General features: G+C 38.5%; 5 protein-coding genes and 1 long non-coding RNA gene across 7 annotated transcripts; 2 read left to right on the top strand and 4 right to left on the bottom strand.

The window, feature by feature from the left end:
* Window positions 1-23596: 23596 nt before the first annotated feature.
* Window positions 23597-25978, top strand: LOC136257105 (uncharacterized). Its single transcript, XR_010701811.1, has 4 exons — window positions 23597-23763; window positions 24750-24823; window positions 25219-25833; window positions 25884-25978. It is a non-coding gene; the product is annotated as an uncharacterized lncRNA (long non-coding RNA).
* A 959-nt stretch (window positions 25979-26937) lies between these two features.
* Window positions 26938-33706, bottom strand: LOC136256506 (ammonium transporter Rh type B-like). The gene is made up of 7 exons (XM_066049483.1): window positions 33346-33706; window positions 32163-32391; window positions 31819-32114; window positions 31354-31517; window positions 30156-30293; window positions 27781-27935; window positions 26938-26953 (listed from the first exon to the last, which is right to left on the bottom strand). The coding sequence occupies exons 1-7, from the start codon at window positions 33524-33526 to the stop codon at window positions 26938-26940; spliced, it is 1179 nt and encodes a 392-aa protein (XP_065905555.1). The 5' UTR covers window positions 33527-33706.
* A 31-nt stretch (window positions 33707-33737) lies between these two features.
* On the bottom strand, window positions 33738-52001 carry LOC136257094 (ammonium transporter Rh type A-like). 2 transcript variants are annotated; one of them, XM_066050219.1, is made up of 9 exons: window positions 51760-52001; window positions 50772-51000; window positions 50428-50723; window positions 45508-45671; window positions 45110-45247; window positions 42711-42865; window positions 35940-36124; window positions 34314-34387; window positions 33738-33943 (listed from the first exon to the last, which is right to left on the bottom strand). In XM_066050219.1, the coding sequence occupies exons 1-9, from the start codon at window positions 51935-51937 to the stop codon at window positions 33830-33832; spliced, it is 1533 nt and encodes a 510-aa protein (XP_065906291.1). In that variant the 5' UTR covers window positions 51938-52001; the 3' UTR covers window positions 33738-33829. The 2 variants fall into 2 exon arrangements, with proteins under 2 accessions (XP_065906291.1, XP_065906290.1); XM_066050218.1 differs by lacking the exons at window positions 33738-33943; window positions 34314-34387; window positions 35940-36124 and adding exons at window positions 40341-40655; window positions 41070-41143; window positions 42080-42267 and having other exon boundaries at window positions 51760-51997.
* A 12578-nt stretch (window positions 52002-64579) lies between these two features.
* LOC136256473 (uncharacterized) lies at window positions 64580-103140 on the top strand. Its single transcript, XM_066049442.1, has 4 exons — window positions 64580-64853; window positions 81364-81590; window positions 84503-84640; window positions 102813-103140. Exons 1-4 carry the CDS (start codon window positions 64826-64828, stop codon window positions 102966-102968), a joined length of 549 nt encoding a protein of 182 aa, XP_065905514.1. The 5' UTR covers window positions 64580-64825; the 3' UTR covers window positions 102969-103140.
* A 7700-nt stretch (window positions 103141-110840) lies between these two features.
* LOC136256507 (uncharacterized) lies at window positions 110841-113617 on the bottom strand. The gene is made up of 4 exons (XM_066049485.1): window positions 111655-113617; window positions 111427-111575; window positions 111091-111354; window positions 110841-110990 (listed from the first exon to the last, which is right to left on the bottom strand). The coding sequence occupies exons 1-4, from the start codon at window positions 113615-113617 to the stop codon at window positions 110841-110843; spliced, it is 2526 nt and encodes an 841-aa protein (XP_065905557.1).
* Window positions 113618-117745: 4128 nt separating this feature from the next.
* Window positions 117746-118612, bottom strand: LOC136256508 (uncharacterized). Its single transcript, XM_066049486.1, has 2 exons — window positions 118460-118612; window positions 117746-118414 (listed from the first exon to the last, which is right to left on the bottom strand). Exons 1-2 carry the CDS (start codon window positions 118610-118612, stop codon window positions 117746-117748), a joined length of 822 nt encoding a protein of 273 aa, XP_065905558.1.
* Between the last annotated feature and the right edge of the window lie 3284 nt (window positions 118613-121896).

Raw genomic sequence — 121896 nt, forward strand, 5'->3', positions numbered from 1 at the left:
AGTGAAGCTAAGGCTTTATTTGTTTTTCTAGGTGTGTGTGTTTTCCTCACATTGATGAAGGTGTTCCCCTGCACCTCTTTCAGTAAAACTTACCGACTCTGATGATGATCATGAATGGAATAAATTCATGTACTTGATAAAAAGAGATTTAGATGCATTTAGAACTCATTTCAAAAATTTAGAATCATCTTTTAATTGTGATGACTTTTGTTTGTTTAACAAAGATGATGATGCTAGAGAGGCTACATACATGATTTCTTTTCATCAGTACCAGAGATGTAGCAGCTCCATGTGGCAACATTGGCAGAAAGTTCTTGTTAGAGAGCACACAAAAATTCAGCATGCCACATACCCAATATCATGCGAAAGACACAGTGACCATATCTGGCTTGACCCATACTTTTTAGATAACAGATCTTTGGTACGAATAGGTTTGTTGAATTCGAATAAAGCAAAAGAAGATAAGGACAGACAATTTGCTTATTCATCAGATTTTTACGAGCATGGGATAAGATGGCATGAAGATGTGTGGTCCAAGAGATTATGCCACTGTATTCGTGACAATATAGTTGATGAAAACAAATTACACATTGAATTTACTGGAAAAAATGGTAATGAAATCTGCAAGGACAAAAATGCAATGGTGTACAGATTCCACGGAGCACCAGATCTTAAGCAAAAAATTTACGATCAATGCGTTGTAATGAATATAACTGCACCATCAACATCTGATACAACAGCAGCATCAGAATGCACAACACCACATGTCAATCATCCAGATGCAGAAATTTATGGAATGATTGAGAACCCTGTAAGAAACGAAGGGTATATGTCATGGAAGATGATGTGCCTGTAATACACAAGACTGGGGAGCTCCTAGCAAATATGTGACTGGATTTGCGAAAAGGTACCTTTCCACACATTTGACATATCAGCAAACAAAGTCATGTAACAATTGACTCCTTATACTGATTAACTTGCTCTTAGTATCAAAATGTAGCCAGATACTGTAGCTACATTCAGTGAAAATTTCAAGCAATTATATGCCATGATCAAAAAGTTATGAAGCCTTAAAGTTCAAAAAATGGGTCAAATTTTGTGTGTGAAAAAGGTACCTTTTCGCAAATCCGGTCACATATGCACATTGTGCTTGTTAAAAAAGTGTTGAGAATAATGAGGAAGGAGAAATTGACCAGTTCAGTCTCACTGTCAGTGCATGGGATATTACTTGTTAGGCAGCAGGGCACAATGCTATGCAGCATGAAAATGCCAGTGGTTGATGTGTCTCGTGATTGTCAGTCTGTTACTGATTATTCAACTCTATCAATCACAATGGAGTCTGCCATGGGAGGCCTAAACAATGATATTGTGTACAGCAGCATAACATGATTGATACATAACTTTGAGGAGGCCTAGCAGCCTAACATACCATATACCAACAACAATTGCTTTATTGTTGTAAATAAGATAAATACTTGTTTGTTTTCAGTGTTGCAATTATTTATTGTATTAGGATTTAAAACACCACCTGTCTTTGTGATGTCCTCATGCTCACCTCACATACACATCACCGCAGCATCACCTAGACCCCACGATTACTTCACAAAGACATCAACCTTTTTGTTCTGTCCACCCCTAATATAATACTCGCTCTAATAGTGCACTATTTGAATTATTGGTGTGATTGTTTAATTAGGATGGGGACCCTCATGTGTGTTGCAAAGCTACATGTCAACTGTATCTTTGTGGAGGATCAAGGATTTCTTGATCTGTTGAAGGAACTCCTCTTGGATATGTACAGTACAATATACAGTATGTACGTGTGCAGCGGTAATATTATTCGACATGATTCATAACTCATGATCTCATGAATTCATTCTCATGATCATGATTCACATGATTCACAACTGTAAGCACTGTTGGTACCATAACATGCACATTAGAACATGTATTTACACTCACTAGACTCTAACTGCCGCTTGAGTAATTTCCATGCGTGCATACAGTACATCTGGTTCTCATGGATGTATATATGCATGTTAGTAGGTTTGGCCACCCCAACTAGGATAGTGTCACCTTGAGACACTTTCTTAGCGGAGATAGTCAATCCAGCAGTTGCAGATAAACCTAGGAAGTGAAAAATACCCATCAAGTATCATATACCACACACAATCATGCTACACATGTGCGCACGCCACACATCTCCTTTTAACCTCTCCTGTATCCATCTTGGGCATGTTATAGCTCGTAGCATACTCCATAATAGTTTTTGCTGCTGCTAAACCATAAATGATTTAAGTAACACAATAATTGTGCAATGTGACAGCACTATATGCTAACCTCTCCTGTGTTTGAGACAAGTTGTAGCTCATAGCACACTCCATGTAGTTGTTACCATGGTGATGTGACAGATCATAACCTAATACAGTAACACAATAATTGTGGTAAAATAAGTTCAACAGTACTGAGTGATAAATCTGGGACATAGTACACTTCATGTAGTTTGTGTGTGTGTGTACGTGTGAGTGTGTGGAGGTGTCCGATTATTGAGGTGTCCTTATTAGTGAAGTGTCAGGGTGGGGTGATCTGCTTTACCACATTGTGTCAACAGCAGGGTTAGAGGCTAGCAAGATCAGATCAGCGGATCAGAGGGCATGTGCATATGATCAAAAGCCCATAACATTAGATGGGCAGATAGACCTGAACATCAGTTTTGGTGAGAATACATTGTGTACTACTGTATATATTAAGTTAGTAGCTCCTGATGCACTATTATTGTCTGAAGCTGTATGCCGTACCTTAGGTGTAGTCAGCTATCATCCTAATGTGCAGGCTGTACAGAAAGGTCCTGTTACAATAACACCCATCACTATCCCTATTAAGGAGGATATTCTGCCACTTGGGGAAGACCAGGACATGGAGTTCCAAGTCAGTATGGAGGCAGTGACTACTGTGGAAGTAAGGTCAAGGACACCAGGAGAGCTGGCTAACAACACTGGTACCACCCCTGCTACTGAACCAGCACAAATCTTGGGAAGTGACATGAATGATGAGCCTAGTTTACAGGAGCCAAGTGAACTAGAATGTGTTCTCAAGCAAGAATTGGGTAGTATCTCACAAGTGAGTCTGATTAAAACTGTACGTTTGCCTGCCAATTCCACTGCAGTAGTACCAGTACAAGTTCTGAATGAGAAAGACACATTTATGTTAGAGCCTTCAGATTCACTGGACACCTCATTGAAGATTGTGGAGTCTCTGATAGAAGTAAAAGAGGATGGCTCTTCTGCAGTAGTGGTAGCCAATACTGGAAAGTCCACATACCAGTTACAGAAAGGTATGGACTTAGACCAAGTTGTTGAAGTGGAGTTAGTTGTTGCCAAAGATGAAGACTTACCTGTTGTCTGTGAAGGGTCAGTTGAGGAGGCAGTAAAGCCCCTACTAGATCAAGTAAACCTGTTTGGTATCAGCCTACAATCTGAGAAAACAGTTGAATGAATTAAGTGGAGACAACAATAGATGAGCAAGATGCTGAGGGAGTCAAACAAACTACTGTCAGAAGAGCACTTACCTTTAGAAGATCTGTTAGTGGAGTATCATGACATATTTAGTCTAAAAGAGGATGAGAGAGGGGAGACTGACCTGATTGAACTAGAGATTGACACCAGTGATGAAGCCCCAAAGAAACAGTTGGTGAGAAGAACACCTTTTGCTGCTCGCCAAGAGATAGCAAATCAACTAGAGGGGATGCAGAGAAGTGGAGTAATCACACCATCTAAGAGCCCATGGTCCAGTCTTGTTGTCTTGGTCAGGAAATGGGATGGGACACTACAATTTTGTGTAGATTACCGTGTTCTTAATTCTGTTACCAAGCCAGACCTATTCCCTTTACCAAGAATCAATGACCTTTTGGGGAAATCTAAGTGTTTTACGACATTAGATCTTGCATCGGGGTATTGGCAAATTAAAGTTCATGAGAACAGCCAAGAGAAGACAGCATTCATTACCCACCAGGGATTGCATGAATTCAGAGTGATGCCATTCAGTGTAATGAATGCACCTGCTGTGTTCCAGCGTTTAATGCAGAGAGTATTGCATGGAATACAGTCTGACAGTGGCAAAGAATTTGTGTATCAGTCTATTTGGACGATGTAATAGTCTTTTCAGAATCCTTACATGATCATGTCGTTCACCTGAGAGCTGTGTTTAATCGTTTAAAGAGAGCAGGCTTGAAACTCAACCCAAAGAAATGCAAATTTGTTTGTGATGAAGTGGATTACTTGGGTGACACCATCTGGATCGAAGCCAAATAACTGGAATTTGGATACTGTAAGGCATTTCACCACTCCCACTAACTTGAGGTAGTTGAGACAGTTCCTTGGGCTAACGTCTCATTATCGTCGTTTTGTGATGGGTTATGCCAAGATTGCTCACCCATTGTATTTACTCACTAAGAAGGGAGCAGTTTTCCAATGGACAGCTGATTGTGAACTAGCCTTTGAAAGTTTAAGGAACAACACCCGTGCTTGCCTATCCAGATTTTGATAAGGAATTCATGCTGGAAACTGATGCTAGCAAACAAGGCTTGGGAGCCATACTGTCATAGTACCAAGGTGATAAAAAGTTACATCCGGTAGCATATGGTAGCTGTTCTGTGTCCACAGCTGAGTCCAACTATGCCATCACAAACCTAGAAATGTTAGCAGTAGTTTGGGCTGTTACTCATTTTAGATATTACCTTTATGGTCACAATGTGACTGTCACAACAGATCACGCAGCTCTAAAGGCCATTCTAGGAGTACCTATAATCTCACTGGGCAACATGCTTGATGGTGGAGCAAGTTATACGGAAGTGGAATTAAGAAAATGGAAATAATTCACAGGGCAGGAATAAATAATCAACATGCTGATGCATTTTCACGGCAACCTGTCTTACCTGCACCACCTGACATGGAGGCCAATTCAGAAGTTCAAGTTGCTCACATTTCTAGCAGTGATGATAGTAAACCTGATACCATCAGCTCTTTACTATGTAAAGATCCTGGTACTGGTGACAACCATGAGAGCAAATCTTTTGCTGAAGAGCAGTTAAAGGATCCTAGTCTACAGCCAATCATTCAGTATCTGTCAAAGAGTATTCTGCCAGCAGAACCTCAAATTGCAGCAAAGGTAGTTGCTCAAGCCTCCATGTACACAATAGTTGATGACATCCTTTATTTCAATGGACAGAAGGGTGATTCTCCTAGAACAGTGGTACCTTGTGGATTGCAGCAAAGCATGATGGAAAAGTACCACAGTGGAATCATGGCAGGACACTTTTCTGGTCCAAAGATCTACAAAACCATGTCTTATCAATGGTGGTGGCAGAACATGTATCGAGATATCACCAACTACACCCATGGTTGTGCCCAATGTGCTATTGTCACTGGCTCAGGGAGAAGACAACTACCCCCAATGCAACCTAATCCTGTAGACCATCCTTTCCAGATCATTGCATGGCATTGATATAATGGAGCTACCTTTGACAGCTAATGGCAATAAATACGCAATTGTATTTCAAGACCTCTTTACAAAGTGGCCAATGGTTTATACTACACCTGACCAGAAGGCTGAAAGAATTGCTAAGCTCTTGGCTCAAGAAATAGTGCCTATGTTTGGAGTACCGGAGGCATTGCTATCAGATCGAGGTACAAACCTGTTGTCATGTCTTATGCAGGATGTGTGCAAGTTGCTTGGAATGAAAAAGTTGAATACCACTGCACACCACCCCCAGTGCAATGGGATAATAGAACGGTTTAACCGAACCTTGAAGACTATGTTGCGGAAACACGTTTCCAAATTTGGAGTGCAGTGGGACATGTACTTATCAGGAGTCCTGTGGGCTTACCGCAACACGCCACATTCTTCAACCGGTGAAAAACTGTCATTCTTGCTCTTTGGATTTGATTGTCGTCATCCAACAGAGGCTGCCACTTTTACCAACCTGGGATAGTACTGTGTGTGTCAGAGTGTCCCAGGATTCTGAGGATACTATTCCATAGACCCCCATCCTGGCTGTGTGTGTCACAGTATCCCAGGATTCCGAGGATGCTATCAGGGCCGCCCACAGGGGGGGGGGGGGCAACTGGGGAATTTTGCCCCGGGCCCCAGCCTGAAAGGGGCCCCAGGAGGCCCCATGAAGGGCCCCCTGAATACCTGTTTAAAAGATCGATATACTCTAATAGAGCAGTCAGATCTAAATACTCTAATAAAGCAGTCACAGTATTCTTCAGAGGAGCAGTATAGCAAGCTTATAGATAAGGAGATATGGTTGGTGATGGGTAGTTATTGTCATTGCCAGCAGGTTGTGACCTTTTTTTTTTTTTTTTTTTTTTTTTTTTGGTCTTCACCTTACAACTTGGGTCAAGGGCCCCACTTTAACTCTTTGCCCTGGGCCCCTTAATTCCTCTGGGCGGCCCTGGATACTATAGGGTCCCCTGTGACTCACTGTCCTTGGATAGCACTGAGATTCCAAGGACACCATACGAGCAACTATGACTGAGCATCCTGGGATAATCCTCTGTGCATCAAAGTATTCTACACCGGCTAGGTAATATTACATACAAAGTTCCTGGACGATCGTGGGATTCTTTTAGACATTCCACTAATATACAATCATGATATCCCAGGATAGTTTTAGAAGCACTCTGAATTTCTGTGGCAACACTGGACTACCCTGGCCACTTCACCATCTAAGTCATTGAAGCTAACTGATGTGGCAGATTGTCGAGAAGAACTAGTACTATCCCTATCAACAGCGAGAACCTTAGCAGCCAAATCAATTTTAAAAGCACAGGAACATCAAAAGACTGGACATGATAAGCGTGCTAAACCAAGTAGACTCAGACTAGGAGAATGGGTTCTGATTCACTTCTCACAAGACGAGACAGGGAAACAACGTAAGCTGTCAAGACTTTAGCACAGACCTTATCGAATCACTTCATGTGATAATCCAGATATCACAGCAGTCAAGGTTTTCTTCCCTACAGACCCATCTATCCAAGTGCATCAATCTAGGGTCATCAAATGTCCACCTACATTTCCTACTGACTTTTACTGGTATGGTGGAAGGAGATCAAAGCCTGACAGGCTTCCTAAACAAGTGCAAAGGCAGTTGGAAGAAATTGATGTAGAAGTTGAACGTTCAAGCACATATAATAATTCTACTGATCTAACATGTGGACATGAAGACCAGACAAATTCTCAGGTTGATAATGATGTGTTGCCTGTCCCCAACAGTACAGAGTCAAGCAATAGTCCTGAGTCAGAGGAGAAGGATCAGACATTTGTAGCTACTAAGAACCAGAAACAGATAAGTGAACAGTCTAGGCCAAACAAATGTCCATACTCATTGAGGAGTCATCAGGAAGAACAAGTCCTTGGATGTTCTAAAACATGACACTTGGGATGAACTTAACCAGGGAGGGACGGGATGTGATGATGTCAGTAGCTTGTAACAAGAGCTTTGATTAATGTGACAAACAATAAACATTACGCTTAGGCCAATGTTGTAACTAGAATATAAAAATTGTGTATTCTAATATTTGATTGAGTCTCTGTTATGTCACAGTTGTGGTTGTATATAGTGATTTTGCTCTCTCTTATGATTAAAGAAAGATAGACATTGACTGCCATAATTTATTTGCTTGCTTGGGGCCTCCTGGAGTTATAAGGAGGGTCTTCCATGCTACAATTGGTACAATTTTGGCCAGAAAAGCCCAAATGTTCACGATCCCTATATATTATATAGTACTATCATAACTGAAACTAAAACTCTTGGAATGCTGATAACATCTATTATAACTAACTAAAATTTTAACTAAAACTATAAAAATCTAGCATCTAAAACTAAAACTATATAACTAAAACGTATTGAAGATAGTAACTAAAACTAAAACTTTGACTAAAACTATAAAAATATAGCATCTAAAACTAAAACTATAACTAAAACGTTTTTCTATTTACATGCAGCTATAACTAAAACTAAAACTAAAAGTCAAATGCATTCTAAAACAGCACTACTCTGGGGCTACTTAGTAGTTATGTGGGTATGTAGCACATATTTGAAAAGTATGATGTAAGCACATGGGTCACACCCTCTGAATTTACAGTGTTGTATCCTTACTTTTAGGGTTTAATAGAAAGAACATGTGGACTCTCGAAAGTGAAAACACCTGCATAATCCAGACACTTATGGTTTATATATCTCCCATTCTGGATTTGGAAATCAAGATACTTGCAATTGGTTGTACACAAGGTGCTGTGTTTTCTTTTGGTTTCATGCAATGAAGCATAACAAGCTCCCAATGGAATGCATCTAGATCTGTTACTCAAATACCTCAGATGAACATGAAGGTATAAAAGTTGGATGATGTGAACATGTCATTGTGTTTCATTCTGAAGAGAGAGTTGTATTATCACTATTACTCTTGGGCAAGTTTGATGTGACTTAAACTTATAAGTGAATCAGCATGTAATTTATGTAGTTTGGCTGATTACCAAGCAACTTGTCATATATACAGACTGATAAACACAAAACCACTTGTCTATGCTGCCTATATATTGGCTCTTTCTCTTTACATTAATTGGTATTTGAATTAGTTTCACAAAATGGTGTCTGTGTCTATATAGCTAATGATATAAAAGCTGTGGCAAAAATGATCCATGCATGGATCCAATAATATATCCTACTACTGCATTGTATTGGGATCATTTCTAGTAGCCTGCTATTGTCTCACTGCAGGCAGCTGTATTTTCATCATAAATGGTTGGCATTAACATCGTTGCAGCTGGCTGCCACCGTTGATTTCACAATTTTTCACTCTGGTTTTATTGGGAGCCGCACCTTTTTCACAGTTTGGCTGTTTGGTAAAGATAAATTAAGTACAGATACATTAAAAATAATTGTAACTGCTTTTTTGTACTGCTTGATCACTCTATTAGAGTATCGTGATCTTCTGTTAAATACACTCCCTCTCCAATTCCCCCTCCTAGCTCATTCCCTGTGTCCAAGAGCTATACATACTACTGTGTATTTGCTACTGTGTGCAGTTATACAGCAAAAAAAGTATACGATAAATTATGTATGTATTTAATATGGCAACTGCAATTCTGTAATTAGACAACTAAATCGCCCGCCTATGGTTACAAACTTGAAACAAAGAGCACAGCAAACAATTATCATTGTTACCAATACCGACAAAGGGAAGAATGAGACCACAATGAAGTGAGATCTGTGTTGTCACACTCCAAAAACTTTGTTTTCTGGCCAAGCGGTAACTTCCACAAGAAAATAGTTTTCTACTAGAAAATTTTTTCTTTAAAGTCATCTTGAAATCAAGTAAGTTCAAAGGAATTCCCAAGGAGTTATAGATATGCTGTGCATAAATCTGGCATGTTAAAAGTTTCAAAGAGTTTTCTATAAAATAAGTGATACCATCAGCAGTTACCGAATAGAAGCAGAGAAATACATGTACCAGTCCACCATGAGCTGATATTGACTCCATGAAAGTGCTGGGGATACTTGTAAAGGGTAATTCTATACACAACTGCTCTAAGTTACAATTTACTACCAATGAACGTGATGTGTCAAAAGAGTTGCTTGTAAATTTTAAATACTTGAGCATTTTACAACTACTAACAATGTCTTGAATGGCAGTTGGTTGATCCTTGATGTCGTTGGCCAATATATGGACCAGTGAAGTAAAGCTAGACAATAAAAATAGCTCTCCACATCCACCCTTTGTTGTACAACTGCCATAAATATATTCAAACTCTAAGGCTTTTAAACTCAAGCACTGCTTATGCAGGTTAAAAACTGTTTTTACAGTTTGTTTGCCTTTCTCGTGAGGCACTAGAACACATAATTCAATGGCTAGATAAGTAAACTTCAAATCAATCAAGATTTTCCACAAATGAACATGATACTCTACCACTGAAATTTCTTTCAAACTTAGCCCTTGTAACTCTTTACAACAAGCAGAAATAGCACATAAACCTTGTAAGCTTTTCAAACAATCAACATTCCTTCTTAAGTTTAAATCCAACAAATTAGGACAAGCCATGGCCAGTTGTTCTAGATGACCAGAAAGTAACTGACAAAATGAAGCATCGAAATGTGTAATGTGGTTGAGATTGGTAATATTGTTGTTTAAGTGAACCGATTTACTCATTTCTTGGCTAGCTGATAAAAGTATCATTGCTTTGTGTAGTGCCTTACCACCACTACTGGAGTAAGTCAGTGATAAAAGATCTTTTTCCAATCCTATATAGCAACCCATACTTGCTGGCTTTTACTAACGGCAGAGCAGATGATAGACCAAACTGTAACTGAAGGTCTGGTAGTGCAGGAAAAAGATCCATAGGAACTTTCAAACTATGGTAAACTTTGAAACAGCCAATGTGATCTGTAGGTGACATATGGTTAAAATGTATCCATTGTGATATTACTATCTGAGTTAATTGATAAAATCTAAATGTTGAGACAACGTTCAGTGCCTGTGGTATACATGCTCTTTTCACCCACTTAGTGAGTATCACTTCACATCCATCGGTATCAGCCACTCTGATGGTGAGTTCTTTTAGTTTACTGCAAATAGCAAGTAGCTGATCAGTGTCTGTTGATAATGGTACATCCAGACTTTGTAATTTCTCCATGGGCCCAATAATCTTCGTCAGTTGTTCAGGGTTTAATTTGCTTGTTGGTATACTGAGTGTTACGAGGTTACTACAATGTGGTAACATTACTGTCAACTTTGAAGGTGTCACGTGGTCAGGGAAAGACAGTCGTTTGATGTGCTGTCCACACGACTCGAGCAAATTTTTCACACAACGTTCCTCTCGAATATTGAAGTGTGGCCAGACAAACTCCCTCCACAATGATGGGGTCTCGCATACACTTTGCAACCTTCTTGAAACGTATCGCAATTTCACAATGTCACGAATGTTTTTCAGAAATGAAAGAATATAAACGAGCAATTCGGTGGGAAGATCTACAAGGCTGCTCAGAGGCTCTTTACTCTGCTCTTTATTCCAGAAATCATCTTGATCCTCCATGCTCACCTAAACAAGTTGAATTATAACACAACTCTCTCGATCAGATGTCGACCACACCATAGATAATAGACACTGTCTATTATCTATGACCACACCAAGAGATTGTAAAATTAATAATAAAGCCGCGCTCATTAAATTAAGGTAAGCGCTAGCGCTATCTTGCTCAAAAAGAATTATTAGTCATTTGCTCGCATATTGGAAGATTTTCGCTCCAGTGAGTACTAGAGTGAGTACTGTATTTATCATTGTCTTAGTATCTTAATAAATAAACTTTTATAGGTAAAAAAAAAAAAAAAAAAAATCACTGATTAATATTACTTATCACGTGAGGTATAGCATCTGTATGACAATTTGGTAATTAAATGATATGATTTCAGCATGCAGTGAGTGCTCACAGTAGCTAGCTACCATATAGCCTAAATATTTCATTTTCGCGGTTTTTGGGTGTTACCAATCCTTGAAATATTGTAGACCTCTAATACATTTTGGAAGTGTTTGCAAATCCGCAAAAAATTTATTTTCAGCAACATTGTTCAACCTTGAAAAATTGGCCCCTCAAAATATTTAGGCTATACCTCGGGCTATACGGTACTCACTGACATGACATTGGTGTTATCAATGGTCAATTGAGGCTGTGACTAAAAGGAGTGTAGTCAATATGGTATGGTCTGATTATAGTAGCAATACCGAACAGACTGGATGTATGAATGGTGGGTTTGCATGAGCAGAGTGTTTATAGTAACTAGCTATACAATGGATTTGTTGTCACAGAATTAGCCTTATGAAGACCATTAGAGAAAATGTTAAGCAAAAATCAAACGGTTTCTCACATAGCCTATATATCTTGCTGAGGATGCAACCCAAATATACACTGGAAGAACACTAAAATTTCCTGGATCACGGAATATGCATTATACAGAGCAGAATTTCCATTTCCTATAGACTTAAATTTCTTCTATATATAGGTTTTCTTGGGTTTTCAGGAAAGTCTATGGGAAATTCTACCCTGTACTGTATATTTCCTGATTCCAGGAAATTTTAGTATTCTTCCAATGGATATCAAATCATATGTATGTTTCTTTAAAGCAATTTGGTGGTGAATACCATTAAGCACCTTTCTACTCAGCAAATTATTATAGTCTGTTAGATGCTTTTTGCTACTGTAATTTATTATTGATTTAGTGAGTTTGTATTGGCAACTAGTCTCCATCACACAAATATAAATTTTACCATTTCTGTTAATAAGAGGAAGAGGATATTTGTTTACACTCAACTAGGTTGTAGCTGTCATGACAAGCTATTTGCATGATGCATGAATGCTTTGTCATGTCCAATCACAATTAAATGTCATAAGTTAGACTGCTGTGTACATAGCTAGTAAAAAAAATTACTTTACTCAATGAGCAAAAATGAACAGTATCATAAGGTAAGTAAACTGAGAGGTAGTGCTGGAGCAGTGCTAATGTTGGGCTGGGTACAATGAGGTCACTATTATAATACTGACACTATTACATACATGACAACAACAGGTTTACTGAGAAGTCTTAATGAAATAATCAACATTCTTATAAGCAGACTGCTTCATTAATGCATTGCAATCATCAAATACCATAGATCACTTATTAGGTCCTTTGTGTCACAACAATTTGGTCCACACCTTCCATTAGCCAAGAAATGTAATTACTGCAGCTTAACTAGGGTACTTTCAAGCTCACTTTATCCTTAGAGTTTAGCCGTCTACATACATAATGTTACTCCATGCATCATCACACCAGTTATTATTATTATTTATTTATTTATTTTTATTTTATTTTATTAATACAAGGTCTGTAGGACACCTGGTCCTACAGCCTGCTCAAAGACTTTAGCTACATAAGGTGTGTTTGAAAAGCTGGAGAAAGGAGAGAAAATCCATGGTAGTCTCGAACCTGCAGCCATCCGACTTACGCTCGAATGCTTACAGGAGTCTACAGGGTGGTCAGGATGTTTTCTCCTTGTTATTTTCATGTAATCATATCCATAGGAATTCTAGAGAGTAACTCATTATCTCAATTATGATTAAAGCACTTGGTAAAGGCAGAGCCTGTATACCAGAAGGTCTTGTAAAGGCCTGTGGGACACATGGTCCCACTAAAGATGTGTATATTCACTTCACTAAGTATGTTTGAAAAGTATATACGAGAAAGAAGAAAAAATCCATGACTGGACCTGGGCAGCCTCAAACCTGCAGCCATCCGATTAAAGCTCGAACGCTTACAGGAGTCTGCCAGGCGGTCAGGATATTTTCTTCTTACTATTTTCATGTATTTGTATCCATAGGAACCCTAGAGAGTGACTTATTGTCTCTAAGTACCCCAAGTAGAACCAAATGGACATTGTTTATTATGATTAAAGTACCTGGTAAAAGCTTCAGCATGCATCATGTTAACATGTAAATGCTGTGCACTAAATACTGTGTTCTCTTTTCATAACATGAACTTTATTGTGTGACCCCTAAAGGTTTCGTATTTCAAATAATTCTGATGTCTACACAGTATAGACATGATATACTACAAGTTAAGTATGACACATGTGAGCAGCATGCAGCATTATACAGGTAGCCAGCCCTGCATACTATAAGTCAAGCATAGAATTCACCAAAAAACTAGACATCCACTCACTCACTCCCACAACTTTACAGTTGGATGTTATTATTTGTATGGCTTACTTGTATAATTATCACTATAGTCACTATTCTAAGTTGGATCATTCCAAGTCTTCTTAAAGGAAAAGCTGTGGTACACCTTTAGGTCATATCTGTTCTTAGAAATAGACTTAAACTGAACAAATAAAATTGACTATGCAAACATGTACTCCCGTAGCTAGCTAGCTACTATATAATGATGTAATGATATAATGGATGGATTGTATTCATAATCAAGAACAACAAACTATGTCAACAGTTGCTATGGCTAATTAAGTGATTTCAGGGGTTACTAGCAAAATTTTATCCTTGAAATATTTATACCTCCATGTAGTCTAATACATTTTGGGAGTGTGTTTGCAAATCGAAAATGTTAAACTGATTAGGTAACATTGCTCAACCTTGAAAAATTTGCCCTTACGCTATACCAAGGGGTTGCACTCCAATATTTACTGTATTCAAATCTTCATCCTCGGCCAAACTCGAAAAATAAGCTTTGACTTTTGACTTTCACTAAAAATCACACTTGACTCTTGACCAAATTGTAGTATATTTTATTTTACATTTACATATTTTCACAACTAAAAACATAAATTAGCTACAAAATAACAATTAACTACTAAACTAAGCTACCGTACGCAAGGAAATTTTGACGTAAGAAAAATTTGACGAATTCCAAGTGTGAGCTGTTTTGGCCTTCTGGGGACTCCTTTCCTGAATTCCCCTCTGACATTAAGCGAGTTTCTGGCTTGGAACTATTGGGTTCTCCACTTTGGGGTGATGACAGTTTCTTTAAGGACTTCCTTTCTTCTCGCATGGATAAAGTGGCTTTCACTCAGGACAAACTTTCAATTTTGGGTGATCCTCAGGTTGAACTTCACCTGTTACGTAGCTGTTTGAGTAGTTGTAAAATTATTCATTTACTTCGCACTGTACTTTTCCTCATACTGAAGCCTTTTCTTCATCAATTTGACCTCAATCTTCATAGTTCTCTTGGTCGTATTTTGCAAGGTAGCCTCTCTGACTCAGCATGGTGCCAAGCTTCCTTACCCTTTAGTTTTGGTGGTTTAGGTTTACGTGAATCTGTTCAATCTGCACCAGCTGCCTTTTTAGGTTCATGTAACAGTGTACGAGGCTTGGCTTCCTCCCTTCATTCTGTTGATGTCAACTAGCTCATTTTTCCCAATGAGGAGGCTGCTGTCACACTTTTTTCTAGAATTTCTGGTAATCCTTCAATCCTCCCATCTTCTCAGCAAGACCTACAGGCTATAATCGACCAAAGCATCTTTGATAACCTGTATGCTACTCTCAGTATTAGGGATCAGGCACGTTTAACTGCTCTAGCACATCCTTCTGGTACAAGCAGTGGCTGGCTTAAAGCTATCCCTAAAGCCTGTCTTGGTTTGGCCATCCCTGGTCCAGAATTTGTTATAGGTTTACGTTTGTGGCTTGGTGTAACCTTGTTTCCTCTTTCTCCATTGTGCACTTGCCTCTCTTCTATAGACAGCTTTGGCGACCATCTGTTAGGTTGCTCTCATGGTCCTATGAGAATCCGTCGTCATGATACCCTTGTTAACATCATTTATAATGCCCTTTCTCAAGACAATCCTGGTGTCCTTAAGGAACAGAGGGTTTCATATGATGATGGCCTGCGGCCTGGTGATATCTTTCACCCTGATTTTCAACACGGACGTTCTGCTTACTTCGACGTCTCTGTACGCAGCACTATTCAGCCTGCTTTCATTTCCTCTTCTGCTGCATGTGCTGGGGTAGCTGCTGCAGCTGGAGAGTTGGCCAAGGATGAGAAGCATTTGGCAGCTGTGGAGAAGGCTGGTTCTGAGTTTGTTCCTTTGGTAGTGGAGTGCTTTGGAGTGTGGACCCCTTTTGCCCTGAGAATGTTAAGAATTATTGCTGACCGTACCACCCCTAGAAGCGGTGTTCCTACCAAGCTTGCAAGAAAGAATTTATTACAACAACTTTCTGTTGCACTGTAGCAAAGCAATGCTAAAATGATTTTAAGATATTGGGCTCTTCAGGACAATGATGGTGATAACAATCCCCTTTTTCCTTGATTGATTGTATTCCTAGTAGTAGTATATAGTAGCAGTAGTTGTAGTAGTTTGGCTGTGTAGTTGTAACCATTTTAAATATTCTACTATTAATTGACTTCAGCAGATTTGACGAATAAAATGTTGACGAAAATCAAGAAATTGTAGGCAAAACCTGTACTTTTAAGGGTGCTTATAAACATTTGACGAATTTAAATTTGACGAATTAAACCGATTCGTCAAATTCGTCAAAATGTTTTTGACGTCAAAATTTCCTTACGTAGCTACGGTACTAATCAACTTACAACTATACACTATAAAAAATAATAACTACAAAACACCCTGCTTTCTCTACAACATCTTGATGTTTTTCATCCTTTGCTAACTCCCCAGCTGCACTGAGCAGCTACTCTGGTACAAGAACAGGAGGATGAAATACGTGAAGCCTGAGTAGTACTATGAACTGAAATGTCAAAATACGTAGGACGGTAGCTGGAAATCTGGATGGTAAACATCACAGGGTGGAAGTGATCATCACCAGAACTGACTCTCTACACCTTAAGAACCCCAGGGTGACTCTGACAAATAGTATGGTAAACAATGTCAATTAGTGCATCATGTCAACAGATGCACATAGGCCCATGCATAGATTCCAGAAGATAGTGGTCAATGGTAGAAAGGCACACACATGAGAGTGGAAATAAGGAACTTCCCAGCCATAAGCAAAGACTGACTACAAACTCAGGACCAGGAATAGAAAGACCAAGTGATACTTGAGGACAGGGGCGGATCCAGGAACTGGCAAGGGGAGGAGCACAAGCAAGTTCAGATCCACAGGCGGATCTAGGATTTTTTGAAAGCGGGGGGGGGGGGGGCTAAGCTGGACAGGGGCATAGGTAACTAGCCAGACATTAGAAGATACCAAGCCTTCTCACAAGGCCCTAGACGTGGTAAGATTCATGTAGTATCCATGGTCACTTTAGCTATTTGGAATAATGACTACATTAGTGTGCAAACAATCTAGGGGGGTCTGGGGACATGTCCCCAAAAGAAATTTTTGAAAGTTAGGCCCTCTAAAGGTGAATCTGAGAGTGTTTTAGCAGTTTTCTGTTGAAAATAATGGAAATTTTACTTTTACATAAATCAAGACTGATTGCAATATGCATTGGGTATAGCTATCATGCATGCATGATAATCTTTTCATTTGTAGCTACCAAGCATTTAGATATAGCTAGCTATATGCCATAATGCATCAGCTCCTCTTAATCAGCTAAATCTGTGAGGCAGAAACATGTATAGCTAAGTAGTGGTGGTGTTGAATGTCACAATTATTAGTATGCATGCTCCTTATAGCCTAGTGACACTTTGTTAGCCAATTAGCACCAATGAAGTGTACTGAAATCAGAATGCAGCGAAGGGTACTAGTATCTATTAACTAGTCCATTGGCAATCCTTAGCAAAGTGCAACTATATTTGCATTTACTGAATTTCTGTTGTGATAGTCAACTTATTTCCAGATCTGCCCGGGTTATGAAGACTGATCTAGCTAGCTACAAATGCCAGCACCATAAGTACTGACCATAACCCACAGCATGGAGCCATATCAGAAGGTAACTAATACAGATTTTACATTCATAGACAAAAGTGGGTGAATATGCTATAGCGGCCTTATGAGACTGTAAATTACCAAAAAACTACAGTTTGCTAATAAATGGCTGAGTTGGTAGCTACATATTAGATCCATAGTATACTGAAGCTGATAACTCTAACCAATTAAACCAAGTAACATTTTTTGAATTCATTTTAAAAACCACATAATCACCTGTTATAGCCATAGTGGAAAACACTGCTAGCCTATATTATCTGAATAAAAACAAAACCCACAATTAAAACTTTTGTAACTGGAGTGGAGATGCAACCCACAATTTTTTTTGAAGAACTCTTGAGGAAAAGGAAACTGTACTCTCCTGGAACAGAGCTGAACAATAGGTATAGTTATATAGACATTATTTGTGTTGGTAGTGATGCATAGTTCCTAAAATAAGTCTGCTTTTGACACACAGAGAAGATTTAGGGTTTTCCCCACTCTGAGCTAGTCTGTGTATATACATAGCAGCAAATATATAATCACCAAGTGTTTCACTGTTGAACTATGGCCATTGCAGAAAGTTGTAAAGTCTTAAAAACTGTTACAATAGCTATTAAAACTGCCACACAATTTAGAGGCGCTTAGTATGCACGAAGGTGTTGAATGACAGTTTGACTCGACTTTAATTTCAGGTGAATCTGCAGTAAAAGAAGATATTTTTAAGTAAGTGGTGGGAGGGGGTTTGCCCCAAATTACCCATGCTGGATCCACCATTGCTTGAGGAATAGCCGCCACCTACTACTGGTGTCAGATGAGTGAGACAAAGCTGTGAGATGGACTTGTTCTTGAATGTTTAATGAAGCAAAAAGCTGGTAAAAACTAATAATATTATTGATGTTGATCTAAAACAGCCTACAAGTCGTGCTGAGAAGCAACAGAGATAGAAAGATTGTAAGAAATGTTCTCAAAGACAGTTTTAGCACCATCTTCATCAGGGAAAGTTAATTCATGAGTATTGATGGTGGTATGCTGTGCTCGTCCTTTGACTGACTGCAAGTTTCTAGCTCATTTTGACTTTCGCTTTGACTGAGAACGAAGATCATGTAATGGAGTGCCACCCCTTTGCTATACAGTGCTGTATAACATAGATTATATATTCCCTGGATAGGGATATATAGTCTATGCCTAGCCTAAATATCTCGAGAGGCAAAATTTTTGAGGTTGGGCAATACTACCTAATTAAAATTTTTAGCAGATTTGAAAATACTCCCAAACTGTATTATACACTATTATGGAGAGGTTTAAATATTTCAAGGATATTATTTTTGCTGTTAATCCCAAAACCTCGCAAAAATTATTTAGGCTATATATACAATATCCTTAATAATTAACTAGCACTGGTACCTGCCCTACATGCAGGATTTTATTGCCTTGATTACACTATATTTCAGTATAGGTTATACATGTAATTTACTGCTCAGTGGACTAAAGAACTAAACAGGATCTAATTTGAAGTAATGTTTGTTGTGCTGGCTATTTGGACATTAATTTATGATATCCAATGCAAGCACATCCAACCTGAAGTGGTGCAATTTACTGTAAACACACCTACGCTCCTGCAGTACCGCAACAGTTATTTAATCCTGCCCTGTATGTGTAGGATTTCATTTACCTATGTGCAGGACTTCATTACCCCATAGTTACACTACTTCAATTAGTAGGAAAAAGTATAATGCTGAAACAAAGTCTATAGCCCTGACCAGGACTTTATTGTCTTGCATGGAAACACTACACTTCAATACACTTATACACTTACAGTGCATGAAAAAAACTAAACGATAGCTATTACTTATTCCAATATTTGTTGTGCTGGCTATTTAGACACAGCATAATAACCCATGCAAACACATACAACTGTATGTTACTAAAGTTGTGTAATGTACTGCAAGTACACCTACACTCCAGCAGTACTACATCCTGTACTTATCAGTTAATTAGGACTGCCCTATACATGCAGGATTTCATTGCCCTATACTTACCCTACCTCAGTTAGCGACAATGGTAAGGATACTCATTCAACATTGAAACAAAGTCTACTCTATAGACATATAGTCTCACATATTTCCAGCAAAAGCTCATTGCAATTATTACAAAAGCATTATAAGTTGATGTCAAATTATACTCTAAAAATGAAGTGTGCTTTGTGCGCAAAATGTCAGTGTGCCCTATAACACTAAAGTGTGCCCCATGACACTACTTTTTCTGTGCAAAGCACACTTCCACCTTTTACAGTGTGAGAGTTAAAGTAAAATGGCACACGTTCAGAAAAGAATGTTGCACTATTAAGGTTTAGAATCAGAGGAAAAAAATACATTAAAAGTGTCTTGTAGCAGGAAAAAAAAAGGCTACACTAAAAAAGGTTGCCAGAGCTAAAAAGAAAAAGGAAGTGGCCTCTAGCTGGATTCGAACTCGGAACCTTGCATTTATGAAGCACGTGCCCTTCCACTAAGCCAATTGTCCAACAGTAAAAACGCACATTTACAAACCATCTTATAAAGGCATGCATAAGTTGACTGGCATATACTAGGTGTTTACTTGTGGATTGCATACAGTCGGAAAGAATTCAAGCGAGTGTTTGCTCTACACCCTTGTACTAAATGTGCTGTACACGACATGATGGCAGTTATAGACGCTCTAGGTTATTGCCAAAACCGCTTCGATACGTGCAGCAACTGGCAAGAAGAATGCGTGAACTCAAATGGAATGCAGACAGCCCGGCAGACAGACGGCTTTTCAGCTATATATATATATATATATATATAGATTTTGAGGGCCGTCAATACCATAGAACAGCTAAGGTATTTTCGACCATCATGTATTTTCAGATCCAATATTCCTTAGAAGAGCAACAAGACTTTTAACACTATTATGGATGCCTTGAGTATTTAACTTTAGGGCATGCACCTAGTATTATGCCTCAAGCATTTGACTTTAGGGCACGCATCTTGTAGTTAGAGTTAGGGTCAGGGTTCAGGTTTGGTTTCTTCTTTACTGGTATTATTTATAATAGCTAGGCTTCTTCATGAATGATATATAAGGTTCTGGCAGTGCAGTGCCTCGGATACAGTGGTTAGAACGAGCCTCAAACTTTTTTTTTTGCGTTTCATTTGGTTTTTTGCAAAAGTTTTTTATTCACGTGACGATCCACACATGGCTAGCTACAATAAAATGAACTCGAAAATGAACATACAACAGTATAAATCTTCCCTGTAGTGTAGATTCGAAGATACATAAGAACCCTTAGTATAAAAGATACCACCCAAGCTTAATGAGATCCATAGCAAATGCAGTGCAGCAGTGGCAGCAAACTATTACTCATAATATATCTTATAAGGCGCCTATATAGACAGTGTGACTTCTACATAAGATCGAGATACTCTAATAGAACAGTCATCTATTACAGCAGTCAGGCAAATATTCAGTTATATATATAGTAACTGTTAATGATCAGTCTGGAATAGGGTACAAAAATTTCCTAGGTGGTATGTATTTGGTAGAAAACTTACTACTAATACAACAATCACCCTAATACAATAACCCAATAAATTATAATTATACTGTGATAAATTATTAAAATCACTCTCATATTTAATCTCAGAGTCTAATTTTCAAAAATTTCCTGGGGGCGTTCCCCCAGATTCCCTGGCTTGGCATGTTTCATATGCTAAAACTGTCATAAGCTTATCAGTTTAGTAGCTAGCAGTTTGCTGTTAGTTGTAGTTAGCTTGTTCGTGTAAAATCATTCTCATTTTCAATCTCAGATAGTCTAATTTTCAAAACTTTCCTGGGAGGCATGCCCTCAGACCCCCCCTAGGTTGCATGCTTTGCATGCTAAAACTGTCAATAAGCTTATCAGTTAGTAGCTTGTAGTCTAGTACAGTAGCTAGTTAGCTAAGCGTGTTCTTGTAAAATTGCTCTCATATATTCAATCTCAGAGAGTCTAATTTTTAAAATTTTCCTGGCGGGCATGCCCCCTAACTTGGTTTGCATGCTATAGCTGCTAGTAAGCTTATCAGTTAGTAGCTAGTTGGCTTTTAGTTGTAGTCAGCTAGTTAGCTAGGCTTGTTCTTGTAATGTCCTTTTGTCTGTTTTCCTTTATTGAAAATTATGGGTTATAGGGCCCCACATACTAAATTTGCTCTGGGCCCCCTAAATCCTCTCGGCAGCCCTGACTTAGAAATGCAACTTTGAAACAACCTGAAAATTGGCTCAAATTGTGTACAGTGGAACCTCTCGTAACAAACTCACCGAATCAAGTACACAATAGAAAAAACCTCCATAATAAGAACAAAAATTTTGGTCCCAACAGCTCTGGTTAATACATTTTTTACCTCTGAAAGAGAAAAACCTCTATAAAAGTGGCCAAAAAATCTTGGTCCAAAAATGTCCATAATAGAGAGGTTCCACTGTATAACTGTTCCAAATTTCATGGTAATAACATTACAGAGTTACAGAATTGTGATTAAATTTTGGAAGTTTATGCCTTGGTGCACTATAGCAGCCAGTTTTATGCGCCTATCAATGTAATGTCCAATATGGGCTGAGGGTGGGGGAAGGTTGGGGATGGTGGGCTGGGCCGCCCAGAGAAATTAAGGGGCCCAGGGCAAAGAGTTAAAGTGGGGCCCCAGGGGCAAGGAGGTTTCCATTCTGAATCACAACTTCACCCAAGGTTGAAGACCAAAAAAAAGGTCATTACATGCTGACAATGACAATAGCTACCCCTCACCAACCATATCTCCTTATTTATAAGCTTGTTAAACTACTCCTCTGAAGAATACTGTGAATGCTCTATTAGAGTATCTAGTTCTGACTGCTCTATTAGAGTATATCGATCTTTTTAAACAGGTATTCAAGGGGCCTGGGGCAAAATGCCCCCCCCCCCCCCCCCCCTGTGGGCGGCCCTGATGGTGGGGGAGTTGATCGCTAAATTTCCCGACATAGTGGGGATTTGTCTTCACTAAAGGAATTCACTCAGGCTGAGACTCAGGCAGCAAAAGTGTGTGTTCTCAGTTTAGGAAGGAGTGTCTCGGGTGCTAGCTACTACATTCATACTAGAATCCACTCGACTGAACTAACTCATCGCTAGACCAACGCCACACGACCATACAAATCCCCAGTATTCCCGGGGTTTGCAAGTCGAGACTTGGTCGTGGCATAGTCGGGGCGGGGTTTGCATAGCCAGTACTTGGGGAATTGTAATTTTCAGTGATGCAAATCCCCACCTTCCCCCACCTCAGCCGTAGTCAGGGATTACATTGATAGGTGCATTATTGTCTGTACTTGAAAAAGTAGCAGCAATCTTCCGTGTGAGTGGGAGATCACGTGATCTCGCCAAAATCAGATCAGGTAATGGCAAACGTGTTGCTCTGAGGTTTGCAGTTGCTTTCACTCAGTGTGTCAACTGCATCAGCTGTCACTGGCATCAGTATGTTTGTGTTTATTTATTAGTAACTATCTGGATCCCTCTTGGGACCTTTCAAGGAGGGAACAGGGTAGACATAAACTTGAAACCGAAGTTATGCCAAACACAGGAAAGATATCAGACCAGGTGGTGGCGACTTGATCCACAGCAATCTAGGCAAGTGCCTAAGGAGCCACACTGCCTGGGATAAGGGATTTCTTCTGCTTTCAGCCAGTACTTAAATATCATGATCATTCATGACTTCTTGCATTTTATCAAAAGCTGAGTTATTAGCAAGTTAGCAACTGTCCATCTAGGGATCTGCAAAGAGGCTACAGAAAGCCTGAAGTTAGAAACTTGATACTAAAACTATGGCAGCTGCAGCCAGATTAGCTAGATGTGTCAAGCAAGTGACAGAAAACATGCATGTATATAAAATAAATGTTTTATGGAATAATTTTCTAGCCAATTTTGACGATACCCCATGTAAGTTTTCATTACCTGTGTCCTTGTACTTTGCTTCAAGACTCCTGCACCAAACAATTGTGCTTATAGATAAACGTACAGTACTGCAGTTTGTAATTAGTGCTCTTATTGATAAATAGAGACGTCCCTGGTAGACCCTCAGAATTGTATGTCTCCTGTAAGCACCGTAAGTATAGGCTGTACTTCAGTTCTGTAAAGAATTAAATTTACTCACAGGCGGTAGAACAGGGCCCCCCAGCCAGAGCTCCAGAAGGTCGCAACTCTACCATCTGTGGCCTCAATGATGTGGAGGTGTCATTAGGAGTGGAGTGTGGTGATGGACGATCTGGTCCACAACAAGCTGGCTACCAACTAGCTCTACTAGCTTGTACTCTCACTATTGCTATTCTTGGAGGTATTGTAACAGGTAAGCAAGTGAACAGGAAGTTAGTTATACCGTTGCTCTTTATGTCTTGCAAATCACAGTTTATTCCAATCATATACATTCAGTCATTCACTACTGTTCATGGATGTATTTACTATTGATACTACTGTGTGCATAGTCATGCATGTGTTCATGTACTGTCCACTTGTACTCACAGCATAATGACAAGGCTTTTTAACACCATATATCATTGTCAACATTTTCACCAAAGAGTTAGATGCATGTTTTCAGTAAACACAAAACAATAAACTTGATGTTACAGAATTTATCATGCTGCAGATTTAGCAATAGTTGTAAGCTGCATTACTGTACAAAAAATAATGTCTAAAATATATACCGTACAGAGGGAAACTTTGGAGGGGGAAAAATTTGGTGAATCAAGCAAAATATCACTGTTGGCGAAATAAAATTTGGCAAATTGTTAGCAAAGCTCACACCCTTTTAAATTAATTAGATTACTAATCGCTGTGCCTGGCCCTGAAGCAAAAACTGGCGGAGTGGCACGCCTCTCAGCGGTTCAGCGCCTGGAGTCAGCTACCAACTAAAAGGTAATACTATATAGACAGTAGATGTACACCCTTTGGAATAGTGAACATCGTACTTAATATGGTAGGACTCGCTACTTGTCACTCCTGTTTCGAGGTGAAGTTTGAGGATACCACGTGTACAGTAACTAGCTACCTAGTGAGGTAGTCGAGGAAGGCTTGGCTTCATGCTTGGCCCACTATCCCTTGGTCTAGTAGAAAATTGATTAGTTTGATGCTTGATTTGCTATTTTCTTCGCCACCAAAATATTTGGATGGGGAAAATTTGGCGAATTCATGGTCATTCGCCAATTTTTTACGGCGCCAAAGTTTCCCTCCATACAGTACAGTATGTCTATTGTGCACCCTTAAACTGACTGTTCTATTAGAATTGTGTACTCACATACAAAGTTTACAAACACAAGATGTGATCTGTTTTTGTAGGGTTTGTTGCATCACTTCCATTGTTCCAACAAACTGCTGACAGTGAATTCTTTGATGATGATCCTTACTGGAATGTGAGTAGTTGTACTAGCACAAACCATCCACTTGTACAATTACTCCATCATAAAAATATGCATTTACTTATATTACTGATATATGGCAGTAGGATAGTGAGTCTTCTATGTTCTTTTCATTTCTGTTCCTATACGGAAAGTGTGCATTCATTACAGAGCATAATAATACATGGTGTTAATTGGTATGATATTAAGTAATCAATTGATACAAGAGTCACAGAGTATGTGATAGGGTGTGCAAACAACATCGTACATAGGTGGGCATGCAATGTAATATGTTCAGAGACAAAATATTCTATGCACTAAACCTGTACAATGGGACATAATTATGCTGCTGCTAGTAATAAGGGATAGCTAATATAGTTGTTAAAATACCCTTGATGTACTTTATACAGCTTGCTGATGATGCAGACAACTATCTACCTCAGTCTCACAAGGACCCAGAACTAGCTGCTACCAGCATTACTGCTGGCAGAGATGATACTGACAAAGCTGCATCATCACTGTTCCCAGCTAAGGGTAAAGGTTCAAAAAAAGATGATGATCTTAGCTCTGTAACTTCTCTGGAGCTGCAGACCACACTGTGAACATAACTGGACACTATTATAGCATTTTAAATTGTTCAATTACTACTAAGCTTGCTCATGTACCAACTACATCGCCAATGCATATTTTGTGGGTAAAGCAGCCAAAATTCCTAAAAGCAAGCTACATGCAACTAGCTATCATTAATCAATTTCAACATTAAAATTTTATAAAATGCATTTAATTCATGAAATCCATTATTTCTGCTTTTACCTTATCATTTTAATTCATTTTTAATTTATTAAGGCTTTACAGCACATGTGCATGCAGAAGGTCTGTAGGACACCTGCCTGTTTAAAGATGTTAAGTATGATTGAAAAGGTGTAAAAAGGAGAAAGAATCCATATTCCATAACAGGACCTGGGCAGCCTCAAACCTGCAGCCGTCCAATTTACGCTCGAATGCTTACAGGAATCTGCCAGGAGGTTAGGATGTTTTCTCCTTGTTAATTTTGCATAATTATTTGTATTCATAGGAACTCTAGAGAGTGACTTATTATCTCAAAGTGGAACCAAAGGGACGTACTGTACAATAAGCCACAAAGCTATTGGCAAAATTTGCAAGGATTACACATGTACATCTAGCTAGTAAAATAATATTAGCAGGTAATATGAGCTACCTATATGATAATTGTTGCTGTTTGCACTCACACACACACACACACACACACACACACACACACACACACACACACACACACACACACACACACACACACACACACACACACACACACACAAAAATGTATCCGCACAAAAATGGCCAAGCTATATCAAAAAAAGGTGCAACCTTAAAAAGCCTGGGTGAAAAAAGTTGTGAAATTAAAGGTGGCAGCCAACAAATGGCTATAGCTATATACAGTGTTTGTTGTCTTGGTTTACTTGTCTCTATGCTGCTATATACTTAAATCTCCATATTTCTTGCACCGATGATTTGAAGCTGCTAAACTGTTCTGCATTAAGTAGAAAAGGAGTGCGAATAAGTCTAAATCTTTACGTTTTGTGCTTATAGTAACCAGGGGCGGAGGAAGTAGTTGATATGAGTGGGGCTGGGCTGACCCAGACTTATGGAAATGATCTACATTGTCTCTGGTTTAGTAAGGTGAGACCAAAAAAAAAAAAAAAAAGGTCACAACCAGCTGACAATAGCTCCCCACCTCACCAGCTATGCATTTATAGCTGATAAACTACATAAAATCCTTACATAGCTCGCTGCACACTGCTCTAAGACTGTGACTGGTTTATTAGAGTGACTGCTCTATTAAAGTATCTCGATCTTTACCGCGGTTTTCAGCCCCACTCCAAGGACAATTTCGGCGTGACATCATTCTGAGGGGGGCTAAGCCCCCTAGCCCCCCCCCCTTTCCGCTCCCTATGATAGTAACCAAGGTGATAGTTAGATGGAGACTACATCATAACATGCAAAGTTTCCCAGCAACATTAATCCAAGGGACTGATTTTAGCATTTCTGTGACACTATATGTTGGGCCAAAGTTACCAGTCACAAACTTTGCATCTCTATGTAGCCAATTAAAGTGATGCTGATCTTTATGTGGGGATCACAACATAGTCTACTACTGCAACTGTCCTTACCACACACCTATATCACCTTTACTAGGCAAGAACTGATGTTTCACAGTATGCAATATACAATAATGACACCTGTCATAGCTAGTGTACAATCACAAAGAACACAATGGCCCTATTAGACTATTTTCACAAGGGCATGACCAGCTAGTAAAGGCTGGAGTCTATTATCCTGGTAAAATGTCCTGGTATATTAAGAAAGCAAACGCATTATGTCAACAAAATGCTCACATAATGTGAGTATTAAATAAACAGAATTTCAAGCATAAGCAGAATCTCTTCCATAAAAAAGTGAGTTAAAGCGCAACTGTGGTCAGCTTGTGATGTGTAATGAGTCCAGTGGACTGTTAATTCTATGGTTGAATTAGTATTGATGGTATCAATAATTCTTTGAACAGTAAATGCAGAAGTGAAGGAGCAGGCCAAAGAGCGGGGGGAGGAGGCAACTTTTGATAATGAAAGTTACACAGTGGAATTTGAAGCATTCTACATGGTGTGAATGCTATTCATTAATTGGGTGCCCCCAGAAAATGTTTCATAATTTAGAAGCGTTGAGAATATTATAGACAATTCTACTATATTTTTGCTAAGTAGCTACAGTTTTTAAAATAATATAAGTGCCTGTTCTATTAGAGCGATTGACTATTCTATTAGATGTGGCTGACTGCTCTATTAGAGCATATTAATCTTTTCTTACAAGCATTTCCCAATAAAAGTGACATACAAACTAGAAGAGAGATAAGTAACTACTCTAATAAAGCAGTCATTATGATGAATGACACTCACCTGTTCCCATATTCTACATGGTTATCATCAGTTTCCATTTTCCTGGCTATACTAGCTGCAACACTAGAAGCAATAGCAGAGAATACTCCAGGGATACCATGAAGATTGTGTACTCCACAAGTGTCTTGTAGGTAGAACCATCGATCCATTTGTGGCTATATAAGATGCAAACAACTGAGATAGTCTTTGTTGGACATGCAGTACATGTACAGTGGCGGGTGTTTGATTTTTTTTGAAAAAGAGTTTCTGAAAATGTAATGTTATATTAAATAATATAGATAATGGGCTGTAGTAGCTATACAAAAGGTACTATTGTTAAGAGATAACAACTCAGGGTGTCTGCATGCATGCTTGATGATTTTGTGGTTTTAAAAACTTGATATTGCACTTTATTATCTATGCTCACAGTAAATGGAATGCTTTAAACTGTGAAACACTATTAAACTACTTACTGGTAAAAGGTTGTGTAGCCTTGCTTATTCTATTAAAGTGGTTACTTGACTGCTCTATTAGAGTATCTTGATCATTACTTTTCATAAAAAGGTGTATTATTTGTACACAGTAAAAATAGCCACCACTAATTTCTGTGTGAATGCTCACTATTTCTGTGTACAACATGGCACTACTGTATTATATTCACTGTAACTACTCAGCTATGCATGTAGCTTGACTACTACTAAGCTAAGTTATAAGTAAGGGTGGAGGGGGGGAGGTTGACAGTAGACTACGGTAACTATTCTGTCACCAATACAGTATAGCATATAGATGACTAAGTCTCATTATGTACCAATTAGATAAACGTCTTTACTAACAACAAGTTACAGTCACTACGATATGCCAATAGTAAGGCTTGGATTGACAGGATATCCACTAAGTACCAAAACAAGCAACTAATAAAGTAATCTTTGTATCAAACACATCACCAAACACTTCTAGCAAGCTATGTACGATGAAAGGCTAACAATCTGTCAGCATTTCCTTATAGTTATATTTACAGAAGTGGCGGAGAAAGGGTAGAAAGAGGGCTATAAATAGTCCCTATCAAAGAGACGCTTAGCTCCAGTAACAGTATCTCTAGCTGTCATTGAGCATTAGTGCTATTGTATTACACCTAATAGCTAGCCATACAAATGCTTAGCTACCTGCAATTCCAATGAATCAACTATGTATAATACAACTAGACTCAATAGAGCAGTCACACTAATACAAACAAAATTAATGTTATATGGTGACTGTTGAAATCGTTATTGGATTCAATTTAATGTTCAAACTTTCCTGGGACATAGGGGCATACCCCTAGACCCCTGCATATATGCATTGAGATGTCCTAATACAACAGTCTGAGATTAAATTTGGTGGCAGTTTTGACTGAAATTTGCTGAGTTTACCACTGGAAGTATGAATGCTAATAGCAACTATATACTGAGCTGAAAATAATTAGCTAGTATAGTGTTAGGTTTCCACAAGGAAATTTTGAAAATCAACTTTCTGATATTGAATTTGGTGGCAATTTTTACTAAAATTTTGACTAAAATATGTAAATGTTTATAAAACTTCAATGCTGGAAGCATGAATGCTACTGAACTGGTAGCAGTATGAGGAAATTGACCTTTTGAGAATGATTTTGGTACTAATTTTGGCTGAAATAAAGTTGAAATATTTTATTGAATGATCAAATATTACCAAGCTACAAAACAGAATTAGCATAAAGTCCCCCGCAAAACTCACAAAATATTATATAGATAATTCTGGCATATGGTGTACAGCTACATGATTTTTCATCTCCAGAGAATAGGGTGTGGATAGAGTCAGTAACTCAATTTAGAACAAGTGTTTTAGTTGTTTAAAATGGCAAACAGTGTTTTATTAATACTTTTATAATTATGCTACTCTTGATTGCTTTATTAGAGTAAATGACTGTTCTATTAGAGTATTTCAATTTCTAAATGTAGAGGGTGCTCTAACCCACCTAATTAAACTTGTGCTATGCCTAAATAGGTAACAATTTGCTAGAGACAGATTAATTATATTATATATATAATTATATAGTTATAAACTGCATTGAAATGTTTCAATTATGTCTATTGACAATTAACTATTTGCTTTACCAGGAGCGGACCCTTCACCCCCTTCAGAATTTTTTATAGTGTTGCTCATTGAACATAGCTAGGCACATAATCTCAGTGGGTCTAATTTTCAAAATTTCCTGGGGGGCATAGGCATGCAACCTCTCTAGGTAGACATGTAAGTGTGCTTTGCACACACATTAAAGTACATCATTCCCATGGAAACACTACATTATGATAGCTGTACCCAGCCCCCATCCCCATCCCAAAGGTTGTTGCATAATAAAAGAAGGGATACAGTTCACTTACAGACAAGTAAGTATATCCTAGGACACTGATCACGCCAGAACAACAACCAATTAAAACAGCTCCCCATGGCTCTATCACCATGTCTGCAACTGCTCCCACAGCCACACCTCCAGCTAGAGTAGCATTTTGAATGTGAACCTGTAAAGAAATAGAAACGTGCAAGGAAGTATGTTGACATGCAGGATTTGCATAAGTGTGATGTTAAGGACAGATTATAAGTTTCATGTTTATCTTATATACACATTAGTGTTGACACTAAGTGAGTACAAAGAAGTTCTTAGATTTACTATAGGCTATAGCCATAATTACATTGATCAAAAATCACAATAATTATGTTGACATGCTGCACACACACACACACACACACACACACACACACACACACACACACACACACACACACACACACACACACACACACACACACACACACACACACACACACACAAACACACACACTCACACATGCAAACAGACACACACACAGAGGGGCGGAGAGATGGGGGGAGGAGCAGGGGGGTAAACTGCCTCCCCCACTTTCAACAGTAGAGGGGCAGTGCCCCCTCACTTTTCCAATTCCCAGTTGCCAAAGTAAAGCAACTACTGTAGTCATTAGCCAACTTAATTTGCCTTGATTTACTAGGATTTATACTAGCTAAAGATTATGCATGTATGGAATACTGCATGAATCAGTGCTGGGAATGCAGAAGATTGATATACTCTAATAGAGCAGTCACCTAACTACTCTAGTAGAACATTATATGAGTTGGTCCTGCTATGCAATTAATTCAATATGTCTTCATTAACACATATATCTATAGGTAATCAAGAGCATGAGTCTATCTGAAATTCCTTCAATTACTGGTGTATCTATTGTACAGTATCTTAATGATAGTCATTGCCATATTCAAGTATACATGTACTACTGAAAATGCTCTCAGATTCAATCTCGAAGCATTCAAATTTCAAAATTTTCCTGTGGGAGCATGCCCCAGACCCCCCTAGTATTGACATGCTTCACATGCTAGAGTGCAAAGCACACTAAGATACAGTTAATGATTTTAAAACACTTTGTAACTTACAGCCAACCCACATGACTTGCCCCCCCACTTTTGAGTACTGTTCTCCGTCCCTGCACACACACACACACACATGCATACAAACAAACTGTGCACACAGATACAATTACTACACATACCATATCAAGTTTCCTCTTGGGGTCAACAAACATGGATGTCACAAAGGAAGCAAGGACACTACCACTGAGAGAGAAATAGGTGTTGATAATAGCTCTGTAACGTGCATCTCCAGTCACTAGAGCTCCATTAAAACTGGGCCAGAATATCCACAAGAATAGTGTACCTGATGATAGATAATATTACCAACATTTAACACAAACCTGTTACAGTTTATTACTCTCGTAGTCATAAGTGGTGAACACACAATTACACATGCTAGTATATGGGTGCTTAGCTTACAGGGATTCTCTTTATGTTATGGCATTATTATGTGGTTCAAAACTACACAATCATATTTGGTATGTATGTTTTCTCCTTGTGTTACCATTTAGTGTATAATTGAATTAGAAGCACATACAAATTTGGTCACTACACACTGATAGTACATGATAACTAATACAAGTATTTTCACAACAATGATTTACCAATAATGGAGAACAGATCTGAACGATAAGTGCTGGAATTACGAGGATGACTGGAAGCTTTCTTACGGTACAACATCACAGACACAGCCAGACCAAAGTAAGCACCAAATGTGTGTATTAACATAGAGCCCCCAGCATCAGCTGCCTTCAATACATTAATGTTCAGTGCCTCATTAGCTGAGTAGCAGATACATTCCATAAATGCTATTATCACCATCTGAAATGGACTGGCTCGACCCAACACTGCACCAAATGTTATCAGAACAGCTGCTGCTGCAAAGTCTGCTCCAATCATACTATCATGATTATGTCATTATTGGTCAAATATTCTAAGTGATGCTTACCTTAGTAGATTGACTTTAATCTTATACGAAGGCTCTTCATCATCAGGAAGATCCTCTCGTAGATCACTGATCTCAATGAAGCTAAACAATCCATTTGTCAGGGTACCCCATTGTAACACCAGTGCTGCCAATAACAGGTTGAACCCGATACTGCCATAACCATAGCGACGTAGGAATGTCATGAGAAATCCAAAGCCAACAAATATCATCACATGGACATCTTGAAACACTGTAAAAGAAATGAAAGTGATGTTATAGGATTATTTGCACTGCAATAACTACATGTACACAGTGCAACAGTAATGCACGTCTACAAGAACTAAAGCTGTCAGCAACAGCTTTACATAGCTGTGATGATTACTGGAATATTGTTACTGTTTTGAATTCACACAAGTGTGACACATTCATGGCTTGTCATGATGTGAATACGATGGTAGCACTTAATGCTACATATTACCAACAGTAAATCTATTAATACTATTGGTATTATCATGCTAGATCAGTCATTTCTTCCAATTCACTTCATCATTGTGTGGTTGTATCTTCACTGAAAAGTGTCTGATGGGAATCAGTCAAGGTATACACAGGAGCCTTAGGATACCACAGGATCCATGATACTATATACAGTTATAGCTCACTGCAGTAAGCAGTTAGGAACTGGTGGGCCTGTGCTTGTCATAGTGTAGGGTTCAAGGACACAAAATACGACCTTAAATAACATGAGAATCAACCAAACTTTACCTGTAGACAGTGTAGAGCTCCAGGCCTGAATCTAGAATACCAGCATGGCCATATATGGACAACCAGGAAGACCTCTAACTAGGGAGAAATGTTATTCATCAATATATGATTTTCCTGGTCGACAGATGACTCACACCACGCAAGCCCTTTGCATGCAAGGTGATTGACCATTTATAGATCCTATGGTACATTCATATGGCTGCTTGTGGTCACGTGGATCGTTAGCCTGAAGTGTGCCTATATCAGCACGTACACGATACTACACAGTTATACCATAGATATTATATACTACGTACCTATATACTATCTATGGTTATACGACGTACGGCTATGAACTACAGTTACTCTTGTCTACAAACAATACGTATATTCATAGTTAATCACTGTAATCGGGCACAAATTTACAGTGCCATGTGAGTGCATGGCGTGTACCGGTACGTACAAGGATAGAATTGCTGGATATTTCCATCACTGTCTGGAATGGCAGAGGGATTATTTGTTTCCACCGGAGATCCGAACTCATCATACTCGACCAGAACGCCAAAGAGTATTAGCATAACCACCTGCAGCGCCACAACTAAACTTGGGAACCATAACTTCTCCGTAGAGGTTAAGAACGGCATTCTCTATCACTCAGTAACGATTAGCCTGAGGTTATATATCACTCCTTTTTGATCACACAGCCCGGATCACTAGTAGCTACCTTAGCTAGTGAAATATGCAGAACACCTGCAACTGTCACTAGTATCCTCCTTGGTATGGCTTGGGAACACCAACACATGCCATGTAATAGAAAGTGATAAACAACAGTTTATAGAAACTAAAGGAATGGACTATGTCAACAGTGCACAATACTACAATGAAATGGAAAGACATATATGGTGTCCTATGACTATACAAGTAGTTTAACAGTTCACACAAAAGGTCTATACTGCTGTTGAGCTCTCTTCTGTGCCGGTGTCCTTGGGTGGCTTTGCGTCTTGTTTGGTGAGATCTCTCCGGTCTGTTACAGGCAAGTAGTTGTCTGCGTAATCAGCAAGCTGTGGGAAGGGATCACAGCTTTATTGTGCGTGTGTTGCTGAAAGTGATGACTTATTGTAACCTGAATTAATCTTTAGCTTTTATAACATATGTAGCTACTGAAAATGGTACTTGAAAGATTAGGTATAGCTACATACTATGGATATAATTTTTGTGGACTCTATGTAACAAAATACATGAATGCAATACTTGTTCACCAAAAATATCTTGTGATAAGTTATACTTCAGTGCATGCACAATATAAGCTATATGTATAGATAGCTACCACATAGATGTGTAAATTTTGAAACATAATTCAGATATATGGTTACGTATTTTGAGGATCTTAATTTCAGCCATATATGGTAGCATCTATAATGATGTACATACATTCCAATAAGGATCATCATCAAAGAATTCATTTTCAGAAGTTCTCTGGAAGAGTGGCAGTGAAGCAACCAGTCCTGTGAAACCATAAGAATAATATTGCATAATTGATGCTAATACATTACACACTTATAATTAATTAATTCAAATGCTAATCACTTTATACATATATGGCTAACAGGACGTATGAATCAAATCATTCATGACAATTCATACTAATATAATGTGCCCCACAGGTAAATGTTAATATATTTTTAGCTTTTCTGAGGTTGTTTTTGCCTGAGCTTTGTTGAATAAACATTGTAAGTGATTGCATGTTACTCATTTTTCAACACCAGTACTAGTCTCTAGAAGTGGCAACTATGCACCTGCATGATGGGAGTACCACATAATAGCAGTATGATTTTAGGGTGTCTAGCTGAGATGTCAGAAGCTGTATATACTTGCAATAACCACAGTGTTAGTATATTGTACATTTTTCTGGCCTCTATCACAGCCGTACCCTAAGCCTAATTATATAAGGTGTGTCTGACTGTTTTTATTAATTGACTGCATATTAGAGAGTCGACTGTTCTTAGAGTAGGTGACTACTGTATTAGAATAAGTGAATCCCCAGTCTTGTGCCATTGTGTCTGCCTTCCAACTCTCTGATAGAGGTGGTACCATTGTGGTAAAAGGTTGTTATACAGATTTAAGCTACCATAATTTTGTTTTATTTTTGTGCAAAAATTTTTGTGTAAAAATATTTTTGTATGATTTATGTGAATGACTGCTCTATTAGAGTAGTTCGATCTTGTATAAAATTTTTCGTGCAAGAAATTTTCGTAAAAATTTGCATACGAAAATTATTTTACAACGAAAAAAGCAAATTACGGTATTAGTTAACTTGCCTAATTCTAGTCAGTCAGTTGAATAGCTACAATTGCAAGAGTAACGACTGCTGTAGTAGAGTAACGACTGCTGTAGTAGAGTAACGACTGCTGTAGTTGAGTAACGACTGCTGTAGTAGAGTAATTGATTTGCTCTATTAGAGTATATCTTGATGAGTCTGAAAGCTAACAATGAAATGCTTCCGATGAGTTTTAAAAGTCTCTGCTAACAAAGTAAATAGTGTTGCACTAATATTTGGGCCAGTTGTCAGAAAAAAACATTTTTGTGTATCACTATTGGATTGGCACCATGATGGACAAAGCAGTAGATACAGATGTATGTATTTATTTAACATACCAATATGAAATTTTGTTGATATTCCAACAACCTGATATTTCGACAACCAGATATTGGATAAGATTTTAAGTTGAAAAACATAGCCAATCTGATGTAGTACTCAATGCCTATCTTCCCACAAATCTTACTAGAAATTAACTTGTGAAGGACTGAATTAGTTTTATAGTGGCAGTAGTGCTACAACAATAGCTGACAATACATTTAAACAGTAATAAAAAATATTGTATTGCTGGAGAAGGCAACTCAATGCATTTATAAACATTATTTGACACACATGCAACACTAAAATTGAGCACAAAACTAATCTTAAGGGACATTAAAGTGGAATAATTATCACTTACATAACTAATGCATTCCTAGACTATACACAATAGAGTAGAAATGGAAAACTGTTATACTAACCTGTAACAACACCTAGAATAGCAATAGTGAGAGCACAAGCTAGTAGAGCTAGTTGGTGGCCAGCTTGCTGTGGACCAGATCGACCATCACCACACTCCACTCCTAATGACACCTCCACATCATTGAGGCCACAGATGGTAGAGTTGTGACCTTCTGGAGCTCTGGCTGGGAACACTACATACAAACTGTAGAGGATACATAATCATAAGTAACTACTCTAATAAAGCAGTCATTATGAAGAACGACACTCACCTGTTCCTATATTTCACATGATTATCATCAGTTTCCATCTTCCTGGCTATACTAGCTGCAACACTAGAAGCAATACCAGAGAATACTCCAGGGAGACCATGAAGATTGTGTACTCCACAAGTGTCTTGTAGGTAGGACCATCGATCCATTTGTGGCTAGCAGCAAACAAATTTCAGTACAATAAAGGGAAAACTTTTACAGATATTGTCACTGCTTTCACTTATATTACACAGTGAATCATTTCTACAATCAGTCTCCTTTTTGTGAACTTTCATACTGCTTTCAAATATGTGACTAGCTGAGCAAAAACCTGCAATGTCTGCAAAATAAACTGGGTATATTATGCATGCAACATAAATACTTTCTGCAGGCTTTAATCACTCAATATGCAATAATCAGGACTCAGTTATACATTGTCAGATTCAACTGTTCATGGTGAGTGTTTCATGTTCAAACAGGCGCTTGTTTAGAAACTCAGCAATCACCATTTTTTGTTGGAATGCCCTGTTTTGACATTACACCATGTTGAACATGAACTTATACATAAAAGCTATCAGTATACAGGGACAGTTGTACCAATACTTTTTATTAGACTATCATCTTAACCCTTAAACCCACATAATCCAGAAATCTGGATTTGATAAAAACTAATTAGATACTTTTGTCAATTTACAATGAAGTGTGGTTTCAAACAGGCACAAACGTTTGTCCAATCTCTTATTTAAAAAAAACAGATTTTATTAGTTGGCAAAGAGTAAGCTACCTAACCATGTATAACAACAAGGAATTCACCCGCTACAATGCACTGAATCATTTTGTGTACTTTGTCCTTTCACCTTCATATCGTCATTGTGTTCGTCTGACATTTTAAAGTAATCACATGATATCTATATAGTCTATCAACTGAATTGCCATCACGTAAGGAGCAACATGTAAGAGAACGCTAATAGGACGAAGTACAGTTAAGTTATGGCCTTTTGGACACTGTCTAGACTCAGTAAATTGTTCAGTTAGAGTATCCATTCATAACAAGTTGTTCTATTAGAGTAATTGTATACTCACTATTTAAGTACGTATGTTTGTGACTGAGCTGGCATACAACTATTTCAATAATGGAAGTCACAGTAATAAGTATGGGTTAACAATTGGTTTGAGTACTTCACTAAGAATTCATGTAAAATGTCATCAATATGGCCACCTTTGGGACCAAAACATCTGGTAAGGTGGCCTTAACAATGAGCTGGCCTTATGAATGAGGTGACGTTAACGGTGGTCTTAACAATGAGGTGGTCTTAACAATGAGGTGGTCTTAACAATGAGGTGGTCTTAACAATGAGGTGGTCTTAATAATAAGGTTAAGAATTACTTTTGGGAGTCACTAAAAGTGGCCACAATAACAAGGTGGTCTTATTGAATAGATGGCTGCTAAGTGTGATTTCACCATAATACATTGTACACAACAAATACTCTAATTGAGCAGTCACAAGTATTGCTCAGTTTGAAAATAGAAATGTGGTTAATCAACTCCAGTTAGCTATAACTAGGAGTACATTAAGTAGCCGATAAACCATTGATTTACCAGATGGTTCAACAAATTATAGTGTAATTACTATGACCAGCATTACATCATTGACATAGTCATTCTACAGACAGTATCACATATGTAAAGTTTATTTATCAATCTACAAGTTGATATGGTCCACTGTGGCACTAGCATTGCTGTCAGCAAGTCTCTCAACATACACATCATTATCATCTGGACCCAGATATTAGCTGCAAATGAAATTGCACTACTTTGAAGCACTTACATTACATGTTACATTAGAATTGTAGGAGGATTAGGGACCCGCCGATTATGTTGGCATAATTATGAGCATAATAGGTGCCTGAAAGCATTGAGCATAATGCTAGCATAATAGGTAGAATATTCGTGTAATAGTATGAATTCCAGCTTATTAAAATAGTTATCACAGAAAGATCGATGTACTCTAATAGAACAATCAGTAACTCTAATAGAACAATCACATAGCTAACTGTTCTATTAGAGTATATCGATCTCTTCTGTGATATGCATTTTGACAAGTATTATAAAGTTAGTGCTTCAGCCACTTATCTTTTATCCATAAATTGGAAATTATTAGCAGAGCATGAGAAGTGAGGCATAAATAATTGAGCATAATTTGAGCATAATAGGTAAGTATTGAGCATAAATTTGAGCATAGTAGGTAAATTTTTGAGCAGTGCAGCATAGCATAATAGGTAAAATTGTGAGCATAATCGGCGGGTCCCTAAGGAGGATAGTGCAGCTATTGTGGATTTGAGAGCCATGCACACATTTGAGGTCTTCCAAATCAATGGAGCAGTGATGAATATACCGAGAAATTAGTTAGACATCACAAAAGAAGCATTATCCTTTTAGCTAACTGCAAGTAAATCCATGCTCATCATGCTACGTAGTCAGCCCTGCATTTGACAAACAGTTAAAAACTCTTCCCTCCTCTTTTTTCACAGTCGCCAAGGTGCCAATTAGCTAACCTTCAATATATTAAACTATACCTAGGCTGCCAATGCACACATTCCACTGTATTGCTTTATTACAAGCATTTGCTCAATTGTGCCATTTTTGAGACTTTTTTCAATGGAAAGAAATTTTTACCTTTTTGAAGGATAAAACTGTTTATAACTCCATACGCCACAAAATTAATTTTTAAGACTGACGTTGTTACATTTTAGGCTGCTAAATTTGTATGATAAGGCCATAGATTGTGATCTGATGTTATCCTATCCTACTGTACATGCATGCGAGTCAGAATCTCAATATTTCAAAGTAAACTCTGTTGAGTATGTGTAGACAGTCCAGGTGGCGATTGACAGCTTAATGTGCATCAGTGCAAGGATATGGTGACCCCATGACAATATGGACCCACAACCAGTCATACATTTGCTGAGAAACTTTACTAGTTATTATATAATTATACACACTCTTAAATATATAATTATACACATGCACTCTAAAGCAGGGCCACAGAACTCAATTATCAATAGCATGATCAATTAACATTTATTGTAGACTGGTTACAAAAGCACCCTAGCCAACAAAGAATCACAACACTGAGATAACAGCTGATCATGACTGCTGAAATATCATGTTCACTCTAATAAAATGTCAATTAAATTATAAACAAGCCCATATTCCACATGGTTATCATCAGTTTCCATCTTCCTGGCTATACTAGCTGCAATCCTAGAAGCAATACCAGAGAATACTCCAGGAGACATGAAGATTGTGTTATTTGTGTACTCCTACAACTATTTGAACCATCGATCCATTTGTGGCTAGTAGCAAACAGTATGTGTCTGTAAGTAAATTAGTTTAGCACTTTATACCACAAAGTACAAACTTAAAAGGAATATTTTTTACAGATACTGCTTTCATTAGTTTCTCTGCATAGGCCAGGTATTTTATGGTCGCATGTTCAAGGATTCACATAGCTACCATTTTGTACCTACACTACTCAGGGAACTTTGATTCAAATGGTAAGTTGTTCCACAGCACTATAATTATGTCAGAAATATTGCTGTGTTATACCAGTTGATAGTGAAGACTAATTCTTAAACAGGAGTGTTGTATATGAGTGGCCAAATACCGGTATGTAGCAGCAGCAGGCACTGCCCATGATGACCAGAATGATGAAGTGCTACTATCTTGACTTCATCAGATAAGTTAGACCAACCAAGTTGTTCACGTGGCAGATACATGATCAAACTGTTTGAAAAGACAAAACCACCTTCACTTTCTTATTCTATTATATGGGGAGGAGGTCTCCACAATGGTAGAGCATATAATACACAATAATATCAGAGACTCCATTAACAACTTACAACTTAAGAAGGGAAATGGAAGGCTTTTTGTGATTACACCCAATGAAATATAAATAGTAAGAGTATTTACAACACATATCAGACACCTGAGCATTCCACTGAAGACAACAGTATCCTAAATAATAGTATTGCTCTGTGTGACTAGTCATCTATCATAGCAGGGGGACAAATAGCTACTGCACCAAGAAAGAGCTGAAAAACAACTGTAACATAACAACTGTCACTATAGTATCATCCTCCATAGTATGGCTTGGGGCACAACACATGTTGTGTAATAGCACATCATGATAATCAACAGATTATACACAGAAAGGAATAGGCTATGTCAACAGTGTCTAACTTGTCAAACACTACAGTGAATTAGAAAGACATAAGGTGTCCCATGACTATAATATTATACTGTCTAACAGAAAGGTATATGGCTAGTTATGCTGGTGTAAACTGTGTGGAGCTCTCTTCTGTGTTGATGGCACCGAGTGGCTTTGGCCCTCGGATGGTGCCCAACTCCAGATCTCTCCTTGCCGTTACACCCTTATCAACCAGTTGTGGCTGAGGCAAGTAATTGTCTGCATCATCAGCAAGCTGTAAAAGATCACGTATATATTAAGCAGTCATAGGTTTAGAAGCAAAGGAAAGGGAATGGAGCTTAATAATTATTATTTCATAGGAATTTAACACATATAAAGATTATGATACTCTAATAGACCAGTCATATACTCTGATAAAACAGTTTGGTACAACTGAAATAATTTCATTTTATTTTTCAACCGTCCAAGCCACTAGTAGAGGGCAAATAATCCACGAAACACATCATATATACTGTAGCTACCACATAAATGTAAGTTTTGAAATGCAAGCTCTGATCTCACTGAAGTAGTCCAACAATGGCAGCATTGTCTTTTCACATAATTATAACTATTTGGGTTGTATAATTTTGAGGATCTTAATTTCAAAATTTTCAGCCATACATGGTAGCATCTATAATGATGTACGTACATTCCAATAAGGATCATCATCAAAGAATTCATTTTCAGAAGTTCTCTGGAACAGTGGCAGTGAAGCAACCAGTCCTGTGAAACCATAAGAATAACATCATGATTGACATTTACATAAATACACAATTACGTATACTTAAGAGCTAATGACTTTATAATTATATTAACAGGACATTATGGTAGTGACATGTTATCTGCAGCTAGCTTATAATGTGTGAGCTTTGCAGACCTCATCCTGTTATACTATTGAATTGCCTACAGCAATGCTCCAAAATTTTCCCTTCTATGGCAGTTGTGTCCCATTATGCCCTCTTAGAAAATTGCAATTTAACTTTAATGCATTGGTGAATGTCAAAATGCGTGACTATTCTATTAGAGTATATCAATTTTTAGCTTACCTTCAATTTACATGTGCTGAGTTTCAGCCTCTCTGATACCCAATACACAAAAATTGTGCCTATTGTGCTGGCAATATGTTCATTGCTTTTTAGAGTTAGCTAAGCTAATACAGTGCAGCAATTCTTTTACTTCTAGGAATGTTGATGATGTAATAAACACGATAGACATTATTTTTGCATGTTATACTGCTCATGTACACCAAATGATGCTTGTTGAGATGCATTCTCCAGCATTATAATGTTGTTATTACCACTTCAATGTACTGTCAGTTGTTGTTGTACTGCTGCTGCTGTAAACAAACTAAATTGATCCTTCATAAACAAATTTGTAGCAAATATTGCTAAGCAGTACTATATCAGATCAGCTACATTATCGGCTTGATTATTGGCTAAATCTCATATTGGTGCCACACTTTAACTGAACATCAAACTGATCTTGAGGGACAATAATGTAGAATCATCACAGAATTCAAGATTACTTCTCTGGTCTTGCATAAACTACTAGTGAAAGGTGTCATGTTTGACTTTACAATCATATGTACATCTTAAGACTTCTGTAAGTAATGCAGTCGCTACACAACAGAGTAAACTCTGCATGCTGAATGTCACTAACCTGTTACAACACCTCCTACAATAGCTATAGTGAGAGTACAGACTAGTAGAGCTAGTTGGTAGCCAGCTTGTTGTGGACCAGATCGTCCATCACCACACTCCACTCCTAGTGACACCTCCACATCATTGAGGCCACAAATGGTAGAGTTGTGACCTTCTGGAGCTCTGGCTGGGAACACTACATACAAACTAAGAGAAAAACAATACTACATATTCACAGCTGAAATACTGTCAGCCTGCACAAGTGCATTAATTAGAAAAAAGATTTTGTGAGAAGGCTAAAACCAGAGGGTAGTCAGAATCTCAACATTATATCTCTGTAGATCAGTGTACACAGCCCAGGTGGTGATTTGATCCCCATAATAACTTAATGTACAGAGATACTGTGACCCTATGACAACAGACCCCCAATGATCCCCATAGCAACTTAATCAATCAAGGAAACCTTCCAAATGGCAATATACACACTATTAACGGCAAATGCAGGACTGCAGAACTCAAATTGTCAAATCAATATCAACAGTTACAACACTTAGCCAACCAGAGAGCTAAGAACTACTCTTGAAATGTTATGTCCATAATCTAACTAACTGCTCTAATAAAGCAGTCATTAAATGATGAAAAACACTCACCTGTTCCCATATTCCACATGGTTATCATCAGTTTCCATCTTCCTGGCTATACTAGCTGCAACACTAGAAGCAATACCAGAGAATACTCCAGGGAGACCATGAAGATTGTGTACTCCACAAGTGTCTTGTAGGTAGAACCATCGATCCATTTGTGGCTAGTAACAACAAATTTCAATACATGTGTCTGTCAGTTTGACACTAAAAAACTTAAAACTTCACAAATATACACAGTGGATCCTAAATCTTAGTTATCCAAATAACTCAATTATCCAAACAACAAAAGTGACTGTTCTATTAGAGTATTAGTCATAGTTCATTATATTAGAGTAAACGAATGTTGTATTAGAGTAATTGCAGAGTTAATCCCTGAGTGGTGGCCTAAACATGAACTGTGTGTTGTATTAGAATGTTTGTGCATTATATTAAAGTATATAGCATATACTTCTGTTGTAATATTCGGATTTAAGAAGGTACTGGTCAGATTTTAGAGGTCTGGTCTCTGAATCACTGCCAACCAGTGTGGGTAGAACCCTAAATTGATCAGAGCTCTGTGTATAAATCAATGGAGTTTTATCCAAACATTTATCTAATTATGTTTGGTTAACTATAACAACAAGAGTGTTCAGAGGATCCACTGTGCAGCTAACAACATAGTCATGACTGAAGTAGGGCTGCACAGGTGTAGATGATCTCCTTTGTTTCATTGCTTTTTAATTGTATGATCCCTACTCAAATTGCTAATATTTCCATATACTTATTTGTTTACCTTTTTTGTAAGACTGGTGGTGACATACCACATCAAAGGAAGGAAATGATGACATACAAGATCTTAGATAGTACTCACAGTGGTTTGATTAAGCATACAGTACTTTCAACTTGCACTCTAGTCACTGAGCCACCCATTACCAGTGGCAGATCTAGGATTTTGAAAGGGAGTTTCTGGGAGGGGTAGCTATATAGCTATTTCTCCATAAAGCCATTACATTAATATAACATTAATATAGCTATGTAGCTACATTAGTCTACCATTTAGACATCCTTACTTGCTCTTTTACCAAAGAAAGATAACGGTTTTTCTTTGCTTTAAGTTCTCATCAGGGTCTCTTCTCTTTCATTTTCTAATTTTTAACTCATGCAGAAACAAGCGCCTGAAAAAATAATTATCGAGTGAACAGATGAGCTGCTGTGCTAGTTGGCCTCAGAGATGAAATGAAGACATTCTGTAAATTATTATTATAAATGTTGCTGTTATGATAAAGAGCTATTTACAACAGAAGAATGGCTTACTCAGCCAGCATCACTTTTAAAAGTGAAACTCTGAAAGGGGATTTCTGTCGAAACTACCGAAACCCTTCTAGATCCGCCACTGATTACACAGCATTAACAGTATGAGAACTGCCTCTGCAATCAATCCAGCTGCTCCAGAATATTATGACTACACGTTTTACCCTGACTACCAGGTACTGCCATTCCACTTCATTTTTGGGTATGTTCTAAAATCACCAGTCACTATGAAAATTATGGGTGATTCTCAAATGTAATAGCCAGCCAGCTACACCAAAGCTCATGTTACCAAGAATCAATAACACCCATGCAGTAGTAAAGAAATGAGGACGAAGGAGTAAGTCCATGATCCATGCTGTGGTTGGTGAAATGGTATGTCTCTCGCCAAAGTGACATCAAACAATCAAGAAATCAAACCTGTAGCCTTAACCATAGTTGAGTTATGCTTGGCTGGAGGCATCAATTAGTTAGCAGGAACTTTAGTTAAATTTTAAAATTTCATAGAAACTTGTGGACCAGTTTTTGGGTTGCTCTGAAGATGTTTTGGGCTTAACTAATACTGCTGCAAGCTGTCATGAGGAAAGGTTATAATTTTTTTGGCCAGAAAAGCCCATGATCTCAACTATACAATACTACTGTACAATATGATTACATTACCACCTATAGGAACAAAACAATCTGGTCCTAATAATGAGGTGGCCTTATTTGACAAGTACATTTTAGCTATGTTTGGGAATAAATGGAAGTGGCCACTATAACGAGGTGGTCTCATTAAAGAGGTGGCTGGCTGCTAAGTGAGGTATCACTGTAATACATTGTGCATTGTACAGTAGTAGTAAATACTCTAATTGAGTGAGAAGTTGTAAAATTGTACAAAGTAGACATTTCTTCAAAACCAACATACAGTAGAGACAGACAAGGAAAGAATGTAAAAATGAAATTGAAAACTGAACACATCAGTACAGTAGTCCATTCCAGTGGTCCAATACAATGTTTGTACTTTCCCAGTACTTTGATAGCACCATTTCAAGCATCCCCCTTTTCAAATGTCCCAATTAATAGGTTCCACATATTCTAATTGGCACATTATTAACTACATGGTACAGTTCACTTACAGACAAGAGGGTAAATCCTAGGACACTGATCACACCAGAACAACAGCCAATCAGAAGAGCTCCCCATGGCTCTATCACCATGTCTGCAACTGCTCCCACAGCCACACCTCCAGCCAGAGTAGCATTTTGAATGTGAACCTGTAAACAAGTGAGCAACAGTGTTTCCAACTACCACATCCAGAAAATAGCAACACTTGTGAACATAACACCAAACATGCAAACAATAGTGTTAACATGTTGATGGGTTGACCATAAACATAATACTTATGTGGATCCCACACACTGAACAATTGTTAATGTGTTAACATTGTGTGGTGTGTGTGTGTGTGTGTGTACCTGTACGTGTATGTACATGTTTATAGAAATGTGAGCACATGTGAACGTGTTTCCAAACGTACTATATCAATCTTCTTCTTAGAGTCAACAAACATAGACGTCACAAAGGAGGCGAGGACACTAGCACTGAGAGAGAAGTAGGTGTTGATAATAGCTCTGTAACGTGCATCTCCTGTCACTAGAGCTCCATTAAAACTGGGCCAGAATATCCACAAGAACAGTGTACCTGATGGTGGATAACACAACAGCAGTAAAACATTTAATAAACTAATAACTAAACTACACCACCACTAGCATGCCGACAACTGAATGAATACGTTAAAGAATCCAAAAGAATAGCACTGAACGTGGCACTTGGCTGGAATCTGGGTGGCCTGCATATTAAGTCATGATGTCTTCTAGACATTTGTCCTGTTTCATTTTAGGATACTTTACTTAATAATTCTCCTAGGCTAGTGGTAAACACCTTGTACAAGCTCAGCCTTCTGTGTTCACCCTCCAGTGTCTAACTGGTAGAGATCAGGGCTCAATCCAGAGTATTAAGTTAGGAGGGTGAAGTAAGTTGCTTTGGGATGTATGGATGGTGGTATGAGTGATGGCTCTACAGTAAAACCCGTTCTATATTCCAGTCAGCTTTGGACCAAGACCTCATAAAGCACGTGGCTACATCAGGCAGGTCACTGTTTAAAAATGACAAGCTGGTAGTTGACCTTATAATTCAGCAACCAAAAGAAACACATTTTGTTATTATTGTTAGTATTATCACCCCACTGGGTTAACTATCACCCCACTGGGTTAACTATCACCCCACTGACCCCACTGGGTTAACTATCACCCCACTGGGTTAACTATCACCCCACTCTTCCTACGTTTATACCTAAGCCTTGATACATAGCTAGAAGTGAAAAGGTTTAATTGATGATCTTTCCCAAAGTTGTATAATCAAATACTCAATATGCAGTGACATCACAGTAAAGTTTCACCAAAATTGTGTATCTTCACACCAAACTTTCCACAGACACTTTCCTAGAAACCTAATGCTTTGAATTTTTAGAGTGTGCAAATTTCTAGTGATCTTCTATCATCAAATTTCTAGTGATCTTCTAAATCCTATGTGTAATGTTACCACAACTATTTTAGCTGTGAGTATTTACAACAGAACTTCCATTACACGACCACTTTAGAGCTATGTAGTACAATACTACCTACAATTTTCAGGTGTCACACACCCAGGCCTTTAACTAAAACACTACACACTTGCAGGATATCAATGCCTCTGTCTCAACTTTACCTTCTCCTCTGGTTGGTCAGAAATGGGGTAATAGTAATCAGTGATTGTAGAAACCGGAGTAATTACACTATCCTTGTGTAGTTACCCCATGCCTGGTTGACAATAGGGTTAACTATAAAGTGATGGTGTAATAACGTATGGCTTGCATTACTGAGTCATTATCAATAATAAGCTGTGAACAAGTTAATCAATAATACAATGAAATAATGCCGCCTGTTTCATCATTTCAGTGAAACAACAATATTATGATATCAATGTTTTCACCAATGATGTTTGTGACAGTTTGTTTTGAGGCAAGAAATTTATTATACTGTAAGACAAAACACGTGATGCTACTGGAGACAATGACCTGGTCCAAAATTATTGCAAAAGATTGAGATACCCTACTAGAACATTCACAACTCTAATATAACAGTCACCTACATATATCACGATAAATAGTATATTTTCTCCATGATGTACCAGGCACTAATCAGTAGGTGGCTAGGAATAAGACCAGATCCACTAGAGGCTTAAGGCTACATAGTAAAGAGTCAGAATTTGAAAATGAAAAAAATTCCAGGTGGTGACTTGATCCCAGTGTGACGAATTTAATGGATTATGGGGACTTAACCTTCTCACTCCACAGTAATATATTCATCAGGCACGCGTACACAGTTGTGATTATTCACGATTTCTATATGAAAAAATCTTTTAATGGTATTTTGTAATGGCCCAATTGTTAGTGAAGTTGTTACACTTTATGTAGATATTGTCAACAGGTACAGTAAGTACACATACATGTATATTATTAAGTGGTCTTAGAACAGTGGTCTTTTATGAATGAATATGTCACTAAATAGTTTGATCTAATTGCTACATATTCAGTACACAAACATACACACACTTTCACTATCTGTCCAACAATTCCCCTACACAAAGCCAAGGAATACTGTGTAACCCATTTTACAAGTTAGAGGTGAGTGAACATCAAGGAGGGCAGATTAATCTCTATACATATGGTCATCAACCTGGTATGAATCATCATACAAGGAATACTGAGTTGTATGTACAAGGTAATGCCTGGCAGTACTGTTGTTGGCTTTGAATAGAACAACACTATATTATAACACTACACCATGTACCAGTCTAGCCTACTTACTGTAATAGTAACAGTTTACTCAGACCATAATAATCAATGATTTTCATAACAGTACACCATATCAAATTACTAAATTTTAGGATCCATCTGGTACTACTGACATACAGACACACACACATATGCATAGATAATTTGTCTAGCCATCTCAAGTCATCTCTTAAGTACTCAACTGTCTTCTTATCACCAGATTAATCTTTAATCAATTCAATAAACCTTTATGAAACTATCTGCTTGCACACCTGACTCCTTAGCAATACTTTAGAACAATGGTCGTGATAAGTGTGCATCTAAAATTAATTTTTGTATCATTTGGAATGTGACATAGAAGAGGAGTAATATGTAATAGTTGTATCATGGGCCCAAGTGATATGCCTGATATGTGCACCCAAGCTTGAGGGCTGTTAGGCCTAAGGGCGTGGGTGTACATATCAGGCAAATCATGAGGGTATGTGATACAACTGATATGTACCATGCTAATTGCAGGCTAAGAGCCCGCGGACAATTAATCACCCAAACCAATACGAGACCGACCACTGAATTTATTATATAGAACAACTTGTGAAATTCAATTATGGGACAGCAGCAAAATGAATGGGCAAGTCCTAAGGGTATCATGGAAATTGAAGTTCAATTAAGCGATTTTACAAGTATTTTAAAGCTGCTAATCGTTTTACAGACTGTTTACAACATTTACTAAATACCTATAGGGGTAGGCTTTGCTGTAGAGTGTTTATCTTGTGTTACTTGGAAAGTGGGTGTAGTCTGTATTCGAAAATGCTGTGAACCACTTGTGAATATGCTATAGCACTAGTTCCCACCTTCAACTAATATTTCTCAACTCATAGGATGGCAAGGGTGACAAGTCGCTTTCATCTGAGTGCTGTAGGATGCACAATCAGATGCATGGTTTTCAACACATGACCAATAATAAATTCTCACAATCGATTTCGGCTTGAGTTTTTATAATTGGTGGTCAGGTGGATCCTAAAATCATTTAAAGATAAGTAATTTTAGTAGTGCACACCATTATAAAAAGATGTTTTTTAGACTTACTACACCCACACCCATACAATACATGATATTCAGTGTTTCGTGTACCAGTCTAGCCCATTTAACAGTTAACAGTTAATTGTATGTATGGTATAGGTGCATATGTACATGTATTGTCATAGGTATAGATAGCATGGTGTTGGTGGTGGGGGGGAGGAGGAGGAGAGGCAGACAAATCATTGAGGATAAGATGACTAAACGGGCATCCGTCTCCCCTCCCTCCTCTACCAGGCAGGAATGTCCCCAGGAAAATTTTTAAGAACTAATGCTCTGAGATTGAATTTCAGAGTATTTTAGGCTATAAATCATGCTTGAATCATGCCATCAAATACAACAGTGTATATAACCTGAAGCCATCTAACTTCAAAGGCAAATTTCAGGGTACATATCTTATAAACCCTGGCTGGCCATGGTACATTTAAGTTAAACCATGGCAGGCTTAAATGTACCATGGCCTTGATGTGGGAACACTCATGGCCATCTTCCAGTTTGTCAGCTAGCTGACCTTACAAATGAAGAACCTATTGCTACTCCGTATGCCACTGAGTCACTTGATCGTCTTAGCATGAACAATACAATACCAAAGTCTTAGTGCCAACTTCTATCAGGACACTTGTACTAACAACTAGTCGCACTGATACACAAGTATTTCTACCCAACAGGAAGGATGTGCCAAAGGTAGGTCCCAGCCAAGAAGTGACAAAAGGGCCAAACTATATATAATAAACAATGACAAATTTGGTACACACTTTTCACAAGTAATGTATAGCTCAATACATAACTGTGGTCTGAGAAAGCCCAGAAATGCCAACCAAGATACATTGTATATGGCTACATAGAAGGAAGTGTGAATGCAATTTGCTGTATTGTAGCTAACAAATGAATTTATATCTGGGGCCCCTATTTTTGATGCCCTAAGTCCTGGGGCCCTAAGCAGGCTACATGTTCCACCTAACCTTAAGGCCGGCTTTGACACACACACACACACACACACACACACACACACACACACACACACACACACACACACACACACACACACACACACACACACACACACACACACACACACACACACACACACACACACACACACACACACACACACATGTCAATAACAATAATATTATAGTCCCATGTATCATTAGTCTTGTCTTAACAATTTATTCAGACAATGTTACAGTGGTACAGTGACCCTCGGTTATCCGATCCTTGTTTATCTGTGTTCTTGTTTATTCAAAATTGGAAATGACTGTTCTATTAGAGTATTTTAGGTACAGTGTATGTTCTATTAGAGTATTTGAACAGAGCTCTGTATATAAATGTATGGGCTTCAGTTATCTGAACAATTCACTTATCTAGACTCTTTTATTATTGCCTGACACACTGGGGTTCGGATAACCAAGGGTTCACTGTACACTATGTTTAATTACTAATCCCAAATGATTTACCAGTTTCATTATTTAAAGATTGATAACTGCGACATACACAAACATTAACCTATCATAGAGAAGAGATCCGAACGATACGAGCCAGAGTTTCGTGGATGGTCAGAAGCTTTCTTGTGGTACAACATCACAGACACAGCCAGACCAAAGTAAGCACCAAATGTGTGTATTAACATAGAGCCCCCAGCATCAGCTGCCTTCAATACATTAATGTTCAGTGCCTCATTAGCTGAGAAGCAGATACACTCCATAAATGCTATTATCATCATCTGAAATGGACTGGCTCGACCCAACACTGCACCAAATGTTATCAGAACAGCTGCTGCTGCAAAGTCTGCTCCAATCATACTATCATAATTTGGTCATTATTGGTCAAATATTCTAAGTGATGCTTACCTTAGTAGATTGACTTTAATCTTATATGAAGGCTCTTCATCATCAGGAAGGTCCTCTCGTAGATCACTGATTTCAATGAAGCCAAACAATCCATTTGTCAGGGTACCCCATTGTAACACTAGTGCTGCCAATAACAGGTTGAACCCGATACTGCCATAACCATAGCGACGTAGAAATGTCATGAGAAACCCAAAGCCAACAAATATCATCACATGGACATCTTGAAACACTGTAAGGACATAAATGTTCACCACCATGTAGTAATCAAAACAATACATTATACGACCAGTACAATCTGTAGCTACACAGTTGTACATACTACAGTCTCCATGCTTATTCCACTCTAAACTACGCAAGGCACAAATCATGAGTGGAAACTACTAAAGCATTCTTTCTGACTTTTAATTGAAAAGTGTAGTGTGTGTGTGCGTGCATTCGTGCACATCACTTAGTAGCTCCTTAATGTTTTGGATTAACACAACATGAGCTTATTTTTTTTACTTAGCTTGTTGTGACTGCCCCTGCTCTTTACATATCCTATACACTGTGTATAGCCTCAGAGTAATAAACCACATAAGCCATGTTGCACAAACCTATAACCAAATACTCTTGAAAGAACTTAACAAAAGGTAAGCACAGTAGATTGTGGTTACCTGCTAATTGAGAAGCCATTAGAGCAAAGGTGAAAATTTCCTACCTTTTATCACAAGGCTTCCATTATGTATGATCTATCCATCTGTACATCTAGCTAGAATTGAACTATTAAGTAAAACCACAAATCTTGGTAATACCTCTGTACTTGGTTAGGCAAAACCACCAACTGATGTGAAATCAAAGAATTTATTCACGCGGGATATGAGCAGTACAGCTGCAATGGATACAATTGCGCAGCTGAAATTTTGTGGACACAACGTCGCTTTACGACGTACCTCTGTGAGCAATCATGCCCCCGAGGCCACGAATAGATAATCGCACTACACACACTTACGCGGGTAAAAGGTCTGTGTGTCTCCGTCGCTGTCCGGGATTGCTGCCGGGTCGTTGGTTGTCACTGGAGATGCAAATTCATCGTATTCAACTAGTGTAACGAAGAGAACCAACATGACAATCTGTAGCGAAACAATGAAGCATGGGAACCATAATTTCTCCAATGTTGTTAGGATCATTCTTCACATCAGCTCAGTAGTCTACAGATCGAATTTCGATTTGCTTTTTAGTCTGTCCACGTGATCGCACATGATCATGATGTCAATTAGCGGATCTCGGTCTGAGGAGCCTATGGACTCGGGGGCTACCTAATGTAGAATGAAGCAGTTTCGCGTCATTACCCACACTAATATATAGCAGAGATAATAAACTCCGCGCCCCTCTATAATCTCTGCTAATAGAGTAGATCTAGCTAGTCAGTTTTTTAATACAACAAAATCAGCTGTACTTAGCTATAGCTATATGTGTACATTTTTTCCCGGGCTAGATGTAATGCCCTTTCCTACCACCCCCAGCACAAGAGGCAAACGTGCTGGACAAGAACTGAAAAGCGGGACATCTAAAAGTCAGCCTAGGGCCCTTTGTTAGGCCCATTTCCGGGGAAGCATCTGGTGATCTAAACGAGAGGGAGCGGCTTCCACGGATGCACATCGTCGCTGACCTCAACAGGGAGAAAGACAGGGTACAGCGAATCCACGCCAAAGTACTACTGTACGATAAAGCACCACTAGTGACATGATCGCACATAAGTGTACATTAATAGACTGATAGAATCATCAAAGACTGAAACTTTACTTCGTTAAATATAATCTATAGGGGCAACACTGCATTTTATTATAGCTAACGGTGTGTAGATATAATAGTGTGAAGTCATCCAGGCATAGGCGGCGGAAAGGGGGGGGGGGGGCTAGGGGGCTAAAGCCCCCCTAGGTCTGCTGAGGGGGGGCCTAGCCCCCCCTCAGAATGATATCACACCGAAATTATCTTTCTTGGAGTGGGGCTGAAAACCGTGATAAAGATCGAGATACTACCAAATAAGTCTGGGTCAGCTCAGCGGAGCCCCCCCCTCATATCAACTACTTCCTCCGCCGCTGCATCCCCCCTGATCCAGGCCATCTGATTTTTTAAAAATTCAAGCCGGTTCAGTTCTTCTAGGGTTCCCGGCGGTACATACAAATTCCTCATTATTACTTACCAAAAACACGACCAATAAGACAATACCACCATCTTCACTATATTTTACCTACCTCATCCACCACGGCATACCAAAACAGCTATTTCTCAAGAACAATAAACGAGTGGAACATACTACCAACTGACACAATTGAAATTGCAGATACTGATCTATTTACAGCTAGACTCCAATCATATTATTGTACCTAATGTATTTGTTTATGTGATTCCTGAGCACACCAGCAGGGCTGACTGCTCAGTAAACAATAATAATAATAATAACATACATGCATGCCTATAAGTTACGCCTTATAAAATGCCTTATGATTCTATTATATAGATAATATATAGCTATAGCTGTTCACACAACTAATACATGTGTTAATTTCGAGGTTAATTTTAAAGTATATATGCTGCAGCCTGCATGCATGCATGGGCCGGCTGATAATCCTGTTAGATGTGTTTGAAAATGACCTATAGAGCTAGGTTGTACTACAGTTGAGTCACACTACGGGTTTGTATCAATCTCTTTTTTGGTTATTTACAGAGAATTAGCTATATATACATGGCACTGTCCAGTGAGAATAGAGTTTCATCTTAAGGCCACTCCAAATAAATTTTTTGTTTCCCGTCCACCGCCATCATCTGCATGGTTACTGTCAGTTCTAAATATTCCATTATTCCGTATTCTTCCATTATTTTCCGGTTATTCTTGCATGCTGATTGGCTCAGTAAAGCTCACGTGTCAGCTATCTAGCACAAACTTCACGTTTGTGTTACTTTTGCAATTTAAAAAGGAAGGAACAAGCTTAAGTATGCTTTTATGCAGCTTTTTATGGTTGTGCCAGGCAAATTACTGGCTTGAAAAGTTGCCAATCTTATAATGATATAATGGAAATGGACCACCCGCCCGCATGCAAATATGTTTGAGTCCAGGACGGGAAACAGAGAATTTATTTGGACTGGCCTAATGTGCTTGCAGACAAGCACATTGGTACTCCTACACAACAGTGTCCTTTTGCTGGCTATTCTATAGTGGTTCCATTCATGGAGTCAAGAATCTTCTGTCAACTATGCCATGCATGAGCTATATATACTTATATAAGCTCTGCTTTATAGCTACTGATCTAAGAGATTTTACTATTGAACATACTAATGAGAATGTATGTGTTCTGTTCTGCATGTGTTAAGCCCTCAATACAGTTTCTTCAGGTGTACTGTAAATAAATGAGCTAACCAAAATAATAATATATATGTATACTTTTAATCATGAAAATAGTGAATAGCTACAATGAATAATAGTGATGCATTCATTCACCCATATCAATTTTAGAGTGAGAAACAAGCATTACCCAGTCAAGCAAGTGATTCTGACATAAACTAGAATAGTAGGTGCCTCATTAGTCTTATTTTTGAGATCATATACATGCAGCCAATATATATATCATGTTTTTGTGTATTATAGTCAGTTCAAACAAACAGATAGAATCACAGGAGGTCAGGGGCAATAAGTCCAGAGTTTGGAAAGGGGTGGTTCAGGATAATAATGGCTAGACCAGTCTATATACAATAGGTTGGGGAGGGGGTGGAAAAGGTACATGCATGTGTTTCAGGACTGAAAATTTTGTAGTTTTATGCTAATTCATATATTGTTTAAGAGTTGCATGTAGGGACCATGCAGTGACAGTCATAAGTTCAGTTATGAGCCTAAAGAAAATTGTCATAATATAGAAAGGACCAAGTGTATATTATTTAATTTTCCTAGCAGGCTATATAGCAAAGTGTGTTCAATGTCATACATGAGTTTGCACTGCAGATGCGGTTTTCACACTCAGCAATAGCTGTGGAACATTCTTAATAGTGATAATTTGCAAGTGGTGACTGTTCTATTAGAGTATTTGACTGACTGCTTTATTAGAGTATTTGACTGACTGCTCTATTAGAGTATTTGACTGACTGCTCTATTAGAGTATTTGACTGACTGCTTTATTAGAGTATTTGACTGACTGCTCTATTGCTTTATTATGCTTGCATGTTCATGCTACCTTCTAACCTGGGCAGAACACTCGAAACTTGATTAGCAGTTTAGGAATTGTTCCCCATTGACCAGAGTATCTCTAACTTTATTATTATTAATATGGTTTTTTTCATTGTTTGGGTGAGGGATGGTTGGGTCATGAACCACAGCAATGTTTAACTGAAATGTATATAAATTTTATGATGACCTATAGCTTCCGGGCTATCTTGCCAGTGTCAGCCCTCCTAGTACTATCCCTATACCAGTTTTATTATCACCCTTAGTTTCTGATCACTGTTTGCAGTAGCAGATCTAGAGAGGGACATGAAAGGCACGTGCAGGCTTTTTAGACATGTACATTAGTATTGTTTTAGTACAGTTTTTAATTTTAGAAACTAAATTAGTAATTTATTTTAGTTTAGTAAACAAAAAGTACACTATATGTGAATGTAGTTTTAGTAATTTATGTAAATAATGAAATAAAATTTTTGATATAAACTTTTAGTTTAGTGAAAGTAATTTATCCTTGCTAATATTAGTTTTATGCTATGTAAAACAATACTAATGTGCATTGCTATGATAAGCATACACTGTACCAATTAAGAGTAGGATACCATAGAAATCTACAGATATTTTTATCTGTTACCATAGAAACCAAAGAAGAAATACTAGATTATTAAGCTATGGCACTTTTTTGATTAGTATTTCTATATGTTGCAAAACATGCATATGCTTATGATATGATACTGGGAGAAACACATATAAAAACATCATCTCACATGCAAGGTTTTCAAAACACCAAGCTCTAGAGATTTTACTGATACATGGTATAATTATAATAGCCATGCCCAGTTAACTCTGAGCTCTAGTTCTGCATGTACAATTTTGTATTAGGGTTGATTTGTTTTAGCATTGAAAAAGTTAAAACTCAAAATCCATATCAGCACAACTGACACATGGCCAGATACACCTTTATTGTGCAGACATACAACAGTTTCTTTTCTAAATTATAGCACGTCCAGAAGTCTTCATGTTCCTTGTCTTTGATGCTGAAAGTTTTAATATGCTCACTGTAAAAACTGAAGTGTCCTCTAGACACAGGGGCGTAGTCAGGATGTTTTGAAGGGGGGAGGAGGTTCCAACAGCAGTATTGAGTTTCCAGAAGTAGGGATCTAGGGGCTCAGCCCCCAGCTGCTGAGAGACTTTCAATATTTTAATGAATTCAGCAAATTGCTATATTTTACGCAAAAAGTACATTAATTATAGTGCATATAAGTGCCCCTGGGATGAAGCTAGTATACGTACTAGATAGCTAAAGCTAACTAGTGGAAATAGACAGCATAATAGAGACACATATATAGTAATCTGTAAGTAATAGTTATCTCATTGGTATATAACCATAAATCCACTGATACAAATGTCATGACTTACAATCAAAACATTATAACTATACAAATATGCATACCATGCATTCCTTTTGGGTAACACATTCAAGTGATAAATTACTGGAATTCTATATCTTTAAACACTGCACACCAAAGCTACACAGCAGTATAAGATTATGCCCAGTTTTGCATTTAATGTTAGAATGTCTGAAAAACTTCATATGGATATGGATATTTACATGACTGCTCTATTAGAGTATATAGCTGACTGCTCTATTAGAGTACATCGATCTTCTTAACAAGGGCTCATGTTACCTCTGTAAATATTTCCCTGAAAGCCTGAGAGATGAATGCAAGCTTTATTATTATTATTATTATTTAATTTTGCTGTGAAAACTTCACAAACAGAAGAATATACACAGATATAATATAATAAATAATGTTAGCTATTGATTGCAAAATAATAGTTATGTAGCAGAGATTTGAATATGTCAGTGTTTTCCGCTTCAAAGATGTAGCGAGGTAGTACGTTCCATTGCCTTGATGTTGATGGTATAAAGGAGTATTTGTAGGTGTCAGTGTTACAAAATGGTTCGATAAGTCTGAACATATGGCATGATCTGGTCTGTAGCTGGTACTGTGATGTCTGTAGATGAAACTCAGGTATGTATTCAGGTGGTAAATAGACATTTTGTTTAAGAATGTTGTATAGCATAGTTAAGGAGAGCTGTTCTCTTTGAGACTCTAGTGATTCCCACTTAGGCCACTACAATGAGATAACTTGTTTCTCATCAACTTCTCATAGAGTAACACATGCGGGCGGGCGGGTTATCTCATTATTTCATTATTGCACAAACCATAGCTATAAATTGCAGATGTGTACAAAACCAATATAATAATCCTTTATTTTAGGTAATTGGCAGGTACACACCAAGCAATGGTGCACACTGAGGGTAAAACTCCAAGTTCACATAAGCTTCAACTTCAGTAACAAAGCTTTCATTTCCTTTACGAGAGCTCCACCAGTTTTGGGGTCATGTACCATACCACAGTACAGCAACAACAGCAGCAGCAGCAACAGCAGCACTGAGCAGTAGCAAACATCAGCAAACATGCAGCAGCGGGGTTAGCATGTGTAGGATGGTCAGTCTTATTAGGGGGGAGGGGCTGTCTTATGCACTAAAGCTACTATGACTCTTAGATATGCACATAGGGCATGCAGGTCACTGTACCAATGCTAGTGTATAGTCTACTGTACACTGTAGTCACAATGTTGATGCCTTGATGGTTTTTGATGCTCCAGAAAGCACTCTAATCAACACAGAAGTAAAAAAACACTAATAAACGGTGTCTGTATCTCAATGGGGTTGTAGTTTTCCATGGAAATAGTGCTTTTCTACGTGATAAGCCCACTACCACAATACTTAAAAGAGTTATGCTGCAATCTCGTGCACTAATGAGTGCGCATGGGCAAAAGAAAACTTTGGTGCGGGCGGTTGATGAGAAACAAGTTATCTCATTGTAGTGGCCTTAAGTTCGTTAACCATCTGTGTTACACTAGCATGATAGGAGTATATACCTTTGACATATCGTGCAGCACGCCTCTGAACTTTTTCTAAAGCGATCTTGTCAGTTGTTAAATGAGGGTTCCAGACTGCAGTTGCATATTCAAGTTTAGGGCGTACTAGGCTAAGGTAGGCTCTCTCTCTCAGGTGAATAGATCAGTGATGTCCTCAAGTTACGCTTTAGCAGACCAAGCATCTGATTTGCTTTGGAGGTGATAGATTGGATATGTAGGTGCCACTTCAAATCACTCTGAATAATGATGCCTAAATTTATCAATTGTTGTGCTGTGCCATTACACTACATAACCCACTCATTTCATCCTGCCACACTAAATGGTGTGCTAGGGTCCTGCTTGCAGAAGTCTAAATTTTACAGGGGGTAGTCCTGAACCCCCCTCCCTACGCCCCTGGGACACCATTATCACCAGTGGTGTCCGTATATTGGGACATTTTAATGTCCTGTGGACACCTCAGATTTTACGGTGCTGCTTAATACAATTTAGCTACAGAAATAAAATTATAATGTCATATAACTTGTGTGATGCAATAGGGAGAAGCACTGGCAAGAGATTGACTGTTTGGTTTTATGCTACAACAATCAGTAAATAGTTTAGCCTGTTTTGTTATGCAGTAGCTAGACATTTCACAATAGCTACACTTTAAAACATAAAGTTGATTTCAGGGTTTAAACCAGCTGGACAACTCTAACTACTTCAAGAACAATACTGATGCTGCAGCATTGCTGACATTGTAATTGTAAATTCTGGATAGAGGTGTAGCCTGTACATCCAAATCATACACACAAAAAAGTAGCTATACCCATTAAAAATCATACATTATATTACTATAGTGTCTGTCCAGCAGATTCTTAAATTGATCAGGGGAGTTGGAGTCAATCACTGATTGGGGTAAAGAATTCCAATTGTTAATCATTCTAACTGTAAAGAAGGATGATCTTGATAAGCAATTTGTATGTGGCTTGAATAATGTCATGTTGTGTCCTTTTGTTGTTGTGATTGTGGAAAATCACAAAAGTTCTCTGTATTTATGCTATAGAAATTGTTGATCATTTGGTACAAAAATAGTAGATCTGCTCTGAGCTTTCGGTACTGCAAAGATGGTAAATTTAGATAGTGCAATCAATCATAATAAGACAGATCACGACAGGTGGTAATCATTCTAGTGGCTCTTCGTTGTATAGCTTCTATCTTATGTTTATCCATGATGTAATATGGCCCCCAAATTGCATTATTATACTCAAGCAGTGGGCGCACTAGGGATTTGTATAGTTTAAGCATAATATCTGAGTTCTTACATTCAAATACTTTAAAACGAGACCTAAAATATGGTTAGTCTTATTTGTACTAAAATCTGTGTGAATGTGGAACTTAAGTTTAGAGTCCATGCAAATTCCCAGATCACATATGTCCTCCAAAAGTTCAAGCATAACACCATGTAGGATATACTTGTGGTTGCAGTTAGCAGCAGGATTACCAATATGTAAGATTTTACATTTTGTGACATTAAAAGACAAAAGCCATGTATCAGACCATTGTTCATAGGTAAAGATATGCATTTTCAAGTGAAAAATAAAATTATTTTCACTGCGTATTAAGCATTTCTGTTTGATTAGTGAAAACTTCTGTCAAGCTTCCATGGTGTTTAATGTTCTTGAAGGGGTGTATTATTGAAGACAAATCTAATAAATAGCTACATTTCAGTCAAGTAATGGATTGGTATAAATTTTTTAAAGATTTTATGAATTTAAAAAACAATTGTAGCTTTACAATGAAACATGCTATTAACTTGAAACAAAAACTAAACTGTTTCTTAACACGAGATATTTTCTTTGAAGTTGTTATGCTTTTCAATAATGCAAATTATATAATTAATTGACAGTCATCCATCTACTGGAGCATCAAGCATATTAATTGTGTGAAGGTAAATTAAACTAGGGGAAGTGGGTAGCTAGCAGTGGTAACATAGCTGGTAACACACTGTCCTCACACACTGGTGGTCCAGGGTTTAAATACCAGATATTTTACAGTTTTGTCATAGTAACCTTTTTGTCTATGTCAGTTCAGTATAGCCATGCAGTACCAGGGGCGTATCCAGACTATTAAAAAGGGGGGTTCCATTTTTGGAATTGCAACTTCAGCTTAGCTGTAAGTTGAAGACCAAAAAAAACGGTCATCACCTGCTGACAACAGCTGCCCCTCACCATAGATACCCTTACCAACTATATTTCCTTATTTATATCTAGATACATAACTTGCTACACTGCTCCTCAAAAGACTACTGTGACTGCTCTATTAGACTATATCGATTTGACTGCTCTATTAGAATATCTCGGGTAAGAGAGGCTCTTTCAAAAAGGGGGTTCCATGGAACCCTTGGAACCCCCCCTGGATCCGCCCCTGCAGTACATTACTAAACTGACATCTGATACTGCCTTTATATATCTAATATTAAACAGTTTATTATTATTAAAGGAAATATATTATAGCTAAAGACAAAAACACTGGCCACAAAGGTCAAATCTGAGATAGCCATATAGCCCCCAAAATCTTCCTAAGGACAGAAAGGACCTGTTCTGATACTGTGCCAATTATCATTAAAAAGCACAATTTGGCCAAAAATAGCCAAAAATCTTCTATCCAGAAAGGGGTCCTCATGCATAATTGTATAGGTCCGTAATTTGCTTTTTATTTGTAAAATAATTTTGTATGCAAAACTTGTACGAAAATTTCTTGCACAAAAATCTTTATGTAAGATCAAACTACTCTATAATAGAGCAGTCATTCACGTAAATCATATGAAAATATTTTTACACGAAAATTCTTATCACGAAATTTTTTTGCACAAAAAAAGCAAATTATGGTAGATACTTGCTGTATCTTCTTGTGTACAATACTGATTAAAGTGATTATTATTTAAGGCCTCAGCTTTACTTTTGACATTAGAGCAACAATATAGAGTCATTAATTGGTTCATTAGTTGGCCATACGGCAATAGCAGCTGCTCTTTCATGTTCATGTTCACATGAATCACATCACCTCGACACCATGTGTAGTTACATATATGTAGCTACTGTATGTAGTTATATGGTCTTAACTATGTGAACTTGAAAACTCTAACATTGAGATTATTTCTTGGATCCACTGGCTACTCAGTACTCCTGTTCCTATAGCATCAGTTTGATTATATCTACTTTACATGACCATTACTGGCACTGCAAGAGCGTTCAAAGTTCAGTAAGAGTTAAAAAGAAGGCCAATGTGAATTAACTGTTTTGTCCAAAATTATAGATTCTATAAACTTAGCTACCAGCCTGATAGCTACTGTAAGTTTACCACTTACCAGACTACCTGAGGTTTTGTAGTTATTTAGCTACAAGCTATAATAGCTAGTACAATAGTGATTATGGTATACAGTGTATATTGTGGGTAGGCCATATACAGAAGGCACATGTACAGTAGGTAATTAGGTTTATTGAGTATACAGTTGAGAGGGTCATGTTGGACTAGATGAGCTAAATTGAACAGTGTGGTAAAGAGGCTGATAATTGTAGCCATAACAATGTTAACTGCTTCAACTGCCAAGAATCTTCATACATGTAGCTTTCGAGATGTATTATTTGAATTTAATTTTGTTATTTGTTTACAGTATTTATTGCAGTGCAGAATAATTACTGCATAAATGCATTGGTGTTAAGTGTATATAAATTGACAAGTGAAACTTAATAAATATAATAATTAATTAAATCGAAAAATTAAAGATTTCTTCTTTGCTTAATTTAAAGTGATCATGTTTTGGGATGAAGAATTCCAAATCTTAATTGCTTTTGAGAAAAAGAATTGGTTATAAATGTCATTATGAGGTTGTATAGCTGGATAAATTTAGATGAATTTCTTCTGCATGGTGGTTAATGAATTTTTGTACAATTTCTGGGGGATAAGAGTATATCTGTCTTCGTGGTGTAGAGAATCTTATACACTGTTAAAATGAAGAGTAACCACAACTCTTAAAGAGTTCCCATAATTGGAAGGATTTAACACCCCTGGAGAGGTTATAACCATTACTCTAAATGAGTAACATATGCTCTGAAGGTGGTGTCACTTACTCTTCAGAGTAATGGTTATTCTCCGGTGCACATGCACCTAAATTCTATCTAATGCCAACTGATGACACTGTAATAGGTTTTGAGAAGCGCCCATAGTTTGCTTCCACCATTAACCTTGTTTAAATCCTTTAAACTCCATTTAATGTTGTTTGCTCACCTTACTGTATCGAACTAATCCATGCTGAGGACCTCCGATGAATGATGTTCACCCCAATCCCAGATTGTGGTGATATTGGTAAGTGTACAGGGTCCTGCCACCCATCTTATCATGATATTAGGCCTTGTACTTCACAAATTGCCAATCTTTTAGCCTTTACAGGGGGAATTAGGGAATAAACTTGGGTGAATGGCCATAGAAAGGTTCCATTGAGGAACCTTTCCACCCAAGAAAGAGATTTATATAAACAGAGAACATAACTAGAACATAGGCTACAAAATAAATATTAAACAATGTCACATTATTACCCTCGTACCTCTGGGCATGCATGCATGTAAAGACCCACAAGACCTATGCCACTGATAACAGTAACATGAACATGTGAATGTTTAAATTCTCCACATGCATATTGAACTTAATCAATGTATAGGTCTGAACACATCCCCAAACACAGAGTGAATACCTCCTTAAACACAAAGCCCTGTAGATATACGTAGTATAGAGCTATATTATAGGAAGTACAGGTAATAATTGAATGTGTAAGAGGAAAGTACATATGAAGACTTGCAAGTGAAAATAGATATTTGACAAGTAATAAACCTGTGTACAAGGACAAGTCTAAAAGAAAAAAACCAATTCTGGTGCATGCATACATTGTAAGAACATGAATTGTGATGAAATAATGTCATAATTCTACATGAAATCATAATTATGTTATTATTAAATAAGTACACAATCAAATGAGGATATACGTAGTTACTGAAAGCCTGTAGCTAAAGCCTTTGATAAGTTGGCCAATTCTCGAGTAGGAGTTTGTATGTACAGCTTATAAGCATTGCTTTTCCAGCGACCCATCATCTGAATGTGCATATCAGATATATTGGCAGCTTTTGCTGAAGTTGCAGCCCCAATATGAAAGTATGAGTATTGAATTGTTCCTTATCAAGATGCAAATCCACCAGCAGGGTATCAAGGAATGAGAAGATGGATCGAGTTAAATATCGGCAATCACCAAGTTTGAAAAAAGGGCCTGGGGTACCATCACGAATTGCCAAGTAAGTTAAAATACCTTTAACAGGGCAAACAGGAGCATCAGTTTTTCCCAGATATAAATTAACCCCAAGGCGGAAAGGGTCTGTCTTGGATTGTTTGATCCTAACCTGAATCATGGATGGGGATGACCTGCTGTCCACAGCAACATCACTAAGTGACAGGTGCACTGATGGGTCGTAGCCATCTTGGGAAGGCACGGTAAGCTCACTGCTCCTTAAGAAGCCAAAAAAGGCCATATAACATGCTGCCCATATCATGGCATTGTCATAAGAAGATTTGTACAGGAGAAGATCTCATGATATCCAGTGTGATGGGTCTCCTAATGCGAGGAGGTTGAGAAATAGCCTGGGTCTTCTTTATGCCTTTTAAAACTTGTTGCAAACAAGGAGTGAGCTGCGAACTGTAAATTTACTGGTAACCAGTTGCAACATGCATGTTGCAAACTGCAGAAAGGTACACTTTGATGGTGGTGTGTGACAGACCAACAATGGCAAGGTCGGTAATAAAAAGTAGAAGGGTATGTTCATTAGCAGGAAGTGGGGGCCGATTAATTGCAGAACAAAAATCTAGGTACCTGTGCTGCCCTGCCGCATAGGTGACACGGGTGGCAGGCGAGATACCATTGTCAAAGTATCGGTGAAGCATATTCTGAATGAGTGTGAGGTCCAGTCCGGATGATGAGGTGATACGATGAAGAGAAGGGGCAGTGGCATTGGTTTTGGAATCGGTGTTGCCTGCGGGTGAGATAGGAGAAATTGGATGACATTATTTCTAGACAAAACATATCAGCCCCAGCTATATGCTTAGCAATAACTTGAATGTCAAACACAGCAACAAAAAACCATAAAGATCTTAAAAGGTGCATTACCAACTTACTTTTTGAATACCCTTTGTTAATAGCAGTAACTAAGCCTAGATTATCACACTGAAATAGTACGTTATGTCTATAATAGAAGCCTTAGCGATAGAGAGAGAAAGCCACTGTCTATATTCATGCATCATTAAAGTGGTTTCTATTTATGTACACAGATGGTTACTACCTGGAAGCCACACGCGGTAGAAGCCATGGAAGGCGTGTAATGAATGCTAGAACAGATTACAGTTGTAAAGATTGTTTTACAGTAAAAATAAAAAAAATAGGGCATTTGGTGAATTTCGGTCCCCTCGAACCCCCCCACCCCGGGTACTGGCCTGTTTTAAGCTATATTTAATACTGTTATTGTTGTAATAATTGTAGCTATGCATGTATCTATAGGGCACAGCTGAAAAACAGCTGATGCTGATGCTGTCTCCCTAAATAACTTTAAAAAAAAAAAAAAAACTGACGTCACTAAGGAGTTACCGCTCTATGGCTTCGCCAGACAAGTTTTCGTGAGGTAGTTATATTGAACATTGAAGCAAGTTGATATCACATCAGGCCATTAATTTCTTAGGTAGCTATACTAAGGAAGCAACTGTCTACACCGGGTTGTGACGAGGATCTACCATCGTGACAGACAGTATATTCAGTGTCGTCAATCAAACTCAAATACTACTTCGAGGCTGTGATCACTTCGATTCAGTTACCTTTTAAAATACACTGACAGTAGATGCTATGAATACGGAAGGGACAAAAGCTGTCGGTAAGCATCATGTATGTAGACACATTAATCTATAAAATTAGTGCATGGCTATCCCACCTTTTATAAATCCTAGATCCGCCCCTGGCTATTTAAATTTCGAACTGGATACTATAGTCGCTAGCTAGCTAAGGTAAGGGCAGGCGTTTCCGGACAAAGTTTGCACACGCATTAGAAATTTGTTCATTTCTCCTCGAAAGAAAAACGGATTTTAAAATGCTTAGTGCCGAATTGTAGCTAATGAACTAGGCTATTGGTGGTATAAATTGTGGGTGGTAAAGTATAGGGTACTAGGAGAAAGAGCAGTTTAAATTTGCAGTTTGAGAAATTGCCAAAAATTTATGTGGCTGGGGATTCCGGACACCACTAAAAAAAGGCGTACCTGCCATTGTTATGGGAAATTCTGCATTCTATTGAGTGTCATGGCCCAGCAGAGACTGATAGCATTCTGTTTGTCTGGTTACTTTGTTGGTGACAGCGATTTTTAAGTAGCAGAACTGCTGCCAGCCTTGCTCGGACCGTGCGTATGTCTTGCACAGCTTTCGAAGATGCGACATTTGATCTACTGTTTGGAAATCTGTATCAGTCCTTGCCTCAACGCTGAAACAGCATAGTTAAGTAGTGTAGCCCCGCGGATCCTTGCTTGGGACTTCTCCGGGATGCTAATTGTGTTGATTGCGCGTGCCAGTTAACACGTCGCAGGTAATGGACTTGGATTCCTGTTATACTATCTCTAAATCATATATCCGTTCACTGAATAGTGTGACTGATCATTTGTGCTGCCTACGGTCGCTTAGAATTACGAACGGTGCCCTCAATCTCCTGTTAACATCGGGGGCCTCGGTTAACATGCGTAGTAAAAGTTTTTTACACAAAAATATTCTACACGCGCAAGCAAATTGTGATGTATCTCGGCAATCCTTAAAGCTATCGAAACAAAACTTTAGTATTTTATAGTACACAAGTAGGGTACTTAGGTACTTAAACCATAGCCTGATTGGTTTCTATTCCATCCTTCAGTAGCAGATTAAAAACGAAGTGTCCGGAATACCCAGCTGTCCGGAAACCCCCTTACTTACCTTACGATTGCTACGGTACAAATATTCATTTAACCAGTCATTTGTTGTATCAAGAGTTCATAATTATATACACGGAGGTATATTATCTATGCCCCGTCTATGCCTATTGTTAACAACACGCTTCAGTGCAGGATTAGGAACAGCGCCCTATAGGACTAATTGGGAAATGAAAAGTGTTCCTATATAGGATTAGGAATTGCACTCTCGCGCCTTTACAGACACAGTTCTTAGCCCGAGCAATGATTCTGATCACTTTTTAAAAAAAAGCATTCTTACGGTTAGGCCACTCCAAATAAATTCTCTGTTTCCCGTCCTGGACTCAGGCATATTTGTATGCGGGCGGGCGGTCCATTTCCATTATTTCATTATAAAATTGGCTAGCTTTTCAAGCTATTATTTGCCTGGCACAGCCAAAAAGGCTGCATAAAAGCATGCTTATAAGTTTGTTCCTTCCTTTGTAGTTGCAAAAATAACACAAACGTGAAGTTTGTGCTGACTTGATAGCACTGCTGACACTGTTTAAAGATAGCTTTTACTAAGCCTATCAGTATGCAAGAATAACCAGAAAATAATGGAAGAATACGGAATAATGAAATATTTAGAGCTGTCAGTAACCAGGTGCGGGCGGTGGACAGGAAACAGAGAATTTATTTGGAGTGGCCTTAGGAAGCAGCTAGGTTAGTGCATTGTATTTAACAGTTAGGTTAGGGTTATAGGGGGTGGGTTACTTTATATTTGTAACATAGTACAAAAACAAGACGAACTAGCAGCAAGCAGCGGTGGCATGCATATAGCTATAGGGACATGCATAGTGGTAAGGCATCATACTCCAAACCACTTAAAGCTTGTTCCAAACTTAGCTAGAGATTGGTGGTTGGAGCTCCAGTTGTGATGCCTTTTTTCTTAGACAATGGCATGTTAAGAATGCTTTGATATTTGGAAAGTATGCAGGTGTTTTATTCTGGTGAGACACCTAGTCATGTTTTGCAACATATAATTGCATATTTATGTATAGGTAAGACATGCATTGCTAGGAGTCTTCAGTGGATAAACAACCCAAAGGAATGATGTAATAATCACTGAGGCAGAGCTGAGGTGATTATTACATCATTCCTGAGTGCTGTTTATCCACTGAAGAATCCTAGCAATGCATGTCTTAGTAATTTAGACAATGGCCTGTGGTGACTGGAATTTGTTATGAACCCACAAAGTATGCAATTTGTTTGTTGAAGTTTGTGGCTAGGTGTCTTACTAGGTTCCACCTGTTTACAGGTGCCTTACTAGAATAAAAACCCTGCATACTTTGCAAATATCAAAGCATTCTTGACATGCCATTGTCTAAGAATACCTGCTTCCCAACCAGTTTCACACACATAGCTAGTTCAGATTGTATTTATTTCATCACAAACATCTCATAATGACACCTTTGCAAAACAAGGTAACTAACATTGTTTCAGGTATACCTACTTTGTATTAAAGTTAAAGTTAATTGTGAAGTTTTTAGCATTACCAAAGTCCATTTGAGGATACCTGCTTACATTCTCTTCCTTGGCCTCCCTTGGCATAGTAGTTTCTTCCTTGACAACTGTTGCATTCTCTTCTTTGGCCTCCCTTGGCATAGTAGTTTCTTCCTTGACAACTGTTACATTCTCTTCTTTGGCCTCTCTTGATATAGTAGTCTCTTCCTTGGCATCCCCTGATGTCACACCGTTTAGAATAGCAGATGACAATTCTTGCAATGCAGTGGTTGTCCGCTTGTATGCTCTGACACCATTTACTGAATGATGCCCTGTCCTACTCATAATAGTAGCCTCATCTAATTGGGCGTCATACATCCTAGTGGTTGCTGTTGCTCTCAGTCAATGATTAGTATAATATCCCTGAATATTAGCATCCTTCATTAATCTTGGTACCACTTCAGCTAGCTTATTATGGCCAATAGGGACAGTTTTGTACCAACAATCTGCTTCTTCTGGGTTATCAAACGCATTTTGTGGACGGTTGTTTGGGCACAGCAAATTGTATAGCTTGTATAGACGAACCAAACACCGCTCTGGATTGGTTTTGTTTGCATGGTGTACCACTTCCATTGGAGTTAGCTTGCAATGTTTCAGTCCCCCCTGGTTTGTTTTTGAGATATCTTGTTGTAGTGAAGGTAAGCTGTACTATTGAGGGGCTCTACCAGTTTAACCTGCGATGGATAATGTCTCAGTCTTCGATGGTCATCACCACTTCTAAGTGCAAAACACAACCCCATTAAATATACCAACATGTACCATGAAACCACCTAACTTCAAAGCCAAATTCCAGGGTACATATCTTATAAACCCTGGCTGGCCATGGTACATTTAAGTTAAACCATGGCTGGCTATGGTACATTTAAAATAAACCATGGCTGGCCATGATACATTTAAATGTACCATGGCCTTGATATATCTGATGAGGTAACGTTGTTTGTTTTTATAAGTATCCTGGCAGTATTCGATTGTGGGAGTTTATTATTACTCACGTGATGAAAACCATGAACCCGATTTTGCATTCTACAGCACTCATACGAAGGCAATTCGACACCCTTACCACCCTATGAGTTGACAAACGGAAGTTTAAGGTGAGAACTAGTGTCATGGTTAATTTACAATCGCGTGTCCGCGTGTTTGATTACGTACCACGCCCACTTTTCGTATATCACGAGGTAACCACTCTACAGCGAAGCTTACCCCTCTGGATGTTTAGAAAACATTGTAAACAGTGGTTAAACAATGTAGCAACTTTGAAACACTTGTTAAATCGCAAAAATGAGTGTTTCCGTGATATTCATAGGATTTTCCCGTTTATGTTAACAAAAGTAACTGCAACGTTACTTGCTGCTGACCCATAATCGAATTTTACAAGACTCTCTATATAATAAATCCAGCGGGTTGTCTCGTATTGGCTTGGGTGATTAGTCGCCCACCACAGTAGGCTATTAGCCTACATGGTACATATCAGTTGTATCACGTGCCCTCGTGATTTTCCTGATATGTACACCCACGCTCTCGGGCCTAACGGCCCTCGAGCTTGGGTGTACATATCAGGCAAATCACTCGGGTACATGATACAACTATTACATATTCACCAGCATCTGTGGTGAGTGATCACCCAACAATCCAATTTTCCACAAAATCTCCTCCATTTCAGCTGTACTGATATCAGCTTTTTTCTTGTACACATATTTACCAGTACCATTCAGTCTCTTTAATTCGCCATCCATTAGCTTGCAAAAAGGTGTGAATTCCTTGCCATCAAAAAAGTTAATATCAGTGTTACCAGCAGCTCTGATTGCTCTTTGTAGTACGCAGCATATCTGGTGCAAGCTATCAGGGGAGTAATGTTCCCCATTACTCTTCCTTGTCTCTAGCACGAATCGTTGCAACCAGTGATTAATAGCCGCGTTACTCATCTTTCTAATGTCCACATCCAGCACTAAAGGCCACATCCAACACTAAATCACAGCTACCTTCGTTTTCCGCGGTTCTTTGTAGACGTTCTGTGGCCCACTGTTGCCAAACTTGCTGAGCCCAACTGGTGTTTTTCAAAGTAATCTTTGGAACATGACTTTCTTTAGCTTTTTTAATAGCATCGCTTTGTGGTGCACCAAAACGGCTAAGCTTTCGACAATCATTCTCGTTGTTCTCCCAAGATATCAGCTCACTTTCAACCCACTGAGAGGCTTCAACCAACAGTGCATCCATCTCAGGATCCAGGTCATCGTATCCTCCATTGCTTATAATAGCTGGTGCCAACAGTCCTGTATAATGCGCCGGGTTGACTGGAACTCCCATCAGTTCTTCCCATCCTATTTGAAACTTCATAGGAATTGGATGCGAAGGATCAAACTGTTTGATCAGAGAAGGACTAACGATTACTTCATTCTTAGCAGCAGCACCGAACACAACATCCTTTCTTCAAGCCATTCTCTAAATAACTAAGACACGCATTGCTAGGATTCTTCAGTCGATAAACAACCCTCAGAAATGACATAATAATCACCGAGGCGGATGACATAATAATCACTGAGGCAGAGCCGAGGTGATTATTACGTCATTCCTGAGTGTTGTTTATCGACTGAAGAATCCTAACACTGCGTGTCTTACCTATACTTACTTTTTCACGTACTTTTCTTTCATGACTGGCTAAATTATTATTAATTTTATTGCTGAACGCAATAGCATGGGGCAAGGAAACTGTTTTTTTTCTGTTTTTTTTTCCCGAAGATCCCACTATATAAATGAATGTATGTTTGTCTGCTACGGCTGGAAATGGATGCCCCTGTGAATGTGTAACCTATGATGTCAGCGCTAGTGCTCAGTCTTAAAACTTAATTAGACTTCTAGACTAAACAAGAAAACAAATCTACAATTCTACAAGATTGATGTAGAAATAATAGACTAATCCTTTGTGAACCACTTACTTATTGTTCCCTACCCACACTGCCTGCCGTCACCATCTTTTCCAACACTAGAGCTAATACACTTGTCAATTTCATGCCCCACCTCCCCACCCCCAGGGGGGTGGGAGAATACAGGGGATTTGACAAATCGTGGTGTCAAATTCCCCACTAGTGGGGCAAAATTGGCTGTCAAATCCCCACTATGTCCCCACCCTCATAGTGGGGGATTTGACAACACCTCAAGGATGACTAAGCGCATATATCATGCATGCGACTAGTAATAAACCTGCCCTGTAACTAATAAAATTATAGCAAGTGCGATTTTATTGTTTAGAAATGCAACTACCGAGAATTGGTCAGTGAATTGGACAACTGTCAATTGCCCCAGGGGTGGGGACAAGAAGCAATATCAATTCCCCACCTGGGGTGTGGGGATGCCCGGGGGTGGGGGGGGGGGGGGGGGAGGGGGTGGGGCATGAAATTGACAAATGCATAATCATCAACTAAAATTCTCTCACTACTAACTCAGCACAGAAATTTACTGTAACTCTTTTCCCCCCAAGATGACTATTGAATGGAATTTTCTACCCTACCCTGATCTACATGAAATTCAGTGACATATAGGTCGTACTTATTTATTACTGTAATTGTACATTAGTGTGTTACCCCTAAGATTTTTGCTAATCAATAAATAAATAAATAACAAACAGCTGAGATAAATATGCTACAACAGAACTTGTGTTCAGGCATCATCATGTCATAGCTACCCAGGTATGTTGTAATGGCATTTCATCGATCTGCTGTTCTCCTGTGAATTTAACAGAGTTTTCACAAGGTGATAATGGTAGGGCGTGAATGGTGTTACTTGTATCAACAATAGTAGTCTAACAGTAATGCTGAAAAAGGTGATTTCCCAAGAGATACTAGCCCTAAACAATTATTGTTATGCAAAACTGTGCTTGTAAAAGTACTCTATGACAATACTTCATTATCGAGATAATATCATTTATCGTGATAAAAATATGGTTTCTTGTTATCTAAACTTATCAAGTTATAGGTTCATCAGTATCACACAGCCTTATTCTATAGTTTTTTATGTTTCTTTTTTCGTATATGACCACAAACATGATGTCCTATTAGCCTTATATTGTTCTGAGCATATGCTTTTAAAATCCTTCTTTGAATTCACTAGGCTTGCGTGAGGCTTATGCATAAGTGTATCACCTAGTTATTGCAATTGTTTGTTAAGGATGTAAAGGTAAAGCCTGTGTATCCTGGATGAAATGTGTGTAGTGTGTAATTACAAATAACCATACATGGTATTAAACCAGTAATCATTTTAAAAAGTTATTTCAGCGTTCACAACTTGGGATAAATCATTCCAGTTCCCCACTGCTCTCACTGTTTAGCAATTCATTCGACTAGCAAAAGGTTGAAATTGTGCCTCCTTTTGGTGGTAAAAGATGCTGGCTGGAAAAGTGTAGATGGGTCACGACCATGTAGAAGTTGATAAAGGTCATGGGTGTAACTAATCACTGGACTGGAACACTGGACTGGATTACTGGACTAACATATTTTTGGTTTTTACACATTCTGAGGTTGGTTTTATTAGCTAAGGGCCTTCAGAAAACTTGCAATCTGCTACTAAAATGATGAGTGTTAGGAGTGGAGTAAACAAAACTCACTTCTCACTACTTGTTATGCTCTACAGCATTTATACACTTCTTAGTATTGTGTTTTGGAGATTGTAATATATAACCAAAAATAATTTTATTATATTTGTACCACATATGACACACTGTATCCTTGCTCAGACCCCCTTGGGACACAATCTATCCTTCCTAGGACAATACATTGTAGCTAAATTTGTTCCTATTATGCAATGTGCAAACTCATTGCACAACTGTAGGGTTTTTCTGCTATCATGATTAGTTCTTATGTGTGCTGGTTGGCGTACTATAATATGTGACCACATTTATTAGCATTGTACAAGCCTTCTACTATCACCAAGACTTTATCGTTGGTTAACCATAACTAGCACATTCTCTGCAGCATACTGATAAGGAGTATAGGTATATGTACTGTAGAAGAACATGATAAATAGAGGTGAAATCACTAGAAGTCAGTTTTTGCTTACTCCACTCCTCACACTCATCATTTTAGTAGCAGACTGCAAGATTTCTGATGGTCCTTGGCTAGCAAGACTCAATAAAACCTACCTCAGAATGTGTGAAGACCAAAAATATGTCAGTCCAGTAGTCCAGTCCAGTGATTAGGTGCACCCAAAGGTCATGGTATAACAACAGCATTTAAAGTTTGTTGTTTAGCGATGCTAAATATTGTTTTTAATTATTATTGGGCAGACCAGTGACTGTGGGCCTTACACACCCCAGAAAAGCAAGGCATGGAAACAAGGTGCTATAGTAGCATGAAAAAATAAGATGTGTGAATGTAAGGTCATTTAGACATCGAAGGTTTTTATGTTTAAGCATGGGTTAGAACTGATTATATAATTCAACAGAAGAAAGTATGCATACAGACTACGTACAAGTATCTATTTATACTGCAGTATTACAACATAGTCTAAACAACATTACAACCATACAAATGATATATTACGTGTCTGTTAGTAAGAGTTCGGGTTAGTGTACGGTTTTAGGTTAAAATACATCACATTCCCTCACACTAAGTCAATCAATCAGTGTGTTTTCTAGCTCTAGGTGGATTGCGATGAACAGGGTTGTCATTTTGAGATTGAGTTTCTGTACTGAGAGCTGGTACTGTTGGTACAAAGAAATCCTCATCACTTTGGTTGCTAAATACAACAACAAGTTGAGAGTCCAAGCAGCTTGGAATCTCAACTTGTTGTTGCAAAGGCAGCAATTGATCAATGTGACACTTGCGGTTCTGTCCATTAGTAAGGTAAGAAAGTGGACCAAGTTTCTTCACAACCTTTCCAGTTATCCATTTAGGATTGCTGCTTCGCGAGGTTTGTACCAATATGTTCTTGTCCAGGTAAAATGTCTCTAGTTTCCTGTTTGTCGTGTCATGAAGTCTCTTGTCTTTGGTTCACCCTCTCCTTTAAATTTAGTTTTAGTGGTTTAGTAAGTCAAGTCTAGTTTTAATGGATCTTTAAGAAACAGTTCAGCTGGTGTTTCTCCAGTTGTTCCATGAGGAATTGTGTGGTAACTCATAAGAAATTGAGACACCTTCGTTTGAATGGGTGTAAAGGAGCAGTTGGTAGTTTGTTTTGATTTGTCTGACATGAGCTATATTTATTCACCATTATCATCTAGGTCCTTATCATGGTTTTGCCACCAAATATGTTTTCTACTTAGTGATTTCATTCTCATAATGCCAGGATGACTTACATGCTTCATTTAAGGACTTTAAAAATACAAGTAGTGTTAATTAACAACTGGATGCTGTGGATGCCCATAAAAATGTATTGAAGCCATTGGGAAACGATGATAATTGATGGTTAGAGTAACTCACCTAATATCGGACGGGCTCCAAAATCAGACGTGATTACTCGAGCTACAACTTGATTTTTGAACAACTTATATGTCTTCAGATAGTTGGGACTTTGGACACCAAGTATCAGCTTTCTCAGCTTAGGGTTAAGGTTAGGGACCCATCCCTAACCCTAATACTAACCCATCCAATTGTTGATTGGATGTAAGTCTGATTTGTAAACTGTGGGTGTCCGTGAATTGACTTTTTTCCGGAATATACATATTAATCGGAAATGACTTTGCAGGGCTGCTGCCACCAGACAAAGAAACCGAGAAAGCTGATACTTGGTGTCCAAGGTCCCACAGGCTTGAACTATCTGAAGACATATAAGTTGTTCAAAATTCTTGTTGTAGTTCGAGTATTTGCATCCAAGTTTGAAACCCATCCGATATTAGGTGAGTTACTCTAAATCTCCGTTACTTACAAGGTATACAGCATGTTCCAATTTTCTGTACATGAAATTAAACTACATTAATGTCTCTGTCTCTTTGTGGTAGTCTGGTGTGAATAGGGTAAAGGATGAGTGAGTTATAGAGCTGCAAAGTTTAAGGTTTTGCTGAACAATGCTTTCCATGGCTGGTAATAGTGAGTTTATCAGTTGTGTCCAGCACACATGCCTTTTGTGCTAGGGTGGTAGGCGGGAAAAAAAGTGAGTTTGTCGAGGAGTTTGTACTTGACAACCACTAAGAACCTTGCTCAGAACTGATAGGCAAAGCTTTTCGTTAGTAGTAAGTAGAGTATTCCATGGTTCACATCAAGGATAAAGGCTACTATCGACTTTACGGGCCAACAAACAAATTAAACACCATGTTAACGAGTCAGCAAACACTATCCAAGTGATCCTAACACTTGTTTTAGTGTTGTTATTCCACGTAAACATAGAATCAAGCACCTGCTTGTATGCTTCATCACCAGACAACATTGTCGCCAGGCGCTTTCACTTCAGCAGCTCATAACTCGCCAATCGCTACACCTAGAAGCAGCAGACAACCACCATCAGGTGTAGAAATTTGTGTAGTTGTCTATACTGTTTTCAAAACACAGATATCTTCTTTACTTTCTGTGTAAAAAAAGATTTAATTCCCGTGGTTGTCCATTCCCAATGGTTTCTGTACATTTTCATGGCTAACTACAGCATCCAGTATTGCACAATAGCAAATACAATGAAAATAAATGAACTGGTCTAATTGGTTTCAGTTCAGGAGCAATGGCTTCTGGCCAACCCATGGATCATTTTTACTTTTCTTGTTAATCTGTTCAGCAGTAATTGGTAAAGATTCCAATTGCTGTAAGCTGTATCATACAGTACGGTAGTACTGTATATTAGGGATCATGCAGTTTTGGGCTTTCTTGTCCAAAAATATCACCCTAAAACCATATTCAAATTTCCTCAAAAATGCCTTCAAAGTGACCCCCAAACCCTTCCAACAAGTTTCTATGGAATTTAAAAAAAATCCTATTTAACAGAATTTTATTCTGATTAACTAACTAACTAACTGATGCCTTCAGCCAAGCATAACTTGACAATGGATAAGGCTACGGGCTTGATTTTTTCACTGTTCGATGTCACTCATCCCGAGACGTGCCTTTTTGCCAACTGCAGTATGTACAATGCACGTATCATGGACTTACCTTTGTCCTCCTTTGTGTTCCAGTTCTTTTCGCTGACAACGCAAGGTGTCGATTTGCGATAGCGTGATACGGCTTCCCTCTGGCTGTGTCATGCTTTTCGCCCGCATTTTCCGTAGCGACTGGATTCATTGCAGAGAAATTTCTTGTACTGTTCTTCATTTGTAACGCTGTGTAATGAGCGTAGCATAGCTACAAACAAAGTGTAATGGCCACCTCACTTTTCAGTGCGTAATTGATTATTGGGGCACGCGTTCAGATGCAAAATTATTTTATGGAATGCCTGGCACCATTCTTTCTTTTAATGTGGTACACGTGGATTCAGTAGTCATAATTGTGTTATTAAAAAGTAGACAAACAAGTAGAAGGAAAAATTAGGAATTTTAAGCTGGATTAGGGATCAAAGAACAAAAAAGCAGGGAAACAAGGGAACAGTTAAAAAGCATGACTGAATTTGGGTTTACATGTCCACTAGTATATTTGCAGGTATAGGCAACCTCCCTTGTTTCACAAATTTTTAGCTGTTCCTTTGTTTTCCTGCTTTTTTGTTCTTTGATCCTTAATCCAGCTTAAATTCCTAATTTTTCCTTCTACTTGTAAGGTAGCTTCACTGATGTTTTCTTCCAGTGCTGGTGGATGTGGCAAGGGTATAGAGACACCATATGCAGTACTGTGTTTATCTGTTCCTAACTCAATGACATACTGATAGGAAGCTAAAATCAAAGCCGTTTAGCTGCAGCTAAAGAATATTGAGAATTGTCAGCTTATGATCAGTCACTAATGTGAACTTCCTGCCATAAGTACTTCTTCACTCCAAAGATTTCTTCCTTTTCTAATTGTGAGTAGTTGCATTCTGCTTTGGTTAAGGTGCAAGATGCAGTGTTGGGGCAATTACTTTTTAAAAGTAACTCGTTACACATTACATATTACTTGCAACTGAACTATTTGGTTACAGTTACAAATCACCTATATAATAAAGTAACTATAATAATACTACTTATTATATTACTTTGTGTCCACAGCCTTAAGCTATCATGTGTGAAACTGCCACCTTATCACATGACATGATTGATTGACTATTGATTATTAATTGATTGATGATTGTGTTGTTGGATAATGTGCAAATCTTGATTATAAGTAAGAAGCTGGTGAATAAGCTTCATTCAGTAGGCTTCGTTACTTTATTGTAGCTAGGCATTACTCAGTGGATTACTAATGAAATTAGTAATATTTTTACTTGTAGTACTGATATTGATATTATGTAATATTAGACTTGATACAGTTATGTAACTTCATTACTTTGGTAACGCATTACAATTGTAAGTAAAGTAACTTGAGTTATATTACTAGTTTCTACAGCGTATTTCGTTATATTACTTTGTTACCACAAAAGTATAATTGTTACATAATGTGTTACATAAGTAGCTAAAGTGTTACCCCCAACACTGGCAAGATGCAAAAGCTATTTATTGATTTTTCAGAATTATCTGGCATGATGTGTGAAATAATGGTGCCAATTCCATAAGCAGATGCATCACAGGCTAAGCGAAGTGGACTTTAGGTGTCGTAATGGATTAGCACAGGCAATAAAGGTAATATTTCTTTCAGTTTAGTAAAGGCTGCTTTGCAGCTTTTGGTCCTTTGCCAGGGAGTATCCTTGTGTAGCAACTGATTCAGTGGCTCTGTGATTGTTGCTAGGTTTGGAATAAATTTTCATTAGTAGTGAACAATGATCTCCTTTGTTGAATGTTCTCAGGATGTGGTGCTTGTTGAATGGCATCAATTGTTGTAGGGGTAGTGTGCAACCTATCTTGTAGCCATGCAAGGTACTCTCCACTGAAGTACTTATAAAGGAACGTTTGTTGTTCTTGAGTTTTACTCCATATTCCTGTAATCTTTGGAATACATTCTTCAGATTATTCAGGTGCTCTGAGTCATCTATGCCCGTAATAAGGATACCATCATACAGTATGTTAGTGTACTGAATAGTAGGGATGATGAAGGTGTGGGGATGGCCTGTGATAAAATATCACCCAAAAACCAGCCTCGATTTTTCCTCACAATGACATGACAGCATGACAGCATTGGTTGGGTATAACCAAAAGTGCCATCAAATCGACCTGAAATGTTTTTGTGAAGTCGCCACAGCATTTTCTACTGCCTGCCTGATGCTGAAATTCAGTCAAGCATAGCAGAAAACTGGGTAGCTACAGCTACAGCTCTACTTCTTTCACAAAAGCGTTTAAAATTCACTTAAGAAGAAACATTTGGCATATTGATAAACATATACAATATATGGACTATTGTCTTGCCTTTAATCCTTCTGTACCAGTAAAATCTCTTCATCGATAGTAGGGCTTCCATCATGGACGTAGCTAGGGTACATGTACTCAACATTATGCATTGTGTAATGGTGTTTGTCTGGACATGTGCTGTAGACATTGCAGAGCTGAGTGAGCTATCCAATATCATCAGTTTGCAAAGTTAACTTAACTACTTGCGTTTCTGAACATTTGCTGTGACCGACACTGTTCACTACAGGCACGGATCCAGACTTCTAAATGGGGAAGTTCCACTCTTAATGGTAGACTCCCCAGCAATGTTTCACTGTTAAATCTTACTATTTAGGCCTTTAGAAATGCATGTGAAGCCTTTAACAGCTGCTGTAATAGCTTTAGAAGATAAAGACAATAATTGTGACCCAGTCTGGGAAAACCGGTCTTATCGCCTATTTAAAAGTATCGAGAAACGCCGGTTTAAGTATTTAATGTGTTGTAGCTTGCAAATAGTTGAAGCTATGTGTACCAAATTTTGACATGTTTTACACCAATTCCTTACCTTCCAGAGCATCCACTGTGCAAGTAGCCAACAACTAAGTTTCCTGCCATTTTAGATAGTTTTTAAACCATGGTTGACTGTATCAGACGAGTTCCAAAAGGGGAGGGAGGTGGGGGTCCGGAAGGAGGGCCAAAGGCTGTTCAAAATATTAAAAAAGAAGGCATAGGGATGAATTAGGCCAAGTTATGGGCCATTCAGGTCTCAAAACTGGCTAAAATGAAAGTAAATTCACAGTATAGGTACTTATTCAACACCACGGAGCTGTACAGCCACATACAGCCATCCCCAGGCTGACCAGAGCTCCATTAAGTCCCCATACCGCACGTATGGATTGCCACTGGGCTTGGGAAAAGCAGCCAGCAAAACTAGACCACTCATGTCTAGCTGATTTTGATTGTGAAATTAGGTAGTCTATTCATGTAGCTCTGTGTTCTGGGTGAAAAATCCTATCTACTGACATGGGCGATAGACCGGTTTTCCCAGACTGGGTCACAATTATTTTTATTAGAGGCACCTATCACAGAAAGATAGCAGATATTTGAAGTATGATTGCTGTAAACAAGAGTAAAAGTAAGTATAAAATGTTGTAATAAGTGTTTCTTTAACTGATAAACTGATTTTAGTTTTATTGAAGAAAAACTTCTCAGCAGTTCTCAGTCAGGCGTTTGCCAAAGGGACACTTTGAGCACCCCAGATGTGCCCTTACACTATCTGCATCATTATCCATACTGGTAGCATTCTTTCCTTCGTGGCTTTCTTGTGTTTCTTCACATTATGTTTAAACAAACTATAGCTAATACAAAGTTTGTGAGTGAACCTTGTGTTAAACTAGATAACTTGAACGTCTAAGTGAATACAGTTTAGCAGTAATATGTGCTATACTTTTAGCTAATCGGCAAAGATTTGCTGACTACTTGCATATACCAGTAGCAAGGATGTTGAGGTAGTATTCCATAGAAAAATTCTTTTTGGTGTAAAAACAGTGTCAGATTAGAGAGGTTTCAGTGTACTTTATATTAGGTATCATGGAGGTTTGGGTTTTTCTGGTAAAAATATCACCCAAAACCCAACTTCACAATACCTTCCTGGCACCTTGGCAGTATTGGTTAGGTATAACCAAGCCCAAAAGTGCCTTCAGTACAATCCTAACATTTCCAATAGATTGCTACAAAATAAAAAAAAACATTCAATGGAATTTTCTACTGACTGACCAACTGCCTGTCTGCCTGCCTGCCTGATGTCTTCAGACAAGCGTAACTTGATAGTGGCTAAAGCTACGGGCTTGATTTTTTCACTATTAGATGTCACTTCAGACAGCCCAGGTGTCGATTCATGCTAGCACGTGATGGCTTCTCTATGTTTGTAAATGGGAACCGTCTGTATTTTCAACGGTGACTGGATCGATTGCAGAGGTGCTTCTCCCACTGTTCTTTGTTTGTAACATGTGTAACAGACATGGCTGAAAGAGAAGCGTAATGGCCACACACTTCACTTTTCAGTAATTGATAGTTGGGGTGAGCGTTCAGATGAAAACATTAACTCTGGTGCCATTCTTTCCTTTGATGAGGTATGCACGGGTTCACCAGCAGGCATGGGGCAAAGTACATGTGAAAGTACTTAAATAAAGTACAAGTACTTTGACATTTGTTGAAGTACAAGTACAAGTACATGACATTGTTTTAAAAGAAGTACTTTTGAAAGTATTTAAGTACAAGTACAAGTACAGATTATGCTTACAGTGTTCACGATTGCATTTATGTAGTTTTGGTTGCACCTAATAAAATTGTGAAAATCTGCCATCTGTAAGGTGAAATCTGTCAGGAGTAAATAGCTTTCCTGCAATGCTAATGAGTCTCTCAACAGACACAGAGGAAGATGGTACTCCTAGGATGTTTATGCCAACCTTGAAAGCAGAGGATATTTCTTTTGGTTATCTTATTTGCTGGATTTTGGGCCATTGTTACTGAATCAGTTTCAATGTATTCATCCACATGCTTAGTGAGTGTACTTCGTTGTTGTCGACTTTCTGTTCAGGACATAACCTTTCTTCTTAGCTGCTATAGCTGCCTGCTTCTAAATGAACAACTAAATCTTTCAGGCCAAAAGCAGTACAACTGTTTCTTACTACAGAGAAATGAATCAGAAGATGGGAAACCTTTTAAATCCTGTTTTTAGAGCAAATGCAGCAATTGTGACTTCAACAAAAAAGCTGACCATGTCAATCCAGGAATATGCTGTATCATCTTTGAGCCAAATTCAGCCAATATATATATAGCTACAGCTTATTTCACTTGGACATATGTAAATGGACTTAATTGTACTTCATGTACTTCAAAGTACTTATAAGTACTTTGAAGTACTTTAAGTACCTTAAGTACATTTCTTAGGACTTAAGTATAAGTACAAGTACATTACATTTGTACAAAAAGTATTTAAGTATAAGTACAAGTACTCAAGAAGTTGTACGTAAGTGTCCTTAAGTACAAGTACCAAAGTACTTCGCCCCATGCCTGTTCACCAGTCATATTACATTACAAAAAAGTAAACAAACAAGTATATGTAAGAAAAAATTTGGAATTTTAAGTTCGATTAGGGATCATAGAATAAAGTACATAGGGAAACAAGTGAGGTTACCTACATCTGTAGATATACTAGTGGACATTTAATCCGTAATTCAGTCTATATCCATGACTGAAGTACAGATTAAATGTCCACTAGTATATCTGCAGGTGTAGGCAACCTCACTTGTTTCCCTATGTACTTTATTCTATGATCCCTAATCGAACTTAAGATTCTTAATTTTTCCTTATACTTGTCATAATTGCTATCCCACTAGGTACCTGTGATAATGCTACTTAAAACCTGTGAATACAGGGAATCAAATCATCATACTACAGAGTGCAGTGTCTCAGTTAATTTGCAAAATTTCTACCTACAAAACTTTCCTACCATGCAGTAACAAGAAATGTTTATGGCTGATGTAGTCTGTACCTGTGAAGTAATAATCATGCAATTGTTACAGATCAACCACCAGCTTATCCCAATGAGAAGCTGCCTGCATACGATGCTGTATGTCCTACTAGTGTCTTAGCAATTTCAAATACAAGTGCTACTACTACTGCTGCTACTACTACTACATGCTCTCCTCACAATAGTACCAGTAATGTGGCACCACTACCAACCACACGTGCGAGCACAGCCTCACAACCTGGACCTTCTAGACCTCTACAAGGTGCTTCTTATAATCAGGTATATTACTTGCTATACAGTATGTAATAGTTAGCACAGAACTGCTTACTCTTTCTAAACATAACTTAAGTTGCGAGCAAACAGTATCCATGATTTTTGCAAATACTGTAAATATTTTCTCTAGTCAAGAACCAGTGGATCCATCAATTAAGTCTTCTTGTCTTCCAGTGTGCAGGTGGATCCATAACACTGGGTGTTAAGAGGATTATCACCCAGTAGAGTTCCACCTAGAGGGTAAATTGGAGCAAATGCAACCTCTCCTCTACCTGAGAACACACATTAGATCACTTCAACTCTTAAACTGTAATTTTAATATGTGATGTTAACCAACAGTGGGGAGGGGGCATGTTCTTTTGACCCTTATTTCTGAAACCTAAATATATTAATTGAAACCAAAGAAGTGCAAATGTGACTGGCTCTGGAAAAACCAGTCTTATCAATTATGATAGTAAGTTCGATTTTTTGACAGTAAATTAAATTTTCGACTCAAAGACAAAGTTTGATGAATGCACTATCAAATTTCACTGTCACAGTCAACCGGAGTTAAGTGTTCTTCACTTGCTGGCTGCTTTTCCAAAGTCAGTGACGATCTATACAAGTGGTCTGGGGCCTTCATAAAACCCTGGCCAACCAGGAGATGGCTGTGTGTGGCTGTACAGCTCAGCAGTATTGGATAATGACCGGTGCTATAAATTTCCTTTCATTTTAGCCAGTTTTGAGCCCTGAATGGCCAATAACTTATTCTAATTCATCCATATGCATTCCTCTTAAAATTTTTAAATAACCTCTTGCCCACCTTCATGCCCCCACTATCCACCCATTTTAGAGCCCTTGGTCTAAAAACAGCAGGAAAGTTATCTGTTGACTACTTGTTCAGTGGATGAACTGGAAGGTAATGTAAAATGTGTGAAAATTTGGATGCATAGCTACCACCATTACAAGCTACAAGACTCTGAACATTTAAAAACCAGCATTTCTCTATACTTTGTAAATGGGCAGTAAGACTGTTTTTGCCAGAGACAGTCACAAATAAATCTAGACAGTCTAACAAGATGCTTAAATGTCCAGATCTAACAGGATGAGATAACCTTCCTGGATGTCAACATCTACAGGGATAGAAATAATCCCGGTGCCCTCCACTCAAGTAACACTTTAAAATTATTTAACTATGTACTAATCATTGCAGGAAATTTTAGCAAATTATTGTTACTTCACATGTATAGCCAGACAAGGAGGCTTAAGACGTAATAACATTATTATTTACTGGAATATAGCTATACTAACTGAAGCTATTTGTACTGTACAAAATTTCTGGATTCACCACAGGGTTTGACAGTGTCAATGTGATAGTGTAATGTTATAATAAGTGCTATCCCACTAGTTATTTTACTAGAAATGGTCAGTGAGATCACATGGGGACTTTAGAAAGGATCACTCATGTTATTCACACAGCTGTCTTATTGATGATTAGTTGTATTATACTGTAATCCATTTTTTTTTCAAAATAATTTTTGTAGCTATGCAAAAATGATTAATTTATGAAACTTTTTTACATGAATTTTGTTTGCATAACACACCTTAGTAGTGGCATAGCCAGGAAATATTTTTTACCGAGGCAAAGTTTATAGATTGACCAAATTGAAAGGGTCTGCTTCTGACTCAACTGATTCACAAACACTTTCAAGTATGGGTGGTACAGTATTTACAGGTTGACTCTCTGGTTGGATGGAAGAAACTGTTTTAGAAGACTCTGAGCGTTTTTCTACATGTCAAGTATAGCTCCAGCTTAGTCAATGCTACAGTATACCATGCTTCAATTGTTAGACTAGTTTGATTGTACTCAACACAAAAACTGACTTTCTCCTGAGATACTTTGAGTGGTAAAGCCATCCATTAACTGAAACAGAGGTCATAGTCATGCACACTATTCTTTCATTTTTAAAGATTTGATGTGATATTAAAGTCAGAGATTATCTCTTTCATGTGATGCTCAACTGCACGTGCTAAGCATATCAAGCTAGGGAGTCTGGGAGCATGCTTCTTGATATATGATTTGAAATGGCACGTGATGGAGGCTATTTTTTGATTGTAACTGCTAATGCATAATACGCATGATCAATTAGCTCAATGCAATGCCATGCAGTTGACTCACTGGAACATCTGAAAGTGATTTAAAGACAATATAAATGTAATTGATTTAGCCCAAGCAGTGTAACGAGAACAGTGTCATGAATGCCCTATTAGAGTATATTACGATGACTGCTCTATTAGAGTATCTCAATTTTTTTCATAGAAATTCAAGTAGCTGAAAAGTGGTCCAGCCAATGCCAGACCGTTTCACTGTGGGCTCCAGCACTATGCTGTCTAGTAACGTTTGAGTGGAAAATTCTGGCTACCAAAACTCAGGCCTGCTCAGCCTGATATTTTTTACCGAGGCAGCTTCCTCGGTTGCCTAAATGTTAGCTACGCCACTGCTTAGAGCTACAGTACTAGCCAAAGTTTCCTGTGTCTTACTGTCTTAAACTTTTTTACAGATTGAAGAATTTGAAGCCTTAACAAAGCAGTTTCAAAAGTTTTGTAAATAGCTATACGAATTCAGCACTGATAAATTGTGAATTAATATATTAAAAGTGGTGGAAAATGCTTCTGGTAGTTTTGTAACAAAGGAAGGTAGCTAATTAATTTGAATGATTTGGTTAGTTTTCATTATACAATAGCCCCCTTAGTGATAAACTGAATTTGGCTTTATAAAGATTCAACCAAAAACTGGTATAGCCTTTTGGCATTCTCTTCAAACTCACATGAATATGCCACTGCAGTTCCACATTTTACTGCATGCATGCACAATGCACATTAAAAGTTATTAACATTTTGCTATTTACCTTGACTTACATGTATGTGTTATGTTTTAGCCTCGAATTCAACGTCAAGCTCATTCTACTCTCAAACAGGAAAATGATAGTTTTGGAAAATTTTTAGTGGTGGTGATGTTTTTTGTTATGATATTTACATTTGGTTTGGGTCTAGTAGCCTTTTGTTTTGCCTATATGGTAAGTGCATGTCTATGCATATGTATTGTGTAGTGTGCAGAGTCAGGGAAGTTATTATATGAAAGTAATATATTATTTTTTTATCAATGTACAGTTACATGTTACTTAGAATAAAGTGTAACCATAATAAGTTACTATATAGTAAATTGTAACTTGCGTAAGTTACTAAGTTACATTCATGCTAAGTTTTTCTATTAAGGCAACTCTAAGTTAAAGTTAACACCTTTAAGCATAATATTATATCATGTATGTTTTCACACAGTATGCATTACTAACAGTAGTCACATGATGTACATCAGTCACGCATGCAAGCAGCACCATTATAGATGAAAGGTTAATGGATTTAGGTGATTAATATAGTAGAATGGATAGTAGTTGGCAGTAAAAGGCTTTACTTGTTCATTGTTACTTGTATTACTCATTACACCGTGCTAAAATTACTCGTTACTTTCACTTCTGGCTACTTGTTACATAATAATATAATTTTTTCGCTACTAATAATGAGTTAATCATTTCCATAAGTACCTTAAGTTATACTACCACATTTCAAAATGTAACGCGTTGTATTACTCAGACTCATGAATTGTAAGTTGTAGTTGTAACATGGGCATATGAGTGATTTGCCTAAAATATATGCACAAGCACGAGGACGCAGCCCGAGTGTGAGTACGTATATTTCAGGCAAATCACAAGTTCCCTTGTTACAACTAATATTCCACTTGGGTGACTCACCAGACTGCAAGTGCAGGAATGCTTCGCGAGTATATTTATATGGGACCATGTGAATTTCGATTGTGGATAACGTCGTAAGGGCAACGACAAGGCGCTGCTGAGAGGCCGAATGTAAGTGTATCAACATGAGCATGCAGATTGCTTCAATTGTGGGTATGCAATTAAACACAAGAAGCCCAAATGCGGGCTGAACAGCTGATAATGAAGCTTAAGTGCACTATAATGTACTTACTATACTAGCCATAATGAATGACCATGTGGGAAGAGAATCTGCATGCGGGTGGGAAATGGGAAACAATGAATTTTCTTGGAGTGGCCTAATGGCCAAATCAATTAAGCGCTATGCCCAGTGTCTGGACATCGCCACGTGACTAGAATGCAATCATGCACAACAGCAATATAAACTAACCTGTGACCTTCTTCATTCAGTAAAACAACAAACTATCTTCTTCCACAAGTCCATGATCTATGCTTTGGCTCACTTTACAAAACTAAAACCCACTATCGATCCTGTGAAGTGTCACCATATTAAAGCAGAGGAGATAACACAGTTTCATCAAAGAAATTAGATGATTTCTGAGAATGCTTGGAATGCATTAATGAGAATAGGAGGTAGTATATACAACTTATATCCCCCCTAGGAGGGATATAACTTGTATATACTACCTCCATTTCTCATTATGCATTCCCGAGTACTGATAGCAGTGCTATTATACCACTCATAGACCTTCTCTTCCCTTTGAAATGAGGTGTGCAAGTGGTATTATGTATTACGTAACGCGTTACCCCATCACTGGTAGTGTGTATATAATTTTTAGCAGCACAAGAAACCGTATTATTTTATAGTTTGTAATAAAATATTATATATTAATTTTTTTACCAGGGAGAGCATATACCTTCCAGGATATCCTGTGCAAACAGACTGAATAAAAGTCACCTTTGATTAGATTAATACCCTATATACATAGTATGTAATATATACATCAATGTTCGCTGACTTATAATGCAATGATTTCACTGAGTGCATTCCAATTAGATACTCTTCCTATGCAAATATTATAATCTCTTGGTATTAGTAATAGTTTGACACTCGCAATAGGTGTCTTCTTAGTATAGAGAGTTCCCATAGTAAACACTGAGGATATTTCAGCAAGCAAAAGATGTGAGGTTGTGCAAGCCATGGAACGTGAATAAAGTTATATTTCTACTGTGCATTTCCATTATGGTATCTTGAGCATGCACAGTAGGGATATAACACTTATTATTGTTTTACTGTGATTTAATATCATGCACTACTCCAGCTTGTTTCAGTACTTTTTATCGATGTGCTATGGTTCCTACTCTAGTTGAAAATTCCAAATTTTTTATGTACTTGTTATTATAGGACTATATGGTATGGTTATAAGTTACAAGTACACAAAAAAATTGGAATTTTTAAACTAGAGTAGGGACTGTAGCACGTCGATAAAAAATACTGAAACAAGCTGAGTAATCGCAGTAAAACAATAGGAAGTGTTATATCCCTACTGTGCTCAAGATACTGTAGTGATAGACTTTGACAGAACTTGCACATGCACATACCATGATTGTAACACTTAGGTTATTTTTAGATTGTGTACGTGATGTACTGATTGACACATTTTCCAATTATAATACTACATGGTGGCAGCGTGCTCCGCAACTCATGGCACAAATCCGTCTCCAGCCTCCCGATCCCTTTGATTTCAAGACGCCCGATGACTGGCCGCGATGGAGAAGGAGATTTGAACAATTTCGTTCCACTTCTGGCCTGCAGGAGGCCTCCGCAGCGAAGCAGGTGAACACACTTCTATACTGTCTAGGAGAGGAGGCGGAGTCCGTATTAACCTCCACGAACATTAGTGAAGAGGAACGGAAGGACTACGCAGCAGTTCTGGCGAAGTTTGATGGGTTCTTCCAGGTTAGGAGAAACGTTATCTTCGAAAGAGCACGATTTAATCGCCGATGTCAACTGCCTGGCGAGTCAGCAGAGCAATATATCGTGGAACTATACAACCTAGCTGAACACCGCTGTAACTATGGAACTCTCACATCCGAAATGATCCGTGATAGACTCGTTGCCGGTGGGCATACAAGATGCTTCATTGTCACAGCGACTCCAGCTAGATCCCGAGCTGACTCTGGAAAAGGCGAAGAAAATCGTCCATCAGCGTGAGGCGGTACAGGAGCAGCAGCAGGTGCTCAAGGGAGCAACATCAGGTGATCTGGATGAACTGCAACGAGGCTACCATAGAACACCAAGCTATGACACAAGACGACCACAGCAGCAGAACCCAAGGCATTTTAAACAGAGACAATCTGAGGGCAAACCTTGTTTTCGGTGTGGAAAGGGACAACACCCAAGGGAGAAATGTCCTGCCAGAGATGCAGTCTGCCATCGCTGTCAGAAAAAAGGCCATTATGGAGCCTGTTGTCTTACGAAAATAGATGAGGTAGTTTCAGACCATTGTTGCACCTGTGGCAGTAGGAATATGGACACAATCTCGACCATACAAGGCCTTAGCCTAGAATCAGCCTTTTTGGATGCCATTGAGGACACACAGGCCACTACCTGGACAACCACAGTGAAACTAAACAACATGGATGTACTATTTAAGCTGGATACTGGGGCAGAAGTCTCTGCCATTACAGTTGAAACCTACCGAAAGCTAAATGTCAAGCTGGCAAAGCCATTGAAGACCCTCTATGGACCATCACAGGCCACTCTGACAGTTAACGGACAATTCGAGGGGAAACTTGAGCACCAGGGTAAGCAAACCATTCAATTAGTGTATGTGATACAAAACCTGAAGAGAAACCTGCTAGGCTTACCTGCTATCGAGGCTTTAAACCTTGTAGTTAAAGTAGACTCTATGAGTAAAAACACCCAGTGTGCAGTAGTAGAGAAATTTCAGTCCCTATTCCAGGGACTAGGGAGCTTTGGTGATGAGTACACAATTACACTGAAAGAGGGAGTCACTCCCTACGCTATATTCACACCACGTCATGTCCCTATGCCACTGCGTACCAAGGTGAAAGATGAGCTTGATAGAATGGAATTATTGAACGTTATCTCTAAAGTAGAAGAACCATCACCTTGGTGCGCAGGGATGGTGGTTGTACCAAAGAAAACAGGTGCTATCCGAATCTGCGTAGACCTCAAGCCACTTAATGAAAACGTACAACGTAAGGTGCACCCTCTACCTTCTGTAGACGACACACTGGCTCAGTTGGCTGACGCCAAAATCTTTAGCACACATGATGCCAATAGTGGCTTTTGGCAGGTCCCCTTAGAGCAGTCATCAAGGTTATTGACAACCTTTCTAACCCCATACGGACGGTACTGCTTTAACAAGTTGCCATTTGGGATCTGCAGTGCCCCAGAACATTTCCAGCGTCAAATGGACAAAACCCTAGTGGGGTTAGAAGGCGTGCTTTGTCACATGGATGACATATTTGTTTTCGGCGCTAACAAAGAGGAACATGATACTCGATTAGAGCGTGTCCTTCAGCGACTTCAATCTGCAGGTGTTACACTTAACGCAGACAAATGTAGGTTTGCTAAAACAGAACTCAGGTTCTTGGGCCACCTAATCACACAGCAAGGGATCCAGCCAGACCCCGAGAAAACGGTCGCTATTGCTAAGATGCCTGCCCCTACAAATGTCAAGGAATTGAAACGATTCATGGGGATGGTTAACCACTTAGGAAAATTTTCTAGCTGTCTTGCAAGCCTTAGTCAACCACTTCGCGAGTTACTTAGCAAGAACAATGCATGGACCTGGGATGATGCACAAGTAGCTGCTTTTAACCAAATTAAAGAGGAGTTAACAAAGCCAACAGTCCTTGCCCTCTACAACGTAAACGCAGACTTAAAAGTCTCTGCTGACGCCTCCTCTTATGGTTTAGGTGCAGTGTTGCTTCAGCGCAGTAACCAGGTGTGACTCCCAGTAGTCTATGCATCCCGTGCCATGACCAACACAGAACGTCGCTATGCACAAGTTGAAAAAGAAGCCCTCGCCATCACCTGGGCTTGTGAAAAATTCTCCTACATTCTGGGCAAGAAATTCCAGATTGAAACAGACCACAAGCCACTGTTACCTCTGTTAGGAAACAAAAGCCTGCATAGCCTTCCACCAAGAATAGTTAGATTTCGATTAAGACTGGCACGTTTCGAATACGACATCTCACATACACCAGGCAAGCAGTTGATCACGGCAGATGCAGTCTCGTTCTCCACAGGGGTCCACAGCCTCTGCAGTGGTCTGCTCCCTACAGGAAGAAGCAGAATGTCTTTTAGAGAGCTGTGTTACTATGCTCCCAGCCAGCACTCACCGGCTTAATGAATTTTGCGAAGCCCAAGCCAGTGACCCAGTTTGCTCTAACCTGATTGACTACTGCAAGAATGGTTGGCCATCCAAATGGAATGTCCCACTTGAACTCAAACCGTACTGGCAAGCTAGGGTCATCTTACATTGCATAAGAACCTACTACTGTATGGGCCAAGAATAGTGATTCCCAAGGTGCTGCAAAGAGAGATTCTTTCAAAGATCCATGAAGGCCACCAGGGCATACAGAAGTGCCGCCTTAGAGCAAATATATCGGTATGGTGGCCTGGTATTACCAAACACATTAAGAACATGATAGAAAACTGTCCAACTTGTGTGAGAGTCTCAACACCAAGGAGAGAACCTCTTCTACCAACAGATCTCCCTGACTACCCCTGGCAAAAGATTGGGACAGACCTATTTTTCTTGAACGGAGCCAACTATCTGGTTGCAGTTGACTACTTTTCCAGGTACATTGAGGTTATCAAACTTAAAACTACGACATCACAAACCATTATTGAGGGACTCAAATCCATGTTTTCACGACATGGCATCCCAGAAATGGTTATTAGTGACAATGGGCCTCAGTACTCTTCTCACAAGTTTGCTGAGTTTGCCTCATCATTCAAGTTTCGTCACATCACCAGCAGCCCGCACTACCCGCAAAGCAATGGACAAGCTGAACGTGCTGTTCAAACTGTAAAAAAGCTGCTTAAAAGTTCGGATGACCCATATTTGGCTCTGCTGACTTACCACACCACCCCCCTACCCTGGTGCAACTTGTCCCCAGCACAACTACTGATGGGACGTTCCCTGCGCACCACTTTACCACAGGTGGATGACCAATACAAACCACACTGGCAATACCTTGAATCATTTAAAGAGCTAAACGCCAAATTTAAACTCAAACAGAAGACAGCTTATGATAGACGCCATCGAGCTCACTCTCTTTCTCCTATCCCAGAAGAGGAGGAGGTGTGGGTAACATCTGGCCAGTCAACAACATCTGGCCAAGTCAGGTCTCAAGCTGACACCCCTCGCTCCTATATTGTAAACACACCTCAGGGGCCAATCAGGCGTAACCGCTGCCATCTTCGTGTGGTCCCAAACAATAACAATACTAATACTGTACAGCAAGATGGCACCAATCCTGTGGGCATAGTAAACCCCACTATGGAGGACACACAACAAGATAGTGGCAACCCCTCACGAACTGTTACCCGATCAATGACTGGAACGGCTAGCTATCATACAATATCGTAGTGTATAGTAGGGACCACAAAGGAGTAGGCGTGGCCCACGAAATAACATCACCCAAAAAACAGCCTCAATTTTCCCAGATGACGATGAGGCAGTATTGGTTAGGTATAACTAAGCCCAAACAAGCTTTCAGATCGACCCGAAACACTTTCAACAAGTTGCTACAGAATTTTAAAAATTATTTATTTAATGGAATTTTCTACTGACTGACTGAGTAACTGACTGATGCCTTCAGACAAGCATAACTCGAGAATGGCTAAGGCTACAGGCTTGATTTTTTCACTGTTCGACGTTGCTTCGGCCTGACAGGTGCCTTTTGGCATACCACAGTACGTACAATACATTCTTCATGGACTCACCAGTGTCTTCCTTTGTGTTCCAGTCATCTTTGCTGACAGCGAAAAGTGTCGATTTGGCAATAGCACGTGATGGCTTCCCTTCGTAACGGAAATCGTCCGTATTTGTCATAGTGGCTATTTTGATAGCAGAGGTGCTTTTCAAATAGTTCTTGACTCGTACTGCTAGTCAGGTTCACTATGTACTTTTGTTCAAAATTTATGGAGATTAGCAAACCTATACATTTTTGGAAAGCTTAGAGCATGAGGAATCTGAAAATCAATGTTTACATTTGCACAGATTCCTGCAAGGTCAGCATTTTCAAAATTTCAAAATGGTAGCCAATAAAGTAAGAAATTCCCGATATATCAATTTTAATTTGACATAAAAGTTCATTAATAAACTCAACAAATTCTCTTGTGACATTTTTACATCTCTATTTATTAGAGGCGATAGTTAATCATGAATAATTAGAAGTTTTTACAAACGGAATAGAAGAGCGTCCATTATGCAGCAATAACTCAAGAATAGTTCTAAGCGAAAAGAATTGTGGAATATTCCAGATTAATTTAATGAGATCTATGTATAACTGGAACAAAGTATAAGTTTGACTTTCACTGAAACAATTCAAGCCTAAAAACAGCAGAAAAATTTGAGTTACTCTAATAGAGCAGTCACACACTCTATTAAAGCAGTCAACTTTGAGTCCATATTGCTAATGTAGCAGTCACTTTTATGAAACTCCTAGCTAGTGTGCTTATATTAGGCATAAATTTCAGGAGATTAGCTAATACTAGGTTTGAAAGAATAATCGTAATTTGCATAAAATATTCTCTCTTAAAATGAACTTTGTTAATTAGCAATTGGCAACTATGACTTCACCCTGACTAGATCCAAGAGCACTTTTGCATGTACCAGTTGGTGGCATGCATTGACACAGTTTACTATGTCAAATATAACTTTGTTCAAAATTTATGGGCCTACATAATTATTATTAGAAAGCTTAGAGCATGGAGATCAATGCTTACGTACATTTATACAGATACCTACATGTTATAGCAGTTTGAAAATAGCAGTCCATATGGTGCAAATTTCTCCATATATCAGCCTCTTATTGACAGAGAATTGCAACAAACACTATTTCTATGTTCTCATACCCATATAGAATCCATTAATAGCCTCTAAAATGCTAAGAAACTTAAATGCAATTTATTTGGCAAATAGTTATTGTACAAAACAAAGTGAATAAGCGAATTATTAACATTGAGATGTAGGGTACAGCTATGTATAAAGACATCACGGCTATGTACGTATGTACATATACATGTATTTATATCTATTACAGTTAATTCAAAGATATGAACCTTATGTCTATTACAGTTAATTCAAAGATATGAACCTAACAATCATCAGCACTGTCATTGTTGTCATTTTTGATGTATTATACAGTACGATAGATATATTAGGGATCATGCAGAATTGAGCTTTTCCAGTTCAAAATATCGCCCTAAAACCAGTCTCAATTTCCCTTCATGACAACCTTGTAACATTGGCTAGGCACAGCCAAGCTCAAAAATGTTTTAGACTAACCTCAAACTCTTCCAACAAAATTTCTATAGCATTTTAAAATTTTTCTATTCAATAGAATTTTATGCTGACTGACTGACAGCCAGGCATAATTTGACATACGGGCTTGATTTTGCCAACTGCAGATGTACAATACATGCACCATGGGCTTGCCTATGTCCTCCTTTGTGTTCCAGTTCTCTTCACTGACAATGCAAGGTGTCAATTTATGCTACATAACGTGATACGGCTTAACTGTGGCTGTGTTAGCTTATCGCTGGTATTTTCCATAGCAATATGATTGATAGTGGAGGCACTTCTCACGCTGTTCTTTGTTTGCAACGCTGTGTAATGTGAAAAGCATAGCTGAAAATGGCTACCTCCCTTTTTGCTACATAATTGATAGTTGGGGAATGTGTCCAGGTGTATGGTTTTCCAAGTGCCCTTCTTCCTTTGATGCAGTATATGTGTGGGTTCACCAGTCATAATTATGTTAGTCCTACATTTAATCCCTATATATATTTCAGTCTATACAGTAGTGAACAAGAGAGGTTGCCTATATGCTGTAGTGGACATTTAATCCCTAATTCAGTCATGGTTATAGACTGAATGAAGTATAGGGATTAAATGTCCACTAGTATATCTGCAGATGTATAGGCAACCTCTCTTCTTTTACTACTTTTTAGCAATTCCCTTGTTTCTTTACTTTTTTGATCCCTAATCCAACTTTAAAATTTTTCATTTTTCCTTCTACTTGTATGCATAAATCTCTGTCACTTGTGCATCTGTATCACACAAACACAGTTCTGTGCAAGTTAAATCGTTGCAATAGTACTAGCATTTTAGCATGGAGCAGTTACTTGTAAGCCTGTCATCAAAAACATTTTGGCTAAACCTTTGTCATCTTCTGGATAAGAATCACTCCATCAACAATGGCAATATTTGGATTATTTGAAGATTGTAATCATTCTGTCACTGGAAAGGAAATTTACATTGGATTAACAGTTAGGTAACAGTGGATACTAAGTTTCAAGATCATGTATCAATTTTAACTTGTTGGTGCATGTCTATCTGGTGCATAAAATTGCTCTTGGTGATCATGGTGAATTCATTGTTATGTAAAAAAGAAATTTCCCTTTTAGGAGAGAGCTAATTCCAATTACTTTTAAAATGAAAATTCTTTCAAAATTCATCTGGTGCTAATTATGCTAAACATATGTAAGCACATTAGCAAAAAAATGGACTCAAAAAGTTGACTGCCTTTAATCAACTGCTCTATTAGAGTATCTAAATTTTCAGCTTTTTAAGGTTTGAACTGTTTCAGTAGAAGTCATATTAACTTTGCACTAGTTATACTTTGCACTAGTTATACTCCAAATAATCCAGAATATTCATTAATACTTTTCACTATAAATTATTCCTGAATTAGTGCAGTATAATAGATGTTCTTCTATTCCCTTTGTAAAAACTTCCAATTGTTCATGATTAACTGTCTCACCTCTAATGAAAAGAGGTGTAAAAATGTCACCAGAGAATTTGTGGAGTTCATTTATTAAACTTTTATGTCAAATTTAACTTGATATATTAGAATTTTATTAGCTGTCACTTTGAAATTAAGAAATGCTGACCTTGCAGGAATCTGCGCAAATGTAAACATTGATTTTCAAATTCCTCATGCTCTAAGCTTTCCAAAAATGTATAGGTTTACTAATCTCCATAAACTTTGAGCGAAAGTATATTTTTGACATAGTGAACCTGACTATGCTGTGTAACGGGTTGAACACAGCCGATAACGAAGCGTAATGGATACATCCCTACTGTGCTCAAGATACCATAATGGAAATGCACAGTAGGGATATAACACTTCTTATTGTTTTACTGTGATTGAATATCGTGCACTACTCCAGCTTGTTTCAGTACTTTTTATTGATGTGTTATGGTCCCTACTCTAGTTGAAAATTCCAAATTTTTCTGTGTACTTGTAATACGTATAAGGGATACTCTGTTAAATTACCTCTGTGACAATAAATCTAACCAACATGCATTTGTTCATAGAAGGTCATGCTGCACTATACTACGACATGGTTTAAATGACTAGACTTTATCTCTTGATGAATATCTCTCTTCCTATGTAGTTGATTTTTATTTGCATTCAACAGCATTCCACTTATCAGACTTTATGTAAACTTCAAGCATATGGAATTAATGGTCAACATTTAAGCTGGTTCAAGAGTTTTCTTACAAGTAGATACCAATGTGTAAAAATTAATGTCATTTGGGCACAGGTTTCCAGTGCTGTCCCACAGGGCTCTGTGCTTGGGCTATTGTTCTTTTCTCTGTGTATTAATGAACTGTCCTTGCTAGTTTCTTATGTTTGTAATGTAATCATTGTGTCTGCTCCTGAAGGCTGTCTTATACTACAAAATGACATTAATACATTGATTAACTAGTCAAAACAGTGGCTATATTATCTTTTAATGTCTCAAAATTAGTCCGGTAAAATTAAGGTTGGAGCTGGAAAAAATTCGAAGAAAGTTGATTTTGGTATCACTAGAAAGCAAAATTTTCATAGAATAACATATCCAAAATCCTCTAAAATCCACCTTGGGGAAAAATTTATGGCCAATTTAGTATTGAGGCATATGTGACTAGACTCAGGAAAGTGGATTTTCCACGCATATCCAATTTACCAACTTTGACAACTCATAACTTCAGATTGGAAAACAGTATTGACTTGAAATTTGATCAGTAGTGCGCACCAGCATCATGTATTAGTTGCAGAAAATTTCAGGTTGCCTTGTACACTACGTGCTACGTTGTGCATGGTTTCTTAATTAAATGCATTTGGTAGACCCATATTTGCAAACCTGGTTATTGGTGACTAACAAAAATGCATATATCCTTAAAATATTTTCTCATAAGAAATTCATTGCAAATAATATTAGCTGTATGAAATAAGAGTATGACTGGTTATAGAAATAAAAAGGTGCCTAAATATATTTGTCACAATTATTGTAAACAGTTTCCTCGGCACTTCTGCAACTCTCTCCATTGCAACTGCCACATGTTGCAACATACTTTAATCCATGATTATGATGAGAGCATAATGTTGCTACTACATGGATTTGCAGTAGAAAGCTTGCATTTATATTGTACAAATTTAAGTAAGATCTCTGGTGCTAGTCCCATGTCTGTCATCATCAGTTGCATACAGCCTTGATCCTTCTAGTTTCCAGCTCCATATATGGTAATGGATCAAATCTTTAAGTTCCTTCTAATAAATAACTTGTAGATGCACATGAAAGTTGTGAAAGTGTGCTGTTCTTGCAATCATTTGCACATCATTTTCTTCTTGATTAGCCAACTTTACCCTTTTCAAATGTTGCAGATGTTGTATCGCAGCCACTCCATGCAGGCATGCAAAAAGAGAAGATGTAATTATGATGTTACAATAGGGCCTATGTGCCCAATAATGTCATCAATTTTCCAATACTCAAATGTTTCCCAACCTCTGAAAGAAAATATACACTTGATATGTTCTGGTGCACCATGTAGGAGGACAAGAACATCAGTGTCATCAGCTACAACACACTTTACTGCCTTCAATTGCAAATTGAAGTGCACGTTGAACAATCAGTGTGTCAGCATCCAAATTACTCTGATGCACAACCTGGCCATCATCTCTCAGATATTGGACAATCAATTGATGTTTGTTCTTTTCATTTGCAAGAAAACTTCCTGACTTTTGTATGCTTCCATAGATTCACTTGACCGAATATCTGCACCTGCACATACCATTTTAACATACCTGGGGATGCTGACAGCCCTACACACTGATTGCACACATGGGGATTCTGATATACTGATGGTCCAATGCGCACTTCAATTTTGCAATTGAAGGAGTAGCGTGAATGTTGTAGCTGATGACAACAATGAAGTTCTTGTGCTACTGGTGCACGCTGGAAGCAGAGCATGACAAGTACGTATCTATTTTCATTCAGAGGTCGTAAAACATTTGGAAAAATGATGACATTATTAGGCACATACGTAGGTTCTCTTTTCACATACCTGGGGTGGCTGTGATACAACGTCCGCAACATTTGAACAGGGTAAAATTGGCCTAATCAGCAATCAAATGATGTGCAAATGATTGAAAAATTAATGATGGATTGTATAATGCAACAATTGCACATGTTGAAAAGTTGGAGTTTGATGGGAATCAGTCTGATTCATTAAGGAGTCTCAGGTACACAAAACAAAGTACATGGAAATGGTGGCATCAGAAAGTTATTACACATGCGAGCTGTGAAAGTGTGCTGACCCTTGCAGTTGGATGGAGTTTTGAGGATCAATGGTTTTAATTGATACCACAAGTTATTCATTGGAAGAAACTTAATATGGGGCTGGAAACTATAAGGATTAAGGCTGCAACCGATGATGATAGACATGGAACCAGTCCCAGAGATCTTATATATTTAGTAGGGCTGGGACGAATATTGAATTTTAGCTTCGAATATTCGCTTGTAAAATGTTCGAACATTCGAAGCTTCGGTGTTAGCTTTCAAGTTACAGGTTTTCTTGTACTTACTAACACCCTTCTTAAGTTTTATCTTTCTAGTCCTATTTAATAAGTTTGCAAGCATTTGGAAAGTGCATGGCAGCAGTACTGAATGACCATAGATACTATGGAATGACACGATCGATCAATTGCAAATGGGCGTGTCCGCTAGCAACCATGCACAGGTAAACATCAAGTAATGGCTAAACGGACGTTTTCCTGCAATATTTATCACTTTATAAGGTGTTTCAAGGCTATAACTATGGTAGCAAGCTAAACTTCGATGGTTTAAAAGTTGGCGTGGCACCTGCGAAGGGACGAACATTGATCGCGCAAAATTAATAAGCAACTGCAATAAAGACAACGACTTTTATTTGTAATTCTTTTGTAAACAATGAGTGCATAACGAAGCTTCGAAGGATACTTTTAAAATTTGAAGTTTACTAAACCTTCGAACCACCGAAACATCGTCCCAGCCCTAATATTTAGTACAATATAAATGCAAATTTTCCACTGCAAATCCATGTGGTAGCAATATTATGTTCTTGTTGCAAACATGGATTATTAGTGTGTTGCAAAATGTGGGGGAGAGAGCTGCAGAAGTGCTAAGGAAACTGTTTCTTATGGAAAAATATTAAGGATAACACATTTTTGTCGGTCACAAATGACCAGATTTGCAAAAATGGGTTTGCAAATGCATCTGATTGAGAAACCACAACTTAGTGTTCAAGTTGAATATCAACCTGAAATTTTCTCCATCTATAATAAGTGATGCTGGTGCTCACTACTGATCAAATGTCAAGTCAATACTATTATCCAATCTGAAGTTATGAGTTGTCAAAGTCGGTAAATTGGACATGTGTGGAAGATCCACTTTCCTGAATCCAGTCACATATGCCTGAATACTAAATTGGCCATAAATATTTTTCCCCAAGGTGGATTTTAGAGGATTTTGGATATGTTATTCTATGAAACATTTGCTTTCTAATGATACCAAAATCAGGTTTCTTTGAATTTTTTCCTAGTTAACCCCCTTTTCAGTTAAATCTATATCGGACTAAATGTAAGGTTTAAACTGTATACCTGCATTACTTGTACCTGAGTGTGTGAAGTAGTTACTATATAAATCATTGTGTTTTACATTTATACACACTTTGAAAATCAATACAAGCATTCATACACATAATCACGCAGGAGGTAAATATGTTAACCAAATTTTGCATGTGTATCTGCATGAATTAAGACTTGCTTGTGCTGATCTTCAGAGTGTGAATGCAAAATACAATTCAGTAATCACAGTAACTACATGCATGGGAACTCCTCAAAAAGGATACCCTGAAATGTGGACCAGGTTTACTTTATATATTTGGATCCCATACAATTTTTCAATAGTCCTTGGAATAGAGAGATTCTACTGTATACAGTAACTAACATGCATTACTTGTAAAAAGAGTTTTATATCATTGTACCTCAATGTGTGAAGCAGCCATGCATGTACCTTTAATAGCGTGGAGTGGATATACGTATGTATGAAGTGCACTGTGGAGAGATTTGACTTGGTACAGAAAATATTTCTGGAGAGATGGTACAAAACTCATGTGTTTATGGACACATGGTGGTCTTATTTAAAGTCCACCTGTCTAATAAGGACTGTTTTTGAACTTACTAGATATGGTTGCTACATTGCCTAGTGTTACATTACCAAAGAAAATGCAAATTAACTGCAGCAAAAAGGTGGTCTTTAATACAGGTGGTCACTAATACAGGTTACACTGTACTTAGACATCTTCATTGTGTAAGACAAACTTGGCATGGCCTTGTGTAGTTATCCGGGGTGGAGACTCCCATACAGCAATAACCATAGGCGGATCTAGGAGGCACTGTCAGGGGGGGCCAAGGGGGGGCAAAAAGTTTTAGTTCCCAACAGTGTTTGTTCCACTAAGAGGAATTCTAGTACCGTGGCAGATCTAGGATTTTTAAAAAGGGGTTTCTGAAAATTGGTATAGCTAAATAAGGCATCTGATAACAATTCTCTGGAAAATTTTGAGATTTTAGAAGCTCTGAGATTGGATTTTAGGTTAGCAATTACAATAAATTCAATACTTTAAACTGTAAATAATTACTAAATACTATAGCTAACTATAGGGCAAATATGGTGACTACAAGCTGTGGCTTTGATTGCTCTATTAGAGTAGTTACTTGACTGCTCTATTAGAGTATCTCAATCGTTTTTAATGCATTGGGAGATAAAAAATGAAGTGTTGCTGATAGTTTAATAGCTATAAATGGTGTTAGTTAAGTGCAACTGCATGCATGCTACTGGTATATAGTTGTTTGCTATGACAAATTGTCAATTCAACAATGTTTATGTAATGAGAATGCCACTAAGCTAAATTTAAAAGGGGGTAGAAACCCATCTGGATCCTCCACTGTAGTATACAAGTTATATTCAGTTGCATAACTTTATTGAGTATAGCTGGATGAATGATAGACCTACAGTTTTACAACTGTAGTTAGAGAAAATTTTTGAAAATTAGATCTCCTAGGTTTAAATTTGGGAGCATTTTTGATAGAATTTAGCTTAAAAAGTGTATGCTTGCAATGCATATAAAGATTAAGCCTATCAGAGATAAAACCTGTAAAGTGTACTAAATCAAAATATACAGGTGTATAGCATTGTTATAATGACATTAGAATTGTGACTGTTCTATTAGAGTAGTGACTGCTCTATTAGAGTATCTCGGTCTTGGCACAACAATTTAAACTTATTTGCCTCACTTTCTTTACAATGTATAGTATAACTGTAAAGTACATTTATAACTATTGTCTTCTATTTGCCTATTGGTTTTCTATACTTCTGAATACAGTGTGAATGCATGAATCATTCCAGTTTCTGGTATCAATATAGTACTGTAAGTCCAAGGGGGGCAAGAGAAGGGCCAGGGGGGGCACAGCACCCCTTGGCCCCCCCTCAGATCCGCCTATGGCAATAACAGACTACAAAATTCCACTGCATACCTCAACACATTTAATTTTGTCTCTTGAGCCCATTGTGGTCTGACCACAAAAATTGTATAAAATCATGACCATGATCCAATCATTATTCACCCAAAACTTCGAAGAATTTCAAGTAGCATTTTTGAAATAGTAGGGATTAACATTTTCGTTGAAGTAGTTTTAATTAAGTAGATATCCCATAATTTACGGATCACTGGAAAGGTAAATCAATAATAGTCTTTCATCAGTAAAAGTTTTATTGTATAATATTAAAGTTGCGGTTGTTTTGTAATAACAGGTGGACCAAATTTTCATGAAATATTCAAAATATCTGTGGTCATAAATCAAAGGCTATGTGGTGCATAATAACTGGAAAGTATAGCTAAACCCTGGGATTAAACAACAATGCTGTATGAATGTAAGCAACTTGCCGGGAAAGTATAATGTTTCTTGGATATAATGTGTTGCTTTCTGTAATTTTGGATATGTACATGCACATTATGTCTGAAACGATATATCAGGTGATTTCTTAACCTATCAATGCTCTTTGCAGTATTTATTCTAGAATTTCTCCTTTGGGGAATCAGGAATTTGGAGGATGGCTGGGCCTTTTACAATCTGCAAGTTCAGAACCATAATGGTTGACTGGTTAGTGAAGGCTGTGTTACAAGTGTTGATTTTTGTGATTTAGGGACCACAAAGAAGTAGGTGTGGCCCATGAAAAAACATCACCCAAAATCCAGTCTCACTTTTCCAAGATGATGAGGTAATATTGGTTAGGCAAAACTAAGCCCAAACAAGCCTTGAGATCAACCCAAAATGCTTTCAATTAACAAGTTGCTACGGAATTTTAAAAAAAAAGATTTAACAGAATTTTCTAGTAACTGACTGACTAGCTGAGTAACTGACTGACTGATTCCTTCAGACAAACATAACTCGATAACGGCTAAGGCTATACAGGCTTGATTTTTTCACTGTTGGACATCGCTTTGGCCTGAGAGGTGCCTTTGGCATGCCGCAGTACGTACAATGCATTATTCATGGACTTACCAGTGTCCTCCTTTGCATCCCATTTATCTTTGCTGACAGCGAAAAGTGTCTATTTGGTGGTGGCATGTGATGGCTTCCCTTCGTAACAGAAGTTGTCCATATTTTTCATAGTGGCTATACTTTGATTGCAGAAATGCTTTTTGAACAGTTCTTGATTCGTAATGCTTTGTAATAGTGCTGTTTTAGTACAGCAAATTCATTTTACCGTAGATTCCCTAAACTTTCGGCATCTCTAAATATTCGGCACTCCCCGTGCTTTGAATGCAATGTGCTCTAAATTTCGGCTAGTGCAGGAAAGTTTCTAATTATAAGCGCGCTAATTTTTCAGCACTTGGAGTACTAGTTGACGAAGGTCTCTTGAGTACTGAGGATTCCTAGTGACCTCACACAATGTGCTACCTCGATGCTGGATGAAGCACCAAGTGTGAAATTGTTCAGGTAACACACCCAACGATACCATTGTGTGACGTCACAGCAACCGACCGCAAAACGATCTTCGTTTCTGTTCACAGAATAAAATTTCTCCTGGCCCCACATCTCCTTGTAACATGATACACCCTCAGATAATGCTTTGTTAAGCCATGGAACACTTCATGCAGCATCTGATAGCGAGATTTATCATGAGATAGTTTAATAATATTATTGATTGTGGTTTCTATTTTTATTACTTGTTGAAAACCTTCATACTACGTCTGGGTGATTGTATTCAAAAGCGATGTAGTAATGACATTGACCATCCCTCCTGGGTAATGTAGGCAATCATAGTGTATAGAGCTGTGGCCAAGTGAGTGTTGCGGTGGTATCGTCAGCTACGCCTCAAGGTATTCCTGTTGGGCCTGATCCCTGTAGAAAGAAATCGAGAAAGTAAGCAGTATAAATGGATCGTAAATAACAGCCATGAGGCTTGCAGACTGTATTAGAGATTATACCGATAGACTCCTAAAAATTTGACAATAGCACCGGGTTGGTACATTTTTTTACTAATTGTTTGGTCAGACACGAACAGAATTTATTTATTTCTGCCGAAGTTTTAGGGAATCTACAGTAGTTTTGTTCTAGTACCCATAGTCCACTACAGTTTTAGTTAGTTTTAGTTCTAGTACCCCAATTCTACCATAGTTTTAGTTACTGTACATGTAGTGCTCACTCACAATTTTAAGAGAAGAGTCTGAGATTTCTAGGGGGAATTTCCCCCTAGAATATACACTGGTTCTTGGTATAATATGCTATGTTGAGTTAGCAACATTGTTTATTGTGAACTTTGTATAGAGCGACTTGTCTGATTATGCATTTCTATTTACTTGATATATTATTTATTTTTCTGCAGGCATATGACACAAACAATAGCAGTAGAAAGAAATACTACAGAAAGCGTTTATTCAACTCAATTATCATACTTGTATTTGTATCTGTTCTTGTTATCGCTGCTATAACTGGAGGAATTTTAGTTGGATTGTTTGTGGACACTGATGATACACAATAATTGTTGACCTTGTGTGTGATTTTCTGCAACTACATGTAACTATATATAACTATATATATACACCATAATTACGTATAAAATCTGCATTTTTGTAAAAAAATATTAGAACACTGGTGCATGTACAGCAATGTAGTGTGTGTATTTAAAATGATTTATTCAGTTGTAGCTATAACTTGTTTGCAAGTAATATAATGTAGACAGTGTGTACATGTCTAGTACAAGATATAGGTGCATAGTATTATTGTGTCATAAAGTTAGATGTAATGTAATTATCAAGCATATACAGATCAAGACTCACGGTAGTGAGTCGCGAGGCCAAGAAGCACAAAGCGCGCGCCCACAAAACAATGAACACGCGACCACTACTGTGATGGTACAGATCAAGACTCACGGTAGTGAGTCGCGAGGCCAAGAAGCACAAAGCGCGCGCCCATAAAACAATAAACACGCGACCACTACTGTGATGATGATGATGAGTCATTTACATGAGGGATTGATTATGCAATCTTTTAAAATCCGCATGGCGAAATCTCAGCCTTACTAAAAGATTCCGCCTTGAAACCAAGGGCATGTAACCTTTGTATAATAAGTAACTACTACACGAAAAGTCAGGCGAATTGTTGGAGTAGTTTCTTCCATCGCCCACCCATTTACAATGCATTAATTAAATTATTTATTCAAATGTGCATCGTTCTTTTTTTCATTTTCTTCGTCATCGCATCCCATTGGAGCGATTTTCTTTCAGCCATGAAGTCGTATTGTAAAAAGGCTGCGGCTATCAGGGGTTTTTTACACAATGTATCTGTACATTTAATTTCGCTAAGAGTTGTTCGTTGGTTTATGAGATCGCTTTTGTGCTCTTTGAAGATTCAAACTTGCCGCCATGACGTCGAGATGTGAGGCGCCCGCCTCAATTCCCAAACCCAAACAGTGTGAAAGTGGTTAGCCATAGCGAGCTGGCTGATTTCATTGTGCTGTCAACTCTTGGTTTAATTGTGAGTCCAGTCACTGATTTGTTTTAAATTCGCCACGGTATGCCTCCACTGACTCGTTATAGCGTGACTCCGGCCCATGCAGGGCCGTACATAGCTATAGCCAGCTGTTTCATGCCCGCTGTAGTGATATAGTTGGAAGTAACTTACTACTACATTACCCGTGCACGTCTTTAATCCCGCCTCAGCCCTTCAGTGCCTGTGAAACTTCAGTGTTCACTTAAAAAGCCAGCATCAGCGCATCACCTTTCAGTAACCCACAATTATAGACCGAAACTCTTTAATGATAGCACTAATAGTAAACAATTACATTAGGCCACTCCAAATAAATTCTCTGTTTCCCGTCCACCGCCCGCATCTGGTTACTGCCAGCTCTAAATATTCCATTATTCTGTATTCTTCCATTATTTTCCGGTTATTCTTGCATACTGATAGGCTCAGTAAAAGCCATCTTGAAACAGTGTCAGCTCACGTGTCAACAGTGCTATCAAGTCAGCACAAACTTCACGTTTGTGCTGTTTTTGCAACTTACAAAGGAAGGAACAAACTTAAGCAAGCCTTTTATGCAGCCTTTTTGGCTGTGCCAGGCAAATAATGGCTTGAAAAACTAGCCAATCTTATAATGAAATAATGGAAATGGACCACCCGCCCGCATGCAAATATGCCTGAGTCCAGGACGGGAAACAGAGAATTTATTTGGAGTGGCCTTATGATGATCCCATAAAATTAAAAAAATGACTACAATAGCACAAGAAACCAGATACACTAGCGTTTGGCTATGAAGTACCACCAAGAGTTCATAATATAGTAGTGGGCTCTTGGTACCACATATTATTTTTTCTTCAGCATTTGTGTGATTTGTCCATTGACCATAAACTCACCCGCCAACAGTCACAACATCAGTATCCACCCTGCATATACAGAAAGGGATACAGTATGGTAAGGCACAGCAACTAAAACCATGTAATCATATAGTCAGACTAACATGTCAACAAACACTTAATTCCACTATTATGATTATTGTGAAAGTGAGCATCCCACATAGCCATTCTCAAGATGTATTCAGCATACTGCAGCAGTTGATGACCAAATATTACTTGACTTGTTTTGTGGTTCTCACCTACATTGTTTACATAACAATTTTTGTTGCTAGGAGACATATAAACTAGGAGGGACTGATGGTTATAGCATAATGGTAAACAAGTTACACAACAGCAAAGGAAATTTTAATAAACTAGCAGTGATTGGATAGTTCATAGATAAAAGTAGAAGATAATTTGTAGTATTTCCAGTCCTGATTGTTTGAGAATAAGCACATTAGCTGCTATAAGCATGAATAAAGCAAGACAGACTAAATTTTAACATGTAAACTCATTATGCACCTACCAATGTGTTCCCCCCTTGGATGTAATGTAAGTGGTGCTTTACAAGGCGAATTGACATGAAACTGCTGCTTCACTATGGGGCATTTGACAATCATTCATTAAACACCCAAGTATTTTTTCTACGCTATGTCAAATCCCCCACATTGCAACTGGAGCCAATGGTGGGGATTTGACACAATAGGTTTGTCCTACCATGGGGCATTTAACATTCGGTTGTGCCCACTATAGCCCTATATATGCCCGAGGGGGAGGGGGGGTTAGTAGGGCAATACATTGATATGTGCATTATATATAATATGGTGCATCTACTGGGGTAAGTAGATTAAGCCTGTACCTTGCGGGCCTAAGCATGTTCCTCTCCTGCTTTAAAAAATAATCTTTTATTGCCTGCCCCTAACTGGAGTTTGCCTGACACCTTCAACATCACAAAAAGCTGTCTAAAATGGTTAATTTAGCTTTGACTATTGGCAAACTACAACACTCAACAATTATATCAGAGTATACATAACTCTATATATCTGCCCAGTTACTATATAGTAGGGTCCATGGTTGTCTCAGATCTGCTTATATTATTACCACATCAATCAATTGATGCATCGTAATTACGGCCTACTGTATGTACGCATTGAGCTGAGTCCTCAAAAAATTAACTCATTTGTAGTATTGACTTACCCGCTAATCATTCAAATGCCTGACACATTATTTATAGCCAAAGTTTTCACCATACATTATAGGATATATCCTATTAACCTTTCCTGAACTGTTGGTGGAAGCACTTGTTTGCTCTTGACATCTTTGTTGTCATCACCAACCATCTTGGTTGGTTGAAATGTTGAGAAAATATCCTCTTTCATTTTTAGCTGGTTTCTCAGGGTTCAGCTCAACTTGTTCGCAGTCTGACCCACGCAGCTAGAACAAGCCAGCTACGAGGCTCTGGCAAGGGAGTGTCACGTCGGCTCACGCTGTAGGTAGATCTGCGACCGCGGTCAAAGTCTTGACCAATTTTCACCTTGACCTTTGACTTGCAGCATTTATCATCGTGACTTGAGCGTTTCTTGTTGAACTTTTGACTTCCACTTATTTCTCTATTTTCCTATACGCACCTGCACTTGTAACCTAGTATGATACTTTCTTAGTGTGTGCTACCAGCAGCTGGGAGAGAAAAAACGGCGAAATGCCTGTTGGACCAATAAAACATCTTGGAGATCCTTACTTCTTGTGAGTTACGTATAATTCCGTAAACTTGATAGTAGCTACGTATAGTTTTCGATTGTGGGTTTCAAATCTTCCGTATCGTCTTGACCCTTGACCCACTGTAAGAGCTATTTTGTGGCCTTGAGATCGTTGACTTAGAGTTTGACTGCGGTCGCAGATCGACCTACAGCAAGAGCCTGAGTGACACCCCCTTGCTCTGGCCTACATGCACAAGCATAGTATATAATCCCAGGAAGCTACTATGGCATGGGAGATTCCTGTCTAAAAATACGACGGTAGTTATATAGCCATTTACAATGACTTAACTATACACGAACTTACCCGGGAAATTTGCTGGGAGAATAGTGTGATGCATTCAGTGCCGTCAGGTTTCATGTCCATTCCGAGGCATACATTCAGCAACAACTCGCAGCTGATTCGGCTCCACTTGCCACACACAGATTTCGACTACACTAGTTATATCACCAACCCACTGCTTCAGCAAGAACAGTTAAGACTGTAGCCTCGACTTTGCCGGTTCTTATCTTACGTGAAACATCACACGAGATATCACGTGAGTCCTTGTGGGAATTTGAACATTATTTTCAATTTGAATGAATTTTCTCTGAGCAAGTCACTTTTAGTAGTGCTTCTAAACACTGAACTTGGAAGCTTTTGCTACTAATTTAGCTAGCTAATCTGTTGCTGAAGCTGTTATTATGCATGCATGCATGCAGTGTCTCCTATAGCACTAAGCGACTGCAGGAGTCATACCAACAGTGTGACCTTCACACTTCTGGATTTACAGTGTATGTAATATAATTCCTAGCTGTATGTTCTCTAGTCAACAAAAAGTAGTGATATCAGGTGCCAAAAAAAAAGGCGAGGCCAAGAATGCACAAGTATACATGTTCATGGAGTAACCAAAAGATATGATATAAAAATCTGGCCAAGAAAGCATTTACAGTATAGGCACTTTTGTGCATTCATTTTCTATATGCTTCACATTATCACATCCAGCTAGCTGTACATGTGTGCTTACAATATAAACAATACTACTGAGATGATAAAAGATATTACACTGCATTGTTACCAAAATTAATTTAACTAAAAATTTACAATTGGTTTCTACTTGGCCATCTTTTTGCACTGTATATTAAAATAAAAAGATGGCCAAGTAGAAACCAATTGTAAATTTTTAGTTAAATTAATTTTGGTAACAATGCAGTGTAATATCTTTTATCATCTCAGTAGTATTGTTTATATTGCAAGCACACATGTGCAGCTAGCTGGATGTGATAATGTGAAGCATATAGAAAATGAATGCACAAAAGTGCCTATACTGTAAATGCTTTCTTGGCCAGATTTTGATATCATGTCTTTTGGTTACTCCATGAACATGTATACTTGTGCATTCTTGGCCTTGCCTTTTTTTACAGCCGGGCTGTTTTTGGCACAGGATATGTGTTAGATAAAGCACTGCCACGCAAGGGGGTGGCACTCCAATATATCCTGTATAATAATAATTATTATTGTCACTGAGCAGACAGCACAGTTGATATGCTCAGGAAAAAAATCAATCAAACTACGTAGTTACAAAGATTACAGTTATTGAGTTCTATACAATGTTTGCAGTTCCATGCCTGTACTCTGATCTTCGTCCTCGGTCAAAACGAAAGTCAAAAGTCAAGCAAGAAATTTGCAGTAAGTCAAAAGCCAAGTTCGTTTGTAAAGTGTATACCACAATTGATACTTTTAGAATTAGAACATAACCGTAATTTTACGAAAATTTACAAAAATTCAGTCAAGAGTCAAGTACGGATTTTAGCGTAAGTCAAGGGTCAAGGCTTAGTTTTCGAGTTTGACCACGAGGACGAAGATCGGAGTACAGGATATATTGGACTGCCACCCCCTTGCCACGAGTGCTCGTGACGGGAAATATAGCACAAAAGAGTGGGCGAGAGACAAATATATCACGAGGCGAAGCCGAGTGCTATATATCGTCTTGAGACCACTCTTTGAGTGCTATATTTCCTGTATAGCACGAGCGAAGGCAGTGTTTTATCTGGTATAGAGAACTGTCAACTTGAGGTACTGTCACGCTGCAGGTGGTCCCCCGCCGCAAGTGGTCCGGCTACCTCGCCTCAAGTAGTCCGGCCGTATAAATCGACTTTCACTAAACAATTTCTTTACCAGTGCAGGGTATTTATCTTACTGCCCTGATACTTGAAACACTATAAAACCGGAGGCGCGATTGTTTTAGTTTGAGAAATAGCTGTTGGGCGCAAACTAATTTGCGCAGTTTATAAATTGAGAGCTGCGCATTTTATGAACATCAACTGGATTCTGGTCCATTCAGCGTGCCGTTATGATTCAAGTGCGTATCATAGCTGCTTTCAGGGAGGAATAACAGGCTTCTTTTATATTAGGCTGAAGGGACATGGATAAAGACGCATTCTAGCTATATCTCTCCCTCCACTGAGGTTCCTTTGCGTGCTTGCAGCTGGCCTGGATAAGGTGTACACTGTCTTTCTCTCTCAGTTTTGCCCTCTGCGTACTACAGCATTTGTGGTAGCTAGCAGTTTCATCTCGTTTTGATCAGCTGATATTGATCAGTGGGCACATGTACAGTCCAGCCTGCATGTATTTTTTCTAGCAGTTGTCCAGCACAAACAAACACCACACATGCATGCTCCACCAGTAATGAAATGTATATCGGCACATAAGGTTTGGTGCATTGTAACCCAACATCATATCTTTAATGTCCATGGTACACGTACTTATAGTTTCACTCTCACATGCATTATCCCATGCATGCAGATGTAACACAACACGCAGTTACATAATGTCACCTCATACAGCTATTAGTGCAAACATATAGTGTTTGGAATCAGTTATGCTGTGTTACACATGTAGCTAAGTATACTCCAATACATGAGTTACAAAGGCACAGCTCCATTTGATCAATTTTGATGAACAGCAAGACCTAGAAAAGTATCCACTTTCATCTTGCCCGGCTGTAACCACATGTCTTCCTAGACACCGTTCATGGTACCGTACGTACCCCTGATGAGCAACTATTGCACCTGACCTATGGAATCCACACATGAATACAAAATTTGTTTGCATAACTAGACCTCACCATGTCAGTCATATGATCATCCAAGCTAATTATATAAATTTGTAAATAAGTAGCTAACTACATATTTACGAATATACTCATGATTGAGTTTGTACATTAACAAATATATATATATATATATATATATATATACTCAAGAATGATAATAGTCATCAAGTGATTCTAAATAAACAAACATTATCTGTTAATAATGCATGTGACACACACTGTTAAAATGAAGAGTAACCACAACTCTCAAGGAATTCCCAATGTAGGGAGGATTTAACACCCCTGGAGACTAACCATTACTCTAAAGGAGTAACACATGCTCTGAAGGTGGTGTCACTTACTCTTCAGAGTAATGGTTATTCTCTTCAGAGTGTTGGTTACTCTCCATGGGGTGTTAAATCCTCCCTACACTGGGAACTCTTCAGAGTGGTGGTTACTCTTTATTTTTAACAGTGCATCACAATACATTGGAATATACAACAGACTATGAAAAGAAATTCACTGATTCACCAAGAAATCCAACTATTCACCAAGAAGGTTAGAACAATGTAGATACAAACGTGTATATGTTTACTTAATGGTACAAATGAGTACACAGAATGTGATGATGTATATTGAACTGTTTGCTGAAGCAATTAATACTGAGGTGCATAATTATAATAATTTTAATTTTGTGGCATAGTCTAACTTATTTCAATACATTTCATTTTAAACAAAGGATATTTGAGTTTCACTCAGTGGGTAGTCTGCACAAACAGAGTAAAGTCAAATAGTTAACTGAAAACAGGTGCCAGACTTCATGTATTCATCTGAACGTGTCCCCAACAATAATTAGGCCACTACACTTTGCTTTCAGCCATGTTCAGCCAGTTACACAACATTGCATGGGAAGCTCCTCTGGAACCATTCCAGTCACTACAGTATCAGAAAATACAGATAACTTCTGCTACACGTGTAGGGAAGCCATTACGTGAAGCTATAGTTGAGAAAACATGAGAAACAGTGGACTGGGTCTTGATAACTTCTCCTTCTGCATATTCATCTGAAATTATAGTTTCTTGTTGTGGCCATTTGTCAGGGTTCAGCTGTAGAAACGCTGGGCCCTTCCACCAAATTCGACTATTTGCTAGCTCCGAGGCACTCACTCCTCTGGAAGGAAGATCAGCTGGATTTAAAACTCCCGGACAATGCCTCCACCGATGAGTATCTGTAAGTTTGCAAATATCTTGGATCCTGTGATGTACAAACTGCTTCCAGGGTTTTGTTTGTTGTATCCAATAAAGCACAGACATGGAATCAGTCCAGTAGTATACTTCAACCTCTAGTTTATGTGCTGATAATGTGGAACAAACTAACCGAGAGAGTAACAGTGCTGCCATAAGTTCTAGTTGTGGGATTGATTGGCCCTTTATTGGGGATACCTTAGTCTTTGACGCAACTATCCTGATGTCCACCACTCCATCACTATATTCAGTACGAATGTATGTCACTACTGCATAAGTACTCCTTGAGGCATCACTAAAACCATGGACTTGTTTGCTTACGATACAGCCATCTACTCTGAAGTAACACCTGGGGATCTTCACACCATTTAATTCATTGATTTCTAACACAACCTTGCTCCACTGTTCAGCTAGTTCTCCAGTTATTGGGGTATCCCAATTTCCACCCTCAATACAAATGGTCTGGAACATCAACTTAAGCTTAATAACAAATGGGCTTAAAAACCCTAGAGGGTTAAATATCTTGGAACTCACTCTCAAAAGAGATCTCTTTGTACAAGGCAGCTGTTTCACATACTCTATCAACCTTGTGAAATCAAATGTGAAGTAGTCAGAACATTTATCCCAAAGCAATCCTAGCAGCTTGGACACATTAGCATCAGTATGCTGAGTTTCAAACAAGCCTAATTGGGAGTTAGCATAAGATTCCTCCTCTTCCATCACTGGGTAACTCCCCTCAACAGCTATGTACATTACTCTCACTGTGTTCATTTGCTTGGATTAAGTTCATCAACTCAGTCGAATTTGAGTTCCATTTTCTGAGATTCATACCAGCATCTGCCATCAGCCTTCTAGAACCATTGTAAATGTCAAAGGCCTTCTCTACAGTGGTCACACCAGTCACCAAGTCATCGACATAAAGCGAGTCTTGCAACAAACCGACTAAGGCAGGTTCATCATGTTGGCACTTAGACAAGTGGTCAGAGATAACAGACCCCAAAATGGCTGGAGAAGGTCTCAGCCCAAAAACTAATCGCGTAAATCTAAAATGTACAATTGTACTCCTTGGATCCAAGGGGTCTTGTAGCCACAGTAACCTCAAAGCATCTCGATTCTCTTCTGAAATGCGTATCATTAAAAAAGCCTTTTCGATGTCACCTGTAAGTGCAACCAGGTAAGTCCTAAATCGCAATAGAACGTCAAACAGCATCGGTACATAATTAGGACCAGTCAGCAAACAATCGTTTAAGGAGTAAGACTCATCCTTATCTCTAGCAGACCCATCATATGCTACCCTAATTTTCGTCATCTCTCTGTCCTTTCTTACAACTGCATGATGAGGGAGATAATGAAGTAACTTCTTGTGGTCATCACAGTTAGCAGATGTGTTAGTTGGTCGCTCTACAATTTCAATTATTCCCTTGTCAAGCTGCTCCTTGATCACACGATCATATTTCCTTAACAGTTTTGGTTTCTTAAGCAAACGTGATTGCAACAATTTAAGGCGATTGAAACTAAGGTTGAAGTGGTCGTATAATTCAGACACGTCTCTTTTCCAGGGTAAGCCAACCTGATAATGCCCTTGCACAAATGTGATATTGTGCAAGAAACAATCACTCGCCGTCTCAGATTCATCAAGATTAATACCTAGAGATTCAGTCTCCCAGAACTGCTTAAGAGCACAAATCACTTCATCATCTGCAGTGACAGCAGGGTCAACCTGGGGTTCTACAACAATCATATGGGAGGATGCCAAGTTTGCTACAGCTGTCGATTCCACTGGACCTGACAGTAACCACCCCAAATTGCTTTTTACAGCTATAGGTCCCTCATCTCCAGTCCTGATATCACCACTTACAAAGTCCCAATAAAAGTCCGAACCTACCAAAATGTCGATTCTATCACATAGTCCAGTGGAGTTGTCAGCAAGCTCTAAGCCTTCCAGATGTGGGAGGTTGTCAGTACGAGTAACAGATGGGAGAGTGATACATATGATGGGAAAACTTAGAACTGTAATCCTGGTTCGGTTGGGTGTGCATACACCCCGGAGTTCAAGCTGAACAACACTACAGCTCTTTATTCTGTGGTTCCTATCACCAAACGTATTCAATTGCAGTCGTTCATTATTCTCTGCCTGTAAGTTCAATGAACTGCAAAGACTCTCAGTAATATACGAATGCTGGCTGCCATTGTCAACCAGGATCCGTATTTTCTGATGCTTGCCAGTGACTGGATTAACTGCCATTGCTTGAGCAGTTTGCAAAAGAATTGTGCCCTTACTCCTTGACGTAGTCACATTCAAAGAAGCAGTGTCTGTTGTATTACTTACAGCAGCCTTGTTGGACTGATTGGCAGAACTATCTGGCTGAATGACTGGTACAATTGGTTTATCTACTAGAAGGTCACATATGGACTGATGGTGTCTCTTGTGGCAAGTACGACAAGTGTGCTTACTGTGACAACCCTTCACCTTGTGATTGGATTTCAAACAGTTGAAACATTTACCAGATCTAAGCAATATATCGCAACTTTCCCGGACAGAATTGACTTTACTGCAAGAAGCTGAAAAATGAGGACTATCACAATAAGCACACCGAAGACGAAATTCATTGGACAACAAGGTGGCTGCACTAGAAAGCTCACGGCTTGGCTTATAGTTATGCACCAGTGGTTTAGGTTGACCTTGGGTGCAGGGGCATAGCCAAGGGTGGGCATGGGTGGGCATTTGCCCAACCATCACAGTTTCTTGCCCAACCATCACAAACTTTTGCCCAACCATCACAAGTAGCTTAAGATTCACAGCAGCACACAAAACAGCCCTACTTTAATACTGTAAAGCGTAAACGTGTACCTCATTTGTTGAACCATGACTTCGAAGAACGGATCGAGATAGATGGTGTATCACGTGACCATTATGTGGAAAATCCCTTGGGAAGTCCCTATAATCACACTTCATGTAGACGCGTGTGCCACGCTCGGTTTTAAATGGAAAATTAAAATGGAGTCGAAGCGTAGTACACTATAGTCGTGGTACTGTATCTCTAAGTCACAGTAGGTTTCAGTGTGGATGGTGCTGGCAGCAAAAGATTTCGTTTCAGTGGACTTGTCGCGTATATTTTTGATAAGGAAAATACTGTATAGCCTAACTTACTACTGATGAAAGAAAACGAGAAAACGTACTCTCAATAATGGCATATGCAAATGGAGCTGGTAATGGAGAAAAGGTCAAGTCATTATAAAGTGTCACGTGCACAATTTGTACTGATTAACCGAGTTGTGGTTTACACCAGAAAAATGTACATTGGCTGCTATAAGTCTGGGACAAAGCTTTCTTGGCATGCTGATAGTGATATTATCTATGGACTCATTACAGTTTATAAATTAGCGCTCCCGGCCTTTAATTGGGGTTTACTTAAGGCCACTCCAAATGAGACTGTAGTTTCCCGTCCTCCGCCCGCATCACGTCTAGGCACCCGCATTGCATGTCAATATTGTCATTATTTTTCCAAAACCACTTCCTGTGCTGCTTTCTGGAAACTTTTCATGGAGCCTTTTATTTTGCATTGCTAAAAAGCACAATGAAACCTAAAAATGAACGGTTCTGGTGGTTGATAGCTTGCAAAGAAGCCATTTTCATGACCTTGAAATCCTCTGAAGATTGAGATACTCTAATAGAGCAGTCACACCTCTAATAATGAATAATGATAATAAGCCTCCCACCCGCATCGAATAACGAAAGCACCAGGACGGGAAACTACAGTCTCATTTGGAGTGGCCTAAAAAGTACTGCATATCGCTGTGGTGGTTGGTCTGAAAGCTATACTGCCAGCTGATTGTTGTAAATATGTGATGAACTATTTACACTGTTAGTTCTTGTAGGTTCAGCAGTTTGATGTCACATGATGCTCAGCTACGACGATCGTCGGTGGATGCATGCCCTACAATTTTAATAGAATAGCATATAGCTAGTAAATGTTCGCATGCATGCAAGCAGTGTTTGTTTACACTATAGCATAGGTAGCTGTAGGCCCTGTGTGCATACATTTTTCATTGATAATGTCTCACATGAAAGTGAGCGTGTTTCTTGTGTGTGTAGTTGAGTTGATGTTATGCCCAACCATCAAATATTGGCTGGCTACGCCCCTGCTTGGGTAACTTTGGTACCTTCACTTGCCTCCCGTGCCTCAACCTCATCCCTTATTACTTTCATTAGATCGTCGAGTTTCCATACATCACCTTTGAATGATTTAGTACTAGAGGGGCGAGCTATTCAACAAAGACTCAGTAATAAGCAGCCACGTTCCAACTGTTCTGATCCAGATGGTAGATTAGCTTACTCTTTTGCCAAGCTTATGTTTAATGGAAAAACCAAGCACGCTTTGGACATACTTTCATGACAGGGAAAGGGTAGGCTTCTCCACTTGTCTGAGGTTACTGATGCTAAAGAAAATACAACAGTACGAGATGTGCTTGAAAATAACATCCTTCTGCTGCTCCACTTTACCCTGAATGTTTGGATACTAATACTGATTACTCTTTGGTATATCACCCAGTTATTTTTGAAGCCTTGGATGGTTCTGTAATTCGTGCAGCCGCTCTTCGTACCTCAGGATCTGCAGGACCTTCTGGTCTGGATGCTTATGGTTGGAGACGCTTGTGTTCATCCTTAAAATCTGCCTCTCCTGAACTTTGCTGTTCCATTGCTATTTTAGCTTGTCGTCTGTGTACATCATTTGTTGATCCTGAAATTGTTTTGCCACTTGTGTCGTGTAGACTTATTGCTTTGGATAAAAATCCTGGTGTCCGCCCTATTGGTGTAGGAGAGGTAGTTAGACGCATTATTTCCAAGGCTGTTCTGTCAAATTATTGGACCTGATATTCAATGTGCTGCTGGTCCTCTACAGCTTTGTGCTGGCCAAACTTGTGGTGTTGAAGCTGCAATCCATTCCATGAGGTCCATTTTTGATGATGAGAAATCTGAAGTTTTTTACTTGTTGATGCCAGTAATGCTTTTAATTCACTTAACAGGGCAGTAGCATTGCAAAACATCCAGTATACATGCCCTGCTTTTTCGACCATTCTAATCAACACATATCGTTTTCCAGCACCATTATATGTTGATGGTGATGTTATTTATTCCAACGAAGGGACTACTCAAGGGGACCCCCTTGCTATGCCTTTTTACGCCTTGTCTATAATACCTCTTATTCGTAGATTACCTAACAATGTCACTCAGGCATGGTATGCAGATGATGCAAGTGCTTGTGGTGAAGTTTCACATCTGCGTCTGTGGTGGGACCAGCTTTCATTACTTGGACCACATTTTGGCTATTTTCCAAACGCATCTAAGACTTGGCTTGTTGTCAAAGAACAGTACCTGAATCATGCTCAATTGCTTTTTGCCAATACTTGTGTCAATGTAACCACAGACGGACGGCCTCATCTCGGGGCTGCTATTGGATCTACTGCTTTTGTTGCACAGTATGTTTCTAATAAAATCACCACTTGGATTAGTGAATTAAAGTTGTTATCATCTTTTGCCATTACCCAGCCCCATGTGGCTTACTCTGCCTTTACACATGGACTAGTCAGTAAATGGTTATTTGTTGCTCGTACTATACCTAATGTTGATGATCTTTTTCACCCACTTGAGGATTGTATTAGACACAGCTTCATTCCTGCAGTAACTGGCCATCTACCACCCAGTGATTTAGATAGAGACTTTTTGGCTCTTCCCACTAGGATTGGCGGTATGGGTATTATCAACCCTATCAGAGTGTGTGCTTTTGAGTTTACCGCCTCTAACAAAGTTACCAAGCCTCTGCAATCCCTTCTGTTATCTCAAACCAGCACTTTCTCAAGTGATATTCGTGGTGAACAACTTTTAATAAAAAATGAAATATATCGCATGAAATTTTCCATGACATCTTCTAACAAAGCATCTTTACTAGAAGGGGCTACAACTAGTCTAAAGAGATCAATTGAACTAGCTTCTGAAAACGGAGCTTCAAATTGGTTATCTGTTCTGCCTTTGCAGGAGTACAATTTTTCTCTTCACAAAACTGCCTTCCACGACGCTGTTGCGCTTAGATATGGATGGGATCCTGCCAGGCTTCCTCAACATTGCGCCTGTGGAACTAAGTTCACTGTTGAACATTCCTTTACTTGTCCCAAGGGTGGCTTCCCTTCTATCCGTCACAACGAGATCTGTGACTTAACAGCAACCTTACTTACTGAGGTCTGCCATGAGGTGGATGTTGAACCACATTTACAACCTATTACTGGTGAGCAGTTCACCTTAGCCTCTTCAAACATCGAAGATGGTGCTCGACTAGATATTTCAGCCAATGGTTTTTGGGGTGGCCGTTGTGAGAAAACTTACATTGATGTTAAAGTCTTTAACCCACACGCTCCTAGTAATCGTACCACCAGTGCCAGTGCCATTTACAGAAAACATGAATTGTGTAAGAAGCGTTCATATGAAGCTCGCATGCGTGAAGTTGAACAGAGTTCCTTTACTCCTTTAATCTTTTCAGCCACAGGAGGAATGGCTTACGAAGCAACCATGTTTTACAAATGCCTTGCTTCCTTGCTTTCAGATAAATGGGATTCAAATTATGCTGCTGTAATGGGGTGGATCCGGTGCTGCTTGTCCTTTTCACTTCTGAGGTCAGCAATTAGATGTCTGAGGGGTTCTAGATCCTCAAAGGGCTCCTTTGGCCACTCTTTAGGATCAGCACCAATTGACCTCATTCAAGTAGAGTCAAGACTCCCATTACTTAAGCAGTAACTCTTATTGTATTTTTTCCCTCCTTTCTTTGTATGTTTAATTTGTTGTTTCTATTGGGTTACGTTAAAACAAAAAATAAAATAAAAATACATCACCTTTTGTTTCTCTAGCGATACGCAATCGGATATTATCAGGGAGTTTAGTTATAATCACAGGGATGAGGAGAGAACCGTACTGCTCTGATTCAATTCCAAGTGTGGAAAGCCCACTAATATGGACATTGATTCTGTCATATACTGATCGTAGGGAGGCAGGGCGATCATTAGTACAAGCTGGTACCTTCAACAGCTTGTCCATGTGGGCACAGATAATTGTTTGTGGTTTCCCAAATCTGCCCTTCAGCAACTCAATTGCCGTGTCGTAATTAGCCTCAGACAGAGTTAAGCCTTGAATTGCACTTGCAGCTGTCCCTTCTAATAATGAATGGAGATAATTGAACTTATCTACCTTGGAGATGTCTCGATTTTGGTTGACAGCTGAATCAAACAATTCCCAAAACCCTGTCCATTTTGTGACATCGCCTTTAAACTTGGGCAATACTAGTTTTGGTAAATGAGTTCGAGCAAGAGTTTCTGTAGCAGAAGGAATTAGAGGTGGGGTTGCACTACTGCCCCTTAAACTGTCATCAACTCTACGTTTACACTCTATGATTTTTGCAGTAGTGATCTCCGACTCTTCTACCTTGCGCTCAATTTCACTTATTTCACATAGCGACAAAATTTCTTCATCAACCTTATTTTAAAAACACATCTTACTGTCTAATTGCTGATGAATCACCTTCAGACAAGCTACTGCTTCACTAACGGTGGGGTCAGTTCCAATTATCTCGTCAACTTCTTTAATGAGCTTAGTAGTTACTCCACGATGCGCCCGTCGAACTGCCTTGGAGCGGTCACACTTCTCCTTTCTCTCTTCAGCAGACAGAGACATCTCAATAGTACATGCGACTGAGGGGGGTTGCACAAAAAACAACAACGGCTCATACAATGATACGATTAATCACCTCTACGAGTGCCATTTACTGCCTGGCACCAAGGATTCTGAGTTTGTTTTTTCTACATTTGGTGGACTTGGTAGGGGGGCAACTATATTCTATAGCCGCTTAGCTGATTTACTCTCTAAGAAACATGGCACACCCTATACCAAGACACTTTCACTAATGGAATGTTCCATCTCTTTTTCTTTACTCCGTTCTGCCATCTTGGCTATCCGGGGCAGTAGGACCATGAGACCTGTACATGTGGAGTGCCCCACTACCTCTGCTGAACTGCGCCTGGCAGAGATTCAGCTTGACTCATCTGTTTAATGTGTTTATTTTATTTTGTATCTGTTTAATGTGGTCGTGACTTCATGTATGTAAAAAAAAAAAAAAAAAAGAAGAAGAGATTATAAGCGTCAAAAAAATAAATAAATAAAAAATTCTAAGTTTGGGCCAGGTCGAATCAAAGTCTGTCAGAATCTTGGGCCCCACGTTGGGTGCCAAATGTTATGAAAGATCACTAAAGATCCACTTCAGGAATCCAACAGAATGAAATCCTAAGATATGATCATACCAACCCAGTAAATACCATACATTTAGACACTGTACAGTTGATGATGTGTTATGACATCACAATGACTGTATTCAGTGTTGTGTCATATAAAACTATTTTAAGTGTTTAAATTCTTCTCAGTAATTGACACTATCAAATGTTCACACACAAGTGTTCATACAATACACATACTATCTAATCCAAAACAGCCAAGCTGTAAAAAAAGAGTGCGGTCCTCAAAAAGGCTATAGTGAAAAAAGATGTGAAATCCAAGGTGGTGGCCAAGAAATGGCTGTGATGGTAGGTTAATGGTAAAAATTTTAATAACGACAATTCAGGTGAATTATTGTGCCGCTTGGTCTTGGCACAAAATTCACCTGAATTGTCGTTATTAAAATTTTTACCATTAACCTACCATTACAGCCATTTCTTGGCCGCCACCTTGGATTTCACATCTTTTTTCACCATAGCCTTTTTGAGGGCCGCACACTTTTTTTTACAGTTTGGCTGTTTTGGATTAGATTTCACTTCTTTTTGTATTTGTATACCCCAAAGCTGGCCTATGGCCAGCTTTGGGACTTTTTTAACCTATCTTTTTTTCTTTACCACAGGAAGAAGAAAAGATGAAGAAGATTTTAAATACTTTAAATATTTCTGATTTTATCAGTAAATGTACAAATTATAATATAATACATATATTTATTACAGAACTCTCCATGGTGGTTTCTTTGTAACTGAACACTCTACAAGGTGACTTCTTCTAACTGCTCTTTCTACAGGGTGATTTGTTTGTAGCTGAACGATCTACAAGGTAACTTCTTCTAGCTGATCTTTCTACAGGGTGAATTGTTTGTAGCTGATCTCTCTACAGGGTGACTTGTTTCTAGCTGATCTCTATACAGGTTACTTGTTTCTAGTTGATCTCTTGAACTCTCTTCAGGGTGACTGCTCTATTAGGGTGACTGCTCTATTAGAGTATCTCGATCTTGCACTTGCTACACCAAGTTGGATTTCGTGTTATAACTCCGTGGCTTTAAGTCTGATTCTTCTACACCATTGAAGAGCCTAGCTTTCTAAGATGATTACTCCATCTGTACAGTGATTTTCAAAGCATTACCCCAAGCGGTTTTTCTGGTAGCCGTGACAAGTAATCGATTTTTATTAGCTAATCTCGATTGCGTAATTGTTACACACTGTTGGTTTTTTCGTTGTATCTTCCTGGTTTTTAGCTCGATTTCTTTTAAACCACAAAAGGTTTGAGGTTCAATAGTTAACCTATTCACCAACCAATTTTCAGCTTCTTCCCATACATGGTTTACCCTGTAGGCGTGACAACATATTGGTGTTATTTTTCGTGAATAATCGCTCATAACTCTTTGCCTGTTTATCGTATTCCAGCTAAAGTTGGTACAGAGATGCGCCTTTATACCCCCTTCTGTGTGCCACATTTCAAGGCAATCGGATATGGCGTTCGCGTTTTATAGCAGTTTTTGTAAGTGTGCGACAAGAGGAAGAAAAATAAGAAAAAAATTAAGAAACTAAGCCAATTTTTGAAGTCGCATATCTCGGGAATGCTTGAAGCGATTTCGCTCAAATTTGGAATGTGGAGTGCTGAAGTTGGAGGGCATGTCCACAGAAAAAATTGTCTTGTTTCATCAAGGCAGCACAGAGCTACGGAGGTGCAAAAATTGCATTTTCTTTCTTCCTGTCAATATATTCACGGGTGTTGCGTGCTGGCTTCTTGGGCCGCACGACACACTACCGTGTGTCTTGATTACATGTTGACACTACTAATGACAAGTACACAAAAAATTTTGGAATTTCAACTAGAGTAGGGACCATAGCACATCGATAAATAGTACCGAAACAAGCTGGAGTAGTGCATGATATTAATTCACAGTAAAACAATAAGAAGTGTTATATCCCTACTGTGCTCAAGATACCATAACGGAAATGCACAGTAGGGATATAACACTTCTTATTGTTTTACTATGATTTAATATCATGCACTACTCCAGCTTGTTTCAGTACTTTTTATCAATGTGCTATGGTTCCTACTCTAGTTGAAAATTCCAATTTTTTTGTGTACATTTTTTGTTACCTTTTATTGTACATATATAATTATTATGACTGGTGAACCCATGCATACTGCATCAAAAGAAAGTAATGGCGTCGTACATCGTAGCTATATCAATTATCGTCTGAAAAGTGAAGCATCCATTATGCTTTGTTGTCGGCTATGTTCAACCCATTACACAGCATGCAGTACAAATCAAGAACTGTTCGAAAAGCACTTCTGCAATCAAAGTAGCCACTATGTAAAATACAGATGATTTCCATTTAAAAGGGAAGCCATCACGTGCTACTGCCAAATTGACACTTTTGCTGTCAGCAAAAATGACTGGGACAAAAAGGAGGACACTGGTAAGTCCATGAAGAATTGTGGTATGCCAAAAGGCACCTCTCTGACCGAAGTGGCATTGAACAGTGAAAAATCCAAGCCGTAGCCATAGCCGTTGTCGAGTTACGCTTGTCTGAAAGCATCAGTCAGTCAGTAGAAAATTCCATTAAATATATATATATTATTAAAAATTCTGTAGCAACTTGTTGAAAGCATTTCGGGTTGATGTGAAGGCTTGTTTGGGCTTCATTTTGCCTAACCAATGCTGCCTCATCATCGTC

The sequence above is a fragment of the Dysidea avara genome, chromosome 5, assembly GCF_963678975.1.
Source record: "Dysidea avara chromosome 5, odDysAvar1.4, whole genome shotgun sequence".
Lineage (NCBI taxonomy): Eukaryota > Metazoa > Porifera > Demospongiae > Dictyoceratida > Dysideidae > Dysidea > Dysidea avara.

Bases quoted from the DNA above. Each gene is read 5' to 3' on its own strand.
- LOC136256506 (XM_066049483.1), bottom strand. From the start codon at position 33,526: ATGCCGTTCTTAACCTCTACGGAGAAGTTATGGTTCCCAAGTTTAGTT. The intron at 31,518-31,818 runs GTAAATCATTGT...ATCTATCATCAG, and splicing joins AGATCTGTTCTCCATTATTG to GTACACTATTCTTGTGGATA. The intron at 27,936-30,155 runs GTAAGTGAACTG...CATCTTATATAG, and splicing joins TAGGATATACTTACTTGTCT to CCACAAATGGATCGATGGTT.
- LOC136257094 (XM_066050218.1), bottom strand. From the start codon at position 51,937: ATGATCCTAACAACATTGGAGAAATTATGGTTCCCATGCTTCATTGTT. The intron at 45,248-45,507 runs GTACGTTTGGAA...ACTTGTTTACAG, and splicing joins CTAAGAAGAAGATTGATATA to GTTCACATTCAAAATGCTAC. The intron at 40,656-41,069 runs GTACGTACATCA...GATCTTTTACAG, and splicing joins ATGATGATCCTTATTGGAAT to CTTGCTGATGATGCAGACAA.
- LOC136256473 (XM_066049442.1), top strand. From the start codon at position 64,826: ATGAATACGGAAGGGACAAAAGCTGTCG. The intron at 64,854-81,363 runs GTAAGCATCATG...CAATTGTTACAG, and splicing joins GGAAGGGACAAAAGCTGTCG to ATCAACCACCAGCTTATCCC. The intron at 81,591-84,502 runs GTATATTACTTG...GTTATGTTTTAG, and splicing joins AAGGTGCTTCTTATAATCAG to CCTCGAATTCAACGTCAAGC.
- LOC136256507 (XM_066049485.1), bottom strand. From the start codon at position 113,617: ATGCCCACCCATGCCCACCCTTGGCTATGCCCCTGCACCCAAGGTCAA. The intron at 111,355-111,426 runs GTGAGTTCCAAG...TTGATGTTCCAG, and splicing joins CAAAGAGATCTCTTTTGAGA to ACCATTTGTATTGAGGGTGG. The intron at 110,991-111,090 runs GTATCCCCAATA...CACATAAACTAG, and splicing joins TAGTTGCGTCAAAGACTAAG to AGGTTGAAGTATACTACTGG.
- LOC136256508 (XM_066049486.1), bottom strand. From the start codon at position 118,612: ATGTCTCTGTCTGCTGAAGAGAGAAAGGAGAAGTGTGACCGCTCCAAG. The intron at 118,415-118,459 runs GTGATTCATCAG...TTTTAAAATAAG, and splicing joins AAGCAGTAGCTTGTCTGAAG to GTTGATGAAGAAATTTTGTC.